The 144,179-nt window shown below is 41.7% G+C and overlaps 3 protein-coding genes across 7 annotated transcripts in view; 2 read left to right on the top strand and 1 right to left on the bottom strand.

Moving 5' to 3' along the window:
• The window catches only part of LOC133657075 (equilibrative nucleoside transporter 1-like), a 110,526-nt gene extending 92,789 nt beyond the window's left edge, over window positions 1–17,737 (top strand). For 3 of the 4 annotated variants that reach the window (XM_062057990.1, XM_062057991.1, XM_062057992.1), the window contains exons 13-14: window positions 12,864–12,904; window positions 16,953–17,737. In XM_062057990.1, the coding sequence (XP_061913974.1) occupies window positions 12,864–12,904; window positions 16,953–17,068 (157 nt within the window). In that variant the 3' untranslated portion in view covers window positions 17,069–17,737. The remainder of the gene's footprint in view (window positions 1–12,863; window positions 12,905–16,952) is intronic. The other variant, XM_062057993.1, reaches the window with a different exon arrangement.
• A 5,424-nt stretch (window positions 17,738–23,161) lies between these two features.
• atl2 (atlastin GTPase 2) lies at window positions 23,162–79,580 on the bottom strand. 2 transcript variants are annotated; one of them, XM_062057989.1, is made up of 14 exons: window positions 79,394–79,580; window positions 60,953–61,113; window positions 59,676–59,885; window positions 51,219–51,353; window positions 51,043–51,147; window positions 43,277–43,327; window positions 43,162–43,218; window positions 43,007–43,099; window positions 42,808–42,946; window positions 42,614–42,741; window positions 42,499–42,555; window positions 42,364–42,435; window positions 38,200–38,631; window positions 23,162–24,956 (listed from the first exon to the last, which is right to left on the bottom strand). In XM_062057989.1, the coding sequence occupies exons 1-14, from the start codon at window positions 79,563–79,565 to the stop codon at window positions 24,834–24,836; spliced, it is 1,935 nt and encodes a 644-aa protein (XP_061913973.1). In that variant the 5' UTR covers window positions 79,566–79,580; the 3' UTR covers window positions 23,162–24,833. The 2 variants fall into 2 exon arrangements, with proteins under 2 accessions (XP_061913973.1, XP_061913972.1); XM_062057988.1 differs by lacking the exon at window positions 23,162–24,956 and adding an exon at window positions 37,704–37,972.
• On the top strand, window positions 78,938–85,069 carry LOC133657829 (uncharacterized). Its single transcript, XM_062059611.1, has 3 exons — window positions 78,938–79,052; window positions 82,577–82,629; window positions 84,561–85,069. The coding sequence occupies exons 2-3, from the start codon at window positions 82,608–82,610 to the stop codon at window positions 85,067–85,069; spliced, it is 531 nt and encodes a 176-aa protein (XP_061915595.1). The 5' UTR covers window positions 78,938–79,052; window positions 82,577–82,607.
• The last annotated feature ends 59,110 nt before the right edge of the window (window positions 85,070–144,179 follow it).

Here is a 144,179-nt window from a genome sequence, read left to right as displayed (position 1 = left end):
CCAGTGGGACGTCGGTGAATGACTATGAGAAACCTTGGAGAGGACCGCATATGTGGGTAACCCCCCCCCTCTAGGGGAGACCGAAAGCAACGGATGTCGAGTGGGTCTGACATAACATTGTGAAAGTCCAGTCCACAGTGGATCCAACACATCAGCGGGAGTCCAGTCCACAGCGGGGCCAACAGGAAACCATCCCGAGCGGAGACGGGTCAGCAGCGCAGAGATGTCCCCAACCGATGCACAGGCTAGTGGTCCACCCGGGGTCCCGGCTCTGGACAGCCAGCACTTCATCCATGGCCACCGGACCTATGCAACTCCCCCTCGCAAGGGACAGGGGAGAAGAGGAGAGAAGAAAAGAAACGGCAGATCAACTGGTCTAAAAAAGGGGGGGTCTATTTAAAGGCTAGATTATACAAATGAGTTTTAAGATGGGACTTAAATGCTTCTACTGAGGTAGCATCTCTAACTGTTACCGGGAGGGCATTCCAGAGTACTGGAGCCCGAATAGAAAACGCTCTATAGCCCGCAGACTTTTTTTTGGCTCTGGGAATCACTAATAAGCCGGAGTTCTTTGAACGCAGATTTCTTGTCGGGACATATGGTACAATACAATCGGCGAGATAGGCTGGAGCTAAACCGTGTAATATTTTATACGTAAGTAGTAAAACCTTAAAGTCGCATCTTAAGTGCACAGGAAGCCAGTGCAAGTGAGCCAGTATAGGCGTAATATGATCAAACTTTCTTGTTTTTGTCAAAAGTCTAGCAGCCGCATTTTGTACCAACTGTAATCTTTTAATGCTAGACATAGGGAGGCCCGAAAATAATACGTTACAGTAATCGAGACGAGACGTAACGAACGCATGAATAATGATCTCAGCGTCGCTAGTGGACAAGATGGAACGAATTTTAGCGATATTACGGAGATGAAAGAAGGCCGTTTTAGTAACACTCTTAATGTGTGACTCAAACGAGAGAGTTGGGTCGAAGATAATACCCAGATTCTTTACCGAGTCTCCTTGTTTAATTGTTTGGTTGTCAAATGTTAAGGTGGTATTATTAAATAGATGTTGGTGTCTAGCAGGACCGATAATCAGCATTTCCGTTTTCTTAGCGTTGAGTTGCAAAAAGTTAGCGGACATCCATTGTTTAATTTCATTAAGACACGCCTCCAGCTGACTACAATCCGGCGTGTTGGTCAGCTTTAGGGGCATGTAGAGTTGAGTGTCATCAGCATAACAGTGAAAGCTAACACCGTACTTGCGTATGATGTCACCTAGCGGCAGCATGTAAATACTAAAGAGTGCAGGGCCAAGAACCGAACCCTGGGGAACTCCGCACGTTACCTTGACATAGTCCGAGGTCACATTGTTATGGGAGACACACTGCATCCTGTCAGTAAGATAAGAGTTAAACCAAGACAAGGCTAAGTCTGACATACCAATACGTGTTTTGATACGCTCTAATAAAATATTATGATCGACGGTATCGAAAGCGGCGCTAAGATCAAGAAGCAGCAACATAGATGACGCATCAGAATCCATCGTTAGCAATAGATCATTAGTCATTTTTGCGAGGGCTGTCTCCGTAGAGTGATTTGCCCTGAAACCGGATTGAAAAGGTTCACAGAGATTGTTAGTCACTAAGTGTTCATTTAGCTGCTGTGCAACAGTTTTTTCGAGAATTTTGGAAATAAACGGAAGGTGGGAGACCGGTCGGTAGTTTACCATGAGGTCAGGATCGAGGTTAGGTCTTTTGAGCAGAGGATGAATAACCGCTTTTTTGAATGCTAGGGGAACAGTGCCGGAGGAAAGTGATAAGTTTATAATATTTAACACTGATGGACCTAATAATACAAACAGTTCCTTGATAAGTTTCCCAGGAAGTGGGTCAAGTAAACATGTTGTTTGTTTTATCCCACTTACACGCTGTAATAATTCCTCTAATGTTATTTCATCAAAAATAGAGAGACTATTTTGGAGGGCAGTGTCCGTCGTATATACAGTCGTATTTGTGTTAATAGAGCCCAGTTGTAGCTGGGATGCGTTGTCTTTAATCTCCTTTCTAATGAGTTCAATTTTCTTATTAAAGAAATTCATAAAATCATCTGCCGAGTGGGTGGAGCTACTGGGAGGAGTCCCTTGTTGGGTTAGCGATGCTACTGTACTAAACAGAAATTTAGGATCGTTTTTGTTGAGGCGGATGAGATTTGAGTAGTATTTAGCTTTAGCTAAGGTAAGCATGCGTTTATAAGTTATTAAACTATCACTCCATGCTTGATGGAAAACCTCAAGTTTAGTCGCGCGCCATTTGCGTTCCAGTTTTCTACATGATAATTTATGAGCTCTAATTTCTTCTGTAAACCATGGGGTGCGCCTTTTAGGGGCCCTTTTTTGCTTTAGCGGTGCTATACTATCAATAATTTCGCGCAAGGCATCGTCAAAGTTGTTAGTGAGTTTATCAATAGAGCCGACATAATTTGGGAATGGTGCTATTACCGAAGGCAGTAGGTCAGCAAGAGTCATCGTTGTGGCAGCATTAATGTTGCGGCCGCTATAGCAGTTATTATTATTATTAGCTTGTTGACAAAGAGTCAAAACTTCAAATTTTATAAGGTAATGATCGGACATTACTTTAGGATATGGAAGTATCATAACTTTGGAGGTGGTGACACCCCTGACAAGCACTAGATCTATTGTATTACCGTTGCGATGCGTGGGTTCATGTATTATTTGTGTAAGACCACAGCTATCAATTATGGTTTGGAGCGCCACGCACTGAGGGTCCGATGGGGTATTCATATGGATATTAAAGTCCCCCATTATGATTATATTGTCGGCGTGCGTCACTAGATCAGCAACGAACTCTGAGAATTCACTGATAAAGTCCGAATAGGGCCCAGGGGGGCGGTAGATAACAGCCAGGTCGAGAGGTAGCGGTGTGACAGACCTCATAGTAAGCACCTCAAACGATTTATATTTATTATTTAGGTTAGGGGTAAGGTTGAAATTTTCATTGTATATTAGTGCGACACCCCCTCCCCTTTTAAGAGGGCGGGCAACATGCGCATTCGTATAGTTAGGAGGAGATGCCTCATTGAGCGCAAAAAATTCGTCCGGTTTGAGCCAGGTTTCGCTAAGACCAATGACGTTAAGATTGTTGTCTCTAATGACCTCATTAACCAATAACGCCTTGGGAGACAATGATCTTATGTTTAAAAAGCCCATATTATAGGTATTGGGCTGTTTTGACGAGTTTTTGTTAAGATTATCCGTAGTGGCAATATTAACAATGTTGCGTTTATTATGCGTAGTGCACTTTAAATAGTTTCGACCATATCTAGGAATTGATATGACGGGAATTTTCCGATTGTTTGCTTGGTGCTGCAATAGACTGGACATATCATAATTTGCCACCTCAGTAGAATGCATGTCCACCTCTGACACCCGACACAACAGAAAAAACATTATGTGAATTGTGTATTATTCTAAGAGAATTGCTATGCGTACATGGATTATCCAGCCTGGCGCTGGCTAGTTCTAGCTTAACTGACTCCTCACCCGGACTAACAGACATTGTAATTGCCTGTGACCGGGCTTGCTCTAGTGTAGTCAGTCAAGTGAGACTTAAATAGTAGTCTATGTTTCTAGACAGGATGATGGCGCCTTCCTGGTTAGGGTGAAGGCCGTCTCTCATCAGCAAGCCTGGTTTGCCCCAGAAAGAGGGCCAGTTATCAATAAACGTTAGTCCCTGCGTCCTACAGTAGCTAGCCAACCACTTGTTAAGCGAGACTAATCTGCTATATCTCTCATCATTGCCTCTCGCAGGCAGGGGGCCAGAGACAATTACTCGATGCCTGGACATCTTTCTGGCGAGATCACAAGTCCTGGCTATGTTTCTCTTTGTAATCTCTGACTGTCTCATTCTAGTGTCATTGGAGCCAACGTGTACAACTATATTCGCATAATTAGTGGTGCGATTAGCCTGTCGTACGTGTTTACTAGGCCTGTTGCGAGTTAGCTCCCTAAGATTAGCTTCAATGTCAGGTGCTCTGGCCCCGGGGATACACTTTATTGTGGCTGGTTTGCTAAGCTTTATGTTTCGGGTGATGGAGTCCCCTATAACTAAGGTGTGGTGCCCGGTAGACTGGGGTGTAGGACTAGCTAAAGAGCTAAATCTATTATGCGTCTCAACCGGTACACCGTAGCTTGTAGGCCGCTTAGGACTGCTACAAGCTGGGCTAGTTAGCTCGCTACAGCTAACGCTAGCAGATGTGTCCGCAACATCTAAAGTTACGACATTACTCTGCTCTAACTGGCGGACACGGCCCTCTAGCAGAGCCAACCTCTACGTGAGTATGGTGCAAGACGCGCAGGAAGACATTACTCACAGTGTTTTCTGTCACCGAGTGAAGTTCCTGCTGTCCTCAGGGAAGTGGTCGCGGTCTGTAGGAGTAGCTTTTTACTGACCGGCGCTGCCTTTCTCCGCGCTAGCTTAGCAGCTAGCTAGCTGAGGAAAGGGTGGTGGGACAGAGATCGGGTGATTTGCAAGTTAAATAGTACCACTAAAAATGTTTGAGAAGTGATAAAGAAAGCTGTAGAACAATTAAAAGCACACAGATAGAGCGCTACTTAGCTTTTTCGCAACAGCGAACAGACGGCGAGCAGTCACGCACGGTGATTAAATAAAACCTCAACACGCTCAAACTTGACCCAATCCAAACTCACCTCCCCCCTCTGTCCCTCTCACAGGGACAGTGTTAGTCGCAGTAATAGTAATAGTAGTATTAGTAGTTTCAGAAACATCCAAGAAAAAGAAAAGGCAGCTGATAGTCAAGTGCAGCAAGAACAGAGGCGGAGGACAGGTCATGTTTGAGGTCACTGTTCGCTTTTGCAATAGTACTTTGATATTTTACAACACCTAGTGAATTATTGTGGCCACAATAATTCACTAAATAGTTGTATTTAATTTAGTTTATCTATGATGGGACAATGCACAGAAACATTAAGTTCAGAAACAGATATGTTCTGTACTAGATTATATCTAAATAGCTACTTTCCATCTGCAGTCCCTGGCTACCTAAATTAAAGGGATCCAAAAATCAAGCAATAAAATAATGACACTATTTAATCATAATAAATATATACATTCATAATAATCAATAATTAATCAAAAATAATCATACTGTAGCATGTAATCAAATTAAGAGAAGTCCTAAAATGCCCCTTCATGGACACATACTTACCATACAATACAACCACACCTTATTGACATCATCACACAAAGACAATACATGCTCTTGTTCACATCTGTCATCATTCGTAACAACAACCAAGATTTTAACAGCCATACCTCACAATTTACAACAAAAATGCTCTCATGGATAAATATAATACTCATTAATTTGATGTGTCAACATAATGCCCCTCTTAGTGACCGTGTGAGCAGCCTTGATTACTCCAAAGCCACTTTTTAATTTCAAATGTTCTATTCCTTTGGATATAACGTGGAGAAGGCTAATTGGTCTGTACTTGTTGATGTCTTGTTTACTTCCTGCTTTATGGATTTAATCATAGTAGCAGTTTCTCCACGTGGTAGGTAAAGTGTTTTCCGTTATTGATTTATTTATCAATTGTTGTTATACGAGCAATAATACAATCCTTATATGTTTTTAGGAAGATAGTGTCCAACCCATATATATATCTCTAGATCGTGAGTCTGATAATGCAGTGAAGATTTTAACTTTGTTTCATTTGTTACTTCTAAAATGAGTCCATCCTGAATAAATGACAATTATTTGCACTGATTTTGAGGGACTCTTTATTCAGGGTTTGTACAGACTGGAGGAAATGTTCATTAAAATTATTACTTATGTCCAGACTGTCTGCGATAGTAGCGCCATTGATATTTAATGTTATAGTGTTGTTTCTTGTTTGCTCTCTTTCCGTAAGTCTGTATCTGGTTTTCCATAACTCTCTATTGTTCCCTTTTGCAGCTTTGATTAATTCTAAATGAAAGTCAGCCTTAGACTTCCGCATAAACATTGTAACTTTGTTCCTCCAAACTTTTAAAATCATACGATCTGTATTTAGACCTGTTTTAATTGCTCTTATGAGAGCTGAGTCCCGATGTCTTTATTACAATCCAAATTGTTTTATTAATCCAAGCTATTTTTATTTTAGCACTCTTCTTTCTGGTTTTGTATTCGTGTATTTACAGATGTTCTCTTTGATTTTTGTCATCCAATTGTAATTCTAGTAGGGCTGCTTATCATTTGTATCATATAGAAGCCGTTTATAATATCCTTAAGTTTCTTTCTATGTGTTTTATTTAACCAGTCCAGATTAACGTCCCCCATGACGTTACTTCTTTCATACTATGCTGTTTGAGGATGTCTGAAAATGAATCAAGAAAAATGTCTTTAGCTGTGGTCGGTCGGTATACTACAATTACCTTGAAATACATTTCTGAGGAAAATGTGTTTTTAATTTTAACATACCGGTACTCAAATTGAGCTACTTTTAATGTTTTCCCTTTCATAAATCATAATTCCTCCCCCATTTGTCACTCGATCTGTATTTTCTGTAATCGTGTCCCCCGGGACATTAATTAGAATGAAAGGTGTTGTGAGTTTTAACCATGTCTCTGATAGACACGGTAATCCGGATTAGAGTCTGACAGTAACTGCTGTATTTGTTCAGTATGTTTCCTGTGGTAGAAAGTTTAATAATGCGGACACGTTTGTTACTGAATACTTTCTACAGACTTCTGTCTCTCTGCGACTTTGTGTATGTAATAAGCAACTACAATTATTTGATATGCTTAAATTTTGTTTTAGCTGAGCTGTTGTGTAGCTGCTAGCTCTTTGTAGCCTACAGCAGGAGTGTCCAAATTGCAACCAATAGCTATGTTTTTAACAGACAACCGAAATAATTGAAAATGTGGCATTAGCGTATCGGTTCAATCAGCGGCAGCTACGCCCTGTTTTATCATTTGACCGAATTTTTTGGTTTCGTAGGCAGGACAGAGGGAACAATGTGGGTCATTAGTTGTCCATCTTATACCATTCTAATTGTTGTAAGGATAGTTCACATGAGCGGCCATACCTTGAGTCCCACCATATATAAGAGTCAAAAGGCTCCTATTATGAGTCGTCTAATTGGTGATCATACACTTTGGCGGTTTGGGTGGCAGGACACACGGACGCACCTCAGTCAGCCAGTGCTAGGACAGTTGGAGCAGTCCCCGTCTTCCATTCGTTCCTGGGAGGCGTCCCTATTAGTTGTCCGCTGATGTCGTGCTGTCAGGCAACATCAGGAAGTTCCTTCTGTGCGGTGTTGAATTGTCAGGGCACAGTTCGTAAGCAGGTCATTACAAGGTGTGTGCAGGTTGACCACAAAGGAATGCTTCAAAGATTGTGTTGAACATTGTCCGTTGACACTTATGTCCAGCAGGGGTCTGTTTGTATCCTGCTGTGGGCGTCCTCTGTCACACCTGTATTTTTTGTGAGCTTGTTCTGGCTACAACTTTGGAGCTTGTCTTGTTCAGAGAAGTTGGCAGTCCCCCGGCTGCACATCCTTTCCACCCTCGCTTGACCTAGCACAACCGTGGCTACCACCCAAGTCCGTCTGTATGGTTTTACGTTTTGTTGAGGTTTTTTTTTTTTCCTCCAGAATTTGGAACTCAAAACATGTACACCCATCGTTTTCATATCCTCTCGGTTAGTTCAATTTTGCATATCACGTTTTAAAATCACAGTCTTAACTATCCCATTAAATGTTAATCAATAACCTTAAAGGCCTACTGAAATGAATTTTTTTTATTTAAACGGGGATAGCAGATCTATTCTATGTGTCATACTTGATCATTTCGCGATATTGCCATATTTTTGCTGAAAGGATTTAGTATAGAACAACGACGATAAAGATTGCAACTTTTGGTATCTGATAAAAAAAAGGCTTGCCCCTACCGGAAGTAGCGTGACGTAGTCAGTTGAACATATACGCAAAGTTCCCTATTGTTTACAATGATGGCCGCATGAAGTGAGAGAGATTCGGACCGAGAAAGCGACAATTTCCCCATTAATTTGAGCGAGGATGAAAGATTTGTGGATGAGTAAAGTGCAAGTGAAGGACTAGTGGGGAGTTGAAGCTATTCAGATAGGGAAGATGCTGTAAGAGCCGGGGGTGACCTGATATTCAGCTGGGAATGACTACAACAGTAAATAAACACAAGACATATATATACTCTATTAGCCACAACACAACCAGGCTTATATTTAATATGACACAAATTAATCCTGCATAAAAACACCTGCGTGTTTGTTATGCTAGCTCCTAGCTCCTCTGCTAGCTCCTAGCTCCATAGAACACGCCAATACAATTCAAACACCTGATCAACACACACCATCACTCAGCCCAAAAGACCGTTTCCTTAACCCAAGGTTCATAAAGCTTATATATTTTTAAAAAGTTACGTACGTGACGCGCACATACGGTCAAGTTATCGAATGTTTAGCAGCCAAGGCTGCATACTCACGGTACCTGATATTCAGCTGGGAATGACTACAACAGTAAATAAACACAAGACATATATATACTCTATTAGCCACAACACAACCAGGCTTATATTTAATATGCCACAAATTAATCCTGCATAATAACACCTGCGTGTTTGTTATGCTAGCTCCTAGCTCCTCTGCTAGCTCCTAGCTCCATAGAACACGCCAATACAATTCAAACACCTGATCAACACACACAATCACTCAGCCCAAAAGACCGTTCACCTAACCCAAGGTTCATAAAGCTTATATATTTTTAAAAAGTTACGTACGTGACGCGCACGTAGGTACGGTATGTGTTATGCTAGCTCCTCTGCTAGCTCCTAGCTCCATAGAACACGCCAATACAATTCAAACACATGATCAACACACACAATCACTCAGCCCAAAAGACCGTTCACCTAATCCAAGGTTCATAAAGCTTATATATTTTTAAAAAGTTACGTACGTGACGCGCACGTAGGTACGGTACGTGTTATGCTAGCTCCTCTGCTAGCTCCTAGCTCCATAGAACACGCCAATACAATTCAAACACATGATCAACACACACAATCACTCAGCCCAAAAGACCGTTCACCTAACCCAAGGTTCATAAAGCTTATATATTTTAAAAAAGTTACGTACATACGCAAAAAAAAGCCAAAGCTGCATACTCACAGTAGCACGTCTGCGTCTTTGTCATCCAAATCAAAGTAATCCTGGTAAGAGTCTGTGTTGTCCCAGTTCTCTACAGGCGTCTGTGTATCCAAATCAAAAGTCCTCCTGGTTAGAGTCTCTGTTATCCGAGTTCTTCCATCTTGACTGCATCTTTCGGGAATGTAAACAAAGAAGCGCCGGCTGTGTACTGTTGTTGCTGACTACGTTCGAAAAATACGTCCATTTCGCACCGACAACTTTCTTCTTTGCTTGCTTGGCTTCCTTCTCCATAATGCAATGAACATGATTGAAACAGATTCACGAACACAGATGTCCAGAATACTGTGGAATTATGAAATGAAAACAGAGCTTTTTCGTATCGACTTCAATGTGGAAGGCATACCCGTGTTCGCCGGGCTACGTCACGCGCATACGTCATCCTCAGAGGCGTTTCGAACCGGAAGTTTAGCGGCAAATTTAAAATGTCACTTTATAAGTTAACCCGGCCGTATTGGCATGTGTTATAATGTTAAGATTTCATCATTGATATATAAACTATCAGACTGCGTGGTCGGTAGTAGTGGCTTTCAGTAGGCCTTTAATTCAAAGATTATACGTACTACTTCATGTGTATTTAAGTACCCTTTTAATTCACTTAAAGATTATCTATAAGTTAATTTAAACTATCATTTGTCTATCAGTAGGCGCGAGCAAGCTGTACGTCATGCTACAGGCAGAATGTTTTTTATTCTCGTTTTTCCATCTTCTCTTTCACACTAGTCACAACATGCACACACACACATTGTTTTGTGCCAGCTGTCCTGATATCGCAGCACAAACACCTCACAAGGCCACCTCCCAGATGTATGGTGGAATGCAATGTCCAATTAAAAATATAAATTACTCCACACTAAAAATGTCAGACTACACTTTAAAGTTACCCGACTTAAACTTACTTTTATTAAATTGATTTCCAAACTAACCACCACCACAACAGACATCTTCCTCAATCCTATCCCAATACTCTCATAAATTAAAAGTGTTTCACAATAGTGGTTAAGTAGTTGTTTTGAGTAATACATCTCAATATGTAGAAATTAATAAGACTAAATCTTTACCAGAAAGAGTAACTTGACAGAGTATATGAACTAACTTCTTGAGAATAATAATTGATCATTAATATGTTGGAAGCCACATATTGAACATATTAAAGAAACATCTCCAAATCCATTGCTATTCTGTATAAAGTAAAACACATGCTGAATAAGAACTGTCTTCATATGTTATATTATTCATTTATTTTTCCATATGTAATATTGTTTTGAAGTTTGGGGAAATGTTTATAGAAGAAATATAGACCCAAACTTAAACTTAAAAGGCTCATTTCAATAATACACAAAACATTATTATTATGATCATACAATCCATTATTTATAAGTCATAATGTGTTAAATGTTCAGATAATCTATTTTTAAAACAATGGCAATTATGTTTCCGAGTAAAGAACAACAGCCTTCCAGTTTGTATTCTTAGCTTATTTACATTATGAGGAGAAAACTATCATTTACGGGGGATATTGATTTTTGAAATAGGTTAAGTAAAATAAAAATACAAATACAAATGTAATTCAGTTCTAGGAGTTAAATGATGTACCATCCTCAGTGATGAGCTGAACACATGTAGTTTTTTGTTATGGTTTAAGAGACCCTTGAAAAGTCAAGTTTTTTGAACATTATAAAATATAGTAACAAATACTTTCATCTTTTAACGTTGATGTTCCAGGTAATTTAATGTCCAGTGAATGTATAACATAGGCCAATATAAGCTTTGGCTTCCGCCTATTCCTTTTTCGGTCATTCTTTTTCTTTTCTTTTCTTTCTGTGTGTAAATGTGTATGATTGTTAATATGTCGAATCTGTACTGGTAAACTGCTCACACAAATTGGTTGATGGTTGATTATATGACCAAATTCATTCATTATCTATCGCACTCATAGTTTTATTCCATTTTGCATGTAATTATTCCTATTGTTTTCTTCCCATTTCACTCAAACAATTAAACAAACTTGCAGCTAACCACAATCAACAGCATACCATTTACGAATACCTTCATTTGTCACTTTCTCATCTTTTCTTCACTTTCGTTTTCCTTTCCAAACAACATCCTGTATCCATCTCTTCCTTACACTTCACACAATGTTTCTATTTTCTGTTCTCCTAGAAACCATTCACGTAACGTAAGGTTATAAACATCCTTTTCCCATATTTTCTCAAACCATCCTCTTCACCCTCAATCTGTTTTTTCACCTGCTCTCTCTTCCTCTCTCTCTCACTTTCTCTCCTTCTCTCACAATACGAACACAATAATCCAAAATAATCAGTCTTATAAAATAATTTTAGCTTTAGATATGATTTAGGGCAGTGGTTTTCAAGCTTTTTTTTTTTTTTTCAGTAAAATAAAGAAATAAAATACAGCATAATGTCATCAATTTCTGATTTATTAAATTGTATAACAGTGCAACATATTGCTCATTTGTTGTGGTCTTACTTGACTTATTTGGACAACAAAAAAAATATAAGAATAACTGAAACGTTTTAAAAATTAAACAAGTGATTAAATTATAATAAAGATTTCTATACATATAATCAATCATCAACCTTCTTTGGATATGGTAATAGAGATCCATCTGGGCTCGTGAACTTAATTCTAAATATTTATTTTGCTGAAGTATTATTCTATAATTATATTTATAAAGGATTTTGAATTGTCGCTTTTTTAGAATATTTAAAATCTCAGGTACCCCCCCTTTTTGTCCGGGCGGAAACACCATACCCTCCTTTGAGAACTACTGGTTTAGCCTATAAAAATCCTTTGTCCCACACATCATTAGACTGTACAACTCCTCTTTGGGGGGCTAGGATGACAGGGAATGCAAAACAATAACAGTGCAATACTTTTTTATATCATGGTCATTAATGCCTAGTTTCTCTTATTTTACTGTTCTATTTTTATTCTCATTGTGATATTTTTCTATTTTGTTTCCATTTATACCCTTATTAGTTACTGTTTACTTTTTACTTCTTCTTCCTGAGGGAACTCTCCTGAAGGAATCAATAACGTGTTATCTGTCTATCTATTACTAACCCGAGCACAATTCATGACGTCATGCTCATCTTGCAGACACTTATTTCCATTTAGTTTTATTCTCTACATGTAATTCTACATGCACCAATGTCACATAGAAATTTGCTTTCTTGGTTATTTATTTACATTATTATTTCTGGTTTACCTACTGTCTGTTTACTTAAGTTCTCATATGTTGGTCTGTCTTCCTTCTGATTAGAATTTGTTTAACGCTTCTTTACGTTTTGTTTTGACTATGGCGCAGAGTGTTGGCGACTCTTATCTGTACTTCTTCAGACTACATGTTTCACAGTTTGCACAGATGTTTTTTAGAAGTTTTAGAATATAAATTAAAATGTTACTTCATCGTGATTATTCTTGAAATAATTAAAATGTCAATATAATTAAATAATCATTTTACCTTTATTAAATTTAATTCAATTGTATTTAATGTGTTTGCTATATCATTATTAATTCAAAGCTACAATGTGTTCTAATCCATGATGTGTGTGTGTGTGTGTGTGTGTTTGTCTCAACTTCCACACAGGAACTGGATGGATCAGATAAGCAACAGGGCTGTTCAATACAGTATATTACACACATAATTAATGACTAATGAATTTAACAATGCTTAAATGTCCCAGTCCAAATGTATGTATTGATATTTAAATGTTTATTTATTCATATACAGTATATTTTATTTTTCCTATTATCAAAACCAACCTGTCAGCCTTCTCTTCAGATTGAGTACAGCTGTCCACTATATATATTTATATATAGTTTTTTTATTATTTATTTATTTATTCTTTAAACCTAGCTCAATGCTAAACTAATCAAATGCTATGCTAACTCAATGCTAACCTAGCTCAATGCTAACCTAGCTCAATGCTAACCTAGCTGTGTCACACCTCTTCGAACCACGTTTCGTGCAGCTGTCACTCACACAGCCTCGTCACAATGACACACTCTTATCTCAAAATGTCTCCCAACTGAGACTCCTTTTTTTTATATGCGTCACACACGCACTCACACACAGAGAATTTACCAGAGAGCGAGTGCCTTTTTTCCGTATTTATAGTTTCAATGCCTTCTTACAACTATAATATCACACAGTCACAATCACCAGCACAGTTAAAAACAAATTCAAATGACTGGAATTCGCTCGCAGCGCCAAAGAGGGGGAGTACTGGGCTTCCCTGCTTAGGCTGCTGCCTCCGCGATCCAACCTCTTGATAAGCGGAAGAAGATAATTATATGGATGGATCATTCACTCATATGTTTTCTGTACATAACTTTGTCTATTTTCTCACAAGCACACACATTTTGGACAATTTCCCAACTTTTACAGATAGCGGGGCTGTGAGAAAAAGCGTGAAGGGAAGGGGGGGGAATTAAACCAGATAAGAAACCAGGTGCTACACAAAAGTTATTAAATTACGCATATATCTAAATGTACCAACATAAACTGACTCACTCAATACACACACATTTCAGCATTCATCATTATACACACACATTTATAAATGACAATACCACCCCATGTCCGGACAAATATAAACAACTAATGCACGCGTGCTTTTGTGGAATCGGCCGTCTCATATCACAAAAACCAGGTTCCATCATTGCTCATAAAACGGCGATTGACCCGTTTCATTGGAGCAGCACCTGCGTTATCCTTCCTGACCAACACGGATCACTGGCCTAAGGCGCCATAGAATCACTAGGAATCACCCAAAAATCCTACAGACATCGTGTCTGGTCAGTCCCATACAGTTTCACCAAGTTTCACCAAAGCTCTACCATATGGAGCCCGAGACGCCACCTGTCTATTCTGCAGCCATTAAACAGATTCGTGACAACTTGGCTCAGTTGATCTCCTTTACCGGAGTCACTGAATGGTCACCTAATATGAGGCTTTTTTACACGCTGAGTCACAAGGACTAGGGACCGCTGCAGTTTCCACATAGACAGGTGTCTCGCACTTTCACAGACGTATCAATTTTATATATAGGGACGGCGTGGCGAAGTTGGTAGAGTGGCTGTGCCAGCAATCGGAGTGTTGCTGGTTACTGGGGTTCAATTCCCACCTTCTACCTTCCTAGTCACGTCCGTTGTGTCCTTGGGCAAGACACTTCACCCTTTGCCTCTGATGGCTGTTGGTTAGCGCCTTGCATGGCAGCTCCCGCCATCAGTGTGTGAATGGGTAAATGTGGAAATACTGTCAAAGCGCTTTGAGTACCTTGAAGGTAGAAAAGCGCTATACAAGTACAACCCATTTATTTATCATTTATATGGGTCAATGTCACACCAGTTAGCAAATCTTGCCTATAATTTAGCTGTATCCAACTCTGACTAATCTGATGCACTTGCAGAAAGAAGCATCCTCTGCCAACAACGACAGAGGATGAAGAGGTTAAAAGAAATGTTTCGTCTCACATCGTCTGTGCTTCTACACTCCAAACCACCAAAATTCTAATAACAATCCCCTTATGTTAAAAACAAGAAATCACAAGTTTCCAACAAACACACAGACAAATGATCACATATAAAACAACTCAATCCAACCATAATTTACCCCATTCCAGGTTGTTTTTGGAGAACCTGACTAAACCTATCTTTTATCAAAAATAGATTCAGCAATTAGTCTTATCGATCCGGCTCTCTCCAGGCAGAAAATGTTTACACTTTAAAGCAAACTGCTTACCTTGTGATGCGCGCGTGCAACACACTGTCTGCCTGACTGAGAGAGCGGGAGCGGCTGTCGACCTGTAGCTTCTGGGCCATCCTGTTCGTGACGCCAATTTGTGTAGTGGATTGTCCGAAGCTTAAGCAGGCAACAGAAGTAGTTTAGTACAACAAATGTATTTACCCATTATCAGAAGTGCAGGTTGAATTAAGTTGGCCGTGCAGACAGACCACATGTTACTCCGGAGTAAACAAGACACACACAAGCCAAAATCACTTCCTAGTTCCGGTCTTCTGACATTTTTTATATGTCTCTTGTGCGTCACTGTTTGTTATCTCGTGCGTCATGATTGTTTTGTTTTGGTTTGTCTGTTCCAAAACAACTTTGTATCTCTTAGTCATATTTGGAAAATCTAAACATTCTGTAGACAGGTTGGCATAACTCCATATTCACCTTTGTCCCACAACTGGTCCATTCAATGGCACAAAATAGAAGAGAATTGAAAATGAGCGGACATTCCTAATAGACAAGTAATATAGGTCAAAAGGTCAGAAATTCTACGACATTCACTAGCAGGAACCTCCACACTGACATGTTCACTAGCAGGAACCTCCACACTGACATGTTCACTAGCAGGAACCTCCACACTGGCATGTTCACTAGCAGGAACCTCCACACTGACATGTTCACTAGCAGGAACCTCCACACTGACATGTTCACTAGCAGGAACCTCCACACTGACATGTTCACTAGCAGGAACCTCCACACTGGCATGTTCATCATCAAGTCCATCCAGAGGAACATGTAGTTTTATTGAGTCAGTTGCAACTTGATGGTGTTTATTTGTGTGCAAATAAGATTAGAAGATGTGGAGGTTCTCTTCCAACTCTTCTCCAGATCAACTTCACTTCCTCCTTGGATTTTATCATTTTACATTTGTAGACATTTCCATGTCAAAGAACACTTTTATTTGTCAAAAAGACAAAATATGCAAGACTGGATGTGAAGTAATTGGAGCAATAAACAGGTGATTGATCCATTTTCTACAGCTTGTCCCTCTCGGGGCAAAGACGGTTTAAAAAAATAATCCCACTAAAATTCTTGAGAATCCAAATGGGGCTCCGCTCATAAAAGGGTTAAAAATAATAAGGCACACTTTTTTCTTTTTTTTAAAACTTTCAACACTTCAATCTGTAGATCATCTTCAGATTAGTCTGTCGACTAGAAAGTTGTTGTTTGCTAAATGACTTTTTAGCAAAGCAAACACACAAAATGTGCACAGTGTAATCATTGAAGTAAATAGGTTATACTTGTATGGCGCTTTTCTGCCTTCAAGGTACTCAAAGTGCTTTGACACATTTTACGCACGCACGCACGCACGCACGCACACGCAAGGCTCTAAACACCACCCAGCAGTAGCAAGGGTGAAATGTCTTGCTCAAGGACATGAGGTTGGTAGAAGCTGGGGATCGAACCAGGAACCCTCAGGTTGCTGGCACAGCCACTCTACCAACGCGCCACACCGTCCCATGTAATTGGAGCCTTAATTGTGACAAGAAATGATAAGAGCATTGATTTGATTTATGATTATTTGTGTCAACACATTCTGCATTGCAACTCTTTTATTCCACTTTGTCATGTTTTATGTCTTCATAATGAATGTTTGTAGAAAGACATCAAGTTGTTTGTGTGCAGGAAACTTCATAATGAATGATTGTAGAAAGACGTCAAGTTGTTTGTGTGCAGGAAACTTCATAATGAATGTTTGTAGAAAGACATCAAGTTGTTTGTGTGCAGGAAACTTCATAATGAATGTTTGTAGAAAGACATCAAGTTGTTTGTGTGCAGGAAACTTCATAATGAATGTTTGTAGAAAGACATCAAGTTGTTTGTGTGCAGGAAACTTCATAATGAATGATTGTAGAAAGACGTCAAGTTGTTTGTGTGCAGGAAAGTCGCACAACACGAGGCGGAGACGGCGGGCGCCATCATGGCCTTCTTCCTGTCGCTGGGCTTGGCACTGGGAGCCGCCATCTCCTTTCTGTTCAGGGCCATCATCTAGCTAGTGAAGACTGGACACCACTCAGCCTTCCACCATTGTTACCATGGCAACACCTTTCTGACAGAATGCAAGGCAACATGATTGACATCTTGCTATTTATAAGATGTCACATTCTTCATACTTTTGTTCATGCGGTTCAAAAGTTGACACGTTTTATATTTTTAACACCAACAGAAATTTTCAAAGAACTATTAGGGCCCAAACATGTACATAATATGACAAAGTATGTGTATACTATTAGGGCCCAAACATGTACATTATATGACAAAGTATGTGTATACTATTAGGGCCCAAACATGTACATTATATGACAAAGTATGTGTATACTATTAGGGCCCAAACATGTACATAATATGACAAAGTATGTGTATACTATTAGGGCCCAAACATGTACGTAATATGACAAAGTATGTGTATACTACTTTTACGCCCATGATGCTTTTACTCAAGTTACTGAACTGTTAAAGTTGCTGCCATTTCTCAAGTGTTTAGTATATCTGCACAAAAACTCTACAGCTAAGTTTATTTTTGTATCATTGAGAAGATCTTTTACTCTTTTGGTTTGCCTGTTTGTAGTCCATTTGCTATTCAGAGTTCTTCAGGTACGAGTCTTACTCACAAGTCAATTCCCCTCGAGGATTGGCAAAGTATTTCTGATTCTGTGTACGTTCCTCTCAGCTAATAAATGTTGAAGGAAATGTCTCCCTCTGCTGGACACTTGCGGTAACACGGCGCTGAACGTCCACTACGGGAAGAACGTGTCTGGCGCTTCTAGACCCGCTTTTTGCTACAGCGCCACCTACCTGCTGGAGGCTGCACAGCCAGTGTTTACATTTCATTGGAGACACTGTTTTGTCAACATATATATGTTTACAAACATTTAGTTGTAGGCTATTTAAGACTGTTTAGTCAACATATATATGTTTACAAACATTTAGTTGTAGGCTATTTAAGACTGTTTTGTCAACATATATGTTTACAAACATTTAGTTGTAGGCTATTTAAGACTGTTTTGTCAACATATATATGTTTACAAACATTTAATTGTAGGCTATGACTGTTTAGTCAACATATATATGTTTACAAACATTTAGTTGTAGGCTATTTAAGACTGTTTTGTCAACATATATATGTTTACAAACATTTAGTTGTAGGCTATTTAAGACTGTTTTGTCAACATATATACGTTTACAAACATTTAATTGTAGGCTATGACTTTAGTCAACATAATAGGTTTACAAACATTTAGTTGTAGGCTATTTAAGACTGTTTTGTCAACATATATATGTTTACAAACATTTAATTGTAGGCTATGACTGTTTAGTCAACATATATATGTTTACAAACATTTAGTTGTAGGCTATTTAAGACTGTTTTGTCAACATATATATGTTTACAAACATTTAGTTGTAGGCTATTTAAGACTGTTTTGTCAACATAATAGGTTTACAAACATTTAGTTGTAGGCTATTTACGACTGTTTAGTCAACATATATATGTTTACAAACATTTAATTGTAGGCTATGACTGTTTAGTCAACATAATAGGTTTACAAACATTTAGTTGTAGGCTATTTAAGACTGTTTTGTCAACATATATATGTTTACAAACATTTAGTTGTAGGCTATTTAAGACTGTTTTGTCAACATATATACGTTTACAAACATTTAATTGTAGGCTATGACTGTTTAGTCAACATAATAGGTTTACAAACATTTAGTTGTAGGCTATTTAAGACTGTTTTGTCAACATATATATGTTTACAAACATTTAGTTGTAGGCTATTTACGACTGTTTTGTCAACATATATATGTTTACAAACATTTAGTTGTAGGCTATTTACGACTGTTTTGTCAACATATATATGTTTACAAACATTTAGTTGTAGGCTATTTAAGACTGTTTTGTCAACATATATACGTTTACAAACATTTAATTGTAGGCTATGACTGTTTAGTCAACATAATAGGTTTACAAACATTTAGTTGTAGGCTATTTAAGACTGTTTAGTCAACATATACGTTTACAAACATTTAGTTGTAGGCTATTTACGACTGTTTTGTCAACATATAATAGGTTTACAAACATTTAGTTGTAGGCTATTTACGACTGTTTTGTCAACATATAATAGGTTTACAAACAATTAGTTGTAGGCTATTTACGACTGTTTTGTCAACATATAATAGGTTTACAAACATTTAGTTGTAGGCTATTTACGACTGTTTTGTCAACATATATACGTTAAACATTTAGTTGTAGGCTATTTAAGACTGTTTAGTCAACATATAAGTTTACAAACATTTAGTTGTAGGCTATTTACGACTGTTTTGTCAACATATATGTTTACAAACATTTAGTTGTAGGCTATGACTGTTTTGTCAACATATATATGTTTACAAACATTTAGTTGTAGGCTATTTAAGACTGTTTTGTCAACATATAAGTTTACAAACATTTAGTTGTAGGCTATTTACGACTGTTTTGTCAACATATATATGTTTACAAACATTTAATTGTAGGCTATGACTGTTTAGTCAACATATAATAGGTTTACAAACATTTAGTTGTAGGCTATTTACGACTGTTTTGTCAACATATAATAGGTTTACAAACATTAAAGACTTCTATGGAATTACAAAAACCGAGACGCCGATTTCCCTCACCCGGACGCGGGTCACTGGGGCCTCCCTCTGGAACCAGGCCCGGAGGTGGGGTATGATGGCGAGCGCACAGCCCGAAGAGGCAATGTGGGTCCCCCCTCCAATGGGCTCACCACTCATGGAAGGGGCCATAGAGGTCGGGTGCGTTGTGAGCTGGGCGTCAGCCGAAGGAAGGGGACTTGGCGGTCTGATCCTCGGCTACATAAGCTAGCTCTTGGACGTGGAATGTCACCTCGCTGGGGGGGAAGGAGCCTGAGCTAGTGCGCAAGGTGGAGAAGTTCCGGCTAGATATAGTCAGACTCACTTTGACGCACAGCAAGGGCTCTGGAATTATTGTTGCCGGCTCAAAGCCTGCACGTTGGAGATCAACCCAGTGGACGAGAGGGTAGCTTCCCTCCGCCTTCGGGTGGGGGGACGGCTCCTGACTGTTTGTGCTTACGCACCAAACAGCAGTTCAGAGTACCCACCCTTTTCGGATACACTCGAGGGAGTACTGGAAAGTGCTCCCCCGGGTGATTCCCTCGTCCTACTGGGGGACTTCAACGCTCATGTTGGTAACGACAGTGAAACCTGGAGAGGCGTGATTGGAAAGAATGGCCGCCCGGAGTTGTGTTTTGTTATTGGACTTTTGTGCTGGTCACAGATTGTCCATAACAAACACCATGTTCAAACATAAGGGTGTCCATATGTGCACTTGGCACCAGGACACCCTAAGCCGCAGTTCCATGATCGACTTTGTAGTTGTGTCATTGAATTTGCAGCCTCATGTTTTGGACACTCGGGTGAAGAGGGGAGCGGAGCCTTCTACCGATCACCACCTGGTGGTGAGTTGGCTGGGATGGTGGGGGAGGATGCCGGACAGACCTGGCAGGCCCAAACGCATTGTGAGGGTCTGCTGGGAACGTCTGGCAGAGTCTCCTGTCAGAGAGTTTCAATTCCCACCTCCGGAAGAACTTTGAACATGTCACGAGGGAGGTGCTGGACATCGAGTCTGAGTGGACCATGTTCCGCACCTCTATTGTCGAGGAGGCTGATTGGAGCTGTGGCCGCAAGGTAGTTGACGCCTGTCGTGGCGGTAATCCTGGAACCCGTTGGTGGACACCAGCGGTGAGGGATACAGTCAAGCTGAAGAAAGAGTCCTATCGGTTTCTTTTGGGTCATGGGACTCCGGAGACAGCGGACAGGTACCGACAGGCCAAGCGGTGTGCGGCTTCAGCGGTCGCGGAGGCAAAAACTCGGCCATGGGAGGAGTTCGGAGAAGCCATGGAAAACGACTTACGGACAGCTTCGAAGCGATTCTGGGCCACCATCCACCGCCTCAGGAAGGGGAAGCAGTGCACTGTCAACGCCGTGTATGGTGAGGATGGTGTTCTGCTGACCTCCACTGCGGATGTTGTGGATCGGTGGAGGGAATACTTCGAAGACCTCCTCAATCCCACCAACACGTCTTCCTATGAGGAAGCAGTGCCTGGGGAATCTGTGGTGGACTCTCCTATTTCTGGGGCTGAGGTTGCTGAGGTAGTTAAAAAGCTCCTCGGTGGCAAGGCCCCAGGGGTGGATGAGATCCGCCCGGAGTTCCTTAAGGCTCTGGATAGTGTGGGGCTGCCTTGGTTGACAAGACTCTGCAGCATCGCGTGGACCTCGGGGGCGGTACCTCTGGATTGGCAGAATGGGGTGGTGGTTCCTCTCTTTAAGAAGGGGAACCAGAGGGTGTGTTCCAACTATCGTGGGATCACACTCCTCAGCCTTCCCGGTAAGGTCTATTCAGGTGTACTGAGAGGTGGCTACGCCGGATAGTCGAACCTCGGATTTAGGAGGAACAGTGTCGTTTTCGTCCTGGTCGTGGAACTGTGGACCAGCTTTATACACTCGGCAGGGTCCTTGAGGGTGCATGGGAGTTTGCCCAACCAGTCTACATGTGTTTTGTGGACTTGGAGAAGGCTTTCGACCGTGTCCCTCGGGAAGTCCTGTGGGGTGTGCGCAGAGTATGGGGTATCGGACTGTCTGATTGTGGCGGTCCGCTCCCTGTATGATCAGTGTCAGAGCTTGGTCCGCATTGCTGTGAGGCAGTAAGTCGGACACGTTTCCAGTGAGGGTTGGACTCCGCCAAGGCTGCCCTTTGTCACCCATTCTGTTCATAACTTTTATGGACATAATTTCTAGGCGCAGTCAAGGTGTTGAGGGGTTTCGGTTTGGTGGCTGCAGGATTAGGTCTCTGCTTTTTGCAGATCATGTGTTCCTGATGGCTTCATCTGGCCAGGATCTTCAGCTCTCACTGGATTGGTTCGCAGCCGAGTGTGAAGCGACTGGGATGAGAATCGGCACCTCCAAGTTCATGGTTCTCGTCCGGGAAAGGGTGGAGTGCCATCTCCAAGTTGGGGAGAAGATCTTGCTCCATGTGGAGGAGTTCAAGTACCTCGGTGTCTTGTTCACGAGTGAGGGAAGAGTGGATCGTGAGATCGACAGGCGGATCAGTGCGGTGTCTTCAGTAATGCGGACGCTGTATCGATCTGTTGTGAAGGAGCTGAGCCGGAAGGCAAAGCTCTCAATTAACCGGTCGATCTACGTTCCCATCCTCACCTATGGTACTGAGCTTTGGGTTATGACTGAAAGCACAAGATCACGGGTGCAAGGGGCCGAAATGAGTTTCCTCAGCCGGGTGGCGGGGCTCTCCCTTAGAGATAAGGTGAGAAGCTCTGTCATCCGGGAGGAGCTCAAGATAAAGCCGCTGCTCCTCCACTTCGAGAGGAGCCAGATGAGGTGGTTCGGGCATCTGGTCAGGATGCCACCCGAACGCCTCTCTAGGGAGGTGTTTAGGGCACGTCCGACTGGTAGGAGGCTACGGGGAAGACCCAGGACACATTGGGAAGACTATGTCTCCCGGCTGGCCTGGGAACACCTCGGGATCCCCCGGGAAGAGCTGGACGAAGTGGGTGGGGAGAGGAAAGTCTGGGCTTCCCTGCTTAGGCTGCTGCCCCCACGACACAACCTTGGATAAGCGGAAGAAGATGGATGGATGGATGGTTTTAGGCTATTTATGACTGTTTTGTCAACATAATAGGTTTACAAACATTTAGTTGTAGTCTATTTAAGACTGTTTGGTCAACATATAATAGGTTTACAAACATTTAGTTGTAGTCTATTTAAGACTGTTTGGTCAACATATAATAGGTTTACAAACATTTAATTGTAGTCTATTTAAGACTGTTTGGTCAACATATAATAGGTTTACAAACATTTAGTTGTAGTCTATTTAAGACTGTTTGGTCAACATATAATAGGTTTACAAACATTTAGTTGTAGTCTATTTAGTACAAAGGCTTTAAAAGCTATTGTACAGTTGCAAGTTCCCAGTCAACCAGTAGGTGGCACTGGGACCACTCCAGTTCTCATTGAATGTGACAGACAACCAAAAGCAAAACAGGTGACTTGTATGATTTTATTCTTAAGGTAAATGCTTTATTCAAAAATAAATTACCACAAATGTTTTAAAAAGGTGGACAGGCATTTTCCACACAAATCAACCTGATAATCACGTTTCTATCGTCCTCCCAAACAGGACGCGGCTATGAACAGTTCCAAAGAAACTTAGCTACAGCAACGCGGTTTAATTGACCCCAAACAAACCTCGATTGGCTCTAAAACGCATACAAAGGCTATTTCAAAATCCAAGTTCCACCTGCAGTCACGGAGAAGGGAATAAACGGAGTGACATCATCACAACCTTAGTCTAATAGATCCTGAGAATCAAACGAGTGGGCGAAAATAGTCCATGTTGACGTCTGACTTTTAAGGAATAAACCGTTTTTCGGGGGCTACAGAGTTCAAAGGTGTTTAGTTGGAGTCTTGGGTTCATTTGCTTTGTTGAGCAGGGAGACGAAGTAGCAAGTGCTAGCTTGAGGCAGCACTTAAAGCTTACCAATTCTACCACATAGTCTGCTTTTAAACAAGCAATTACCTATAAACCATTTTATGAAGCAAGAACTGACATTTGAACTGAACTTTAGACGTAACGAGTCATAAAAAAAAAAAAAAAGGTTAGCCTTCAAGCTAAGCTAATTTGTCAAGGCGTTTCTATAAAGTATACAAACTTTGCATTATAGATGTTAAAGTGCGACGACTAAAGGGAGAAAATAGTCTTCACGTTGTTTTCGTTGAGTTAGACATTTCTTTTTTAGAAAACAAACATTGTTATGGGGGTGAAAAGTTAACAGGCATGGGAATGAGCTTTGATTAGCATGGAGACCAGATGTAGCAAACATTAGCGTGAGGCAGCACTTAAAGATCACCAATTGTACCACATAACGTCATAGTCTGCTTTTAAACACAATTTTGTACCTATAAACCTTTTTTTGAAGCGAGAAATGGCATTTGGACGTTAGCCTAAGATAGCTAAGCTAAGATCATTTTGTTTAGCCTTCACGCTAACAGCAAGCTAAACTGTCAAGTCAGCAATAGGTATTTCTATGTTGCTTTAAGTACTATAGATGTTAAACAAGTGTGATGATTAAAGCACAAAAATAGTGTTCACGTAACATAAAATTTGTGTTAAAAATAAAACTTTTTTGGGTTGAAGACTGGAGCAAATGAGTTTTGATTAGCAACTGCTAGCATTAAACGGCTCCTAAAGACCACCACACTAAACCAATAGCCTGCTTTCGCTTCAACAATTTTATACCTATAATCATTTTATGAAGCCAAAAAGATCTTTTGCGACTAAACTTGATGAAAAAAGGTTAGCCTTCACGCTAAGCTAATTTAGTTTTGTCTTTAAGCTAAATGAAATGGTCAAAAGTCAGTGTTTCCATGAAGAAGTCAACTAAGTAGTAAAGATGTTAAGTCCGACATTAAAGGTTATTAGCGCCTATTTTAGCACTCTGCTGTGAAAAATGAAAGAAATATGGCGGCTTGTAACAGTTTGATTGACACTTCCTATTTTTACAAGTGATTCTTAATAATACTGTCCAAACAATTCACATTCTAACTTCCTGATTGTGCTTCTAAACCAAGAACGCTGTGAAAGAGTGGAAGGCATGATGTTGTGGTTTTGGCAAAAGGCCACAGCGAGGGAGGTCAGCTTTGGTGTTGTTGTTGTTGACAGGAAGTGCGTCAGTGCGTCTTTAACTTGGCGTGTTGCTGCGAGCTGCCTTCTGTCAGGCTGGCTTTCAGAGAGTTGACCACCGTCTGCCTCACCTTGTCTTCCACGTAATGTTCACTCAGCGGCTTGACCACCTGCAGCAACACACAGCCCCCCAGGTGAGGAACACTTCCTGACAAATAGTGAGACCAAACCACATATTTACATTTGCTTGAACCACCTGCAGCAACACAGGTGAGGAACACTTCCTGACAAATAGTGAGACCAAACCACATATTTACATTTGCTTGAACCACCTGCAGCAACACAGGTGAGGAACACTTCCTGACAAATAGTGAGACCAAACCACATATTTACATTTGCTTGAACCACCTGCAGCAACACAGGTGAGGAACACTTCCTGACAAATAGTGAGACCAAACCACATATTTACATTTGCTTGAACCACCTGCAGCAACACAGGTGAGGAACACTTCCTGCCAAATAGTGAGACCAAACCACATATTTACATTTGCTTGAACCACCTGCAGCAACACACAGCCCCCCAGGTGAGGAACACTTCCTGCCAAATAGTGAGACCAAACCACATGCTGTACTGTACTACACTTGTGTTGTAATACAATCAGTTATACTGTACTACACCTGTGTTGTAATACAATCAGTTATACTGTACTACATCTATGTGTTGTAATACAATCAGTTATACTGTACTACACTTATGTGTTGTGTTGTAATACAATCAGTTATACTGTACTACACTTATGTGTTGTGTTGTAATACAATCAGTTATACTGTACTACACATGTGTTGTAATACAATCAGTTATACTGTACTACACCTGTGTTGTAATACAATCAGTTATACTGTACTACATCTATGTGTTGTAATACAATCAGTTATACTGTACTACACTTATGTGTTGTGTTGTAATACAATCAGTTATACTGTACTACACATGTGTTGTAATACAATCAGTTATACTGTACTACACCTATGTGTTGTAATACAATCAGTTATACTGTACTACACCTGTGTTGTAATACAATCAGTTATACTGTACTACATCTATGTGTTGTAATACAATCAGTTATACTGTACTACACTTATGTGTTGTGTTGTAATACAATCAGTTATACTGTACTACACCTGTGTTGTAATACAATCAGTTATACTGTACTACACCTATGTGTTGTAATACAATCAGTTATACTGTACTACACCTATGTGTTGTAATACAATCAGTTATACTGTACTACACCTGTGTTGTAATACAATCAGTTATACTGTACTACATCTATGTGTTGTAATACAATCAGTTATACTGTACTACACTTATGTGTTGTGTTGTAATACAATCAGTTATACTGTACTACACTTATGTGTTGTGTTGTAATACAATCAGTTATACCGTACTACACCTGTGTTGTAATACAATCAGTTATACTGTACTACATCTATGTGTTGTAATACAATCAGTTATACTGTACTACACTTATGTGTTGTGTTGTAATACAATCAGTTATACTGTACTACACTTATGTGTTGTGTTGTAATACAATCAGTTATACTGTACTACACATGTGTTGTAATACAATCAGTTATACTGTACTACACCTGTGTTGTAATACAATCAGTTATACTGTACTACATCTATGTGTTGTAATACAATCAGTTATACTGTACTACACTTATGTGTTGTGTTGTAATACAATCAGTTATACTGTACTACACATGTGTTGTAATACAATCAGTTATACTGTACTACACCTATGTGTTGTAATACAATCAGTTATACTGTACTACACCTGTGTTGTAATACAATCAGTTATACTGTACTACACCTATGTGTTGTAATACAATCAGTTATACTGTACTACTTATGTGTTGTGTTGTAATACAATCAGTTATACTGTACTACACCTATGTGTTGTAACACAATCAGTTATACTGTACTACACCTATGTGTTGTAATACAATCAGTTATACTGTACTACACCTGTGTTGTAATACAATCAGTTATACTGTACTACATCTATGTGTTGTAATACAATCAGTTATACTGTACTACACTTATGTGTTGTAATACAATCAGTTATACTGTACTACACTTATGTGTTGTGTTGTAATACAATCAGTTATACCGTACTACACCTGTGTTGTAATACAATCAGTTATACTGTACTACATCTATGTGTTGTAATACAATCAGTTATACTGTACTACACTTATGTGTTGTGTTGTAATACAATCAGTTATACTGTACTACACCTGTGTTGTAATACAATCAGTTATACTGTACTACATCTATGTGTTGTAATACAATCAGTTATACTGTACTACACTTATGTGTTGTGTTGTAATACAATCAGTTATACTGTACTACACTTGTGTTGTGTTGTAATACAATCAGTTATACTGTACTACACATGTGTTGTAATACAATCAGTTATACTGTACTACACCTATGTGTTGTAATACAATCAGTTATGCTGTACTACACCTATGTGTTGTAATACAATCAGTTATACTGTACTACACCTATGTGTTGTAATACAGTTATACTGTACTACACCTGTGTTGTAATACAATCAGTTATACTGTACTACACCTATGTGTTGTAATACAATCAGTTATACTGTACTACACCTATGTGTTGTAATACAATCAGTTATACTGTACTACACCTATGTGTTGTAATACAATCAGTTATACTGTACTACACCTATGTGTTGTAATACAATCAGTTATACTGTACTACACCTATGTGTTGTAATACAATCAGTTATACTGTACTACACCTATGTGTTGTAATACAATCAGTTATACTGTACTACACCTATGTGTTGTAATACAATCAGTTATACTGTACTACACCTATGTGTTGTAATACAATCAGTTATACTGTACTACACCTGTGTTGTAATACAATCAGTTATACTGTACTACACCTATGTGTTGTAATACAGTTATACTGTACTACACCTGTGTTGTAATACAATCAGTTATACTGTACTACACCTGTGTTGTAATACAATCAGTTATACTGTACTACACATATGTGTTGTAATACAATCAGTTATACTGTACTACACCTATGTGTTGTAATACAATCAGTTATACTGTACTACACCTATGTGTTGTAATACAATCAGTTATACTGTACTACACCTATGTGTTGTAATACAATCAGTTATACTGTACTACACTTATGTGTTGTAATACAGTTATACTGTACTACACCTGTGTTGTAATACAATCAGTTATACTGTACTACACCTATGTGTTGTAATACAATCAGTTATACTGTACTACACCTATGTGTTGTAATACAATCAGTTATACTGTACTACACCTATGTGTTGTAATACAATCAGTTATACTGTACTATATGTGTTGTGTTGTAATACAATCAGTTATACTGTACTACACTTATGTGTTGTGTTGTAATACAATCAGTTATACTGTACTACACATGTGTTGTAATACAATCAGTTATACTGTACTACACTTATGTGTTGTAATACAATCAGTTATACTGTACTACACCTATGTGTTGTAATACAGTTATACTGTACTACACCTGTGTTGTAATACAATCAGTTATACTGTACTACACATGTGTTGTAATACAATCAGTTATACTGTACTACACCTATGTGTTGTAATACAATCAGTTATACTGTACTACACCTATGTGTTGTAATACAGTTATACTGTACTACACCTGTGTTGTAATACAATCAGTTATACTGTACTACACCTATGTGTTGTAATACAATCAGTTATACTGTACTACACCTATGTGTTGTAATACAATCAGTTGTACTGTACTACACTTATGTGTTGTAATACAATCAGTTATACTGTACTACATCTGTGTTGTAATACAATCAGTTATACTGTACTACACCTATGTGTTGTAATACAATCAGTTATACTGTACTACACCTATGTGTTGTAATACAATCAGTTACAACTACATGCTATCATTTCACCTTCAAAAATATGTATATTATTTTCTAAATATTGCATATTTCTTCTTATTTACAGCAGCTGCTGTCCAAACCAAAGTCATAAAAATGAACAATAATCTTTGTTATTATTGGCAATGCACATGGTTATTATTTCAGGACATTAGTTGCTCTTTTTGAAGCTACGCTTGTCTTTATTTCTATGTGGCGGCCCAACAAAAGCCAAGCAAATGGCACCTGATTGATATTGGTTTTATTTTTGGCCTTATTTTACTTTATTTTATTTTGTCAACTTTATTTCTAGTACCTATTTAAAAACATGACCTATATTTGAAAAACATTTGACATTGGTGAAAAACTGAAATATTTACCTCCAGACTATTAGTTTCATGTATTTATATATACTAAAGTACTACAAAGCATGTACCTAAGTGTCATATTGTATTTGTCCATGTGGTATTAAAAAAGTAGTTTTAAAATCTAGTGTTAAAAAAACTATATTTGTAAAAATGTTTGAACATTTAATTTGTAAGTTGACATTTTAAAATAGAAAAACATTTAGCATATTTTAAAACTATATTTACACACATTGTGTATTTACAGACTGCATACATGAAATATATTTACACACATTGTGTATTTACAGAATGTGCATACATGAAATATATTTACACACATTGTGTATTTACAGACTGCATACATGAAATATATTTACACACATTGTGTATTTACAGAATGTGCATACATGAAATATATTTACACACATTGTGTATTTACAGAATGTGCATACATGAAATATATTTACACACATTGTGTATTTACAGACTGCATACATGAACTATATTTACACACATTGTGTATTTACAGAATGTGCATACATGAACTATATTTACACACATTGTGTATTTACAGAATGTGCATACATGAAATATATTTACACACATTGTGTATTTACAGAATGTGCATACATGAAATATATTTACACACATTGTGTATTTACAGAATGTGCATACATGAACTATATTTACACACATTGTGTATTTACAGAATGTGCATACATGAAATATATTTACACACATTGTGTATTTACAGACTGTGCATACATGAAATATATTTACACACATTGTGTATTTACAGAATGTGCATACATGAAATATATTTACACACATTGTGTATTTACAGAATGTGCATACATGAAATATATTTACACACATTGTGTATTTACAGACTGTGCATACATGAAATATATTTACACACATTGTGTATTTACAGACTGTGCATACATGAAATATATTTACACACATTGTGTATTTACAGAATGTGCATACATGAAATATATTTACACACATTGTGTATTTACAGACTGCATACATGAAATATATTTACACACATTGTGTATTTACAGAATGTGCATACATGAAATATATTTACACACATTGTGTATTTACAGACTGCATACATGAAATATATTTACACACATTGTGTATTTACAGACTGTGCATACATGAAATATATTTACACACATTGTGTATTTACAGACTGTGCATACATGAAATATATTTACACACATTGTGTATTTACAGAATGTGCATACATGAAATATATTTACACACATTGTGTATTTACAGAATGTGCATACATGAAATATATTTACACACATTGTGTATTTACAGACTGCATACATGAAATATATTTACACACATTGTGTATTTACAGACTGCATACATGAACTATATTTACACACATTGTGTATTTACAGAATGTGCATACATGAAATATATTTACACACATTGTGTATTTACAGACTGCATACATGAAATATATTTACACACATTGTGTATTTACAGACTGCATACATGAAATATATTTACACACATTGTGTATTTACAGAATGTGCATACATGAAATATATTTACACACATTGTGTATTTACAGACTGCATACATGAAATATATTTACACACATTGTGTATTTACAGACTGCATACATGAAATATATTTACACACATTGTGTATTTACAGAATGTGCATACATGAAATATATTTACACACATTGTGTATTTACAGACTGCATACATGAAATATATTTACACACATTGTGTATTTACAGACTGCATACATGAAATATATTTACACACATTGTGTATTTACAGAATGTGCATACATGAAATATATTTACACACATTGTGTATTTACAGAATGTGCATACATGAAATATATTTACCCACAGTAGGTAGGGAAAGTCTTTGAAAGCTTCATGGCAGCCATGTTGCTTGACACAAAATGTTCAAGTTCAGTTAGTTATGTCACATGGTATTCAGATCCTTGGCTCATACTAAACTCCCATTGGAGTCCAGCTGTGGTGAATAAGACTTGACCTCACAGCTCACAGTGCATGTCAATCATGAGGTCCAAGGAAGTCAGACACAGAATGGTGGCAAGGCACAGATCTGGTCAAGGTTACAAACATTTCTGCAAGATCACAGTGGCCTCCATAATCCTTAAATAGAAGAAGTTTGGGACCAGCACAACTCTTCCTAGACCTGGCCGTCCAGCCTAACTGAGCAATGGTGGGAGAAGAGCTTTGGTGAGAGAGGTGAAGAAGAAGAACCAAAAATCACTTGGTTGAGCTCCAGGGATGCAGTAGGGTGGTGGGAGAAAGTTCCACAAGGTCAACTTTCACAGCAGCGGGGCTTTTTATTTGATTTCTATGAAATATACGAATATGAAAGACAGCAGAGTTTGCCAGAAAACACACCAAAGACTCCCTGACGATGAGAAATACCAGTCTGTGGTCTGATGAGACCAAGATTGAACTTCATTCTAGGATGTATATGTGGAGAAAGCAGGCACTGCAATGCAATACAAGCCCAACAGTGAAACATGCTGGTGGCAGCATCATGATACGGGGGTGTAACTCTTGCCGGTGGCAGCATCATGATACGGGGGTGTAACTCTTGCCGGTGGCAGCATCATGATACGGGGGTGTAACTCTTGCAGGTGGCAGCATCATGATACGGGGGTGTAACTCTTGCCGGTGGCAGCATCATGATACGGGGGTGTAACTCTTGCCGGTGGCAGCATCATGATACGGGGGTGTAACTCTTGCCGGTGGCAGCATCATGATACGGGGGTGTAACTCTTGCTGGTGGCAGCATCATGATACGGGGGTGTAACTCTTGCCGGTGGCAGCATCATGATACGGGGGTGTAACTCTTGCCGGTGGCAGCATCATGATACGGGGGTGTAACTCTTGCCGGTGGCAGCATCATGATACGGGGGTGTAACTCTTGCCGGTGGCAGCATCATGATACGGGGGTGTAACTCTTGCCGGTGGCAGCATCATGATACGGGGGTGTAACTCTTGCCGGTGGCAGCATCATGATACGGGGGTGTAACTCTTGCCGGTGGCAGCATCATGATACGGGGGTGTAACTCTTGCCGGTGGCAGCATCATGATACGGGGGTGTAACTCTTGCCGGTGGCAGCATCATGATACGGGGGTGTAACTCTTGCAGGTGGCAGCATCATGATACGGGGGTGTAACTCTTGCCGGTGGCAGCATCATGATACGGGGGTGTAACTCTTGCCGGTGGCAGCATCATGATACGGGGGTGTAACTCTTGCCGGTGGCAGCATCATGATACGGGGGTGTAACTCTTGCTGGTGGCAGCATCATGATACGGGGGTGTAACTCTTGCCGGTGGCAGCATCATGATACGGGGGTGTAACTCTTGCCGGTGGCAGCATCATGATACGGGGGTGTAACTCTTGCCGGTGGCAGCATCATGATACGGGGGTGTAACTCTTGCCGGTGGCAGCATCATGATACGGGGGTGTAACTCTTGCCGGTGGCAGCATCATGATACGGGGGTGTAACTCTTGCCGGTGGCAGCATCATGATACGGGGGTGTAACTCTTGCCGGTGGCAGCATCATGATACGGGGGTGTAACTCTTGCCGGTGGCAGCATCATGATACGGGGGTGTAACTCTTGCCGGTGGCAGCATCATGATACGGGGGTGTAACTCTTGCCGGTGGCAGCATCATGATACGGGGGTGTAACTCTTGCCGGTGGCAGCATCATGATACGGGGGTGTAACTCTTGCAGGTGGCAGCATCATGATACGGGGGTGTAACTCTTGCCGGTGGCAGCATCATGATACGGGGGGGATGTAACTCTTGCCGGTGGCAGCATCATGATACGGGGGGGATGTAACTCTTGCCGGTGGCAGCATCATGATACGGGGGTGTAACTCTTGCCGGTGGCAGCATCATGATACGGGGGTGTAACTCTTGCCGGTGGCAGCATCATGATACGGGGGTGTAACTCTTGCCGGTGGCAGCATCATGATACGGGGGTGTAACTCTTGCCGGTGGCAGCATCATGATACGGGGGTGTAACTCTTGCCGGTGGCAGCATCATGATACGGGGGTGTAACTCTTGCCGGTGGCAGCATCATGATACGGGGGTGTAACTCTTGCCGGTGGCAGCATCATGATACGGGGGTGTAACTCTTGCCGGTGGCAGCATCATGATACGGGGGTGTAACTCTTGCCGGTGGCAGCATCATGATACGGGGGTGTAACTCTTGCCGGTGGCAGCATCATGATACGGGGGTGTAACTCTTGCCGGTGGCAGCATCATGATATGGGGGTGTAACTCTTGCCGGTGGCAGCATCATGATACGGGGGTGTAACTCTTGCCGGTGGCAGCATCATGATACGGGGGTGTAACTCTTGCCGGTGGCAGCATCATGATACGGGGGTGTAACTCTTGCCGGTGGCAGCATCATGATACGGGGGTGTAACTCTTGCCGGTGGCAGCATCATGATACGGGGGTGTAACTCTTGCAGGTGGCAGCATCATGATACGGGGGTGTAACTCTTGCCGGTGGCAGCATCATGATACGGGGGGGATGTAACTCTTGCCGGTGGCAGCATCATGATACGGGGGTGTAACTCTTGCCGGTGGCAGCATCATGATACGGGGGTGTAACTCTTGCCGGTGGCAGCATCATGATACGGGGGTGTAACTCTTGCCGGTGGCAGCATCATGATACGGGGGTGTAACTCTTGCAGGTGGCAGCATCATGATACGGGGATGTAACTCTTGCCGGTGGCAGCATCATGATACGGGGGTGTAACTCTTGCAGGTGGCAGCATCATGATACGGGGGTGTAACTCTTGCAGGTGGCAGCATCATGATACGGGGGTGTAACTCTTGCCGGTGGCAGCATCATGATACGGGGGTGTAACTCTGCTGCAGGGACATTGGAATTGAAGTCAAGTATCCTGGAAGAAAACCTCTTCCAGAGTGCTCAGGACTCAGACTGGGCTGAAGGTTCACCTCCCAACAAGACAATGACCCTAGGCACACAGCTGAAATAAACAACTCTGGGACCATTCTTCACTGGCCCGGCCAAAGCCCTGACCTAAACCCAAATGAGAATTGACCTGAAAATGGCTGTCCACCATCCAACCTGACAGAACTGGAGAGAGGCTCTCCAAATCCAGGTGTTGCATCATTCCCAAGAAGACTCATGGTTGGTCCTGAGCAAAGGCTCTGAATACTTGGACCATGTGATGGTACAGTTTTTGTGAAGATGGTCCTGAGCAAAGGCTCTGAATACTTGGGACCATGTGATGGTTCAGTTTTTGTGAAGATGGTCCTGAGCAAAGGCTCTGAATACTTGGGACCATGTGATGGTTCAGTTTTTGTGAAGCTGGTCCTGAGCAAAGGCTCTGAATACTTGGGACCATGTGATGGTACAGTTTTTGTGAAGATGGTCCTGAGCAAAGGCTCTGAATACTTGGGACCATGTGATGGTTCAGTTTTTGTGAAGCTGGTCCTGAGCAAAGGCTCTGAATACTTGGGACCATGTGATGGTACAGTTTTTGTGAAGATGGTCCTGAGCAAAGGCTCTGAATACTTGGGACCATGTGATGGTTCAGTTTTTGTGAAGATGGTCCTGAGCAAAGGCTCTGAATACTTGGGACCATGTGATGGTTCAGTTTTTGTGAAGATGGTCCTGAGCAAAGGCTCTGAATACTTGGGACCATGTGATGGTTCAGTTTTTGTGAAGATGGTCCTGAGCAAAGGCTCTGAATACTTGGGACCATGTGATGGTTCAGTTTTTGTGAAGATGGTCCTGAGCAAAGGCTCTGAATACTTGGGACCATGTGATGGTTCAGTTTTTGTGAAGATGGTCCTGAGCAAAGGCTCTGAATACTTGGACCATGTGATGGTTCAGTTTTTGTTAGGATGGTCCTGAGCAAAGGCTGTGAATACTTGGACCATGTGATGGTTCAGTTTTTGTGAAAATGGTCCTGAGCAAAGGCTGTGAATACTTGGACCATGTGATGGTTCAGTTTTTGTGAAAATGGTCCTGAGCAAAGGCTGTGAATACTTGGACCATGTGATGGTTCAGTTTTTGTGAAGATGGTCCTGAGAGAACATTCATGAGAAATAAAAAGCTTTTAGATTTGAGCAAATGGCTGCAATGAAACATTTAAAGGGGTGTGAATATTTCCTGTTCCCACGTACACACTGAATGTATTTGACATACTATTTGAAATATCTAAATAGTCTTACTTTACTTTTTTACAAATATGACATGTGTTTTATTCACTTTTTTCAAACTGTTTTCTATGAAGTTGAAAGTTCAAGTAGCACTGACACCCGAGGTGTGGTGAAATCACCCTCTGCATTTGACCCATCCCCTTTTCCAGCCCCTGGGAAAGTACACGTTTACCCTATTTTTACAAATATATTTACCTACAATGTGTAATAAAAGTATATCTACAGACTACATTTGACCTGCGTACTGTAACATATATGTGCCTAATGTATTTCAAATATATCTATTTTACCTACATAGTGTATTATAAAAATCTAGTGTTATATTTTGCTATATTTGTTTTATGTTTACACTTTAAGGATTTTCATAAAACACATCTTTACAAATAAATGTGCATATATTAAAAGTATGCATACTGTATTTGTCTTACAAGCTGTATTTAACATCGTTCAAATCTATAGAAATACTGTTAGTTTACTTGCATATCATACTTGCACATTAAGTACTACATTTTATTTTTACAAATATAAGTTTATTACATTTCTACCTCAAGGTTATTGATATTATTATAGTGCCACCTGCTGCTTCTGCATGGAACTGCCAGCCATGTTTTAGCGCCAGTGTTCTTAAAAAAAGCGTGTGAACTTGGTCGGGGACTGTAAAGAAAGACAAAGTCCAAAGGACCACAGCGAGTCCCAGAGAACAAGGCCATGAAAGAGAAGAAGATTGTACCATGGGGTGTGGTCGCTACAAAGACAGTGATAGTGTGCCATGGGGTGTGGTCGCTACAAAGACAGTGATAGTGTGCCATGGGGTGTGGTCGCTACAAAGACAGTGATAGTGTGCCATGGGGTGTGGTCGCTACAAAGACAGTGATAGTGTGCCATGGGGTGTGGTCGCTACAAAGACAGTGATAGTGTGCCATGGGGTGTGGTCGCTACAAAGACAGTGATAGTGTGCCATGGGGTGTGGTCGCTACAAAGACAGTGATAGTGTGCCATGGGGTGTGGTCGCTACAAAGACAGTGATAGTGTGCCATGGGGTGTGGTCGCTACAAAGACAGTGATAGTGTGCCATGGGGCGTGGTCGCTACAAAGACAGTGATAGTGTGCCATGGGGCGTGGTCGCTACAAAGACAGTGATAGTGTGCCATGGGGCGTGGTCGCTACAAAGACAGTGATAGTGTGCCATGGGGTGTGGTCGCTACAAAGACAGTGATAGTGTGCCATGGGGTGTGGTCGCTACAAAGACAGTGATAGTGTGCCATGGGGTGTGGTCGCTACAAAGACAGTGATAGTGTGCCATGGGGTGTGGTCGCTACAAAGACAGTGATAGTGTGCCATGGGGTGTGGTCGCTACAAAGACAGTGATAGTGTGCCATGGGGTGTGGTCGCTACAAAGACAGTGATAGTGTGCCATGGGGTGTGGTCGCTACAAAGACAGTGATAGTGTGCCATGGGGTGTGGTCGCTACAAAGACAGTGATAGTGTGCCATGGGGTGTGGTCGCTACAAAGACAGTGATAGTGTGCCATGGGGCGTGGTCGCTACAAAGACAGTGATAGTGTGCCATGGGGTGTGGTCGCTACAAAGACAGTGATAGTGTGCCATGGGGTGTGGTCGCTACAAAGACAGTGATAGTGTGCCATGGGGTGTGGTCGCTACAAAGACAGTGATAGTGTGCCATGGGGTGTGGTCGCTACAAAGACAGTGATAGTGTGCCATGGGGTGTGGTCGCTACAAAGACAGTGATAGTGTGCCATGGGGTGTGGTCGCTACAAAGACAGTGATAGTGTGCCATGGGGTGTGGTCGCTACAAAGACAGTGATAGTGTGCCATGGGGTGTGGTCGCTACAAAGACAGTGATAGTGTGCCATGGGGTGTGGTCGCTACAAAGACAGTGATAGTGTGCCATGGGGTGTGGTCGCTACAAAGACAGTGATAGTGTGCCATGGGGCGTGGTCGCTACAAAGACAGTGATAGTGTGCCATGGGGTGTGGTCGCTACAAAGACAGTGATAGTGTGCCATGGGGCGTGGTCGCTACAAAGACAGTGATAGTGTGCCATGGGGTGTGGTCGCTACAAAGACAGTGATAGTGTGCCATGGGGTGTGGTCGCTACAAAGACAGTGATAGTGTGCCATGGGGTGTGGTCGCTACAAAGACAGTGATAGTGTGCCATGGGGTGTGGTCGCTACAAAGACAGTGATAGTGTGCCATGGGGTGTGGTCGCTACAAAGACAGTGATAGTGTGCCATGGGGTGTGGTCGCTACAAAGACAGTGATAGTGTGCCATGGGGTGTGGTCGCTACAAAGACAGTGATAGTGTGCCATGGGGTGTGGTCGCTACAAAGACAGTGATAGTGTGCCATGGGGTGTGGTCGCTACAAAGACAGTGATAGTGTGCCATGGGGTGTGGTCGCTACAGGGGAACAAAGACACGACATGGCGGTCTAGCGGATCTTTCTGTGGCGCTGATGGAGGTAGCGGTTGTTGTTGGGAGGGGACAGAGCCCATACGCCGGGCGTCGCTCTGGCCAGCAGGGCGGCGGGCCAGAGCCAGGGCACACCCTTGGCCACGTGCTGGTAAAGTTTGGAAAGGACCTGAGAAGCAGAGCGGGAGGAGGGAGAGTTACAGCGCGGAGGAGGAAAGATCCAGAAGGTTCAGGGAGGATGATTTGGACAAATAATAGGTCAAGAAAGAGTGTACTGGTTGGCAGGAAGTGGAAGAACCAAAGACAGGAAGTGAAGATGGCAGGCCGGGTGGGGTGGGGTGGGGACGTCCTGAAACAAGGCTTTCCTAACCATGAAAATGGAGGCCCTTCACTCACCTGTTCCCACAGCGTCTCCGCCACCAGGTCTATAATCGTCCCCACCTCTCGGAACTCTCCAGAATACTTGACGTAGGCCCAGACGCAGAGGGACATCAGTGCCAGGCCCATGAGCAGGTTGGCCAGCGTCGCCAGCGTGCTCAGGCCCAGCAAGCCCGTGACGCCCGACACCACGTAGGCCACTAACATGACGGCGAAGAGAGTGGCGGGCGTGCGGGCGGCGTAGAAGATGTTCTTGCCCTCGTTGTGCTTGCAGAAGCTGCCCAAGGCCTCGTCCAGCTCCGCCTCCAGCTGGCTCTGGTAGCGCTGGCAGAACTCCTCGCCGCCCATCTTCTTCACCGAGCGGAAGTAGCGCACAGAGTTCTCACGGAACTCCTCATGGCAGCGCTCCAGATCAGCAGGGGCCATGTAGGGCTGGTCGCCGCCACACACCTAACACAAAACATGTTAGCACTTGTTGAAGTAACACCACAACCAATAAATATGTGTGGCTGACCACAGCTTCTCATTCCATCCATAAACACTCATTATGTTGTTGTTGTTGACACATTCTATCTTAGATTTGACAGCTTCTCATTCCATCCATAAACCCTCATGTTGTTGTTGTTGACACATTCTATCTTAGATTTGACAGCTTCTCATTCCATCCATAAACCCTCATGTTGTTGTTGTTGACACATTCTATCTTAGATTTGACAGCTTCTCATTCCATCCATAAACCCTCATGTTGTTGTTGTTGACACATTCTATCTTAGATTTGACAGCTTCTCATTCCATCCATAAACACTCATTATGTTGTTGTTGTTGACACATTCTATCTTAGATTTGACAGCTTCTCATTCCATCCATAAACCCTCATGTTGTTGTTGTTGACACATTCTATCTTAGATTTGACAGCTTCTCATTCCATCCATAAACCCTCATGTTGTTGTTGTTGACACATTCTATCTTAGATTTGACAGCTTCTCATTCCATCCATAAACCCTCATGTTGTTGTTGTTGACACATTCTATCTTAGATTTGACAGCTTCTCATTCCATCCATAAACCCTCATGTTGTTGTTGTTGACACATTCTATCTTAGATTTAACAGCTTCTCATTCCATCCATAAACCCTAATGTTGTTGTTGACACATTCTATCTTAGATTTGACAGCTTCTCATTCCATCCATAAACACTCATTATGTTGTTGTTGTTGACACATTCTATCTTAGATTTGACAGCTTCTCATTCCATCCATAAACCCTCATGTTGTTGTTGTTGACACATTCTATCTTAGATTTGACAGCTTCTCATTCCATCCATAAACCCTCATGTTGTTGTTGTTGACACATTCTAGCACATATTTGACAGCCACAAGCATACCAATGTAATGTAGCATCCTTGCTAGCACAGTGCAAAGCCACTTTGGCAGCAATCCTCTCCTCCATGGTGTCAAATAAACTAAGTTTCTTACAGATATCATTAGCACTGGAGGACGAGCTAAACATGCTACACTGCACAGGTGGAGATGCTAACTGCAAGCTAGAGCTCTTGAATATAAACAAAAGTACGTGGATCGATACGTATCGTGTCAGTATATGGTCGATTCTTCAGTGGCTTAATCAAAAACATTTTTGTTATTGTTTACAAACTCCAGATATACAACAGGAGGCCTGGGGATAGGCCCCTCCCACCTCCAAATACATGCACCTGGGGATAGGCCCCTCCCACCTCCAAATACATGCACCTGGGGATAGGCCCCTCCCACCTCCAAATACATGCACCTGGGGATAGGCCCCCCCTACCTCCAAATACATGCACCTGGGGATAGGCCCCCTTACCTCCAAATACATGCACCTGGGGATAGGCCCCTCCCACCTCCAAATACATGCACCTGGGGATAGGCCCCTCCCACCTCCAAATACATGCACCTGGGGATAGGCCCCCCCTACCTCCAAATACATGCACCTGGGGATAGGCCCCCTTACCTCCAAATGCATGCACCTGGGGATAGGCCCCCTTACCTCCAAATGCATGCACCTGGGGATAGGCCCCCTTACCTCCAAATACATGCACCTGGGGATAGGCCCACCCTACCTCCAAATGCATGCACCTGGGGATAGGCCCCCTTACCTCCAAATACATGCACCTGGGGATAGGCCCACCCTACCTCCAAATACATGCACCTGGGGATAGGCCCCCTTACCTCCAAATACATGCACCTGGGGATAGGCCCCTCCCACCTCCAAATACATGTACCTGGGGATAGGCCCCTCCCACCTCCAAATACATGTACCTGGGGATAGGCCCCTCCCACCTCCAAATACATGTACCTGGGGACAGGTTGATTGGCAACACCAAAAATTGGCCCTGGTGTGTGAATGTTGTCTATCTGTGATGAGGTGGCACCTTATCCAGGGTGCACCCCGCCTACTGCCCGAATGCAGCTGAGATAGGCTCCAGCACCCCCCGCAACCCCAAAAAGGGACAAGCGGTAGAAAATGGATGGATGGATGTTTCAGTTCTTTCAGGATGTGTTTTGAGGTGAAATTTTCCGGCGAGCACACCAGTCGGGGTCACTCATGACGTATGAAATTGATCGATTAAGGTAAGAGAGCTAGTACACTCCAAATAAACTGCACAACTCATCCCAAGCGTGTACATAATTAATAGTGATGGATCACATGAGTTAACTCATTCATTTTGACAGTCCTAGTTAAAGGCCTACTGAAAGCCACTACTAGCGACCACGCAGTCTGATAGTTTATATATCAATGATGAAATCTTAACATTGCAACACATGCCAATACGGCCGCGTTAACTTATAAAGTGACATTTTAAATTTCCCGGGGAACTTCCGGTTCAGAACGCCTCTGAGGATGACGTATGCGCGTGACGTAGCCAGTAGAACACAGGTATGGCTTCCACATTGAAGCCAATACGAAATAGCTGTTTTCATCTCATTCTGGATGTATTCTGGACATCTGTGTTGGTGAATCTGTTGCAATTATGTTCATTGCATTACAGAGAAAGAAGCTGAGCAAGCAAAGAAGAAAGTTCTCGGTGCAAAGCGGACGTATTTTGCGAAGGAAGTCAGCAGCAACACAACACAGCCGGTGTTTCATTGTTTACATTCCAAATGCAGTCAAGATGGAAGAACTCGGATAACAGAGACTCTAACCAGGAGGACTTTTGACTTGGATACACAGACGCCTGTAGAGAACTGAGACAACACAGACACTTACCAGGATTACTTTGATTTGGATGACAAAGACACAGACGTGCTACCGTGAGTATGCAGCTTTGGCTTCCAAACATTTGATCGCTTGCCTGTACGTGCGCATCACGTACGTAACTTTTTAAAAATATATAAGCTTTATGAACCTTGGGTTAGGTGAACGGTCTTTTGGGCTGAGTGATTGTGTGTGTTGATCAGGTGTTTGAATTGTATTGGCGTGTTCTATGGAGCTAGGAGCTAGCAGAGGAGCTAGGAGCTAGCATAACAAACACGTAGGTGTTTTTAAGCAGGATTAATTTGTGGCATATTAAATATAAGCCTGGTTGTGTTGTGGCTAATAGAGTATATATATGTCTTGTGTTTATTTACTGTTGTAGTCATTCCCAGCTGAATATCAGGTCACCCCCGGCTCTCACAGCATCTTCCCTATCTGAATAGCTTCAACTCCCCACTAGTCCTTCACTTGCACTTTACTCATCCACAAATCTTTCATCCTCGCTCAAATTAATGGGGAAATTGTCGCTTTCTCGGTCCGAATCTCTCTCACTTCATGCGGCCATCATTGTAAACAATAGGGAACTTTGCGTATATGTTCAACTGACTACGTCACGCTACTTCCGGTAGGTGCAAGCCTTTTTTTTTATCAGATACCAAAAGTTGCGATCTTTATCGTCGTTCTATACTAAATCCTTTCAGCAAAAATATGGCAATATCGCGAAATGATCAAGTATGACACATAGAATAGATCTGCTATCCCCGTTTAAATAAGAAAATGTCATTTCAGTAGGCCTTTAAAGACCTACACTTGATCATTCTACTTGGCTTAACTAAATACCTGTTCCATGTTCTTGCTGTACATGTCATGTGATCAATCACATGAGTTAAGTCATTCATTTTGACAGTCCTAGTTAAAGACCTACACTGCATCATTCTACTGTGCTTTACCTGTTCCATGTTCTTGCTGTACATGTCTTTGGCTCCTGCTACAGCAGTCAGATTGTTTGCTTCAGCCGTGGCCTTCCAAAGAGACAAGAAAAGCTCTGAGCTTGCATGAAGCCAACAGTTAAAAGTCAGACCCACCTGCAGCATGGACTTTGGATGAGGCAGCTCCTCGCCCTGGTAGATCTTTATGTAAGCCTGAAGAAACATTGACATGTCGTAGTAGAAGGAAGAGGATTCCTTCCAAATGTCTCACCTTGAAGTACTCCACAAGATCTCGACATGTGACCTTGCTGCCTCCGATCTCCTTCTCCACAAGTCGCTCCGGCGCCAGGAGGAGAGGCACCAGCTGGGACAACTGCTCCTTGAAGTCCCCGTCGATTTCTACAGAACACAAAGACAGACTGTTGACCCACTGCGTGCCCGACGTTGACTGGTAGACGTTCGCACCTCTGAGCCGACCGTCAAAGTAAGGGTTGGTGGACACCTTGAGGCCAGGGTGAGGCAGCAGGAAGCAGCCGATGTTGGAGAAGCAGGAGTGGATGTGCTTGCGGACGTTCTGCAACTCCTGGTGTTGGTGCTGCTTGACCTGACAGAGCAGACGACATCACTGACGACCATTTCTTTTCCTCCGGCCCTCATGACTCACCTGAAGACGTTTTTCAAGAAAGTCGTAGCCTCCTTCCAGGCCGTAGTTGTGTTCGTAGGGGAAACTCCAGTCACGAATCAGAAACATCAGGGACTGATCAACACAGCAAACTTTGAAGTGGGTGAAAAAAGATGGGGGCTGAAAGATGCGAGTACCTGGAAAGGTTTCAAGTAGATCTCCTCCATGGCGAGGCGGCCATACTCCGTGAACAGCTGCAGAGGACATCATGACAACACTCACTGGAGAACATTTGAGGAAGGTGCCACAAACCTGAAGATGCTGAAGGTCGTCCTCTTGAATGTTCTGCGAGAGATTGTACACCTGACAAGGAACACACACAGCCGATATTTGCCATTTTCACATCCACCAACATCTCAGGCTGGACAATACATCACATTTTCATTTCCATTAGGAAAATATAATCCATCCATTTAAAAAACCTAACTATTATTGGTCCGTGCAAAGTGCATGCAAGTTCTGGAGCTTGTGACGGTGACACAGATGAGGAGCGAAGGAGTGGGGAAACAAAGATCACGTCTACCAGAAGGTGAGAATGTCACCATGGTTACTACTTTTTATTTGACACAGCGCTAGTAGGCCTCATCAATCATCACTCAACTCACCAAAAAAAGTAAGGCATATATGAACGTAACCACAGACAGAGTCACAAAATTGGCCAATAAAACTGAACCGGTTAATAAAGACAGATTATCAGGGAAACTGACATAAATGTGAGTGACATGTCAATGTGAGGAGAAGGAACTTTTGTTTAGGAAAATAATGTGTCTCATTTATCCACAAAACACTCAACCACCCCGTCCTGAACTAAACAAGTCCACACGCCCACTTGAAACACAACTAAACTAGGAAGCTAAAGCTAGCAAGAACAATCATACACACACAACACATGTCATCTGTTGTGTTGTTGTGAACGACATCATGGATGTAACATCAATGTACAAACAATCATACACACACAACACATGTCATCTGTTGTGTACGACATCATGGATGTAACATCAATGTACAAACAATCATACACACACAACACATGTCATCTGTTGTGTCGTTGTGAACGACATCATGGATGTAACATCAATGTACAAACAATCATACACACACAACACATGTCATCTGTTGTGTTGTTGTGTACGACATCATGGATGTAACATCAATGTACAAACAATCATACACACACAACACATGTCATCTGTTGTGTACGACATCATGGATGTAACATCAATGTACAAACAATCATACACACACAACACATGTCATCTGTTGTGTACGACATCATGGATGTAACATCAATGTACAAACAATCATACACACACAACACATGTCATCTGTTGTGTTGTTGTGTACGACATCATGGATGTAACATCAATGTACAAACAATCATACACACACACAACACATGTCATCTGTTGTGTTGTTGTGTACGACATCATGGATGTAACATCAATGTACAAACAATCATACACACACAACACATGTCATCTGTTGTGTTGTTGTGTACGACATCATGGATGTAACATCAATGTACAAACAATCATACACACACAACACATGTCATCTGTTGTGTACGACATCATGGATGTAACATCAATGTACAAACAATCATACACACACAACACATGTCATCTGTTGTGTTGTTGTGTACGACATCATGGATGTAACATCAATGTACAAACAATCATACACACACAACACATGTCATCTGTTGTGTACGACATCATGGATGTAACATCAATGTACAAACAATCATACACACACACAACACATGTCATCTGTTGTGTTGTTGTGTACGACATCATGGATGTAACATCAATGTACAAACAATAATACACACACAACACATGTCATCTGTTGTGTACGACATCATGGATGTAACATCAATGTACAAACAATCATACACACACAACACATGTCATCTGTTGTGTTGTTGTGTACGACATCATGGATGTAACATCAATGTACAAACAATCATACACACACAACACATGTCATCTGTTGTGTTGTTGTGAACGACATCATGGATGTAACATCAATGTACAAACAATCATACACACACACAACACATGTCATCTGTTGTGTACGACATCATGGATGTAACATCAATGTACAAACAATCATACACACACAACACATGTCATCTGTTGTGTTGTTGTGAACGACATCATGGATGTAACATCAATGTACAAACAATCATACACACACAACACATGTCATCTGTTGTGTTGTTGTGAACGACATCATGGATGTAACATCAATGTACAAACAATCATACACACACAACACATGTCATCTGTTGTGTTGTTGTGAACGACATCATGGATGTAACATCAATGTACAAACAATCATACACACACAACACATGTCATCTGTTGTGTTGTTGTGTACGACATCATGGATGTAACATCAATGTACAAACAATCATACACACACAACACATGTCATCTGTTGTGTTGTTGTGAACGACATCATGGATGTAACATCAATGTACAAACAATCATACACACACAACACATGTCATCTGTTGTGTACGACATCATGGATGTAACATCAATGTACAAACAATCATACACACACAACACATGTCATCTGTTGTGTACGACATCATGGATGTAACATCAATGTACAAACAATCATACACACACAACACATGTCATCTGTTGTGTTGTTGTGTACGACATCATGGATGTAACATCAATGTACAAACAATCATACACACACAACACATGTCATCTGTTGTGTATGACATCATGGATGTAACATCAATGTACAAACAATCATACACACACAACACATGTCATCTGTTGTGTACGACATCATGGATGTAACATCAATGTACAAACAATCATACACACACAACACATGTCATCTGTTGTGTTGTTGTGAACGACATCATGGATGTAACATCAATGTACAAACAATCATACACACACAACACATGTCATCTGTTGTGTTGTTGTGTACGACATCATGGATGTAACATCAATGTACAAACAATCATACACACACAACACATGTCATCTGTTGTGTATGACATCATGGATGTAACATCAATGTACAAACAATCATACACACACAACACATGTCATCTGTTGTGTACGACATCATGGATGTAACATCAATGTACAAACAATCATACACACACAACACATGTCATCTGTTGTGTTGTTGTGTACGACATCATGGATGTAACATCAATGTACAAACAATCATACACACACAACACATGTCATCTGTTGTGTACGACATCATGGATGTAACATCAATGTACAAACAATCATACACACACAACACATGTCATCTGTTGTGTACGACATCATGGATGTAACATCAATGTACAAACAATCATACACACACAACACATGTCATCTGTTGTGTTGTTGTGTACGACATCATGGATGTAACATCAATGTACAAACAATAATACACACAACACATGTCATATGTTGTGTACGACATCATGGATGTAACATCAATGTACAAACAATCATACACACACAACACATGTCATCTGTTGTGTACGACATCATGGATGTAACATCAATGTACAAACAATCATACACACACAACACATGTCATCTGTTGTGTATGACATCATGGATGTAACATCAATGTACAAACAATCATACACACACAACACATGTCATCTGTTGTGTACGACATCATGGATGTAACATCAATGTACAAACAATCATACACACACAACACATGTCATCTGTTGTGTATGACATCATGGATGTAACATCAATGTACAAACAATCATACACACACAACACATGTCATCTGTTGTGTACGACATCATGGATGTAACATCAATGTACAAACAATCATACACACACAACACATGTCATCTGTTGTGTTGTTGTGTACGACATCATGGATGTAACATCAATGTACAAACAATCATACACACACAACACATGTCATCTGTTGTGTACGACATCATGGATGTAACATCAATGTACAAACCCCGTTTCCATATGAGTTGGGAAATGGTGTTAGATGTAAATATAAACGGAATACAATGATTTGCAAATCCTTTTCAAGCCATATTCAGTTGAATATGCTACAAAGACAACATATTTCATGTTCAAACTCATAAACATTATTTTTTGTGCAAATAATCATTAACTTCAGAATTTGATGTCAGCAACACGTGACAAAGAAGTTGGGAAAGGTGGCAATAAATACTGATAAAGTTGAGGAATGCTCATCAAAGACTTATTTGGAACATCCCACAGGTGTGCAGGCTAATTGGGAACAGGTGGGTGCCATGATTGGGTATAAAAACAGCTTCCCAACAAATGCTCAGTCTTTCACAAGAAAGGATGTGGCGAGGGTCACCACTTTGTCCACAACTGCGTGAGCAAATTGTCAAACAGTTTAAGAACAACCTTTCTCAAAGTGCAATTGCAAGAAATTTAGGGATTTCAACATCTACGCTCCATAATATCATCAAAAGGTTCAGAGAATGTGGAGAAATCACTGCAGGTAAGCAGCATGGCCGGAAACCAACATTGAATGAGCGTGACCTTCCATCCCTCAGACGGCACTGTATCAAAAACCCACATCAATCTCTAAAGGATATCACCACATGGGCTCAGGAACACTTCAGAAAACCACTGTCACTAAATACAGTTGGTCGCTACATCTGTAAGTGCAAGTTAAAACTCTACTATGCAAAACGAAAGCCATTTATCAACAACACCCAGAAACGCCGCCGGCTTCTCTGGGCCCGTGATCATCTAAGATGGACTCATGCAAAGTGGAAAAGTGTTCTGTGGTCTGACGAGTCCACATTTCAAATTGTTTTTGGAAATATTCGACATTGTGTCATCCGGACCAAAGGGGAAGCGAACCATGCAGACTGTTATCCACGCAAAGTGTAAAAGGCAGCATGTGTGATGGTATGGTGGTGTATTAGTGTGTGATGGTATGGGGGTGTATTAGTGTGTGATGGTATGGGGGTGTATTAGTGGTCAAGACATGTTCTAGGGTGAAAGTGTAAGAGGCAGCATGTGTGATGGTATGGGGGTGTATTAGTGGTCAAGACATGTTCTAGGGTGAAAGTGTAAAAGGCAGCATGTGTGATGGTATGGGGGTGTATTAGTGGTCAAGACATGTTCTAGGGTGAAAGTGTAAGAGGCAGCATGTGTGATGGTATGGGGGTGTATTAGTGGTCAAGACATGTTCTAGGGTGAAAGTGTAAGAGGCAGCATGTGTGATGGTATGGGGGTGTATTAGTGGTCAAGACATGTTCTAGGGTGAAAGTGTAAGAGGCAGCATGTGTGATGGTATGGGGGTGTATTAGTGGTCAAGACATGTTCTAGGGTGAAAGTGTAAAAGGCAGCATGTGTGATGGTATGGGGGTGTATTAGTGGTCAAGACATGTTCTAGGGTGAAAGTGTAGTAGGCAGCATGTGTGATGGTATGGGGGTGTATTAGTGGTCAAGACATGTTCTAGGGTGAAAGTGTAAAAGGCAGCATGTGTGATGGTATGGTGGTGTATTAGTGGTCAAGACATGTTCTAGGGTGAAAGTGTAAAAGGCAGCATGTGTGATGGTATGGGGGTGTATTAGTGGTCAAGACATGTTCTAGGGTGAAAGTTCAAAAGCCAGCATGTGTGATGGTATGGGGGTGTATTAGTGGTCAAGACATGGGTAACTTACACATCTGTGAAGGCACCATTAATGCTGAAAGGTACATACAGCTTTTGGAACAACATATGCTGCCATCTAAGCGCCGTCTTTTTCATGGACGCCCCTGCTTATTTCAGCAAGACAATGCCAAGCCACATTCAGCACGTGTTACAACAGCTTGGCTTGGTCAAAAAAGGGTGCGGGTACTTTCCTGGCCCGCCTGCAGTCCAGACCTGTCTCCCATGGAAAATGTGTTTGGCATTATGAAGCCTAAAATAGGACAGCAGACTGTTGAACCACTGAAGCTCTACATCAAACAAGAATGGGGAAGAATTCCACTTTCAAAGCTTCAACAATTCGTTTCCTCAGTTCCCAATCGTTTGAGTGTTGTTAAAAGGAAAGGCCATGTAACACAGGGGTGAACATGCCCTTTCCCAACTACTTTGTCACGTGTTGCAGCCATGAAACTCCAAGTTAATTATTATTTGCAAAAAAAAAATAAAGTTTATGAGTTTGAACATGAAATATGTTGTCTTTGTAGCATATTCAACTAAATATGGCTGGAAAATGATTTGCAAATCATTGTATTCTGTTTATATTTACATCTAACACCATTTCCCAACTCATATGGAAACGAGGTTTGTACAAACAGAAGTCGCAGCTTGAGATGTGTTCTCTTTTTTTAAACAGCCTTTTCACTCGTCAAGCTGAAAACAACAGCAGAGCACACATCACCCCTTCACAATAAGAGCGTGGTGCGCCACATCCGGCTTGACTACGCTAACAAATGTTTTAAAAATGTACCTCACACAAGCACTCGTTGATACATTTACAAAATGATTATGCTTTCATCAAAAATAATGCTCAAAATTGTCCTAAGATGTATTGCACCAATAAATGTAAGAGTTTTTTGCATTTAATTAACAAACAGTTTATTTTACACAAAACGCACACTCTCTCTGGTGGTAAAATAAGTGTTAAAGGTAACAAAAAAAAACAGGAAAAACAATGGAAAAATGTAATTTGTGTAGTTTTATATTGCTATGGTTATTTAAATGTAGTATTATTGCTGTTATTGTTTTACTTGTTGTGGTTCATTTGTTAGTCATTTAGATCCAGTTTTTCTTTCAACTATATTTAAAGTTGAGTTTTGGTGATACAATGAATACTCATGTTTGTGAAAGTTAATGACTAATTGTGTAATTAATCATGATTATAATTGGAGCCATAATGGTGCAGCCCTATTGGTATTACAATGACAAGAAAGAGCAGATTTACTATTTGAAAGTAATAACTGCTCCTCAAACACCAGCCCTGCATGGGAAAAGTTTCCTTTTTGCTGGAGCCCAACTCCTTTTTGTAATTCATTCATTTTACAATCAAAATGACTCTCATTGTTAATAATTATCCTCTAATATGTTTTGATATCAGACAGGGCATGTTAGTTCTTGTGAGAATTCTTCTACAGTTTGTTCAGCAGGTGACACTCGTGTAAATGATAAATGGGTTATACTTGTATAGCGCTTTTCTACCTTCAAGGTACTCAAAGCGCTTTGACACTATTTCCACATTCACACATTCACACACACATTCACACACACATTCACACACTGATGGCGGGAGCTGCCATGCAAGGCGCTAACCACCACCCATCAGGAGCAAGGGTGAAGTGTCTTGCTCAAGGACACAACGGACGTGACTAGATTGGTAGAAGCTGGGAATCGAACCAGGAACCCTCTGGTGGCTGCCCCGCCCCTCTTTCTCTCCTCTACCTGTCAAAATTTGACATTTTTCAAATCCAGTTTTGCTCTTTCTGTCCTGGCGTCTTCCTGTCCCCGTTGTGTCTGTGTTGTCTACTGCAGCCGCTAGACCAGCCTTGCAGCGTGGGCTCATTACACCAGTGGCATGCTCCTTCATTCAAACAAATAACTACACCCAGATGAAAACAGAAGAAATATCCCTGCCAAAAATGCTAACTTTGTGTGAAACATCTTGACAAGTAGGAGAGTATCATATAAGTAAAGAAGGTGAGGCAGCAGCTCACACAGTCTCATACTTTCATCCAGGAAGAAATGATGTCAGCCAGCTTGAAAAATGTGGCAACTATAACCTATGTGAATTGTTTTTATTGAAATGTTGACAACATTTCCTCACCAGGAAACCTTACAACATAATAAACTGCTTTAAAATGGCAAGTTATTTTGATGTTTTCCCAGAAGTTTTGCCATAATGTTGATGCTCCTCTTAGACCCAACTTATGCAGCTCAATTAACCACAACATAAAACATGATGTCATGTTTCGTACAAAATGTTCTAAAAACACAACTTTTATTGCAAATGAATAAGAGGACTAATAATGTGTATTTTCCTTGAAAGACCAACCTGCATGGAGCTGGTCATGGTGCTGAGGGCAAACACTGTGGCACAGTCCTTGATGGTGGACTGGCTGTCGAAGGCTCCCTGGGTGTCCACCAGGAGGACGGCCACCTAACAAAGCAACAGTGGTAGTGACCCAGACATCGCATCAATCATACCTAACATCTTATGGAAGGTCCTACTTGGCTGCCGTCCGGCCTGTCCACCACAAAGACTTCGCTCCAGACCTGAATCCCTGTGGTCTCCCTCTCGCATCCTCCTCTCCAGGTGAAGCCGGTCAAGGGCTCCTCGTCGCCGCCGATCCACGCTTCACTTTGCTGCAGAGAAGAAAAGCAATCAATCCATGCACATATTGTTAAGTTCAAGTACCAGTGATTGTTGCAACAAGGACTAGTCAGGAATCAATCCATGCACATATTGTTAAGTTCAAGTAGCAATGATTGTTGCAACAAGGACTAGTCAGCAATCAATCCATGCACATATTGTTAAGTTCAAGTAGCAATGATTGTTGCAACAAGGACTAGTCAGGAATCAATCCATGCACATATTGTTAAGTTCAAGTTCGAGTAGCAATGATTGTTGCAACAAGGACTAGTCAGGAATCAATCCATGCACATATTGTTAAGTTCAAGTTCAAGTAGCAATGATTGTTGCAACAAGGACTAGTCAGGAATCAATCCATGCACATATTGTTAAGTTCAAGTAGCAATGATTGTTGCAACAAGGACTAGTCAGGAATCAATCCATGCACATATTGTTAAGTTCAAGTACCAGTGATTGTTGCAACAAGGACTAGTCAGGAATCAATCCATGCACATATTGTTAAGTTCAAGTACCAGTGATTGTTGCAACAAGGACTAGTCAGGAATCAATCCATGCACATATTGTTAAGTTCAAGTAGCAATGATTGTTGCAACAAGGACTAGTCAGGAATCAATCCATGCACATATTGTTAAGTTCAAGTTCAAGTAGCAATGATTGTTGCAACAAGGACTAGTCAGGAATCAATCCATGCACATATTGTTAAGTTCAAGTAGCAATGATTGTTGCAACAAGGACTAGTCAGGAATCAATCCATGCACATATTGTTAAGTTCAAGTTCGAGTAGCAATGATTGTTGCAACAAGGACTAGTCAGTAATCAATCCATGCACATATTGTTAAGTTCAAGTACCAGTGATTGTTGCAACAAGGACTAGTCAGTAATCAATCCATGCACATATTGTTAAGTTCAAGTTGCAATGATTGTTGCAACAAGGACTAGTCAGGAATCAATCCACACACATATTGTTAAGTTCAAGTAGCAATGATTGTTGCAACAAGGACTAGTCAGGAATCAATCCACACACATATTGTTAAGTTCAAGTTCAAGTAGCAATGATTGTTGCAACAAGGACTAGTCAGCAATCAATCCATGCACATATTGTTAAGTTCAAGTACCAGTGATTGTTGCAACAAGGACTAGTCAGTAATCAATCCATGCACATATTGTTAAGTTCAAGTTGCAATGATTGTTGCAACAAGGACTAGTCAGGAATCAATCCACACACATATTGTTAAGTTCAAGTAGCAATGATTGTTGCAACAAGGACTAGTCAGGAATCAATCCACACACATATTGTTAAGTTCAAGTAGCAATGACTGTTGCAACAAGGACTAGTCAGGAATCAATCCATGCACATATTGTTAAGTTCAAGTAGCAATGACTGTTGCAACAAGGACTAGTCAGGAATCAATCCATGCACATATTGTTAAGTTCAAGTTCAAGTAGCAATGCTTGTTGCAACAAGGACTAGTCAGGAATCAATCCATGCACATATTGTTAAGTTCAAGTTGCAATGATTGTTGCAACAAGGACTAGTCAGGAATCAATCCACACACATATTGTTAAGTTCAAGTAGCAATGACTGTTGCAACAAGGACTAGTCAGGAATCAATCCATGCACATATTGTTAAGTTCAAGTAGCAATGACTGTTGCAACAAGGACTAGTCAGGAATCAATCCATGCACATATTGTTAAGTTCAAGTAGCAATGACTGTTGCAACAAGGACTAGTCAGGAATCAATCCATGCACATATTGTTAAGTTCAAGTAGCAATGATTGTTGCAACAAGGACTAGTCAGCAATCAATCCATGCACATATTGTTAAGTTCAAGTTCAAGTAGCAATGATTGTTGCAACAAGGACTAGTCAGGAATCAATCCATGCACATATTGTTAAGTTCAAGTAGCAATGATTGTTGCAACAAGGACTAGTCAGGAAGAATTCTATTTGACAAAAGTAAGTGAGTGACATTCACGGTGTTTGGACTTCTTGTTGGGACAAACACTGACTGAAAAAAGACTTATTTTTGGCCAATGTCATCACACAACTTGCACATGGACTTACCACTATTGACTCATTTAAAACAAGTGTTAACTTGAAGCTGACCAGCAGGGGGTGCCAGTGCTTACATTTAAGATGTCTGTTGGCAATTAGCACTTCCTGCATCACCTATTGCAGCCTCATTTCACAACATTGTTTGCTAATGCCGCTTATTGGTGATCCATCATCGCAATACTTATCAAAAAGAAAAAAACAATTGGTGAAAAAACATTTGGTTTTTTTCAAACACATTTATTGGGGGGGGGAAGCTTTTATCAAGCATGATAATTGATAAATACATGAATAAAGGAAGCGACGTGATGAAGGTTGAAGAGGCCTGGGAGCACTTTGTTACAATCCCACCACAATACGTGCAGCCAGATGAACACACCTCTATCTTATATGAAGGAATGCATCCCCACCACCTGCCGCTTTAGAGCGGGCTAGACATTATACAGTATCTGTTCTACCATCATCTTTCATGAGTGGTGTTGCACCTGTTTAGTATGTCCAGGAGGGTGTGCTCCTAACGGGGGTCTCTTCACAGAAGACTCCCGCCAGTAGCTGCTCTAGATAGATACATTCCTTTACCGTACCACAAAGCAGGTCTCTGCAGCTTTCAACAAGTCCAATTTAGGACTTTTTAAGGCCATATTGAAAATATTTCAAGACCATTTCACATCCATACGGCCACAAAAGAACACACAAATCAAATGGCCATAATGAATTGTAAGTATATGAATTATTCACTGCTCTTTCACGTTGGAAAACTAAATACACCACCTGCCTCTCTATTGTAGACTTATTACATAAATATTAGCACATATAACATTAAACTAACTAAATACACCACCTGCCTCTCTATTGTAGACTTATTACATAAATATTAGCACATATAACATTAAACTAACTAAATACACCACCTGCCTCTCTATTGTAGACTTATTACATAAATATTAGCACATATAACATTAAACTAACTAAATACACCACCTGCCTCTCTATTGTAGACTTATTACATAAATATTAGCACATATAACATTAAACTAACTAAATACACCACCTGCCTCTCTATTGTAGACTTATTACATAAATATTAGCACATATAACATTAAACAATAAACTAACTAAATACACCACCTGCCTCTCTATTGTAGACTTATTACATAAATATTAGCACATATAACATTAAACTAACTAAATACACCATCTGCCTCTCTATTGTAGACTTATTACATAAATATTAACACATATAACATTAAACAATAAACTAACTAAATACACCACCTGCCTCTCTATTGTAGACTTATTACATAAATATTAGCACATATAACATTAAACTAACTAAATACACCACCTGCCTCTCTATTGTAGACTTATTACATAAATATTAGCACATATAACATTAAACTAACTAAATACACCACCTGCCTCTCTATTGTAGACTTATTACATAAATATTAGCACATATAACATTAAACTAAATACACCACCTGCCTCTCTATTGTAGACTTATTACATAAATATTAGCACATATAACATTTGTAGTAGAATTTATGACCTATTGCATGTCTAATAAGAATGTACTAAATCAAAGGGTAGGCCACTAATTGTGTTCTGTGAGATGGTTTTACTGCAGGCTGGTAACAGCGATCGCTCTGAAGGAGGGTCATAGACGGAATTTTTGCCTCGTATAAAAACATTGAGGTTTTTGCCTCTATCTGTGGTAGAGATTTAACTTAGTGGTCTACATCAGAAATTGTTTTGGTCCAGGGTCTTAGTAGAATTTCTGACCTTTGACCTATATTGCATGTCTAATAAGAATGTACGCTCATTTAATTTCTCTTCTATTTTGTGCCATTGAATGGACCAGTTGTGGGACAAAGGTGAATATGGAGTTGTGCCAACCTGTCTACAGAATGTTTAGAATTTCCAAATATGACTAAGAGATACAAGGTTGTTTTGGAACAGACAAAACCAAAACAAAACAATCGTGACGCATTAGATAACAAACAATGACGCACAAGAGACATATAAAAAATGGCAGAAGACCGGAACTCGACAGTGATTTTGGCTTGTGTGTGTCTTGTTTACTCCGGAGTAACATGTGGTCTGTCTGCACGGCCAACTTAATTCAACCTGCACTTCTGATCATGGGTAAATACATTTGTTGTACTAAACTACTTTTGTTGCCTGTTTAAGCTTCGGACAATCCACTACATATTAAACAATAAACTAACTAAATACACCACCTGCCTCTCTATTGTAGGCAAGGCAAGGCAAGGCAAGGCAACTTTATTTGTATAGCGCTTTTCATACACAAGGCAGACTCAAAGTGCTTCACAGACAACAAAGTGAAATGAAAGAAAATAAAAGCAAAATTAAAATGCAGACAATAAAAATAAAAACAGTGCAGACGTTAAAAGTTAAAAGATTAAAAGATTTAGCTGAAAGCTAAGGTGAACATAAAAGTCTTCAGTCTAGTTTTAAAAGTAGTGAGAGTTGGGGAGAGTCTGACATCTTCAGGAAGTTTATTCCAGCTATGTGTTGCATAGTGACTGAATGATGATCTCCCTTGATTTGAGTTTACTCTTGGAACCGCTAACAGATTGGTCTCAGAAGATCTTAGTGATCTAGAGGGCGTATATAGTGGGAGCATATCAGTGATATACTTGGGCCCTAGACCATGTAGTGATTTATATGTGAGCAGGAGGATTTTGAAATCTATTCTCTGATGTACAGGGAGCCAATGTAAGGATTTAAGAATTGGTGTAATGTGCTCACATTTTTTGGTCTTTGTTAGAACTCTAGCAGCAGCGTTCTGAACAAGCTGTAGCTGCCTGACAGTTTTTTTGGGAAGACCTGCAAGGAGACCATTACAATAGTCTAGCCTACTGGTAATAAAGGCATGTACAAGTTTTTCTAAGTCTTGAGCTGACATGAGCCCTCTAAGTCTTTTTACATTTTTGAGGTGATAGTAGGCCGATTTTGTTACTGATTTGATGTGACTGTCGAAATGTAAATCAGAATCTAAAATAACCCCAAGATTTCTGGCTTTATTTGAGGTTTTCAGGGACAGTGATTTAAGGTGTTGGATGACTTTAAACCTTTCTTTTTTAGCACCAAAAACAATTATCTCAGTTTTATCTTCATTTAGTTGTAGGAAATTTTGGCACATCCAGTGTTTGACTTGCTCAATGCACTGGCACAGAAGATCTATGGGGCGATAGTCATTTGGTGATAGCGCTACATAGATTTGGGTGTCATCGGCATAGCAATGATGGTCAATGTTATTATTTTGCATGATTTGTCCTAGTGGGAGCATATAGATGTTAAATAAAGTCGGCCCCAAGATTGAACCTTGGGGGACTCCACACGTTACGTTGGTTGGTTCTGATACAAAGTCACCAATGGAAACAAAATAGTTCCTATCTTGTAGATATGACTTGAACCAGCTTAAAACTGTGCCTGAGATCCCCACCCAGTTTTCCAACCTGTCCAAAGGTATTGAGTGGTCGACAGTGTCAAATGCAGCACTGAGGTCCAAAAGCATTAATACTGAAGTTTTGCCAGAGTCTGTGTTTAGACGGATGTCATTTATAACTTTAAGAAGGGCCGTCTCTGTGCTATGAAGAGGTCGAAATCCTGACTGGAAGTTGTTGTGGCAGCCAGTAGAAGCCAAGAAGTGATTTAGTTGTTGGAGGACAACTTTCTCAATTATTTTACTTATGAATGGTAGATTTGAAATTGGTCTGTAGTTGTTGATAACAGAGATATTGTAGACTTATTACATAAATATTAGCACATATAACAAACAATAAACTAACTAAATACACCACCTGCCTCTATTGTAGACTTATTACATAAATATTAGCACATATAACAATAAACTAACTAAATACACCACCTGCCTCTCTATCGTAGACTTATTACATAAATATTAACACATATAACATTAAACAATAAACTAACTAAATACACCACCTGCCTCTATTGTAGACTTATTATATACATATTAACACATATAACATTAAACAATAAACTAACTAAATACACCACCTGCCTCTCTATTGTAGACTTATTACATAAATATTAGCAAATGTAACATTAAACAATAAACTAAATACACCACCTGCCTCTCTATCGTAGACTTATTACATAAATATTAACACATATAACATTAAACAATAAACTAACTAAATACACCACCTGCCTCTATTGTAGACTTATTATATACATATTAACACATATAACATTAAACAATAAACTAACTAAATACACCACCTGCCTCTCTATTGTAGACTTATTACATAAATATTAGCAAATGTAACATTAAACAATAAACTAAATACACCACCTGCCTCTCTATCGTAGACTTATTACATAAATATTAGCACATATAACATTAAACTAACTAAATACACCACCTGCCTCTCTATTGTAGACTTATTACATAAATATTAGCACATATAACATTAAACTAACTAAATACACCACCTGCCTCTCTATTGTAGACTTATTACATAAATATTAGCACATATAACATTAAACTAACTAAATACACCACCTGCCTCTCTATTGTAGACTTATTACATAAATATTAGCACATATAACATTAAACAATAAACTAACTAAATACACCACCTGCCTCTCTATTGTAGACTTATTACATAAATATTAGCACATATAACAAACAATAAACTAACTAAATACACCACCTGCCTCTCTATTGTAGACTTATTACATAAATATTAGCACATATAACATTAAACAATAAACTAACTAAATACACCACCTGCCTCTCTATTGTAGACGTATTACATAAATATTAGCACATATAACAAACAATAAACTAACTAAATACACCACCTGCCTCTCTATTGTAGACTTATTACATAAATATTAGCACATATAACATTAAACAATAAACAAACTAAATACACCACCTGCCTTTCTATTGTAGACTTATTATATACATATTAGCACAAATCATAAGATTAAACATTAAACTAACTAAATACTTGTTAATATTTATAATAACAATATGACTAATACTTGTTAATATTTATAATAACTATATCACTAATACTTAATATTTATAACATGACTAATACTTGTTAAGATTTATTAAAAAAAACATCACTAATACTTGCTAATATTTATAATAACAATATGACTAATTGTTAATATTTATAACAGTATGACTAATACTTGATATTTATAATAACATGACTAATACATGATATTTATAATAACAATATGACTAATACTTGTTAATATTTATAATAACAATATGACTAATACTTGTTAATATTTATAACAATATGACTAATACTTGATATTTATAATAACAATATGACTAATACTTTTTAATATTTATAATAACAATATGACTAATACTTGATATTTATAATAACAATATGACTAATACTTGATATTTATAATAACATGACTAATACTTTTTAATATTTATAATAACAATATGACTAATACTTGTTAATATTCAAATATAGAGTATTGTTGGGGACGGCGTGGCACGGTTGGGAGAGTGGCTGTGCCAGCAACCTGAGGGTTCCTGGTTCAATCCCCACCTTCTACCATCCTAGTCACGTCCGTTGTGTCCTTGAGCAAGACACTTCACCCTTGCTCCTGATGGCTGCTGGTTAGCACCTTGCATGGCAGCTCCCACCATCAGTGTGTGAATGTGTGTGTGAATGTGTGTGTGAATGGGTGTGTGAATGGGTGTGTGAATGTGTGTGTGAATGGGTGTGTGAATGGGTGTGTGAATGGGTGTGTGAATGTGTGTGTGAATGTGTGTGTGAATGGGTGTGTGAATGGGTGTGTGAATGTGTGTGTGAATGTGTGTGTGAATGTGTGTGTGAATGTGTGTGTGAATGGGTGAATGTGGAAATAGTGTCAAAGCGCTTTGAGTTCCTTAAAAAAAGGTAGAAAAGTGCTATACAAGTATAACCCATTCACCATTCACCATTTACCGGCGCTCTTTAAATGGTTAATTATTGGGTTTTATGGGCGGAGTAGAGGATCTCCCATTGGCTTGGCTGTAAGCAGACTTTTATTTAAGAGTTAGAATGCATGACAAAATGTCTTTCATGATGATTGTGAACGATAGGAAACATTCCAAAAAAAAGTGCAGTTCCCCTTTAAGAGCCTTCAAATGGAATTTAAGAGCTTTTATGAGATTTTAGCCATTTCCAGGCCTCATATTCAAATTGCTGGATTGACCCTGAGAACACGTGCATGGTGGCGTCCTGACCTGGTTGTGCATGTAGCGCAGCATGAAGTCCAGCAGGAAGGATTTGCCTTTGCGGAAGGCACCGGCCACTGACACCACCACCACGTTGAGGTCCTTCACATGGTCCTGCAGCAGGATTCTCTCCAGGGCGGCGGCATCCAGCTCAAAGCTATGCTGGTCCTCATTGGCCAGGAGGATCTGGACAGGTTGGGCCTTGGCCTCCTCTTCCACCTGAAGGTGTTACAATGGACATGTGACTTGTGGTATACATTGTGTCTCACAACCTCTTCCACCTGAAGGTGTTACAATGGACATGTGACTTGTGATATACATTGTGTCTCACAACCTCTTCCACCTGAAGGTGTTACAATGGACATGTGACTTGTGGTATACATTGTGTCTCACACTCTTCCACCTGAAGGTGTTACAATGGACATGTGACTTGTGGTATACATTGTGTCTCACACTCTTCCACCTGAAGGTGTTACAATGGACATGTGACTTGTGATATACATTGTGTCTCACCTCTTCCACCTGAAGGTGTTACAATGGACATGTGACTTGTGATATACATTGTGTCTCACAACCTCTTCCACCTGAAGGTGTTACAATGGACATGTGACTTGTGGTATACATTGTGTCTCACAACCTCTTCCACCTGAAGGTGTTACAATGGACATGTGACTTGTGATATACATTGTGTCTCACACTCTTCCACCTGAAGGTGTTACAATGGACATGTGACTTGTGATATACATTGTGTCTCACAACCTCTTCCACCTGAAGGTGTTACAATGGACATGTGACTTGTGATATACATTGTGTCTCACAACCTCTTCCACCTGAAGGTGTTACAATGGACATGTGACTTGTGATATACATTGTGTCTCACAACCTCTTCCACCTGAAGGTGTTACAATGGACATGTGACTTGTGATATACATTGTGTCTCACAACCTCTTCCACCTGAAGGTGTTACAATGGACATGTGACTTGTGATATACATTGTGTCTCACAACCTCTTCCACCTAAAGGTGTTACAATGGACATGTGACTTGTGGTATACATTGTGTCTCATGACAATCTTTCAGTTTGTGTGTAAAAGTATCACAATCATGTGAGAGCCAAGTGGGCCAATCAAGAAGCTGAATGTCCATCCACCCATCCATCTTCAACCTGAATGGGGTCGCGGGGACAACAGCTCCAGCAGACTTCCCTCTCCAGAGCAACATTAGCAACTTCCTCCCTCCTGGGGGACCCCGAAGTGTTCCCAGAAGATCAAGAAGTGAATGTCTCACCTGTAAATCCTGAATGTCTTCTTCTGCTGAGGGGGTGAGGCTGGCCGCTATTCCCCACTTGTCATTCATCTCCCTACGAAGCAAGTCATCGTCCAGGTCCTCGGGTCTTGCTGGAGACCTCCCAATATGTTGCGCAATAGGGACATCTTTGACTCTTGAGTCTGTCGAGTAAGATTATAAGGACGAGATTAGACCTCAAACTCTCATGAACCCAATTTTCCATGTGAGAGAATCTTTCCAGTGTCCTGGATTATTTGATCCACCATGGTGCAGTGATGTAGGTCACACTTAGTAGTGGACTGAAAGTCACTCATTATTTGATCCACCATGGTGCAGTGATGTAGGTCACACTTAGTAGTGGACTGAAAGTCACTCATTATTTGATCCACCATGGTGCAGTGATGTAGGTCACACTTAGTAGTGGACTGAAAGTCACTCATTATTTGACCCACCATGGTGCAGTGATGTAGGTCACACTTAGTAGTGGACTGAAAGTCACTCATTATTTGATCCACCATGGTGCAGTGATGTAGGTCACACTTAGTAGTGGACTGAAAGTCACTCATTATTTGACCCACCATGGTGCAGTGATGTAGGTCACACTTAGTAGTGGACTGAAAGTCACTAAGGGCCAGCAGAAAGGACACAAGTCCACAGGACTTGAGGACAGTGGAATGGACAGAGTGTGTTGGTAAGCACTCTGTGACTCTGATCACTTTGGAGTGTAGAGCATGGTGATGGACAGATGACCAATGAAAACTACATCTACTTTTAAACGCAGAAAGTTGTGGAAATTGACATGAGACTAAAATGCTGTGATCGGGAAAAGAAGGAATGTTTTTCTGGGGTTAGTGTCGGGTATTGACTCACAAGGCATAATATCGATTATGTGCCGCCTGGTAGTCTTGTGCAGCAGCAGTGTCACGTTATGCTAATGTTAGCTTCCAAAAGCCAGCCATTTGGGGCAAAACAGAAGCATTAAAACCCGATTCGCCACGGAGCATGAAGATACAGTAATAGAGGCCACAAAAACAAATATTTGTCTAGATGGGTAACCTTTATCTATAGTAGGGTTGTACGCAACGTTCCCTCTAAGGTGCGCGCCTGCGCAATTGCGCACTGCTCAAGCGTCCTCTGCGCACAGCAAATATATGCCGCGCACCAAATCAAACCCATCTGAATTCTAAACAAAATAAACACATTTATTCTGTGTCATTTTGCAATGCAACTCTGAGTGACAGTGACAAAAAGCGGCCCTAACGGTGTTCGTCAACACCGTTCAATTATTGTAACGTCTACCGAGATGCTTCGAGGCCAGGAATTGTATCCATCACTTTATTGAGCAAAACTGTTTATATTCGGACATAACCACACCAAAAACATGAGTAAAAAACTTCTATCTCGAAAAACTATTCATTTTCTGCCGTACAAACCAGGCCAAAACCAACTTGTCATCTGTCACCAACACGCATACCACTAAGCCACTGGTGCGTTTATGGCCACACAAAAAGTCGGACAACTCAAACACCACACAAAGTTACACTATGACTCCTCAGTCATACGTGTGCTTATTCTACTGTCATTTATTATTAATGTTAATTCATTGATATTAATCATGGAATGCTGTTACTAGAGACAGTTACAGGAATGCACACTTCATCCTATGCTTACATTTCATTGTGCAACATGAGGATGTTTAAGGGGAACTAAATGTGATCTCTGAAAGGGGTACAAATGATTTCCAAAGCAGGACCACCACACAGACATATTGTACAATACTAATCCATAGCTTATGAAAAACAAGATTTATTTTATTTTCATTACAAGTGGGCAAAATCACTAATATTAGAAAATAATCTCATGAAAATGACTCCTCTCATTTGAGTGTTCTTATAAAAGATTGGTTTGAGACAGGTGTGCTGCTGGTATTGCCACGTGTGATGTTGCTCACATGTGCTCCACTGAATGCTCAGGGAGTTTTTGTGTTTGCTCAGACACATGAACAATTAGAGGGAACATTGGTTGTACGGTATACCGGTACTATACTAGTACCGGTATACTAATGAATCATAATCGGTACTATACTGCCTCTAAAGGGTACTGGTCCCCCCCCCCCCCTTTTTCTTTTAATGGGCATGACGGCGCGTCACGTGGTGACATTGCTGGTTTTGCGAGCAGAGGAGCATGTTGGGCAGCGCACACACACAGAGTACTTACAAGCAGACAGTGTGTAGACAGAAAAGGGAGAATAGACGCATTTTGGTGTAAAAAGTAAAGATAAAGGTGAAGTTATAACACTGCAACACCCTCAGGAAGAGCTGCTTTAAAACATTGCTAGCTAGTTAGCAGCTAACAGCCATCCACAGTCGGCAGTGTTTTATCCATCCATCCATTTTCTACCACTTGTCCCTTTTGGGGTCGCGGGGGGTGCTGGAGCCTATCTCAGCTGCATTCGGGCGGAAGGCGGGGTACACCCTGGACAAGTCGCCACCTCATCACAGGGCTAACACAGATAGACAACATTCACACACTAGGACCCATTTAGTGTTGCCAATCAACCTATCCCCAGGTGCATGTTTTTGGAGGTGGGAGGGGCCTATCCCCAGGTGTATGTCTTTGGGGGTGGGAGGAAGCCGGAGTAGAACCCACGCAGTCACGGGGAGAACATGCAAACTCCACACAGAAAGATCCCGAGCCCGGGATTGAACCCAGGACTACTCAGGACCTTCGTATTGTGAGGCACATGCACTAACCGTTTTAGCTACTTCTAAATGACTAACCCTGGCCTCCGTGGCGACAAATAAAGTATGTTTCTTATTATTACTGGAGGACGAGGAATAGCTAAACATGCTTCACAACACACCGTAGCTCACCGGCGTCACAATGTAAACAAACGCCATGGCTGGAGCTATACCTGACATCCACTGTAATGATACCAAGTACAGGAGCGTATCTGTCGATACTACTATGATTACATGTGAAGTGAAGTGAATTACATTTATATAGCGCTTTTTCTCAAGTGACTCAAAGCGCTTTACATAGTGAAAGCCAATATCCAAGTTCCATTTAAAGCAGTGTGGGTGGCACTGGGAGCAGGTGGGTAAAGTGTCTTGCCCAAGGACACAACGGCAGTGACTAGGATGGTGGAAGCGGGGATCCAACTTGCAACCCTCAAGTTGCTGGCAAGGCCGCTCCACCAACCGAGCTATACCGTCCCAGGTAGGTACATCAATATTTTTTATCGCCACAAAATTTTTTTTGTTTTTAAAAAATTCATATTATGTTTATAAACTAAATTATGACCAATGTATGATTCTGTAACGTTTTGGTATCGGATTGATACCTAAGTGTTTGGTATCATCCAAAACTAATGTCAAGTAAAGTCAAATGAAGGGAGAGCATCATTCAGTCACTATGCAACAAATAGCTGGAATAAACTTCCTGAAGATGTCAGACTCTCCCCAACTCTCACTACTTTTAAAACTAGACTGAAGACTTTTATGTGCACCTTAGCTTTCAGCTAAATCTTTTCATCTTTTAACGTCTGCACTGTTTTTATTTTTATTTTTATTGTCTGCATTTTAATTTTGCTTTTATTTTCTTTCATTTCACTTTGTTGTCTGTGAAGCACTTTGAGTCTGCCTGGTGTATGAAAAGCGCTATACAAATAAAGTTGCCTTGCCTATCAAAGAAGAGAAGAATAAGTGATTATTACATTTCAACAGAAGTGTAGATAGAACATGTTCAAACATAAAATAAGCAGATATTAACAGTAAATGAACAAGTAGATTAATAATCAACTTTTACAGTTTGTCCCTCATAATGTGTACACAATAATAGGTGTATAAATGACACAATATGTTACTGCATAATTAGGAGTCTTTGTTTGTTTACTTACTACTAAAAGACAAGTTGTCTAGTATGTTCACTATTTTATTTAAGGGCTAAATTACAATAATAAACATTTTTAATGTACCCTTAGATTTTTTTGTTCAAATAAAGACAATAATGACATTTTTTGTGGTGCCCTTTATTCAGAAAAGTATCAAAAAGTAACAAAATACATGTTGGTATGGGGACAACCCTAATCTATAGCTTTTATATTAGACATTACAAATTACAAGATGGCGTCACGTTCACACCCCAACACTCTTTTACCTAACAATCGTGATTAATAATCCTGGTTTCAGAATTGATAAAAATAAGCTTTATTATTTGGGCCAGAATGTTGCAGCCCTATATCAATCAATCAATCAATCAATGTTTATTTATATAGCCCTATATGTAAGACTAGATCTCATACATGAACACTGTTTTGAACTACATGGACAAAAAGTGCAGTTACATCTTATGTCCTGTAGGCGCCATCTTGCACAGTTTTTACATTTATTTGTATTTATTATTTTATTTCTGCCATATTACATTGTTTAATGCTTGTGTTGCTTTCACATTCACTTTTCTACTTGAGTCACAAACATTTTGAATGTGTTGTTTTTAAAAAAAAAAAAGATTACAGTAGAAGTAGTTGTTGAAAATTTTGAGCACATTTAAAATTAGCGCTATAATTTTGGTCACAATAACCGTGATAAGAAATGTTCATACCGTGAAAAGCTGTTCAAACTAAAAGTGTTTACAAAGTACAAAGAAGAAGAATTATTGAAAACTAAATGTTTTCCATCTCATCAAGAGAATCCTAACTGATTTAACAAGAAGAAGTGATGTATTTCAAACACGTTGAGAACAGGAAGGATGTGAAAAAAAAGGGGACGATTAGATCCTTTTTGGACAGGTAAAGAAAATATGTGATTTATCATATTGATACTGTATAGATCAGGGGTGCCCACACTTTTCTGCAGGCCAGCTACTTTTCCATTGACCAAGTTGAGGGGATCTACCTCATTCATATATATCATTTATATGGATTTATTTATAAGAGACGTTTTTGTTAACAAGTTAAATGTGTTTAATGATAATACAAGCATGTGTAACACATATAGATTACTTTCTTTCATGAAGACAAGAATATAAGTTGGTGTATTACCTGATTGTGATGACTTGCATTGATAGGAATCAGACAGTAGTGCTGATATATAAGTTGGTGTATTACCTGATTGTGATGACTTGCATTGATAGGAATCAGACAGTAGTGCTGATATATAAGTTGGTGTATTACCTGATTGTGATGACTTGCATTGATTGGAATCAGACAGTGGTGCTGATATATAAGTTGGTGTATTACCTGATTGTGATGACTTGCATTGATTGGAATCAGACAGTAGTGCTGATATATAAGTTGGTGTATTACCTGATTGTGATGACTTGCATTGATAGGAATCAGACAGTTAGTGCTGATATATAAGTTGGTGTATTACCTGATTGTGATGACTTGCATTGATTGGAATCAGACAGTAGTGCTGATATATAAGTTGGTGTATTACCTGATTGTGATGACTTGCATTGATTGGAATCAGACAGTAGTGCTGATATATAAGTTGGTGTATTACCTGATTGTGATGACTTGCATTGATAGGAATCAGACAGTAGTGCTGATATATAAGTTGGTGTATTACCTGATTGTGATGACTTGCATTGATTGGAATCAGACAGTAGTGCTGATATATAAGTTGGTGTATTACCTGATTGTGATGACTTGCATTGATAGGAATCAGACAGTAGTGCTGATATATAAGTTGGTGTATTACCTGATTGTGATGACTTGCATTGATAGGAATCAGACAGTTAGTGCTGATAACGTCCACATTTTCAAAAGGAGGAGAAATAAAGTCCTCCTTCCTGTCCAATACCACATGAAAGTGGTTGCTTTTTGGCATCTTATTTGTCCAGCTTCCATACTCCTTTTTATACACTTTACAAGAAATACATTGACGGCAAACTCCGTAGCTTGCTAGCTTGTGTGCGCTCTGGCTTCCTGAGACTCTTATTTTGTTAGCGCAGGCTCCTGCAGCTTCATCCTTGAAGCAGCACTTTTATTGTGAAGACAGGAAGCGTGCAGTCGGCCTTTAGGGTTTTGACAGCAGGAACGGTGCAAGAGTCTATTGAAATAAAAAGTGTTTCTCACCCTCTTCTCTGTCATTTTTTCTTAATAATGATCTCGCTGCAATCCGTGTCATCTCACAAGACCCTCAGATGCTGTGAATGTCAATCAAGTGACGTCATAGTGAGATTGATGATCGCTCATTTTTAGGTCTGTTTATTTAATACCTGGCTGGCGATCGACTGACACACCCGCTATGATGGACCGGCAGCTCGCCATCGACGTAATGGGCACCCCTGGTATAGATGTTCCAAATACATTTCAACCAAGGTCCCTAATATTAGGCCTTAGTTGAATAGGCCTTTCAAAGCCACTACTAACTTGGATTATTACCTTTTAAACTCATTTCATGACTACTAAAGCCATTTGAAAGCACAGAAAAACTTTGTGCTAGTCTTGTCCCGATACCAATATTTTGGTACCGGTAGCAAATTGTATTTCAATACTTTTTGAACACGGACCGCATTACAGTGGGAAACCACAACACTTATCTGTGGCGCATAAGAAACTCATCACATGCAAAATGTAGTTTTTTCTATTTATTTTAGTTGTTTAAAAGTCACAAGATTGTATAATTACTTTGTGAGCACATTCAACAATATGTGTGACCATTTTGGCCACAATAACTGTGAAATAAAATGTTGATATTGTTACATCTCTAGTACATTATAATGTTGGAACTATACTTTGAGTGGGAACAATGTTGTATCAATAAATGTCAGGATTTTTACATTTAAAACACCTGATACATGCTAATGGTGGATTAATGGGATATATGGTTTTCTGGGGTGTTGAGCAATGTGCACCGAACCAAACCGAAAACCACGTCACAAAAACCGTACAAAGATGGTAGATTTTGTGAACGGTTCCTAGTTTCACAAAGTTAAAGCCTGTTTCCATTGAAACGGGGACCAGAGCACATAGAACTGAAGTTGAGCAGAACAAGCACTCAGCGTAACTGCAAGAACTTTGTCAATCATTTCAATCCTTCATCAAAAGACTGCTTCCCATTTCCTAACGGCTCTGCTTGCAATCCTCCATTATTTCAAAGTCTCAAGTATTTGTTCATTTCAGCTGGCTGGAAAGGAGGGCAAACTAAAATTAGTCTTATCTCCTGTTAACTGGCCTGCTTTTCCATGCACACTAAAAAAGGTCAGTTTGTTGAGCACTCGGTCAGGCGTCACTGACTTCAACCATAGCAGCCAACGCCAGCCAGACCTTTTTAATCTCACTTTCCTGGACTCTAAATATGGAAACTTTCTCCCATTGTTTTGCAAGAGATGGAAGTGAGAGAAAAAAAGAATAGAGGCCAAAGCTGCAGTACTTCTGAAGACCTACTGGAAAGGACATGACACGGTCTCTTGTTGCGGAACAAAAGTGGGAAAAGTTGCTTGCATAGAGACTTGCAACACTGAAGATGAATTCCACAGCATGGTTTGCTAAATAAATGGTTTCAGCAAAACAAACATGGACTATAAATGTTCCCTCCTTGATGTAATTCCTCAGGACGTTAAAGTCATGTTAAAGCACGCTGAGCCTACTTGCTGAGGTTCTTGTGTAGAATGCCAAAATAAATGGCAGCCATGATTGTGGCCTACACACATTCCTGGAATTCAAGCCCACATTGGACCAAAAGCTGCTTCAGCAAATTGTAGATTAGTTGTAAAAATCAGTTGTTCTTTGTGCAAGCAAGCCACGTGTTGATTTGAATGTTGACCAGCAGGGTGGAATGCTTGCTAGCGTGGTTGTATGTTTTGCAATGCAAACTTGTCCTTCCACCTTTCAGCTGACATTCTTTCAACCAATGAGAGCAAACTAAAACCTCCTGCATGTAGTCCACCTGTGCCTGGCCTCTCTGGACAGAAGCAGGAGTCAGCGCTGCAAGCAAGAGGACAAAGTGCACAATAAGAGCAGCATGATATACAATCGCTACTTGTACCGCTTATAATGGGCGGGGCCATATAACAAATAATCACCAATCATTTATTCATATCATTCCATCTCCATTAATATCACAGGTTTTTTTTATTAAAGTGGATTGTTCTGTGCAGGATTATAGCGAGTACCACATCCCTACTGTTTACTACTGTTGTAACAGACCATGTTTGATATACATGCTAACATTGTGTTCACATATATACACAACAATATACAACACTGCTGCTGGTATTTTAATTTTCCTGAGGGAACTCTCCTGAAGGAATCAATAAAGTACTATCTATCTATATCATTGTGTTTACTAGAGGTGTCACAGTACAGGTAATACATGCTAACATTGTGTTCATATTTATATATATAATTGTGTTTACTAGAGGTGTCACAGTACAGGTAATACATGCTAACATTGTGTTCATATTTATATATATAATTGTGTTTACTAGAGGTGTCACAGTACAGGTAATACATGCTAACATTGTGTTCATATTTATATATATAATTGTGTTTACTAGAGGTGTAACAGTACAGGTAATACATGCTAACATTGTGTTCATATATATATATATATATATATATATATATATACAGTATATGTATATATATATATATATATATATATATATATATATATATATATATATATATATATATATATATATATATATATATATATATATATATATATATATATATATATATATATATATATATATATATATATATATATATATATATATATATATATATATATAAATGGTGTTTACTAGAGGTGTAACATTACAGGTAATACATGCTAACATTGTGTTCATATTTATATATATAATTGTGTTTACTAGAGGTGTAACAGTACAGGTAATACATGCCAACATTGTGTTCATATGTATATATATATATATATATATATATATATATATATATATATATATATATATATATATATATATATATATATATATATATATATATATATATATATATATATATATATATATATATATATAAATAATTGTGTTTACTAGAGGTGTAACAGTACAGGTAATACATGCTAACATTGTGTTCATATGTATATATATATATATATATATATATATATATATATATATATATATATATATATATATATATATATATATATATATATATATATATATATATATATATATAAATAATTGTGTTTACTAGAGGTGTAACAGTACAGGTAATACATGCTAACATTGTGTTCACACACACACACACACACAATATAATATATGTATATCATACGTATATCGAATATATATATATATATAATTAATATTTATTTATGAAACAGATGTTTTTTGTTGGCATGTTAAAGGTGTTTGATAAAAACACAAGCATATTTAACATATGTACCATGTTGTAATTGTATGCATGTTGGAAATAAAGTCAAACCATAACATATAGATTCCTTTCTTTTATGAAGACAAGAATATAAGTTGGTGTATGACATAATCATAAAAGTATGACATAATCATAAAAGTATGACATAATCATAAAAGTATGACATAATCATAAAAGGCCATATCGCCCAGCCCTAATTGTATCACTGAAACACATGAATGACTTTTGACACAACTAATGTTTACCCTTTCACAATTCAAAATGTCCCACACTTGTCTTCACCAAACATGTACAGGTGGAATACAACTTGTTCTACAAACATGATGTGTGTGCAGGTGGAATACAACTTGTTCTACAAACATGATGTGTGTGCAGGTGGAATACAACTTGTTCTACAAACATGATGTGTGTGCAGGTGGAATACAACTTGTTCTACAAACATGATGTGTGTGCAGGTGGAATACAACTTGTTCTACAAACATGATGTGTGTGCAGGTGGAATACAACTTGTTCTACAAACATGATGTGTGTGCAGGTGGAATACAACTTGTTCTACAAACATGATGTGTGTGCAGGTGGAATACAACTTGTTCTACAAACATGATGTGTGTGCAGGTGGAATACAACTTGTTCTACAAACATGATGTGTGTGCAGGTGGAATACAACTTGTTCTACAAACATGATGTGTGTGCAGGTGGAATACAACTTGTTCTACAAACATGATGTGTGTGCAGGTGGAATACAACTTGTTCTACAAACATGATGTGTGTGCAGGTGGAATACAACTTGTTCTACAAACATGATGTGTGTGCAGGTGGAATACAACTTGTTCTACAAACATGATGTGTGTGCAGGTGGAATACAACTTGTTCTACAAACATGATGTGTGTGCAGGTGGAATACAACTTGTTCTACAAACATGATGTGTGTGCAGGTGGAATACAACTTGTTCTACAAACATGATGTGTGTGCAGGTGGAATACAACTTGTTCTACAAACATGATGTGTGTGCAGGTGGAATACAACTTGTTCTACAAACATTTGACTCTTTGGAAGTTCAGGTCATCCTGGGGAAAAAACAAGACTGCTCTAAAGTGAAGCTGAGCAGGACAACATTAGCCTCCTTACACTGCTAGTGCACTAATAATAGGCCATTTAAAAATACCCAGCTCTGTTAGTACCACAACGTTGTGTTGTTAGTGTACTACAGTGTGTACATTGTCTTGTGTGTGTACTATAGTGTGTACATTGTGTTGTGTACTATAGTGTTTACATTGTGTTGTGTACTATAGTGTGTACATTGTGTTGTGTACTATAGTGTGTGACGTTGTGTAGTTTTTGTACAAAGTGTGTGACGTTGTGTTGTTTTTGATTGATTGAAACTTGTATTAGTAGATTGCACAGTACAGTACATATTCCGTACAATTGACCACTAAAAGGTAACGCCCCAATAAGTTGTTCAACTTGTTTAAGTCCGTGTTAATCAATTCATGCTACAAATATATACTATCATCATCATAATACAGTCATCACACAAGTTCATCATCATCATTGTGTACTATAGTGTGTGACGTTGTGTTGTTTATATACTATAGTGTGTGAAAAGTTCATGTCTGGTGTGTGTACTATAGTGTGTACATTGTGTTGTGTACTATAGTGTGTGACGTTGTGTTGTTTATGTACTATAGTGTGTGAAAAGTTAATGTCTTGTGTGTGTACTATAGTGGGTGAAAACTGTATGTCTGTGTGTGTACTATAGTGTGTACATTGTGTTGTGTACTATAGTGTGTGACGTTGTGTTGTTTTTGATTGATTGAGACTTGTATTAGTAGATTGCACAGTACAGTACATATTCCGTACAATTGACCACTAAAAGGTAACACCCCAATAAGTTGTTCAACTTGTTTAAGTCCACGTTAATCAAATATATACTATCATCATCATAATACAGTCATCACACAAGTTCATCATCATCATTGTGTACTCTAGTGTGTACGTTGTGTACTATAGTGTGTGACGTTGTGTTGTTTATATACTATAGTGTGTGAAAAGTTCATGTCTGGTGTGTGTACTATAGTGTGTACATTGTGTTTGTGTACTATAGTGTGTACGTTGTGTTTGTGTACTATCTAGTGTGGACGTTGTGTTGTTTGTGTACTATCTAGTGTGGACGTTGTGTTGTTTGTGTACTATAGTGTAGGATCGGCCGCCGATATTTGCCAAAGAATGCGTATTGCAAGGCATGGGAAAATGCCAATCCAGATCCAGTTTTTAAAAAAACCCCGGTCCGTGTTGTCCAACGCACAGATTTAAATAATACATTCCACTTTTCTGCTGCTCCCTAATTTCCGTTCCGCATTTTCCAGCACACCTTCAACACATCCACAGGTCTGTGTCCTAACCGTCCTAATCGGAAGCGGATGCCGGTTCATGGTTCCGAAAGGCGAGCGGAAGTTACCGGTAAAAATGTCAGCTGTGTGGGATTATTTTACCCTACAAAACGAAAAAGATGAAGAGGTGGAGTGCAAAACATGCCACAATAAAAGTCAAGCGTGGTGGTAAAGTTGTAAGACATTTTAATACAACACTTCTGATCAAGCATTTAGCGAAATACCACCGTAAAGAATATGAACAATTTCTAAAGAAAACTGACGAAAAGAAAAAGAAAGGTCCGACCCAACTAACTCTGACAGAAACGTTGGCGAAGCGTGACATACTCCCACTGAACAGTGCTCAAGTCCAACTAACTCTGACAGAAGCGTGACATACTGCCACTGAACAGTGCTCAAGTCCAACTAACTCTGACAGAAGCGTGACATACTGCCACTGAACAGTGCTCAAGTCCAACTAACTCTGACAGAAGCGTGACATACTCCCACTGAACAGTGCTCAAGTCCAGGGGATAACTAGAGTCATTGCGTGACATACTCCCACTGAACAGTGCTCAAGTCCAACTAACTCTGACAGAAGCGTGACATACTCCCACTGAACAGTGCTCAAGTCCAACTAACTCTGACAGAAGCGTGACATACTCCCACTGAACAGTGCTCAAGTCCAACTAACTCTGACAGAAGCGTGACATACTGCCACTGAACAGTGCTCAAGTCCAACTAACTCTGACAGAAGCGTGACATACTGCCACTGAACAGTGCTCAAGTCCAACTAACTCTGACAGAAGCGTGACATACTGCCACTGAACAGTGCTCAAGTCCAACTAACTCTGACAGAAGCGTGACATACTGCCACTGAACAGTGCTCAAGTCCAGGGGATAACTAGAGTCATTGCGTGACATACTGCCACTGAACAGTGCTCAAGTCCAGGGGATAACTAGAGTCATTGCGTGACATACTGCCACTGAACAGTGCTCAAGTCCAGGGGATAACTAGAGTCATTGCGTGACATACTGCCACTGAACAGTGCTCAAGTCCAGAGGATAACTAGAGTCATTGCGTGACATACTGCCACTGAACAGTGCTCAAGTCCAGAGGATAACTAGAGTCATTGCGTGACATACTGCCACTGAACAGTGCTCAAGTCCAGAGGATAACTAGAGTCATTGCGTGACATACTGCCACTGAACAGTGCTCAAGTCCAGGGGATAACTAGAGTCATTGCGTGACATACTCCCACTGAACAGTGCTCAAGTCCAACTAACTCTGACAGAAGCGTGACATACTGCCACTGAACAGTGCTCAAGTCCAACTAACTCTGACAGAAGCGTGACATACTGCCACTGAACAGTGCTCAAGTCCAGGGGATAACTAGAGTCATTGCGTGACATACTGCCACTGAACAGTGCTCAAGTCCAGGGGATAACTAGAGTCATTGCGTGACATACTGCCACTGAACAGTGCTCAAGTCCAGAGGATAACTAGAGTCATTGCGTGACATACTGCCACTGAACAGTGCTCAAGTCCAGAGGATAACTAGAGTCATTGCGTGACATACTGCCACTGAACAGTGCTCAAGTCCAGGGGATAACTAGAGTCATTGCGTGACATACTGCCACTGAACAGTGCTCAAGTCCAGAGGATAACTAGAGTCATTGCGTGACATACTGCCACTGAACAGTGCTCAAGTCCAGGGGATAACTAGAGTCATTGCGTGACATACTGCCACTGAACAGTGCTCAAGTCCAGAGGATAACTAGAGTCATTGCGTGACATACTGCCACTGAACAGTGCTCAAGTCCAGAGGATAACTAGAGTCATTGCGTGACATACTGCCACTGAACAGTGCTCAAGTCCAGGGGATAACTAGAGTCATTGCGTGACATACTGCCACTGAACAGTGCTCAAGTCCAGGGGATAACTAAAGTCATTGCGTGACATACTGCCACTGAACAGTGCTCAAGTCCAGGGGATAACTAGAGTCATTGCGTGACATACTGCCACTGAACAGTGCTCAATTCCAGAGGATAACTAGAGTCATTGCGTGACATACTGCCACTGAACAGTGCTCAAGTCCAGGGGATAACTAGAGTCATTGCGTGACATACTGCCACTGAACAGTGCTCAAGTCCAGAGGATAACTAGAGTCATTGCGTGACATACTGCCACTGAACAGTGCTCAAGTCCAGGGGATAACTAGAGTCATTGCGTGACATACTGCCACTGAACAGTGCTCAAGTCCAACTAACTCTGACAGAAGCGTGACATACTGCCACTGAACAGTGCTCAAGTCCAGGGGATAACTAGAGTCATTGCGTGACATACTGCCACTGAACAGTGCTCAAGTCCAGGGGATAACTAGAGTCATTGCGTGACATACTGCCACTGAACAGTGCTCAAGTCCAGAGGATAACTAGAGTCATTGCGTGACATACTGCCACTGAACAGTGCTCAAGTCCAGAGGATAACTAGAGTCATTGCGTGACATACTGCCACTGAACAGTGCTCAAGTCCAGGGGATAACTAGAGTCATTGCGTGACATACTGCCACTGAACAGTGCTCAAGTCCAGAGGATAACTAGAGTCATTGCGTGACATACTGCCACTGAACAGTGCTCAAGTCCAGGGGATAACTAGAGTCATTGCGTGACATACTGCCACTGAACAGTGCTCAAGTCCAGAGGATAACTAGAGTCATTGCGTGACATACTGCCACTGAACAGTGCTCAAGTCCAGAGGATAACTAGAGTCATTGCGTGACATACTGCCACTGAACAGTGCTCAAGTCCAGGGGATAACTAGAGTCATTGCGTGACATACTGCCACTGAACAGTGCTCAAGTCCAGGGGATAACTAAAGTCATTGCGTGACATACTGCCACTGAACAGTGCTCAAGTCCAGGGGATAACTAGAGTCATTGCGTGACATACTGCCACTGAACAGTGCTCAAGTCCAGAGGATAACTAGAGTCATTGCGTGACATACTGCCACTGAACAGTGCTCAAGTCCAGGGGATAACTAGAGTCATTGCGTGACATACTGCCACTGAACAGTGCTCAAGTCCAGGGGATAACTAAAGTCATTGCGTGACATACTGCCACTGAACAGTGCTCAAGTCCAGAGGATAACTAGAGTCATTGCGTGACATACTGCCACTGAACAGTGCTCAAGTCCAGAGGATAACTAGAGTCATTGCGTGACATACTGCCACTGAACAGTGCTCAAGTCCAGAGGATAACTAGAGTCATTGCGTGACATACTGCCACTGAACAGTGCTCAAGTCCAGAGGATAACTAGAGTCATTGCGTGACATACTGCCACTGAACAGTGCTCAAGTCCAGAGGATAACTAGAGTCATTGCGTGACATACTGCCACTGAACAGTGCTCAAGTCCAGAGGATAACTAGAGTCATTGCGTGACATACTGCCACTGAACAGTGCTCAAGTCCAGAGGATAACTAGAGTCATTGCGTGACATACTGCCACTGAACAGTGCTCAAGTCCAGGGGATAACTAGAGTCATTGCGTGACATACTGCCACTGAACAGTGCTCAAGTCCAGGGGATAACTAGAGTCATTGCGTGACATACTGCCACTGAACAGTGCTCAAGTCCAGGGGATAACTAGAGTCATTGCGTGACATACTGCCACTGAACAGTGCTCAAGTCCAGGGGATAACTAGAGTCATTGCGTGACATACTGCCACTGAACAGTGCTCAAGTCCAGGGGATAATTAGAGTCATTGCGTGACATACTGCCACTGAACAGTGCTCAAGTCCAGAGGATAACTAGAGTCATTGCGTGACATACTGCCACTGAACAGTGCTCAAGTCCAGGGGATAACTAAAGTCATTGCGTGACATACTGCCACTGAACAGTGCTCAAGTCCAGAGGATAACTAGAGTCATTGCGTGACATACTGCCACTGAACAGTGCTCAAGTCCAGGGGATAACTAGAGTCATTGTGTGACATACTGCCACTGAACAGTGCTCAAGTCCAGAGGATAACTAGAGTCATTGCGTGACATACTGCCACTGAACAGTGCTCAAGTCCAGGGGATAACTAGAGTCATTGCGTGACATACTGCCACTGAACAGTGCTCAAGTCCAGGGGATAACTAGAGTCATTGCGTGACATACTGCCACTGAACAGTGCTCAAGTCCAGGGGATAACTAGAGTCATTGCGTGACATACTGCCACTGAACAGGTTTGGTTGATATCAGCACTTCAGTCATCAACAATGATATCATCTGAGAAATGGACATTGAAACAGTGTAAGTGTGACTTGGTAGGAAATGTACAGCGAGCAGAGAACATAGTGAGCTCAGAAAGCATTAGAATAACTATATACATTTGATTATTTACATTTGATTATTTACATTTGATTATTTACATTTGATTAATTGCAATCAGGGGAGGTGGGATGTGGTGGGGGGAGGGTGTTAGTCTAGGGTTGTAGTTGCCTGGAAGTGTTCTTATAGTGCGCTTTTGTTGTGTTGTTTGTGTACTATATAGTGTGTGACGTTGTGTTGTTTGTGTACTATATAGTGTGTGATATGTTGTTTGTGTACTATATAGTGTGGACGTTGTGTTGTTTGTGTACTATATAGTGTGTGACGTTGTGTTGTTTGTGTACTATATAGTGTGTGATGTGTTGTTTGTGTACTATATAGTGTGGACGTTGTGTTGTTTGTGTACTATATAGTGTGGACGTTGTGATGTTTGTGTACTATATAGTGTGTGATGTTGTGATGTTTGTGTACTATATAGTGTGTGATGTTGTGTTGTTTGTGTACTATATAGTGTGTGACGTTGTGTTTGTGTACTATATAGTGTGTGACATTGTGTTGTTTGTGTACTATATAGTGTGTGACGTTGTGATGTTTGTGTACTAAATAGTGTGTGATGTTGTGTTGTTTGTGTACTATATAGTGTGTGACGTTTTGTTGTTTGTGTACTATATAGTGTGTGATGTTGTGTTGTTTGTGTACTATATAGTGTGTGACGTTGTGTTTGTGTACTATATAGTGTGGACGTTGTGTTTGTGTACAATATAGTGTGTGACGTTGTGATGTTTGTGTACTATATAGTGTGTGATGTGTTGTTTGTGTACTATATAGTGTGTGATGTGTTGTTTGTGTACTATATAGTGTGTGATGTGTTGTTTGTGTACTATATAGTGTGGACGTTGTGTTGTTTGTGTACTATATAGTGTGGACGTTGTGTTGTTTGTGTACTATATAGTGTGACGTTGTGTTGTTTGTGTACTATATAGTGTGGATGTTGTGTTTGTGTACTATATAGTGTGGACGTTGTGTTTGTGTACTATATAGTGTGTGACGTTGTGTTTGTGTACTATATAGTGTGTGATGTTGTTTTGTTTGTGTACTATATAGTGTGTGACGTTGTGATGTTTGTGTACTATATAGTGTGTGACGTTGTGTTGTTTGTGTACTATACAGTGTGTGACGTTGTGATGTTTGTGTACTAAATAGTGTGTGATGTTGTGTTGTTTGTGTACTATATAGTGTGTGACGTTGTGTTGTTTGTGTACTATATAGTGTGTGACGTTGTGTTGTTTGTGTACTATATAGTGTGGACGTTGTGTTTGTGTACAATATAGTGTGTGACGTTGTGATGTTTGTGTACTATATAGTGTGTTATGTGTTGTTTGTGTACTATATAGTGTGGACGTTGTGTTGTTTGTGTACTATATAGTGTGTGACATTGTGTTGTTTGTGTACTATATAGTGTGTGACATTGTGTTGTTTGTGTACTATATAGTGTGTGACATTGTGTTGTTTGTGTACTATATAGTGTGTGACGTTGTGTTGTTTGTGTACTAAATAGTGTGTGATGTTGTGTTGTTTGTGTACTATATAGTGTGGATGTTGTGTTTGTGTACTATATAGTGTGGACGTTGTGTTGTTTGTGTACTATATAGTGTGTGACGTTGTGTTGTTTGTGTACTATATAGTGTGACGTTGTGTTATATGTGTACTATATAGTGTGGATGTTGTGTTTGTGTACTATATAGTGTGGACGTTGTGTTTGTGTACTATATAGTGTGTGACGTTGTGTTTGTGTACTATATAGTGTGTGATGTTGTGTTGTTTGTGTACTATATAGTGTAGTGTGTAAAAGTTGATGGGAGAGGGGGCGGCTGAGGCTCCATTTGCAGCCCCGGCCAGGGTGCACATAGGCGGGCTGGAGCCGGCCAGGGTGCACATAGGCGGGCTGGAGCCGGCCAGGGTGCACATAGGCGGGCTGGAGCCGGCCAGGGTGCACATAGGCGGGCTGGAGCCGGCCAGGGTGCACATAGGCGGGCTGGAGGAAGCCAGGAGGAAGCCAGGTAAGAGTGTCAGTTGACGGGCGACAGGTGTCCCGTGTTGGGCTCATATTTCCGGCGTACTTTGACTAGAATGCATGGATATAAATGCATGGATATAAATGTATGGATATAAATGCATGGATATAAATGTATGGATATAAATGCATGGATATAAATGCATGGATATAAATGTCATGAGAAAGGAGCAAGACTGGATTATGTGAAGTGTGCATTGGACGCCGCGCTGGCTAACACGACAGCGAGTGTGTTGTGCCAAAGACAAAGACGAAGTGTTGGAGTTTCAAAGTCGTCGGTGTGCTCTCACAAGGCCAAAGAGTCAAAGAGTGGATGAAAGTGTTTACCTTGGTCGGCGACTCGGCTCCTGCAGTCGGGCTCCAAGTGACTCCTGCTCCTCAGCCCGCGCACCTCCGCCATCTTGGAGAGTCTGCTAGCAGCCGCGCTAACATCACAGTCGATGACGTCACATTTGTGCTCCAAGTGCTTCCTGCTCCTAAGCCCGCGCACCTCCGCCATCTTGGAAAGTCTGCTAGCAGCCGCGCTAGCATCACAGCACATTTGTGTTCAAAACAAACAAAGTGTTCAACACAGCGCGTCATTCGTATTAAAGTACTGTGCGCGAAAGGTTGCCAAAGCCATTTGTGGGACATTCGGCATCCTTTGCCGCGAAAATGACGTTTTATTGACGTATTGAGAAAGCTAGCTAGGGACAAGCAGGGACGTAACTAAGCAGTCTTGGGTCTCGTGGGCATTTGTCATGATGGGGGGGTCCTTCACTTTTGTCAACAACTTATCTACTACAGGGGGCCCACTCAAATATTAACCCTGCATAAATAATCTTACTCTTTATCATATTCAAGAATGATATCAAACCTACTTGCAGTTTAACAGGACAAACAACTAATGTGTATATACAATTATGCAGTGCTAAAATAAACACCTTCCAACTAAATTGATCATATAAATGTATTTACTGTATGTTTCCTAAATAAACTGTCAATCAAATTTGAGTGCAAATGAAAGTACAGCTTAGTCATCATTTGTGGGCTTAAGAAACGTCTATGACTTCTAGCAAGCAAACCTAAGGACTGGTTGGTTCTACTGGTACACATTACTGCTTAGGTCTACTGGTACACATTACTGCTTAGGTCTACTGGTACACATTACTGCTTAGGTCTACTGGTACACATTACTGCTTAGGTCTACAGGTACACATTACTGCTTAGGTCTACTGGTACACATTACTGCTTAGGTCTACTGGTACACATTACTGCTTAGGTCTACTGGTACACATTACTGCTTAGGTCTACTGGTACACATTACTGCTTAGGTCTACTGGTACACATTACTGCTTAGGTCTACAGGTACACATTACTGCTTAGGTCTACTGGTACACATTAGTGCTTAGGTCTACAGGTACACATTACTGCTTAGGTCTACTGGTACACATTACTGCTTAGGTCTACTGGTACACATTACTGCTTAGGTCTACAGGTACACATTACTGCTTAGGTCTACTGGTACACATTACTGCTTAGGTCTACTGGTACACATTACTGCTTAGGTCTACTGGTACACATTACTGCTTAGGTCTACTGGTACACATTACTGCTTAGGTCTACTGGTACACATTACTGCTTAGGTCTACTGGTACACATTACTGCTTAGGTCTACTGGTACACATTACTGCTTAGGTCTACTGGTACACATTACTGCTTAGGTCTACTGGTACACATTACTGCTTAGGTCTACTGGTACACATTACTGGTTGAACATCTGTCATGGATGTTGTTGTTTGCCCTTGAAGTTGTTGACCTTGATTATAACCCCAGGACAGGAAGTAGTTGTAGTATTTGTCCTCATTGTACAACACAATAATGTCACATTCAATTATAACCCCAGGACAGGAAGTAGTTGTAGTATTTGTCCTCATTGTACAACACAATAATGTCACATTCAATTATAACCCCAGGACAGGAAGTAGTATTTGTCCTCATTGTACAACACAATAATGTCACATTCAAACTGATGTAACTTCATGTCAACATCAACAATGTCACAATATGACAAAACTGATATTAGTGAACGTAAACAACAGGAAAATATTGATCACACAAGGATCAATACTGATTCTAGCCGACAGCAAGTATCAGTTATCTGCTCTTATTTTGAAGTATACCTTTAATATTATATTATTATATTGTTTATTTAGATGTGAAGTATGTTATATATTGTTTATTTAGATGTGAAGTATGTTATATATTGTTTATTTAGATGTGAAGTATGTTATATATTGTTTATTTAGATGTGAACTAAGTTATATATTGTTTATTTACATGTGAAGTATGTTATATATTGTTTATTTACATGTGAAGTATGTTATATATTGTTTATTTAGATGTGAAGTATGTTATATATTGTTTATTTACATGTGAAGTATGTTATATATTGTTTATTTAGATGTGAAGTATGTTATATATTGTTTATTTAGATGTGAAGTATGTTATATATTGTTTATTTAGATGTGAAGTATGTTATATATTGTTTATTTACATGTGAAGTATGTTATATATTGTTTATTTAGATATGAAGTATGTTATATATTGTTTATTTAGATGTGAACTAAGTTATATATTGTTTATTTACATGTGAAGTATGTTATATATTGTTTATTTACATGTGAAGTATGTTATATATTGTTTATTTAGATGTGAAGTATGTTATATATTGTTTATTTAGATGTGAAGTATGTTATATATTGTTTATTTAGATGTGAAGTATGTTATATATTGTTTATTTAGATGTGAAGTATGTTATATATTGTTTATTTAGATGTGAAGTATGTTATATATTGTTTATTTAGATGTGAAGTATGTTATATATTGTTTATTTACATGTGAAGTATGTTATATATTGTTTATTTAGATGTGAAGTATGTTATATATTGTTTATTTACATGTGAAGTATGTTTTATATTGTTTATTTAGATGTGAAGTATGTTATATATTGTTTATTTAGATGTGAAGTATGTTATATATTGTTTATTTACATGTGAAGTATGTTATATATTGTTTATATTAGTGTGTGCGTGTGTGTGTGTGTGTGTGTGTGTGTGTGTGTGTGTGTGTGTGTGTGTGTGTGTGTGTGTGTGTGTGTGTGTGTGTGTGTGTGTGTGTGTGTGTGTGTGTGTGTGTGTGTGTGTGTGTGTGTGTGTGTGTGTGTGTGTTTGGGTGTGTGCGTGTGTGTGTTTTCTACTTGTTTTACTGGTGTGTGTGTGTTTTACAGGTAAAAAGGCACAATGTCTGTCCAGGAAAAAGTCTTTATTGACAAAGTTTGACTGCTTGATTGATTGATCATGCACAGCTAATTAAACCTGCTTTTGCTGTCAAATAACTTTTGACCGTACTTTGTTGGCTTTTAAAAAGATGATTTTGAGTTTTATGCTGAAATGACAAATATATGTCGTTATTTTAATTTTCATATTTCAACTGAAATGTCAATCATAACCCACCACTTTCCTCCTCCAGGTGTCACTATTTACAACTCTGGCCTTCAAGGATGCTTCTTCTGCCACCTGAAGGTAACCTCAAGGTGTTTGTTGACCTTGTTGATCTTCATTCTTTTGAATGAGAGTAATGTAACAGAATGTAATAAATAGGACTGTTTACGCTCTTTTGAATGAGAGTAATGTAACAGAATGTAATAAATAAGACTGTTGACATTCTTTTGAATGAGAGTAATGTAACAGAATGTAATAAATAAGACTGTTGACATTCTTTTGAATGAGAGTAATGTAACAGAATGTAATAAATAAGACTGTTGACATTCTTTTGAATGAGAGTAATGTAACAGAATGTAATAAATAAGACTGTTGACATTCTTTTGAATGAGAGTAATGTAACAGAATGTAATAAATAAGACTGTTGACATTCTTTTGAATGAGAGTAATGTAACAGAATGTAATAAATAAGACTGTTGACATTCTTTTGAATGAGAGTAATGTAACAGAATGTAATAAATAAGACTGTTGACATTCTTTTGAATGAGAGTAATGTAACAGAATGTAATAAATAAGACTGTTGACATTCTTTTGAATGAGAGTAATGTAACAGAATGTAATAAATAAGACTGTTGACATTCTTTTGAATGAGAGTAATGTAACAGAATGTAATAAATAAGACTGTTGACATTCTTTTGAATGAGAGTAATGTAACAGAATGTAATAAATAAGACTGTTGACATTCTTTTGAATGAGAGTAATGTAACAGAATGTAATAAATAAGACTGTTGACATTCTTTTGAATGAGAGTAATGTAACAGAATGTAATAAATAAGACTGTTGACATTCTTTTGAATGAGAGTAATGTAACAGAATGTAATAAATAAGACTGTTGACATTCTTTTGAATGAGAGTAATGTAACAGAATGTAATAAATAAGACTGTTGACATTCTTTTGAATGAGAGTAATGTAACAGAATGTAATAAATAGGACTGTTGACATTCTTTTGAATGAGAGTAATGTAACAGAATGTAATAAATAGGACTGTTGACATTCTTTTGAATGAGAGTAATGTGGGAGGCACCCACTCACCTGATGGCGTCTCACCTGTTGGAAGAACACACTCTTCTCCTGGTGAATGGAAAGTGAAAGTGACTTAGAGCGTCGACACAGTTGTTGACATTATGGAAAGACAATCTGCCGACTGAGGAGCAGAAATAGGAGGATGACATTTCTCGCAGGCCTTTCTAATCCTTTGACAAGTTCCTCTTGGCTGGAGGGGAGGGGCGAGGCTTTTTGGGGGTACAGGAAGAAAAGCTCAGGAAGGGGTCCATGCACCATCTTCCCCTGCGAGGTCCTTGTTGTCACTTTTAGTGGATACTTGGATGTTTGAGGGTTCACAATCAATACTTTGAACAACATTGTGTTAGTTCTATGATGAAATAAACATCTGTGTATTTTTCTATATGACTTACAAGAAAATTGTCGGGTCAAAATCCAGAATCCATCCAGAATACCAAACATACGCCAAGAACTTTTGAAAAAAATCATCAGTAAAATGAATCCTTTTTTAAAATATGAACATTTTCTGACGGACTTGAACCATTTGCTTTAGAAAAAAGAAAAGAAAATCAATAAATGATAATACATTAGCAAGATGAACTATTTGAGAAGAACTGACTGTGGTGGTCCTGCCATCAGAGTCCATGGTGTGCAGCTGGGATAGGCTCCAGCACCCCCATAGGGACAAGCGGTAGAAATGGATGGATTATTGTAATAGGGTTGATTGGATGGCTCCCTCTAGTGGCCGGACGGTGAATATACAGTTTATTTTAGCACTGGAGAGCCTTGTTAAGCACAACTAGCACAAGATGGCACTATAGGCTAGTCAGGAGGTTACAATCATGCATTTACTACACACAATATTCAAGTCAACCTTCTAAATCATCCGTCAAAGTCAACCTTTACATCAATTTAACAGCCCATAAATAACTATGTTTGTTAAATGTAGGATTGGGAATAAACGTGCCTTTTGTCATCCACCATCATATCCAACATGGAGATCACCCTCCCATCCAACATGGAGATCACCCTCCAATCCAACATGGAGATCACCCTCCAATCCAACATGGAGATCACCCTCTAATCCAACATGGAGATCACCCTCCAATCCAACATGGAGATCACCCTCCAATCCAACATGGAGATCACCCTCCAATCCAACATGGAGATCACCCTCCAATCCAACATGGAGATCACCCTCCAATCCAACATGGAGATCACCCTCCAATCCAACATGGAGATCACCCTCTAATCCAACATGGAGATCACCCTCCAATCCAACATGGAGATCACCCTCCAATCCAACATGGAGATCACCCTCCAATCCAACATGGAGATCACCCTCTAATCCAACATGGAGATCACCCTCCAATCCAACATGGAGATCACCCTCCAATCCAACATGGAGATCACCCTCCAATCCAACTTCAAACCTCATCAAGAGGGCTGGTCCAATAATTGGAATGCAGCCCACTTGTTCCCTTCAAGAAGTATTGAACAAGACGGTGAGGAAGCAGGTCTTCAAATCACCTGTGACCCACACCACATACTTCATAGTGGAATTGACGCACACCACATAACAATATATATCATTATGTACAAGTTAGATATGTAACAATATACAAACTGTATATAATTATGTACATGTTAGATATGTAACAATATACAAACTGTATATAATTATGTACAAGTTAGATATGTAACAATATACAAACTGTATATAATTATGTACAAGTTAGATATGTAACAATATACAAACTGTATATAATTATGTACATGTTAGATATGTAACAATATACAAACTGTATATAATTATGTACAAGTTAGATATGTAACAATATACAAACTGTATATAATTATGTACAAGTTAGATATGTAACAATATACAAACTGTATATAATTATGTACAAGTTAGATATGTAACAATATACAAACTGTATATAATTATGTACAAGTTAGATATGTAACAATATACAAACTGTATATAATTATGTACATGTTAGATATGTAACAATATACAAACTGTATATAATTATGTACAAGTTAGATATGTAACAATATACAAACTATATAATTATGTACAAGTTAGATATGTAACAATATACAAACTGTATATAATTATGTACAAGTTAGATATGTAACAATTTATTTCAGTACCTTGCAGAACTGATCAATTGTAGTTTAGTCCGTCTAAAGTGTGTATGAAGCACTTTTTTCTGTGTGGTTCACACACACACACACACACACACACACACACACACACACACACACACACACACACACACACACACACACACACACACACACACACACACGCACATGAACTGCAACCTCCACCATCTCTCCTCCTGGTCCCAGCTTTGTGTGTGAGCCATCAAAGAAGGCTGAGCAAAGAAACATGAGGCGTAATTGTTGTGCTTCATCAGGGGCACAAAGGTCAATCTCAGGGGCACAAAGGTCAATGTATTGTGCCACGGCCTGAGGAGGAGATCATTGGCAGACAAGATGAAAGAAATGGAGATTCTACAACGTGTCAAGTCTTTAGTGCATAAGTCACCTCGTCATTTCAATCTTAAAAAAACTAAAGAAAATAAATGTAAATCAGGTGTTTGACCTCAGGATATTATGATGTATTAGTATTATAAGTACATTAACTTACTCAAGGACATCTACACAAACCGCACTACCACAGTTACGCTGCACAAACCAAGCGAGAAAATCCACATAAAGAAGGGTGTCCGACAAGGTGATACAATTTCGCCTAAACTGTTTACAGCTTGTTTGGAAGGCATATTTGGCTCTCTGGAGTGGGAGGATAAAGGAGTTGATATCAACGGAGACAAATTTAATCATCTGAGATTTGCAGATGACATTGTTGTCTTGGGAGAGCAAATCAGTGAAGTGGAAGATATGCTTAAAGACCTTGCAAATGCCAGCAAATGTTGTGGATTGAAAATGAATATGAAAAAAACAAAAGTTATGGCAAATTCCATGGTACCTCATGGACCTGTGACTGTTAATGGAAATGAAATTGATGAAGTTAATGAATATATCTATCTGGGGCAGAGATTTAGCCTGAAAGAAAAGAGTCAAGAACAGGAGATAGGGAGGAGAATCAGATTGGGCTGGTGCCAATATGGAAAACTGAGCAACATCATGAGAGGAGAAATACCGTTAAGCCTAAAAAGAAAGGTCTTTAATCAATGCGTGTTACCAACCATGACATATGGAGCTGAAACCTGGGCATTGTCAAATAAAATGGAAAAGAAAATAGCAGCAGCACAACACAACATGGAAAGAAATATGCTCGGAATCACATATAAAGACAGAAAAACAAATGAATGGGTGAGAAAACAAACGCAAGTCCAAGACATTATGAGAACTATCAAATTCAGTAAGTGGAAGTGGGCTGGACATATCAGTAGAACAGATAATAGATGGACTTCCCTAATGACATCATGGAGACCCATGGATGGGAGCAGAAATAGAGGAAGACCAAGAGTGAGATGGCGAGATGAGATAGACAAATATTGGGGAACAGTGCAGTGGCAGGGAGCAGCTAGAGATCGTTCACTATGGCAGAAACATGCTGAGGCTTTCGTCCAGCAGTGGACTGACAATGGCTGATGATGATGAGTATTATATTACTATATTGTTACACCATTTCTGGTGCATTTCATTCTTAGAGTTTTTGTTTTTTTACATGCAATGTAAAAAACCAAAAGAACAATGTGTAGATTTGAGGGTTGAAAAACACCCGGCAGCTTAGTTGTAAGAATGTCATCATAACATGTGCTTTTCACAGCAGATTACTGTAAATGCCAAGGTTTTTTTTACAGTAAAAAACCGGCAGGTCAGTTGCCCGTATTTTATTGTCGAAAACAGTGGAATAGTTTGTTTTCCTTTCACAGTAAAATGCTGTAAAAACCACAGTAAATCTTTATCATTTTACAATCAAATCCATTGTATTTTGTACAGTTTGCAATTGAATGGATAAGTCACTTTGAAATCATAAGTCAAGCAGGATCATATATCTTCACTTTGAAATCATAAGTCAAGCAGAACAAAACAATCTATTTGTAATTTAACAACAAAAACATGTTTGAATGCATGATCATATATCTTCACTTTGAAATCATAAGTCAAGCAGAACAAAACAATCTATTTGTAATTTAACAACAAAAACATGTTTGAATGCATGATCATATATCCGCTGTAATATTTAGTTTCAAAAATATGGAGTACATGTGTTTTTGTCTGTTAAAATGGAAAGAACAAATCCATCCAGCAAGGAAAGATGGAGTATATTAGAAGACTTGGCAGGTCACTTTGTGGCCCCCGAGCCTTGACTTTGACACCTGGGATTTATTCTGTCAAACCTGCTCACATCTCATCAATACATTGGATTTCTCTCCACCAACCATCAATAAATGTAATAACATTCATGACATGTATCTTACTAATAAAGAAAATGATGCATATTTTGTTCTTTGTCAAATGTCATTGTTTAATGTACTGTTAATTATGTTTATTTCAACATTATTGATGCCTTTATTCATTTACACTTGGATCTTATTTGCATTGTTTTATGCACTGTTAATTATGTTTATTTCAACAATATTGATGTCTTTATTCATTTACACTTGGGTCTTATTTGCATTGTTTTATGCACTGTTAATTATGTTTATTTCAACAATATTGATGTCTTTATTCATTTACACTTGGGTCTTATTTACATTGTTTTATGCACTGTTAATTATGTTTATTTCAACATTATTCATGCCTTTATTCATTTACACTTGGATCTTATTTGCATTGTTTTATGCACTGTTAATTATGTTTATTTCAACAATATTGATGTCTTTATTCATTTACACTTGGGTCTTATTTGCATTGTTTTATGCACTGTTAATTATGTTTATTTCAACAATATTGATGTCTTTATTCATTTACACTTGGATCTTATTTGCATTGTTTTGTAAAGGGGACATTGAATTTTTACTGGCCAAAAATGAAATGTATTCAGAGTTTTTTAAAAGTATAATTACATCATTTGTAGCAGTAAATACAATAAATATTTCAGTACAATAATCAGTTTTATAATCATCATTTTTACACAAATGTGAAATCGGGTGCCTCCCTGGAAATCAAAAATATCTAATAAATAATAAAATATGTATGATATTTTGAAATAACATTAAAATGCTGTGCATAAACTAATGGTGTCATTTCAATTTAATTTAATAACGAAATGTATTTTATGAGAAAAAAAAACCTCAAAAATGGACCATTTTTTGGTCTGAAACCTCAGCTAATGAAATCATTTTTTTATTATTATATTCAAGTGGAGTTTAATGATTTTTATTATATTCAAGTGGAGTTTAATGATTTTTATTACAAACTACAACAGCAGTGAAGTTGTGTAAATGGTAAATAAAAAGAGAATACAACAAATCCTTTTCAACTTATATTCAATTGAATAGACTGCAAAGACAAGATATTTCATGTTCACTCTGACAAACTTTGTCAAGACTTGATGATATTTCATAAACTTGATGATATTTCATAAACAGTCGACTGTGTGCTTCATGTTCCTTCTCTACAGTTGAAAGCAGTTCTGGGATATAAAAAGGTTTGCAGTCCACAGCTTGCTAATGTTGGTCTGCGTCCAGGACTAATGTTGGTCTGCGTCCAGGACTAATGTTGGTCTGCGTCCAGGACTAATGTTGGTCTGCGTCCAGGACTAATGTTGGTCTGCGTCCAGGACTAATGTTGGTCTGCGTCCAGGACTAATGTTGGTCTGCGTCCAGGACTAATGTTGGTCTGCGTCCAGGACTAATGTTGGTCTTCGTCCAGGACTAATGTTGGTCTGCGTCCAAGACTAATGTTGGTCTGCGTCCAGGACTAATGTTGGTCTGCGTCCAGGACTAATGTTGGTCTGCGTCCAGGACTAATGTTGGTCTGCGTCCAGGACTAATGTTGGTCTGCATCCAGGACTAATGTTGGTCTGCGTCCAAGACTAATGTTGGTCTGCGTCCAGGACTAATGTTGGTCTGCGTCCAGGACTAATGTTGGTCTTCGTCCAGGACTAATGTTGGTCTTCGTCCAGGACTAATGTTGGTCTGCGTCCAAGACTAATGTTGGTCTGCGTCCAGGACTAATGTTGGTCTGCGTCCAAGACTAATGTTTGTCTGCGTCCAGGACTAATGTTGGTCTGCGTCCAGGACTAATGTTGGTCTGCGTCCAAGACTAATGTTGGTCTGCGTCCAGGACTAATGTTGGTCTGCGTCCAGGACTAATGTTGGTCTGCGTCCAAGACTAATGTTGGTCTGCGTCCAGGACTAATGTTGGTCTGCGTCCAAGACTAATGTTGGTCTGCGTCCAGGACTAATGTTGGTCTGCGTCCAGACTAATGTTGGTCTGCGTCCAAGACTAATGTTGGTCTGCGTCCAGGACTAATGTTGGTCTTCGTCCAGGACTAATGTTGGTCTTCGTCCAGGACTAATGTTGGTCTGCGTCCAGGACTAATGTTGGTCTGCGTCCAGGACTAATGTTGGTCTTCGTCCAGGACTAATGTTAGTCTGCGTCCAGGACTAATGTTGGTCTGCGTCCAAGACTAATGTTGGTCTGCGTCCAAGACTAATGTTGGTCAGCGTCCAGGACTAATGTTGGTCTGCGTCCAGGACTAATGTTGGTCTGCGTCCAGGACTAATGTTGGTCTGCGTCCAGGACTAATGTTGGTCTGCGTCCAGGACTAATGTTGGTCTGCGTCCAGGACTAATGTTGGTCTTCGTCCAGGACTAATGTTGGTCTGCGTCCAAGACTAATGTTGGTCTGCGTCCAGGACTAATGTTGGTCTGCGTCCAAGACTAATGTTGGTCTGCGTCCAGGACTAATTTTGGTCTGCGTCCAGGACTAATGTTGGTCTTCGTCCAGGACTAATGTTGGTCTGCGTCCAGGACTAATGTTGGTCTGCGTCCAAGACTAATGTTGGTCTGCGTCCAGGACTAATGTTGGTCTGCATCCAGGACTAATGTTGGTCTGCGTCCAGGACTAATGTTGGTCTGCGTCCAGGACTAATGTTGGTCTTCGTCCAGGACTAATGTTGGTCTTCGTCCAGGACTAATGTTGGTCTGCGTCCAGGTCTAATGTTGGTCTGCGTCCAGGACTAATGTTGGGCTGCGTCCAGGACTAATGTTGGTCTGCGTCCAGGACTAATGTTGGTCTGTGTCCAGGACTAATGTTGGTCTGCGTCCAGGACTAATGTTGGTCTGCGTCCAGGACTAATGTTGGTCTGCGTCCAGGACTAATGTTGGTCTGCGTCCAAGACTAATTTTGGTCTGCGTCCAGGACTAATGTTGGTCTGCGTCCAGGACTAATGTTGGTCTGCGTCCAAGACTAATGTTGGTCTGCGTCCAGGACTAATGTTGGTCTGCGTCCAGGACTAATGTTGGTCTGCGTCCAGGACTAATGTTGGTCTTCGTCCAGGACTAATGTTGGTCTTCGTCCAGGACTAATGTTGGTCTGCGTCCAGGTCTAATGTTGGTCTGCGTCCAGGACTAATGTTGGTCTGCGTCCAGGACTAATGTTGGTCTGCGTCCAGGACTAATGTTGGTCTGTGTCCAGGACTAATGTTGGTGTGCGTCCAGGACTAATGTTGGTCTGCATCCAGGACTAATGTTGGTCTGCGTCCAGGACTAATGTTGGTCTGCGTCCAGGACTAATGTTGGTCTGCGTCCAGGACTAATGTTGGTCTGCGTCCAGGACTAATGTTGGTCTGCGTCCAGGACTAATGTTGGTCTTTGTCCAGGACTAATGTTGGTCTTCGTCCAGGACTAATGTTGGTCTGCGTCCAGGTCTAATGTTGGTCTGCGTCCAGGACTAATGTTGGTCTGCGTCCAGGACTAATGTTGGTCTGCGTCCAGGACTAATGTTGGTCTGTGTCCAGGACTAATGTTGGTCTGCGTCCAGGACTAATGTTGGTCTGCGTCCAGGACTAATGTTGGTCTGCGTCCAGGACTAATGTTGGTCTGCGTCCAGGACTAATGTTGGTCTGCGTCCAGGACTAATGTTGGTCTGTGTCCAGGACTAATGTTGGTCTGCGTCCAAGACTAATGTTGGTCTGCGTCCAGGACTAATGTTGGTCTGCGTCCAAGACTAATGTTAGTCTGCGTCCAGGACTAATGTTGGTCTGCGTCCAAGACTAATTTTGGTCTGCGTCCAGGACTAATGTTGGTCTGCGTCCAGGACTAATGTTGGTCTGCGTCCAAGACTAATTTTGGTCTGCGTCCAGGACTAATGTTGGTCTGCGTCCAAGACTAATGTTGGTCTGCGTCCAGGACTAATGTTGGTCTGTGTCCAGGACTAATGTTGGTCTGCGTCCAAGACTAATGTTGGTCTGCGTCCAGGACTAATGTTGGTCTGCGTCCAAGACTAATGTTGGTCTGCGTCCAGGACTAATGTTGGTCTGCGTCCAGGACTAATGTTGGTCTGCGTCCAAGACTAATGTTGGTCTGCGTCCAGGACTAATGTTGGTCTGCGTCCAGGACTAATGTTGGTCTGCGTCCAGGACTAATGTTGGTCTGCGTCCAGGACTAATGTTGGTCTGCGTCCAGGACTAATGTTGGTCTGCGTCCAGGACTAATGTTGGTCTGCGTCCAAGACTAATGTTGGTCTGCGTCCAGGACTAATGTTGGTCTGCGTCCAAGACTAATGTTTGTCTGCGTCCAGGACTAATGTTGGTCTGCGTCCAGGACTAATGTTGGTCTGCGTCCAAGACTAATGTTGGTCTGCGTCCAGGACTAATGTTGGTCTGCGTCCAGGACTAATGTTGGTCTGCGTCCAAGACTAATGTTGGTCTGCGTCCAGGACTAATGTTGGTCTGCGTCCAAGACTAATGTTGGTCTGCGTCCAGGACTAATGTTGGTCTGCGTCCAGGACTAATGTTGGTCTGCGTCCAGGACTAATGTTGGTCTGTGTCCAGGACTAATGTTGGTCTGCGTCCAAGACTAATGTTGGTCTGCGTCCAGGACTAATGTTGGTCTGCGTCCAAGACTAATGTTGGTCTGCGTCCAGGACTAATGTTGGTCTGCGTCCAGGACTAATGTTGGTCTGCGTCCAGGACTAATGTTGGTCTGTGTCCAGGACTAATGTTGGTCTGCGTCCAAGACTAATGTTGGTCTGCGTCCAGGACTAATGTTGGTCTGCGTCCAAGACTAATGTTGGTCTGCGTCCAGGACTAATGTTGGTCTGCGTCCAGGACTAATGTTGGTCTGCGTCCAGGACTAATGTTGGTCTGCGTCCAGGACTAATGTTGGTCTGCGTCCAGGACTAATGTTGGTCTGCGTCCAGGACTAATGTTGGTCTGCGTCCAAGACTAATGTTGGTCTGCGTCCAGGACTAATGTTGGTCTGCGTCCAGGACTAATGTTGGTCTGCGTCCAGGACTAATGTTGGTCTGCGTCCAGGACTAATGTTGGTCTGCGTCCAGGACTAATGTTGGTCTGCGTCCAGGACTAATGTTGGTCTGCGTCCAAGACTAATGTTGGTCTGCGTCCAGGACTAATGTTGGTCTGCGTCCAGGACTAATGTTGGTCTGCGTCCAAGACTAATGTTGGTCTGCGTCCAGGACTAATGTTGGTCTGCGTCCAGAACTCTGGACCGAGAGCCGAGTGGTTGTACTGCAGTCAGTGATCACATTTCCAATCTGTTAATGATCACAGAGAAGAAAAACTGTTTAGTTCTGTCCTGTTAGCTTCCACTCAAGAGGCGCTTGTTTGTTTGGCCGTCACTACACACACCTTACACTCACTACACACACCTTACACTCACTACACACACCTTACACTCACTACACACACCTTACACTCACTACACACACCTTACACTCACTACACACACCTTACACTCACTACACACACCTTACACTCACTACACACACCTTACACTCACTACACACACCTTACACTCACTACACACACCTTACACTCACTACACACACCTTACACTCACTACACACACCTTACACTCACTACACACACCTTCCAGTCACTACACACACCTTACACTCACTACACACACCTTACACTCACTACACACACCTTACACTCACTACACACACCTTACACTCACTACACACACCTTACACTCACTACACACACCTTACACTCACTACACACACCTTACACTCACTACACACACCTTACACTCACTACACACACCTTACACTCACTACACACACCTTACACTCACTACACACACCTTACACTCACTACACACACCTTACACTCACTACACACTCCTTACACTCACTACACACACCTTACACTCACTACACACACCTTCCAGTCACTACACACACCTTACACTCACTACACACACCTTACACTCACTACACACACCTTACACTCACTACACACACCTTACACTCACTACACACACCTTACACTCACTACACACACCTTACACTCACTACACACACCTTACACTCACTACACACACCTTACACTCACTACACACACCTTACACTCACTACACACACCTTACACTCATTACACACACCTTACACTCACTACACACACCTTACACTCACTACACACACCTTACACTCACTACACACACCTTACACTCACTACACACACCTTACACTCATTACACACACCTTACACTCACTACACACACCTTACACTCACTACACACACCTTCCAGTCACTACACACACCTTACACTCACTACACACACCTTCCAGTCACTACACACACCTTACACTCACTACACACACCTTACACTCATTACACACACCTTACACTCACTACACACACCTTACACTCACTACACACACCTTACACTCACTACACACACCTTACACTCACTACACACACCTTCCAGTCACTACACACACCTTACACTCACTACACACACCTTACACTCACTACACACACCTTCCAGTCACTACACACACCTTCCAGTCACTAAGCCGTGTGTAGCCCACATGAATACATGAATCTTTTCATGTCTGCAGTCAAAAGGCGTCCCAGAGTTGTAAGTGGCCTTCTTGTGAGGGGGGTGAAGGAGAGGCCCTCAGCACCTTCTTGTGAGGGGGGTGAAGGAGAGGCCCTCAGCACCTTCTTGTGAGGGGGGTGAAGGAGAGGCCCTCACCACCTTCTTGTGAGGGGGGTGAAGGAGAGGCCCTCAGCACCTTCTTGTGAGGGGGGTGAAGGAGAGGCCCTCAGCACCTTCTTGTGAGGGGGGTGAAGGAGAGGCCCTCACCACCTTCTTGTGAGGGGGGTGAAGGAGAGGCCCTCAGCACCTTCTTGTGAGGGGGGTGAAGGAGAGGCCCTCAGCACCTTCTTGTGAGGGGGGTGAAGGAGAGGCCCTCACCACCTTCTTGTGAGGGGGGTGAAGGAGAGGCCCTCAGCACCTTCTTGTGAGGGGGGTGAAGGAGAGGCCCTCAGCACCTTCTTGTGAGGGGGGTGAAGGAGAGGCCCTCAGCACCTTCTTGTGAGGGGGGTGAAGGAGAGGCCCTCAGCACCTTCTTGTGAGGGGGGTGAAGGAGAGGCCCTCAGCACCTTCTTGTGAGGGGGGTGAAGGAGAGGCCCTCAGCACCTTCTTGTGAGGGGGGTGAAGGAGAGGCCCTCACCACCTTCTTGTGAGGGGGGTGAAGGAGAGGCCCTCAGCACCTTCTTGTGAGGGGGGTGAAGGAGAGGCCCTCACCACCTTCTTGTGAGGGGGGTGAAGGAGAGGCCCTCAGCACCTTCTTGTGAGGGGGGTGAAGGAGAGGCCCTCAGCACCTTCTTGTGAGGGGGGTGAAGGAGAGGCCCTCAGCACCTTCTTGTGAGGGGGGTGAAGGAGAGGCCCTCAGCACCTTCTTGTGAGGGGGGTGAAGGAGAGGCCCTCACCACCTTCTTGTGAGGGGGGTGAAGGAGAGGCCCTCAGCACCTTCTTGTGAGGGGGGTGAAGGAGAGGCCCTCAGCACCTTCTTGTGAGGGGGGTGAAGGAGAGGCCCTCAGCACCTTCTTGTGAGGGGGGTGAAGGAGAGGCCCTCACCACCTTCTTGTGAGGGGGGTGAAGGAGAGGCCCTCAGCACCTTCTTGTGAGGGGGGTGAAGGAGAGGCCCTCAGCACCTTCTTGTGAGGGGGGTGAAGGAGAGGCCCTCAGCACCTTCTTGTGAGGGGGGTGAAGGAGAGGCCCTCAGCACCTTCTTGTGAGGGGGGTGAAGGAGAGGCCCTCAGCACCTTCTTGTGAGGGGGGTGAAGGAGAGGCCCTCAGCACCTTCTTGTGAGGGGGGTGAAGGAGAGGCCCTCACCACCTTCTTGTGAGGGGGGTGAAGGAGAGGCCCTCAGCACCTTCTTGTGAGGGGGGTGAAGGAGAGGCCCTCACCACCTTCTTGTGAGGGGGGTGAAGGAGAGGCCCTCAGCACCTTCTTGTGAGGGGGGTGAAGGAGAGGCCCTCAGCACCTTCTTGTGAGGGGGGTGAAGGAGAGGCCCTCACCACCTTCTTGTGAGGGGGGTGAAGGAGAGGCCCTCAGCACCTTCTTGTGAGGGGGGTGAAGGAGAGGCCCTCACCACCTTCTTGTGAGGGGGGTGAAGGAGAGGCCCTCACCACCTTCTTGTGAGGGGGGTGAAGGAGAGGCCCTCAGCACCATGCCTAATCAGCCTTTTCTCGCCAGGGTCAAGACTTTCTGTCTGGGTCCGTGGTGCTCCCTGCCACCGAGGGCCCGGCCATTCAGGCACACAATGTCCCTGTCAGTCCCGACAACACTTCCTGCCTCCGCTGGCTCCAGCCCTCGCAGAGATACACAATATTTCACAGCTCCAACAATGGCCTGTCTGCCTGCAGCCACCATATGGTTCCTAGGGGCCGCAATATTGACACACAGCACTAATTATTCAGGAGGCGCGAGTCTTTCCCTCCTCGCACACAGACACCCCGCATGGACTGGAAAACTGTTGCTTGGCTCCCATTTCTTCACACTTGTGCTATACATTCCTGAACCCTGGTCTTGGACAAACACTAGAACCCCGGTCTTGGACAAACACTACAACCCTGGTCTTGGACCAACACTACAACCCTGGTCTTGGACCAACACTACAACCCTGGTCTTGGACAAACACTACAACCCTGGTCTTGGACAAACACTAGAACCCTGGTCTTGGACAAACACTAGAACCCTGGTTTTGGACAAACACTAGAACCCTAGTCTTGGACAAACACTAGAACCCTGGTCTTGGACAAACACTAGAACCCCGGTCTTGGACAAACACTAGAACCCTGGTCTTGGACAAACACTAGAACCCCGGTCTTGGACAAACACTAGAACCCTGGTCTTGGACAAACACTAGAACCCCGGTCTTGGACAAACACTACAACCCTGGTCTTGGACAAAACACTACAACCCTGGTCTTGGACCAACACTACAACCCTGGTCTTGGACAAACACTACAACCCTGGTTTTGGACAAACACTAGAACCCTGGTCTTGGACAAACACTACAACCCTGGTCTTGGACAAACACTACAACCCTGGTCTCTGACAAACACTACAACCCTGGTTTTGGACAAACACTAGAACCCTGGTCTTGGACAAACACTACAACCCTGGTCTCTGACAAACACTACAACCCTGGTCTCTGACAAACACTACAACCCTGGTCTTGGACAAACACTAGAACCCCGGTCTTGGACAAACACTACAACCCTGGTCTTGGACCAACACTACAACCCTGGTCTTGGACCAACACTACAACCCTGGTCTTGGACAAACACTACAACCCTGGTCTTGGACAAACACTAGAACCCTGGTCTTGGACAAACACTAGAACCCTGGTTTTGGACAAACACTAGAACCCTAGTCTTGGACAAACACTAGAACCCTGGTCTTGGACAAACACTAGAACCCCGGTCTTGGACAAACACTAGAACCCTGGTCTTGGACAAACACTAGAACCCCGGTCTTGGACAAACACTACAACCCTGGTCTTGGACAAACACTAGAACCCCGGTCTTGGACAAACACTACAACCCTGGTCTTGGACAAAACACTACAACCCTGGTCTTGGACCAACACTACAACCCTGGTCTTGGACAAACACTACAACCCTGGTTTTGGACAAACACTAGAACCCTGGTCTTGGACAAACACTACAACCCTGGTCTTGGACAAACACTACAACCCTGGTCTCTGACAAACACTACAACCCTGGTTTTGGACAAACACTAGAACCCTGGTCTTGGACAAACACTACAACCCTGGTCTCTGACAAACACTACAACCCTGGTCTCTGACAAACACTACAACCCTGGTCTTGGACAAACACTAGAACCCCGGTCTTGGACAAACACTACAACCCTGGTCTTGGACCAACACTACAACCCTGGTCTTGGACCAACACTACAACCCTGGTCTTGGACAAACACTACAACCCTGGTCTTGGACAAACACTAGAACCCTGGTCTTGGACAAACACTAGAACCCTGGTTTTGGACAAACACTAGAACCCTAGTCTTGGACAAACACTAGAACCCTGGTCTTGGACAAACACTAGAACCCCGGTCTTGGACAAACACTAGAACCCTGGTCTTGGACAAACACTAGAACCCCGGTCTTGGACAAACACTACAACCCTGGTCTTGGACAAACACTAGAACCCCGGTCTTGGACAAACACTACAACCCTGGTCTTGGACAAAACACTACAACCCTGGTCTTGGACCAACACTACAACCCTGGTCTTGGACAAACACTACAACCCTGGTTTTGGACAAACACTAGAACCCTGGTCTTGGACAAACACTACAACCCTGGTCTTGGACAAACACTACAACCCTGGTCTCTGACAAACACTACAACCCTGGTTTTGGACAAACACTAGAACCCTGGTCTTGGACAAACACTACAACCCTGGTCTCTGACAAACACTACAACCCTGGTCTCTGACAAACACTACAACCCTGGTCTTGGACAAAACACTAGAACCCTGGTTTTGGACAAACACTAGAACCATAGTCTCGGACAAACACTACAACCCTGGTCTTAATCAGAAGTAGCCAACATTGATACCTTTAAAGGCCTACTGAAAGCCACTACTAGCGACCACGCAGTCTGATAATTTATATATCAATGATGACATCTTAACATTGCAACACATGCCAATACGGCCGGGTTAACTTATAAAGTGACATTTTACATTTCCCGCGAAATATTCTGCTGAAAACGTCTCGGTATGATGACGTTTGCACGTGACGTCACGGATTGTAGCGGACATTTTGGGCCAGCATTGTGGCCAGCTATTAAGTTGTCTGTTTTCATGGCAAAATTCCACAGTATTCTGGACATCTGTGTTGGTGAATCTTCTGCAATTTGTTTAATGAACAATGGAGACTGCAAAGAAGAAAGCTGTAGGTGGGATCGGTGTATTAGCGGCTGGCTGCAGCAACACAACCAGGAGGACTTTGAGTTGGATAGCAGACGCGCTACCGTGAGTAAACAGCTTTGGCTTCCAAACATTTGATGGCTTGCCCGTACGTGCGTGTTGCTATGTGCATGTCACGTACGTAACTTTGGGGAAATATATGTGCTGTATGAACTTTGGGGAGGTGAACGCCACTTTGGGTTGTGGGATTGAGTGTGTTGTGCGGGTGTTGGAGTTGTATTGGTGGGTTATATGGACGGGAGGGGGGAGGTGTTTGTTATGTGGCATATTAAATATAAGCCTGGTTGTGTTGTGGCTAATAGAGTATATATATGTCTTGTGTTTATTTACTCTTGTAGTCATTCCCAGCTGAATATCAGGTCACTCTCACAGCATCTTCCCTATCTGAATCGCTTCCACTGCCCTCTAGTCACTTTCTCGGTCCGAATCGCTCTTGCTGCTGCTGGCCATGATTGTAAACAATGTGCAGATGTGAGGAGCTCCACAAGCTGTGACGTCACGCTACTTCTGCTGGTGGCCATGATTGTAAACAATGTGCAGATGTGAGGAGCTCCACAACGTGTGACGTCACGCTACTTCTGCTGGTGGCCATGATTGTAAACAATGTGCAGATGTGAGGAGCTCCACAACGTGTGACGTCACGCTACTTCTGCTGGTGGCCATGATTGTAAACAATGTGCAGATGTGAGGAGCTCCACAACCTGTGATGTCACGCTACTTCTGCTGGTGGCCATGATTGTAAACAATGTGCAGATGTGAGGAGCTCCACAACGTGTGACGTCACGCTACTTCTGCTGGTGGCCATGATTGTAAACAATGTGCAGATGTGAGGAGCTCCACAAGCTGTGACGTCACGCTACTTCTGCTGGTGGCCATGATTGTAAACAATGTGCAGATGTGAGGAGCTCCACAACCTGTGATGTCACGCTACTTCTGCTGGTGGCCATGATTGTAAACAATGTGCAGATGTGAGGAGCTCCACAACGTGTGACGTCACGCTACTTCTGCTGGTGGCCATGATTGTAAACAATGTGCAGATGTGAGGAGCTCCACAACCTGTGATGTCACGCTACTTCTGCTGGTGGCCATGATTGTAAACAATGTGCAGATGTGAGGAGCTCCACAACCTGTGACGTCACGCTACTTCTGCTGGTGGCCATGATTGTAAACAATGTGCAGATGTGAGGAGCTCCACAAGCTGTGACGTCACGCTACTTCTGCTGGTGGCCATGATTGTAAACAATGTGCAGATGTGAGGAGCTCCACAAGCTGTGATGTCACGCTACTTCTGCTGGTGGCCATGATTGTAAACAATGTGCAGATGTGAGGAGCTCCACAACCTGTGATGTCACGCTACTTCTGCTGGTGGCCATGATTGTAAACAATGTGCAGATGTGAGGAGCTCCACAACGTGTGACGTCACGCTACTTCTGCTGGTGGCCATGATTGTAAACAATGTGCAGATGTGAGGAGCTCCACAACCTGTGACGTCACGCTACTTCTGCTGGTGGCCATGATTGTAAACAATGTGCAGATGTGAGGCGCTCCACAACCTGTGATGTCACGCTACTTCTGCTGGTGGCCATGATTGTAAACAATGTGCAGATGTGAGGAGCTCCACAAGCTGTGACGTCACACTACTTCTGCTGGTGGCCATGATTGTAAACAATGTGCAGATGTGAGGAGCTCCACAAGCTGTGATGTCACGCTACTTCTGCTGGTGGCCATGATTGTAAACAATGTGCAGATGTGAGGAGCTCCACAAGCTGTGATGTCACGCTACTTCTGCTGGTGGCCATGATTGTAAACAATGTGCAGATGTGAGGAGCTCCACAACCTGTGATGTCACGCTACTTCTGCTGGTGGCCATGATTGTAAACAATGTGCAGATGTGAGGAGCTCCACAACGTGTGACGTCACGCTACTTCTGCTGGTGGCCATGATTGTAAACAATGTGCAGATGTGAGGAGCTCCACAACGTGTGACGTCACGCTACTTCTGCTGGTGGCCATGATTGTAAACAATGTGCAGATGTGAGGAGCTCCACAAGCTGTGACGTCACGCTACTTCTGCTGGTGGCCATGATTGTAAACAATGTGCAGATGTGAGGAGCTCCACAAGCTGTGACGTCACGCTACTTCTGCTGGTGGCCATGATTGTAAACAATGTGCAGATGTGAGGAGCTCCACAACCTGTGACGTCACGCTACTTCTGCTGGTGGCCATGATTGTAAACAATGTGCAGATGTGAGGAGCTCCACAACCTGTGACGTCACGCTACTTCTGCTGGTGGCCATTATTGTAAACAATGTGCAGATGTGAGGAGCTCCACAACCTGTGACGTCACGCTACTTCTGCTGGTGGCCATGATTGTAAACAATGTGCAGATGTGAGGAGCTCCACAACCTGTGACGTCACGCTACTTCTGCTGGTGGCCATGATTGTAAACAATGTGCAGATGTGAGGAGCTCCACAACCTGTGACGTCACGCTACTTCTGCTGGTGGCCATGATTGTAAACAATGTGCAGATGGGAGGAGCTCCACAACCTGTGACGTCACGCTACTTCTGCTGGTGGCCATGATTGTAAACAATGTGCAGATGGGAGGAGCTCCACAACCTGTGACGTCACGCTACTTCTGCTGGTGGCCATGATTGTAAACAATGTGCAGATGTGAGGAGCTCCACAACCTGTGACGTCACGCTACTTCTGCTGGTGGCCATTATTGTAAACAATGTGCAGATGTGAGGAGCTCCACAACCTGTGACGTCACGCTACTTCTGCTGGTGGCCATGATTGTAAACAATGTGCAGATGTGAGGAGCTCCACAAGCTGTGATGTCACGCTACTTCTGCTACAGGCAGGGATTTTTTAGCAGCGACCAAAAGTTGCCAACTTTATCGTCGATGTTCTCTACTAAATCCTTTCAGCAATAATATGGCAATATTGCGAAATGATGAAGTATGACACATAGAATGATGAAGTATGACACATAGAATGATGAAGTATGACACATAGAATGATGAAGTATGACACATAGAATGATGAAGTATGACACAGAATGATGAAGTATGACACATAGAATGATGAAGTATGACACAGAATGATGAAGTATGACACACAGAATGATGAAGTATGACACACAGAATGATGAAGTATGACACAGAATGATGAAGTATGACACATAGAATGATGAAGTATGACACATAGAATGATGAAGTATGACACATAGAATGATGAAGTATGACACATAGAATGATGAAGTATGACACATAGAATGATGAAGTATGACACATAGAATGATGAAGTATGACACATAGAATGGATCTGCTATCCCCGTTTAAATACGAACATCTCATTTCAGTAGGCCTTTAAGTTCTGGTATTGATTCTTATTGGTACCACAACTCACTACTAAATGTTGACTTTCTGTTAAACAATCAATATTTCATGTCAATCAGAAGTAGCTAACATTGATGCCTTTGGTATGTCAACAATGTTTGCTTGCAGGAAGTGGTGGTGTGTTGGTTGAAGTGTGAATAGGTAGCAGGAAGTGGTGGTGTGTTGGTTGAAGTGTGAACAATGTTTGCTTGCAGGAAGTGGTGGTGTGTTGATTGAAGTGTGAACAATGTTTGCTTGCAGGAAGTGGTGGTGTGTTGGTTGAAGTGTGAACAATGTTTGCTTGCAAGAAGTGGTGGTGTGTTGGTTGAAGTGTGAACAATGTTTGCTTGCAGGAAGTGGTGGTGTGTTGGTTGAAGTGTGAACAATGTTTGCTTGCAGGAAGTGGTGGTGTGTTGGTTGAAGTGTGAACAATGTTTGCTTGCAGGAAGTGGCCGTGTGTTGGTTGAAGTGTGAACAATGTTTGCTTGCAGGAAGTGGTGGTGTGTTGGTTGAAGTGTGAACAATGTTTGCTTGCAGGAAGTGGTGTGTGTTGGTTGAAGTGTGAACAATGTTTGCTTGCAGGAAGTGCGTGGTGTGTTGGTTGAAGTGTGAACAATGTTTGCTTGCAGGAAGTGGTGGTGTGTTGGTTGAAGTGTGAACAATGTTGCTTGCAGGAAGTGGTGGTGTGTTGGTTGAAGATGTGAACAATGTTTGCTTGCAGGAAGTGGTGGTGTGTTGGTTGAAGTGTGAACAATGTTTGCTTGCAGGAAGTGGTGGTGTGTTGGTTGAAGTGTGAACAATGTTTGCTTGCAGGAAGTGGTGGTGTGTTGGTTGAAGTGTGAACAATGTTTGCTTGCAGGAAGTGGCCGTGTGTGTTGGTTGAAGTGTGAACAATGTTTGCTTGCAGGAAGTGGTGGTGTGTTGGTTGAAGTGTGAACAATGTTTGCTTGCAGGAAGTGGTGGTGTGTTGGTTGAAGTGTGAACAATGTTTGCTTGCAGGAAGTGGTGGTGTGTTGGTTGAAGTGTGAACAATGTTTGCTTGCAGGAAGTGGTGGTGTGTTGGTTGAAGTGTGAACAATGTTTGCTTGCAGGAAGTGGTGGTGTGTTGGTTGAAGTGTGAACAATGTTTGCTTGCAGGAAGTGGCCGTGTGTTGGTTGAAGTGTGAACAATGTTTGCTTGCAGGAAGTGGTGGTGTGTTGGTTGAAGTGTGAACAATGTTTGCTTGCAGGAAGTGGTGGTGTGTTGGTGTTGAAGTGTGAACAATGTTTGCTTGCAGGAAGTGGTGGTGTGTTGGTTGAAGTGTGAACAATGTTTGCTTGCAGGAAGTGGTGGTGTGTTGGTTTGAAGTGTGAACAATGTTTGCTTGCAGGAAGTGGTGGTGTGTTGGTTGAAGTGTGAACAATGTTTGCTTGCAGGAAGTGGCCGTGTGTTGGTTGAAGTGTGAACAATGTTTGCTTGCAGGAAGTGGTGGTGTGTTGGTTGAAGTTGTGAACAATGTTTGCTTGCAGGAAGTGGTGGTGTGTTGGTTGAAGTGTGAACAATGTTTGCTTGCAGGAAGTGGTGGTGTGTTGGTTGAAGTGTGAACAATGTTTGCTTGCAGGAAGTGGCCGTGTGTTGGTTGAAGTGTGAACAATGTTTGCTTGCAGGAAGTGGTGGTGTGTTGGTTGAAGTGTGAACAATGTTTGCTTGCAGGAAGTGGCCGTGTGTTGGTTGAAGTGTGAACAATGTTTGCTTGCAGGAAGTGGTGGTGTGTTGGTTGAAGTGTGAACAATGTTTGCTTGCAGGAAGTGGCCGTGTGTTGGTTGAAGTGTGAACAATGTTTGCTTGCAGGAAGTGGTGGTGTGTTGGTTGAAGTGTGAACAATATTTGCTTGCAGGAAGTGGCCGTGTGTTGGTTGAAGTGTGAACAATGTTTGCTTGCAAGAAGTGGTGGTGTGTTGGTTGAAGTGTGAACAATATTTGCTTGCAGGAAGTGGTGGTGTGTTGGTTGAAGTGTGAACAATGTTTGCTTGCAGGAAGTGGCCGTGTGTTGGTTGAAGTGTGAACAATGTTTGCTTGCAAGAAGTGGCCGTGTGTTGGTTGAAGTGTGAACAATGTTTGCTTGCAGGAAGTGGCCGTGTGTTGGTTGAAGTGTGAACAATGTTTGCTTGCAGGAAGTGGCCGTGTGTTGGTTGAAGTGTGAACAATGTTTGCTTGCAGGAAGTGGCCGTGTGTTGGTTGAAGTGTGAACAATGTTTGCTTGCAGGAAGTGGCCGTGTGTTGGTTGAAGTGTGAACAATGTTTGCTTGCAGGAAGTGGTGGTGTGTTGGTTGAAGTGTGAACAATGTTTGCTTGCAGGAAGTGGCCGTGTAATGGTTGAAGTGTGAACAATGTTTGCTTGCAAGAAGTGGTGGTGTGTTGGTTGAAGTGTGAACAATGTTTGCTTGCAGGAAGTGGCCGTGTGTTGGTTGAAGTGTGAACAATGTTTGCTTGCAGGAAGTGGTGGTGTGTTGGTTGAAGTGTGAACAATGTTTGCTTGCAGGAAGTGGTGGTGTGTTGGTTGAAGTGTGAACAATGTTTGCTTGCAGGAAGTGGTGGTGTGTTGGTTGAAGTGTGAACAATGTTTGCTTGCAGGAAGTGGTGGTGTGTTGGTTGAAGTGTGAACAATGTTTGCTTGCAGGAAGTGGTGGTGTGTTGGTTAAAGTGTGAACAATGTTTGCTTGCAGGAAGTGGTGGTGTGTTGGTTGAAGTGTGAACAATGTTTGCTTGCAGGAAGTGGTGGTGTGTTGGTTGAAGTGTGAACAATGTTTGCTTGCAGGAAGTGGTGGTGTGTTGGTTGAAGTGTGAACAATGTTTGCTTGCAGGAAGTGGCCGTGTGTTGGTTGAAGTGTGAACAATGTTTGCTTGCAGGAAGTGGTGGTGTGTTGGTTGAAGTGTGAACAATGTTTGCTTGCAGGAAGTGGTGGTGTGTTGGTTGAAGTGTGAACAATGTTTGCTTGCAGGAAGTGGTGGTGTGTTGGTTGAAGTGTGAACAATGTTTGCTTGCAGGAAGTGGTGGTGTGTTGGTTGAAGTGTGAACAATGTTTGCTTGCAGGAAGTGGTGGTGTGTTGGTTGAAGTGTGAACAATGTTTGCTTGCAGGAAGTGGTGGTGTGTTGGTTGAAGTGTGAACAATGTTTGCTTGCAGGAAGTGGCCGTGTGTTGGTTGAAGTGTGAACAATGTTTGCTTGCAGGAAGTGGTGGTGTGTTGGTTGAAGTGTGAACAATGTTTGCTTGCAGGAAGTGGTGGTGTGTTGGTTGAAGTGTGAACAATGTTTGCTTGCAGGAAGTGGTGGTGTGTTGGTTGAAGTGTGAACAATGTTTGCTTGCAGGAAGTGGTGGTGTGTTGGTTGAAGTGTGAACAATGTTTGCTTGCAGGAAGTGGTGGTGTGTTGGTTGAAGTGTGAACAATGTTTGCTTGCAGGAAGTGGCCGTGTGTTGGTTGAAGTGTGAACAATGTTTGCTTGCAGGAAGTGGTGGTGTGTTGGTTGAAGTGTGAACAATGTTTGCTTGCAGGAAGTGGTGGTGTGTTGGTTGAAGTGTGAACAATGTTTGCTTGCAGGAAGTGGTGGTGTGTTGGTTGAAGTGTGAACAATGTTTGCTTGCAGGAAGTGGCCGTGTGTTGGTTGAAGTGTGAACAATGTTTGCTTGCAGGAAGTGGTGGTGTGTTGGTTGAAGTGTGAACAATGTTTGCTTGCAGGAAGTGGCCGTGTGTTGGTTGAAGTGTGAACAATGTTTGCTTGCAGGAAGTGGTGGTGTGTTGGTTGAAGTGTGAACAATGTTTGCTTGCAGGAAGTGGCCGTGTGTTGGTTGAAGTGTGAACAATGTTTGCTTGCAGGAAGTGGTGGTGTGTTGGTTGAAGTGTGAACAATATTTGCTTGCAGGAAGTGGCCGTGTGTTGGTTGAAGTGTGAACAATGTTTGCTTGCAAGAAGTGGTGGTGTGTTGGTTGAAGTGTGAACAATATTTGCTTGCAGGAAGTGGTGGTGTGTTGGTTGAAGTGTGAACAATGTTTGCTTGCAGGAAGTGGCCGTGTGTTGGTTGAAGTGTGAACAATGTTTGCTTGCAAGAAGTGGCCGTGTGTTGGTTGAAGTGTGAACAATGTTTGCTTGCAGGAAGTGGCCGTGTGTTGGTTGAAGTGTGAACAATGTTTGCTTGCAGGAAGTGGCCGTGTGTTGGTTGAAGTGTGAACAATGTTTGCTTGCAGGAAGTGGCCGTGTGTTGGTTGAAGTGTGAACAATGTTTGCTTGCAGGAAGTGGCCGTGTGTTGGTTGAAGTGTGAACAATGTTTGCTTGCAGGAAGTGGTGGTGTGTTGGTTGAAGTGTGAACAATGTTTGCTTGCAGGAAGTGGCCGTGTAATGGTTGAAGTGTGAACAATGTTTGCTTGCAAGAAGTGGTGGTGTGTTGGTTGAAGTGTGAACAATGTTTGCTTGCAGGAAGTGGCCGTGTGTTGGTTGAAGTGTGAACAATGTTTGCTTGCAGGAAGTGGTGGTGTGTTGGTTGAAGTGTGAACAATGTTTGCTTGCAGGAAGTGGTGGTGTGTTGGTTGAAGTGTGAACAATGTTTGCTTGCAGGAAGTGGCCGTGTGTTGGTTGAAGTGTGAACAATGTTTGCTTGCAGGAAGTGGTGGTGTGTTGGTTGAAGTGTGAACAATGTTTGCTTGCAGGAAGTGGTGGTGTGTTGGTTGAAGTGTGAACAATGTTTGCTTGCAGGAAGTGGTGGTGTGTTGGTTGAAGTGTGAACAATGTTTGCTTGCAGGAAGTGGTGGTGTGTTGGTTGAAGTGTGAACAATGTTTGCTTGCAGGAAGTGGTGGTGTGTTGGTTGAAGTGTGAACAATGTTTGCTTGCAGGAAGTGGCCGTGTGTTGGTTGAAGTGTGAACAATGTTTGCTTGCAGGAAGTGGCCGTGTGTTGGTTGAAGTGTGAACAATGTTTGCTTGCAGGAAGTGGCCGTGTGTTGGTTGAAGTGTGAACAATGTTTGCTTGCAGGAAGTGGTGGTGTGTTGGTTGAAGAGTGAATAGGTAGCAGGAAGTGGTGGTGTGTTGGTTGAAGTGTGAATAGGTAGCAGGAAGTGGTGGTGTGTTGGTTGAAGTGTGAATAGGTAGCAGGAAGTGGTGGTGTGTTGGTACGCAGGAGGGCGTCCTTGTTGTGGGTAAAGAGTCAAGTGTGTGTTTGTTCCTAGTTTGAGTGAAGTTTGTCTTCCATGCCGCCTGACTTCACACCTCATCTCATTTGTGTGTTGAAAGACGCAGAAAAAGCAAATTGCACTAATGAGTTGTTTGTGTAATTGGTCTTGCAAGCTGGTGTGTGATGAGGGTGTGTGATAAGGGTGTGTGATGAGGGTGTGTGATGAGGGTGTGTGATAAGGGTGTGTGATGAGGGTGTGTGATGAGGGTGTGTGATAAGGGTGTGTGATAAGGGTGTGTGATGAGGTGTGTGATGAGGGTGTGTGATGAGGGTGTGTGATGAGGGTGTGTGATAAGGGTGTGTGATGAGGGTGTGTGATGAGGGTGTGTGATAAGGGTGTGTGATAAGGGTGTGTGATAAGGGTGTGTGATAAGGGTGTGTGATGAGGGTGTGTGATAAGGGTGTGTGATGAGGGTGTGTGATGAGGGTGTGTGATAAGGGTGTGTGATGAGGGTGTGTGATGAGGGTGTGTGATAAGGGTGTGTGATGAGGGTGTGTGATGAGGGTGTGTGATAAGGGTGTGTGATAATGGTGTGTGATGAGGTGTGTGATGAGGGTGTGTGATGAGGGTGTGTGATGAGGGTGTGTGATAAGGGTGTGTGATGAGGGTGTGTGATGAGGGTGTGTGATAAGGGTGTGTGATAAGGGTGTGTGATAAGGGTGTGTGATAAGGGTGTGTGATGAGGGTGTGTGATAAGGGTGTGTGATGAGGGTGTGTGATGAGGGTGTGTGATGAGGGTGTGTGATGGGGTTGTCTGTGTTGGAGTCATCAAGACAAGACAACAACATTTGCCTGGCAGGTGCGAGAGAGACAAAATGTCTCCATCACACTCAAAGCTTTTTGGGAGAATTTCTGATGAAACTTCAAACAAAATTATTCATCATGTGGAGAAGGAAGAAAGGAAGGAAGGAAGGAAGGAAGGAAGGAAGGAAGGAAGGAAGGAAGGAAGGAAGGAAGGAAGGAAAGAAGGAAGGAAGGAAGGAAGGAAGGAAGGAAGGAAGGAAGGAAGGAAGGAAAGAAGGAAGGAAGGAAGGAAGGAAGGAAGGAAGGAAGGAAGGAAGGAAGGAAGGAAGGAAGGAAGGAAGGAAGGAAGGAAGGAAGGAAGGAAGGAAGGAAGGAAGGAAGGAAGGAAGGAAGGAAGGAAGTAAGGAAGGAAGGAAGGAAGGAAGGAAGGAAAGAAGGAAGGAAGGAAGGAAGGAAGGAAGGAAGGAAGGAAGGAAGGAAGGAAGGAAGGAAGGAAGGAAGGAAGGAAGGAAGGAAGGAAGGAAGGAAGGAAGGAAGGAAGGAAAGAAGGAAGGAAGGAAGGAAGGAAGGAAGGAAGGAAGGAAGGAAGGAAGGAAGGAAGGAAGGAAGGAAGGAAAGAAGGAAAGAAGGAAGGAAAGAAGGAAGGAAGGAAGGAAGGAAGGAAGGAAGGAAAGAAGGAAGGAAGGAAGGAAGGAAGGAAGGAAGGAAGGAAGGAAGGAAGGAAGGAAGGAAGGAAGGAAGGAAGGAAGGAAGGAAGGAAAGAAGGAAGGAAGGAAGGAAGGAAGGAAGGAAGGAAGGAAGGAAGGAAGGAAGGAAGGAAGGAAGGAAGGAAGCTGCCATCTTTCACATCTCTTCTCACAGTCTGTCTCCACCCCTCACCCTCCACCAAACCTCCCCCCACCCCCCGAGTGCTGGGAATGTTCCCCTGGGCACTCACCCATGACAGGCCCATGGTGGGCGGGACTAGGAGCAGGAGACTGACATGGTGGGCGGGACTAGGAGCAGGAGACTGACATGGTGGGCGGGACTAGGAGCAGGAGACTGACATGGTGGGCGGGACTAGGAGCAGGAGACTGACATGGTGGGCGGGACTAGGAGCAGGAGACTGACATGGTGGGCGGGACTAGGAGCAGGAGACGGGCGGGACTAGGAGCAGGAGACTGACATGGTGGGCGGGACTAGGAGCAGGAGACTGACATGGTGGGCGGGACTAGGAGCAGGAGACTGACAGGGTGGGCGGGACTAGGAGCAGGAGACTGACATGGTGGGCGGGACTAGGAGCAGGAGACTGACATGGTGGGCGGGACTAGGAGAAGGAGACTGACATGGTGGGCAGGACCAGGGAGCATTTACCATTTACCATTTACTGTATGTTACCATAAATAATGTATGTTACCCCCCCATAACTACTGTATGTTACCATAACTACTGTATGTTACCATAAATAATGTATGTTACCCCCCCATAACTACTGTATGTTACCATAACTACTGTATGTTACCATAAATAATGTATGTTACCCCCCCATAACTACTGTATGTTACCATAACTACTGTATGTTACCATAAATAATGTATGTTACCCCCCATAACTACTGTATGTTACCATAACTACTGTATGTTACCATAAATAATGTATGTTACCCCCCATAACTACTGTATGTTACCATAACTACTGTATGTTACCATAAATAATGTATGTTACCCCCCATAACTACTGTATGTTACCATAACTACTGTATGCTACCATAAATAATGTATGTTACCCCCCATAACTACTGTATGTTACCATGACTACTGTATGTTACCATAAATAATGTATGTTACCCCCCATAACTACTGTATGTTACCATAACTACTGTATGCTACCATAAATAATGTATGTTACCCCCCATAACTACTGTATGTTACCATGACTACTGTATGTTACCATAAATAATGTATGTTACCCCCCATAACTACTGTATGTTACCATAGCTACTGTATGCTACCATAAATAATGTATGTTACCCCCCCATAACTACTGTATGTTACCATAACTACTGTATGTTACCATAAATAATGTATGTTACCCCCCATAACTACTGTATGTTACCATAGCTACTGTATGCTACCATAAATAATGTATGTTACCCCCCCCCCATAACTACTGTATGTTACCATAACTACTGTATGCTACCATAAATAATGTATGTTACCCCCCCCATAACTAATGTATGTTACCATAAATAATGTATGTTACCCCCATAACTACTGTATGTTACCATAACTACTGTATGTTACCATAAATAATGTATGTTACCCCCCCATAACTACTGTATGTTACCCCCAGATTGACAAAGTAACCCCACCTGGTGGAGGTCGTTCATCAAAGGAGGTTATAATTAGCCTTTTAAATTCAAATGATCCTAAAAGTGTGGTCGCTAACACTTTGATGAAGTCACAGACGTGTGATACTGTGATACTGTGATACTGTGATACTGTGATACTGTGATACTGTGATAGACTGGAGGAGCATGCTAGCACTAGCTTACATGCTAACAGAGAGACATGAAGAAAGGACGCACCTCCATATCAACTAACATATTCCACGTCATGTTACAGCCTTATTCTAAAATGGAAGAAGTTCATTTTTCTCCTCAAAATTCTACACACAATACCCCATAATGACAGTGTGAAAACCTTTGAGTAGATTTTTTTGCAAACCTGGTAAGCCATGGAAGCCATTTTTTAGTAGAACGTTTGTCAAAATGCACCTGAGGATAGAGGGAAAGATGAATGCAGCGATGTACAGAGACATCCTGGATGAAAACCGATGCTTCTCATCCAACCTGATGGAGCTTGAGAGGTGCTGCAAAGAGGAAAGAGAGAAAGTGCCCAAAGATAGGTGTGCCAAGTTTGTGGCACGGTGTTCAAAAAGACTTGAGGTGTGATTGCTGCCAAAGGTGCATCAACTAAGTATTGAGCATTGTGTTAATGCCAGGAACACCATTGTGTTAATGCCATGAACACCATTGTGTTAATGCCATGAACACCATTGTGTTAATGCCAGGAACACCATTGTGTTAATGCCATGAACACCATTGTGTTAATGCCAGGAACACCATTGTGTTAATGCCATGAACACCATTGTGTTAATGCCAGGAACACCATTGTGTTAATGCCAGGAACACCATTGTGTTAATGCCATGAACACCATTGTGTTAATGCCATGAACACCATTGTGTTAATGCCAGGAACACCATTGTGTGAATGCCATGAACACCATTGTGTTAATGCCAGAAACACCATTGTGTTAATGTCAGAAACACCATTGTGTTAACGCCAGGAACACCATTGTGTTAATGCCATGAACACCATTGTGTGAATGCCAGGAACACCATTGTGTTAAGGCCAGGAACACCATTGTGTTAATACCAGGAACACCATTGTGTTAATGCCAGGAACACCATTGTGTTAATGCCATGAACACCATTGTGTTAATGCCAGGAACACCATTGTGTTAATGCCAGGAACACCATTGTGTGAATGCCATGAACACCATTGTGTTAATGTCAGAAACACCATTGTGTTAACGCCAGGAACACCATTGTGTTAATGCCATGAACACCATTGTGTGAATGCCAGGAACACCATTGTGTTAATGCCAGGAACACCATTGTGTTAATGCCAGGAACACCATTGTGTTAATACCATGAACACCATTGTGTTAATGCCATGAACACCATTGTGTTAATGCCAGGAACACCATTGTGTTAATGCCAGGAACACCATTGTGTTAATGCCAGGAACACCATTGTGTTAATACCATGAACACCATTGTGTTAATGCCAGGAACACCATTGTGTTAATGCCAGGAACACCATTGTGTTAATGCCAGGAACACCATTGTGTTAATGCCATGAACACCATTGTGTTAATGCCAGGAACACCATTGTGTTAATGCCAGGAACACCATTGTGTTAATGCCAGGAACACCATTGTGTTAATGCCAGGAACACCATTGTGTTAATGCCAGGAACACCATTGTGTTAATACCAGGAACACCATTGTGTTAATACCAGGAACACCATTGTGTTAATACCAGGAACACCATTGTGTTAATGCCAGGAACACCATTGTGTTAATACCAGGAACACCATTGTGTTAATGCCAGAAACACCATTGTGTTAATGCCAGGAACACCATTGTGTTAATACCAGGAACACCATTGTGTTAATACCAGGAACACCATTGTGTTAATACCAGGAACACCATTGTGTGAAAGTCCAGACTAGCAAAGTGTGAAGTCTGACGTCTTTCAAGTCCGCTAATAGTGAAGGTTGTCATCAGTCCAGATGTTGCTCAGCTTCCTGATCCTCTCACACCGCCACACATCTGTCTGGGCCAGGTGGCCATATTGCATCCCATCTGCCACACACACACACACACACACACACACACACACACACACACACACACACACACACACACACACACACACACACACACACACACACACGAGTAAGAAAGTGCAGGTGTGAAGGGAGGCGGTGTGTAGTCTCCATGAAGGGAGGCGGTGTGTAGTCTCCATGAAGGGAGGCGGTGTGTAGTCTCCATGAAGAGAAGATGGTCAGGACTGAGATTTGAGAAGAGAATGAGATCGAGAGCCCACAGAGGTGTGGAGGATGGAACTCTTGGAGATATGCTTTTCAAACATTTGGACAAAAATGGAACTCATGCCAGACTTTAATTTGTAGACTTTTCTTCAGCTTTTAACAGGATCCTGACACAGATCTTGATTAGAACTTTAACTGACTAACAACTTGATCCTTCACTTTTTAACCACCAGAACCCAGAAAGTCAGAGTCAATGATACTTTGTCTTTTAGTCACCTGTCCTGCTACCTGGTCTCATGGTTCAGTCACCTGTCCTTCTCCCTGGTCTCATGGTTCAGTCACCTGTCCTGCTCCCTGGTCTCATGGTTCAGTCACCTGTCCTGCTCCCTGGTCTCATGGTTCAGTCACCTGTCCTTCTCCCTGGTCTCATGGTTCAGTCACCTGTCCTTCTCCCTGGTCTCATGGTTCAGTCACCTGTCCTTCTCTCTGTCACTAAAAGACAAGAATTCCCTAAATCAAATTGTTCAAGTGTCAGGTAAATGAACTGGTGAGTCTCAGTTGTCTCCAGACACCTTCTACAACAAGCAGGAAGTGAGGATAGCTTCCTCACTTGTGTTCCTAAGAGCGCTCCCAGACTTGAATTGTCGGGTCTGGAAGAGCGTGTTCCTAAGAGCGCTCCCAGGACCCGAGCAGAGTTGGAGACTTTTGGCAGGTGATGGACAGATTTCCCCTTCCTGGTAGACGGTGTGAAACCGGTGTCAAGCGACCACACCATGACCCGCTGGTGTAAGGAAGTCAAATTCTTCCTGAGCGTGTCCCACCATCTGTCCCCGGTCTTCCTCTGCAGCGCCATCTCCTCCTCTTTAGCACCGGCATGGAGTGAATGTCACCCCCATCCCCATGTTGCTTGGGGGGAATGGAGTCTTTAGCCTGGGCGGCCATATGCTGATGTTTTCATATTCTGCAGATAGGAGCGCAGGGAGTCCTAAAGTCACAATTACAACCTGCTCCCAACTCCCAGTCCTTCAATGCTGGAGTGTTGCTCTCTCTTTACGTGGCCCCGTTGGCAGGTTGGCGTCTTCTTCACGGCTCCTGGTGTGATTAAACATTCACAGCCCACACCATGTGGACCGTCTCTGGTGGAGCTTATTTATTTTTCATGTCTAATTAGGCCTTTGCACTGCTCATTAAAGTCAAACTTTTCTTACAAACTTGTGCTGATGTGGAGCTTTTCAAAACCACGCAGGATTGTGATGACTTGGCTACTTGTTGTGTTTGCTAGCGCTAAAACGGTTTGGACATTTTGTGGAGGTTCGTTACATGGACCCAGGAAGAAGCACTTCCATACATGGACCCAGGAAGAAGCACTTCCATACATGGACCCAGGAAGAAGCACTTCCATACATGGACCAAGGAAGAAGCACTTCCATACATGGACCCAGGAAGAAGCACTTCCATACATGGACCCAGGAAGAAGCACTTCCATACATGGACCAAGGAAGAAGCACTTCCATACATGGACCAAGGAAGAAGCACTTCCATACATGGACCCAGGAAGAAGCACTTCCATACATGGACCAAGGAAGAAGCACTTCCATACATGGACCAAGGAAGAAGCACTTCCATACATGGACCAAGGAAGAAGCACTTCCATACATGGACCAAGGAAGAAGCACTTCCATACATGGACCCAGGAAGAAGCACTTCCATACATGGACCAAGGAAGAAGCACTTCCATACATGGACCAAGGAAGAAGCACTTCCATACATGGACCAAGGAAGAAGCACTTCCATACATGGACCAAGGAAGAAGCACTTCCATACATGGACCAAGGAAGAAGCACTTCCATACATGGACCAAGGAAGAAGCACTTCCATACATGGACCAAGGAAGAAGCACTTCCATACATGGACCAAGGAAGAAGCACTTTGAGCATGAATCTTCATTCTCACTTGTAAACATTCTTAATCCTTTCTAAAGTATCACAAATCTATTTGATTTATTTTGTATGTTTAACCAGTCGTGTTCACACACTCAGACAATCCTACAGTAGATGTAGATGATCTATATCTACTGTACACATGGACTTTAGAAAATATTGTAGATGTAGATGATCTATATCTACTGTACACATGGACTTTAGAAAATATTGTAGATGTAGATGATCTATATCTACTGTACACATGGACTTTAGAAAATATTGTAGATGTAGATGATCTATATCTACTGTACACATGGACTTTAGAAAATATTGTAGATGTAGATGATCTATATCTACTGTACACATGGACTTTAGAAAATATTGTAGATGTAGATGATCTATATCTACTGTACACATGGACTTTAGAAAATAATGTAGATGTAGATGATCTATATCTACTGTACACATGGACTTTAGAAAGGAGAAGTGTTGGATACTTCTCCTGTTGCCTTATTTGTTTTTGACTTTATGAAATGTTTGGCGAGAGTTTTATCAAACAAAACCAGTTTTTTTTTTAAGTAATAGAGAAATTGGTCAGAGCTGTTTATCTACTTTATGGAAGAATGTAGTTCATCATAGAACTGGCACCCAATGTTGTAAACAGTATTGATTTTGAATGGAAAATGGTTTTAAATCCAAGTGTCCAACATGAAATGCTGCACACTCAGGTGGACAATCAAGGTGTAACTTGACATACCATAACAATAATAGCAGTGAGGCCTGGCAGAGGTATTGATTTTATTGAAAAGTTTAGGTTTTTCTGTTGCAGACAATTAAAACAATTAAGAATGTATGTTTTACACTTGCTTCGGTATACTTTTTGCCCCCAGGTGCTTCTGTGGCTTCAATCCTGCCGCCTACTTTCTTAGCCATTTGCAAGCCTAGCAAAACAAAGCTAATGCTAAGGCTAGCAAAAGCAAGACGTTTGTTCCAAATACTAGAAGAGCGTTGTCAGTGGTTTAGATTTGCCGCAACAGGCGTGGAACAAACGACTTCACACTGCAAAGTTAAGAAACTATGACTCATTATGACCATGTAACCACCGTGTGTATTCACTGGTAGAAACTATGACTCATTATGACCATGTAACCACCGTGTGTATTCACTGGTAGAAACTATGACTCATTATGACTATGTAACCACCGTGTGTATTCACTGGTAGAAACTATGACTCATTATGACCATGTAACCACCGTGTGTATTCACTGGTAGAAACTATGACTCATTATGACCATGTAACCACCGTGTGTATTCACTGGTAGAAACTATGACTCATTATGACCATGTAACCACCGTGTGTATTCACTGGTAGAAACTATGACTCATTATGACCATGTAACCACCGTGTTTATTCACTGGTAGAAACTATGACTCATTAGGACCATGTAACCACCGTGTGTATTCAGTGGTAGAAACTATGACTCATTATGACCATGTAACCACCGTGTGTATTCACTGGTAGAAACTATGACTCATTATGACCATGTAACCACCGTGTTTATTCACTGGTAGAAACTATGACTCATTATGACCATGTAACCACTGTGTGTATTCACTGGTAGAAACTATGACTCATTATGACCATGTAACCACCGTGTGTATTCACTGGTAGAAACTATAGCTCATTATGACCATGTTACCATTGTGTGTATTCACTGGTAGAAACGATGATTCATTATGACCATGTTACCGCCGTGTTTATTAACTGGTAGAAACTATGACTCATTATGACCATGTAACCGCCATGTTTATTAACTGGTAGAAACTATGACTCATTATGACCATGTTACCATTGTGTGTATTCACTGGTAGAAACTATGACTCATTATGACCATGTTATCGCCGTGTTTATTCACTGGTAGAAACTATGACTCATTATGACCATGTAACCACCGTGTTTATTAACTGGTAGAAACTATGACTCATTATGACCATGTAACCACCATGTTTATTCACTGGTAGAAACTATGACTCATTATGACCATGTTACCATTGTGTGTATTCACTGGTAGAAACTATGACTCATTATGACCATGTAACCGCCGTGTTTATTAACTGGTAGAAACTATGACTCATTATGACCATGTAACCGCCGTGTTTATTAACTGGTAGAAACTATGACTCATTATGACCATGTTACCATTGTGTGTATTCACTGGTAGAAACTATGACTCATTATGACCATGTTACCGCCGTGTTTATTCACTGGTAGAAACTATGACTCATTATGACCATGTAACCACCATGTTTATTCACCGGTAGAAACTATGACTCATTATGACCATGTTGCCGCCGTGTTTATTAACTGGTAGAAAATGTGACTCATTATGACCATGTTACCATTGTGTATATTCACTGGTAGAAACTATGACTCATTATGACCATGTTACCACCGTGTTTATTAACTGGTAGAAACTATGACTCATTATGACCATGTTACCATTGTGTGTATTCACTGGTAGAAACTCTGACTCATTATGACCATGTAACCGCCGTGTTTATTCACTGGTAGAAACTATGACTCATTATGACCATGTTACCATTGTGTGTATTCACTGGTAGAAACTATGACTCATTATGACCATGTTACCGCCGTGTTTATTCACTGGTAGAAACTATGACTCATTATGACCATGTAACCACCATGTTTATTCACCGGTAGAAACTATGACTCATTATGACCATGTTGCCGCCGTGTTTATTAACTGGTAGAAAATGTGACTCATTATGACCATGTTACCATTGTGTATATTCACTGGTAGAAACTATGACTCATTATGACCATGTTACCACCGTGTTTATTAACTGGTAGAAACTATGACTCATTATGACCATGTTACCATTGTGTGTATTCACTGGTAGAAACTCTGACTCATTATGACCATGTAACCGCCGTGTTTATTCACTGGTAGAAACTATGACTCATTATGACCATGTTACCATTGTGTGTATTCACTGGTAGAAACTATGACTCATTATGACCATGTTACCGCCGTGTTTATTAACTGGTAGAAACTATGACTCATTATGACCATGTAACCACCGTGTTTATTAACTGGTAGAAACTATGACTCATTATGACCATGTTACAATTGTGTGTATTCACTGGTAGAAACTATGACTCATTATGACCATGTTACCACCGTGTGTATTCACTGGTAGAAACTATGACTCATTATGACCATGTTACCATTGTGTGTATTCACTGGTAGAAACTATGACTCATTATGACCATGTTACCATTGTGTGTATTCACTGGTAGAAACTATGACTCATTATGACCATGTTACCACCGTGTTTATTAACTGGTAGAAAATGTGACTCATTATGACCATGTTACCATTGTGTGTATTCACTGGTAGAAACTATGACTCATTATGACCATGTTACCATTGTGTGTATTCACTGGTAGAAACTAAGACTCATTATGACCATGTTACCATTGTGTGTATTCACTGGTAGAAACTAAGACTCATTATGACCATGTTACCATTGTGTGTATTCACTGGTAGAAACTAAGACTCATTATGACCATGTTACCATTGTGTGTATTCACTGGTAGAAACTAAGACTCATTATGACCATGTTTCCACCGTGTTTATTAACTGATAGAAACTATGACTCATTATGACCATGTTACCATTGTGTGTATTCACTGGTAGAAACTATGACTCATTATGACCATGTTACCATTGTGTCTATTCACTGGTAGAAACTAAGACTCATTATGACCATGTTACCATTGTGTGTATTCACTGGTAGAAACTAAGACTCATTATGACCATGTTACCATTGTGTGTATTCACTGGTAGAAACTAAGACTCATTATGACCATTTTACCACCGTGTTTATTCACTGGTAGAAACTATGACTCATTATGACCATGTAACCACCGTGTTTATTCACTGGTAGAAACTATGACTCATTATGACCATGTAACCACCGTGTGTATTCACTGGTAGAAACTATGACTCATTATGACCATGTAACCACCGTGTGTATTCACTGGTAGAAACTATAACTCATTATGACCATGTAACCACCGTGTTTATTCACTGGTAGAAACTATGACTCATTATGACCATGTAACCACTGTGTGTATTCACTGGTAGAAACTATGACTCATTATGACCATGTAACCACCGTGTGTATTCACTGGTAGAAACTATGGCTCATTATGACCATGTTACCATTGTGTGTATTCACTGGTAGAAACGATGATTCATTATGACCATGTTACCGCCGTGTTTATTAACTGGTAGAAACTATGACTCATTATGACCATGTAACCGCCATGTTTATTAACTGGTAGAAACTATGACTCATTATGACCATGTTACCATTGTGTGTATTCACTGGTAGAAACTATGACTCATTATGACCATGTTACCGCCGTGTTTATTAACTGGTAGAAACTATGACTCATTATGACCATGTAACCACCGTGTTTATTAATTGGTAGAAACTAAGACTCATTATGACCATGTAACCACCATGTTTATTCACTGGTAGAAACTATGACTCATTATGACCATGTTACCATTGTGTGTATTCACTGGTAGAAACTATGACTCATCATGACCATGTAACCGCCGTGTTTATTGACTGGTAGAAACTATGACTCATTATGACCATGTAACCGCCGTGTTTATTAACTGGTAGAAACTATGACTCATTATGACCATGTTACCATTGTGTGTATTCACTGGTAGAAACTATGACTCATTATGACCATGTTACCGCCGTGTTTATTCACTGGTAGAAACTATGACTCATTATGACCATGTTGCCGCCGTGTTTATTAACTGGTAGAAAATGTGACTCATTATGACCATGTTACCATTGTGTGTATTCACTGGTAGAAACTATGACTCATTATGACCATGTTACCATTGTGTGTATTCACTGGTAGAAACTATGACTCATTATGACCATGTTACCACCGTGTTTATTAACTGGTAGAAACTATGACTCATTATGACCATGTTACCATGTGTGTATTCACTGGTAGAAACTATGACTCATTATGACCATGTAACCGCCGTGTTTATTCACTGGTAGAAACTATGACTCATTATGACCATGTTACCATTGTGTGTATTCACTGGTAGAAACTATGACTCATTATGACCATGTTACCGCCGTGTTTATTAACTGGTAGAAACTATGACTCATTATGACCATGTAACCACCGTGTTTATTAACTGGTAGAAACTATGACTCATTATGACCATGTTAAAATTGTGTGTATTCACTGGTAGAAACTATGACTCATTATGACCATGTTACCACAGTGTGTATTCACTGGTAGAAACTATGACTCATTATGACCATGTTACCATTGTGTGTATTCACTGGTAGAAACTATGACTCATTATGACCATGTTACCATTGTGTGTATTCACTGGTAGAAACTATGACTCATTATGACCATGTTACCACCGTGTTTATTAACTGGTAGAAAATGTGACTCATTATGACCATGTTACCATTGTGTGTATTCACTGGTAGAAACTATGACTCATTATGACCATGTTACCATTGTGTGTATTCACTGGTAGAAACTAAGACTCATTATGACCATGTTACCATTGTGTGTATTCACTGGTAGAAACTAAGACTCATTATGACCATGTAACCGCCGTGTTTATTCACTGATAGAAACTATGACTCATTATGACCATGTTACCATTGTGTGTATTCACTGGTAGAAACTATGACTCATTATGACCATGTTACCATTGTGTGTATTCACTGGTAGAAACTAAGACTCATTATGACCATGTTACCATTGTGTGTATTCACTGGTAGAAACTAAGACTCATTATGACCATGTTACCATTGTGTGTATTCACTGGTAGAAACTAAGACTCATTATGACCATGTTACCACCGTGTTTATTCACTGGTAGAAACTATGACTCATTATGACCATGTAACCGCCGTGTTTATTCACTGGTAGAAACTATGACTCATTATGACCATGTTACCATTGTGTGTATTCACTGGTAGAAACTATGACTCATTATGACCATGTTACCGCCGTGTTTATTAACTGGTAGAAACTATGACTCATTATGACCATGTAACCGCCGTGTTTATTAACTGGTAGAAACTATGACTCATTATGACCATGTTACAATTGTGTGTATTCACTGGTAGAAACTAAGACTCATTATGACCATGTTACCACCGTGTGTATTCACTGGTAGAAACTATGACTCATTATGACAATGTTACCATTGTGTGTATTCACTGGTAGAAACTATGACTCATTATGACCATGTTACCATTGTGTGTATTCACTGGTAGAAACTATGACTCATTATGACCATGTTACCACCGTGTTTATTAACTGGTAGAAAATGTGACCCATTTTGACCATGTTACCATTGTGTGTATTCACTGGTAGAAACTATGACTCATTATGACCATGTTACCACCGTGTGTATTCACTGGTAGAAACTATGACTCATTATGACCATGTTACCACTGTGTTTATTAACTGGTAGAAAATGTGACCCATTATGACCATGTTACCATTGTGTGTATTCACTGGTAGAAACTATGACTCATTATGACCATGTTACCATTGTGTGTATTCACTGGTAGAAACTAAGACTCATTATGACCATGTTACCATTGTGTGTATTCACTGGTAGAAACTAAGACTCATTATGACCATGTTACCGTTGTGTGTATTCACTGGTAGAAACTAAGACTCATTATGACCATGTTACCGTTGTGTGTATTCACTGGTAGAAACTAAGACTCATTATGACCATGTTACCATTGTGTGTATTCACTGGTAGAAGCTATGACTCATTATGACCATGTTACCACTGTGTTTATTAACTGGTAGAAAATGTGACCCATTATGACCATGTTGCCATTGTGTGTATTCGCTGGTAGAAACTATGACTCATTATGACCATGTTACCATTGTGTGTATTCACTGGTAGAAACTAAGACTCATTATGACCATGTTACCATTGTGTGTATTCGCTGGTAGAAACTAAGACTCATTATGACCATGTTACCACCGTGTTTATTAACTGGTAAAAAATGTGACCACCAAGACCGCCACGAAAACTTTTGCATTTTAAATTTATGGCGGTCCCTCGCAGTTCTCAGGGTTCATGGCGAATGAGTGACATATGACCGACGTGTGTGCGGAACACGGTGAATTGTCAAACTGCCATGAACCACAATCCGAACGCTCCTCAAAGCTGATTGTTATTCTCCTTGGGAGGTGCGGGTCACGCAGAGTCGGTGAAGCTTGCGCTGGAATCTCCACACAGGAGCATTTTTCAGGTTTCACAGACTGAACTCCAAAGTCAAACTGATGAAATGTTTACCTGGAGAGCTGCTAAGTGTACACCCGTGTTCAAAGGTGCCTTCCTGTTGCCAGGTCTCGTAGGTCAGTCCCTGGTAGGTCAGTCCATGGTAGGTCAGTCCCTGGTAGGTCAGTCCAAGGTAGGTCAGTCCCTGGTAGGTCAGTCCCTGGTAGGTCAGTCCTTGATAGGTCAGTCCCTGATAAAATGTCAAAGATCCACTGGTCAAAGGTGATGGATGGGTTGGTGACCTCTGATTTGGTGAAGACTACGTTGAGTGTTGAAAGTGTGTTACCTGGCTTCCCAGAAATCAGGCTTGATTGGCTTGATTGGCTAAAGTGGCTTGCAAGCAGCTTTTCAGCATGTGTGGACCTGCAGGCCAGTGGTGGTGTGAGCCTGCCTTGTTAAAAAGTGGCGTTCACTGTCCACTCAGCTGGGCCATGTTGCTTGTAATGGGCGGCGTGGCGCGGCTGGAGGCGGTGCGGCGTGCGGCTGACAGATGCCCGCTCCAGCTGGTACAGAAGGGGGGCGGAGTTTTATGGCCCAGTTGGAACGGGGGTCCTCACACCCTCCACAGTGCTGGCCAGCGCCGCCGTGTTTAATGAGTCACCAATTGCCTGTTTGTCTTCTGCTCCCTGCTGTTTCTGCGCTCCCCCTTCCAGAACAATCCCTGAAACACATGCTCCGCACAGCCGCCAGACGCAGCCACACCGTTATGAGAACAAAGTTGTCATCTTTTTTTATCGTAATCATTTCTACCCCACGTCCTTTCCTCGCCGCTCATCTGAGGGAGGGATGCAGCGCTCGCTAGTAAAGACGCTGCCCCTGACCTGCCCAATATGGCCGCCTGGAGAAAGCAGGCCCGGTTTGAAGGCCCTGACAAGACATTAAAGCACTCGGTAATTGGAGCACGGCGCATGGCGAGCAGGAGACACTTGGCGCCTGACTGCAGATGAACAGGTGGCGTTAGCACAAATTGATTCAACTTCCCGCAATTGCAGACAAAAACAAGTTTGCAGAGATGAAACATTTATCGCGGGGGCGGAACTCGGCAAGCAAAACAAGAAGACTTGTTTGGAACATCATCAGATGGAGCAGCCATGCAAACACACACTTACACACACACACTTAGACACACACACAGACACACACACTTAGACACACACTTAGACACACACACAGACACACACACAGACACACACACTTAGACACACACTTAGACACACACACAGACACACACACAGACACACACACTTAGACACACACACTTAGACACACACACAGACACACACACACTTAGACACACACACAGACACACACACAGACACACACACTTAGACACACACTTAGACACACACTTAGACACACACACAGACACACACACAGACACACACACTTAGACACACACACAGACACACACACTTAGACACACACACACTTAGACACACACACTTAGACACACACTTAGACACACACACAGACACACACACTTAGACACACACTTAGACACACACACAGACACACACACAGACACACACACTTAGACACACACACAGACACACACACAGACACACACTTAGACACACACACAGACACACACACACTTAGACACACACACAGACACACACACAGACACACACACTTAGACACACACTTAGACACACACTTAGACACACACACAGACACACACACAGACACACACACTTAGACACACACACAGACACACACACTTAGACACACACACTTAGACACACACACTTAGACACACACACACTTAGACACACACACTTAGACACAGCAGGGGCTCTGAAGCCTTCAGCTGTTTCTTCTGCATGCCTGAACTCATCTTTACTTCACGTTCACCTCAACACCTGAACTCATCATTGCATCATCACATAGTTTCAGTGTTCTTCTCAAGGTAGTTGTCACACTTCTAGTAGTAGTTTCAGTGTTCTTCTCAAGGTAGTTGTCACACTTCTAGTAGTAGTTTCAGTGTTCTTCTCAAGGTAGTTGTCACACTTCTAGTAGTAGTTTCAGTGTTCTTCTCAAGGTAGTTGTCACACTTCTAGTAGTAGTTTCAGTGTTCTTCTCAAGGTAGTTGTCACACTTTCTAATAGTAGTTTCAGTGTTCTTCTCAAGGCAGTTGTCACACTTCTAGTAGTAGTTTCAGTGTTCTTCTCAAGGTAGTTGTCACACTTTCTAGTAGTAGTTTCAGTGTTCTTCTCAAGGTAGTTGTCACACTTTCTAGTAGTAGTTTCAGTGTTCTTCTCAAGGTAGTTGTCACACTTTCTAGTAGTAGTTTCAGTGTTCTTCTCAAGGTAGTTGTCACACTTTCTAGTAGTAGTTTCAGTGTTCTTCTCAAGGTAGTTGTCACACTTTCTAGTAGTAGTTTCAGTGTTCTTCTCAAGGTAGTTGTCACACTTTCTAATAGTAGTTTCAGTGTTCTTCTCAAGGTAGTTGTCACACTTTCTAGTAGTAGTTTCAGTGTTCTTCTCAAGGTAGTTGTCACACTTTCTAGTAGTAGTTTCAGTGTTCTTCTCAAGGTAGTTGTCACACTTTCTAATAGTAGTTTCAGTGTTCTTCTCAAGGTAGTTGTCACACTTTCTAATAGTAGTTTCAGTGTTCTTCTCAAGGTAGTTGTCACACTTTCTAATAGTAGTTGTATATTAGTGTGACCCCCCCACCCATTTTAAGGGGACGGGCAATATGCAAATGTGTATAGTTAGGAGGAGATGCCTCGTTAAGCGGGAAAAATGTGTCTGGTTTGAGCCAGGTTTCACTGAGACCAATGGCGTTCAGATTGTTATCTCTAATGACCTCATTAACTAATAACGTTGTGGGAGACAATGATCTGCTGTTTAAAAAGTCCATATTATAGGTAGTGGGCTCTTTTGAGGAATTTTTGTTAATGGTATCCGTAGTATTGATATGAATAACGTTACGTTTATTTTGCGTAGTGCGCCTTAAATAATTTCTACCATATCTATGAATTGATATGACGGAATTTTCAGATTGTTTGCTTGGTGCTGTCATACACTGAAGGCGTCATAATTTGCCACCTCACTAGAATGCATGTCCACCTCTGGCAGTCACTGCAAAAAAAACATGATGTGAGTTGTGTATTATTCTAGGAGAAATGCTATGTGTGCAGGAATTTTCCAGCCTGGCACTGGTTAGTTCTACCTTAACTGACTCCTCACCCGGATTAACTGACACTGTAACTGCCTGTGACCGGGCTTGCTCTATTGTAGTTAGTCAAGTGTGACTCAAACAATAATCTATGTTCCTAGGCAGAATGATGGCGCCTTCCTGGTTAGGGTGAAGGCCGTCCCTCTTCGGCAAGCCCGGTTTGCCCCAGAAAGAGGGCCAGTTATCAATAAACGTTAGTCCCTGTTGTCTACAAAAACTAGCCAGCCACTTGTTAAACGAGACTAATCTGCTATATCTCTCATCATTGCCTCTCGCCGGCAGGTAGCCAGAGACAAGTATTCCATGCCTGGAAATCTTTCTAGCCAGATTACAAGTCCTAGCTATGTTCCTCTTTGTAATCTCTGACTGTTTCATCCTTTTTTCATTGGAGCCAACGTATACAACTATGTTTGCATAGCTAGTGGTGTGATTAGCATGTTGTGCGTGTTTACTAGGCTTGTTGCAAGTTAGCTCCCTAAGATTAGCTTCAATGTCAGGTGCTCTGGCCCCAGGAATACACTTAATTATGGCTGGTTTGCTAAGCTGTATATTTTGGGTGATGGAGTCCCCTATGACTAAAGTGTGGTGCCCGGTAGACTGGGGTCTCCGGGGGGGGGGGTCTCCGGGCCCCTCGGGCGGGGCGTCCCGCCTTTCTGTCCGTGTGGGGTGTGGTCTCTCGCTGGCTTGGGGTCTGGCTTCCCCCTGTTTTTCTCGTGCCTTGTCCTCTGCCGGGTGCGTCTGTCTGCGGCCTGCTGCTGGCCCTTGTGGGCGGCACGGTGGGCCGGGCTCTGGGGTTCCTGTCGCTGTCCGGCTTGGCTGCGTGGGGGCGGTGGCCCCTGGTTCCCTGGGCACCACACCTACTGTTTGTGAGATGGGTTCTCGGGGAGGCTGGGGCCGTACTCTGGCTCCCGCACACACTGGGAGTCAAATGTATTGTACATGCAAATTCACATATACTCACACACATACATACACACATACATACAGAGGTACCTACGCTCCCACATACATATACAAATAAATACAGTACATATTTACACACTCAAAGTTCGTACATCCACACGCACATTTCATTATACAAACATACTGTATACACATACTGTACATATACATTCACTGTACAAACACACACATACATATACTGTACATATACATTCACTGTACAAACACACATTTACACATACTGTACATATACATTCACTGTACAAACACACATTTACACATACTGTACATATACATTCACTGTTCAAACACACATACTGTATACACATACTGTACATATACATTCGCTGTACACACATATACACATACTGTACATATACATTCACTGTACAAGCACACATACACATACTGTACATATACAAGTACATATGCACACATACACTCATGCACATAATCACGTTTCATCAAACATATATTAACGTTGTTGCCCTAGGGTAAACTGGGTATAACACATGGCACACTGACAAAGCTTAACCTATTGTTACTATAACAATCTACAAGGTTAAGGTTGCTTCTCTTTCTTCCCCTCCATTTTTCTGCATTCTTTCGTATCTCAAGTTATCATTACGTATATGTATTGTTGCATTTGAACAATTGTATTGTTGATAATAAAGGTAAAGTACTGGTATTGTTTATTATCAATAGCACTATTTCTATTGGTATTCATATTGCTCCATGTTTAGTGTAATAATGCTCATTGTCATTTCTGTATTTTTATTTTTATTTTCGCTAACTGCTTATTTGCTATTACTTTTACCATCATATTTGTACATGTCCTATTTGCTGATGTTGCTCTGTTGTTGTTGTTGTTGTTGTTGTTTTTGTCTCTCTGTCTAATCCCCCTCTTGTCCCCACAATTCCCCCCTCTGTCTTCCTTTTTCTCTCTTTCTATCCCCTCCTGCTCCGGCCCGGCTGCACCAAATGATAATATAAATACATTTAATAAAGTCAAAATACAAGTAAGGCAACAAGAGAAGTATCCTACACTTCTCTTTTGTAAAGTAAATCTGAACAGCCGATATGGGCATCTACATCTACATCTACATCTACTATATGATTTGCCCGGGAAGCTGGGCAGGACATTATAAAAAAAAAAAAAAAAAAAAAAGACTGGGGTGTAGGACTAGCTAAAGGGCTAAATATATTACGCGTCTCAACCGGTTCACCGTTGCTTATAGGCCGCTTAGAGCTGCTATAAACTGGGCTAGTTAGCTTGCTACAGCTAACGCTAGATGTGTCCGCAACGTCTAAAGTTAAGAGATTGCTCTGCGGACACGGCCCTCTAGCAGAGCCAGCCTATCCATGAGAACGCTGCACGAAAAGCAGGGAGCCATACTTATGGTATTTCTTTCACCGAGTCAAGTTCTTGCTGTCTTCAGGGAAGTGGTCGCAACGTGTGGGAGCAGATTCCTTCAGGCCTTCGCCGTGCTAAGCTTCGTTAGCTTAGCAGCTAGCTAGCTGAGAGAGGGGCGGTGAGACAGAGAGCGGGGGATTTTCAAGTTATATAGACTACTAAGTATATTTGGGAAGTAATAAAGAAGGCTGTAAAACAATTAGAAGCACACAGATAGAAAGATAATGTTTATCTTTTTGCGCAACAGCGAGCAGTCAGCGAACAGTTCATGGCACCCACCTGTTCCCAATTAGCCTGTTCACCTGTGGGATGTTCCAAATAAGTCTTTGATGAACATTCCTCAACTTTCTCAGTCTTTTTTGCCACTTGTGCCAGCTTTTTTGAAACATATTGCAGGCATCAAATTCCAAATGAGCTAATATTTGCAAAAAATAACAAAGTTTGTCAGTGTGAACATGAAATATCTTGTCTTTGCCGTCTATTCAATTGAATATAAGTTGAAAAGGATTTGTTGTATTCTCTTTTTATTTAGCATTTACACAACGTGACAACTTGACTGCTTTTGGGGTTTGTACAACCTGACCTCTTCATTTCAATGAAGGTCCTTTCAAACAGTAGAAAGTTTTTTGGCCAATGTTGGGATCTTCTTTGTCCAGTTGGACCTACCAAAGTCCATCTGAGTAGACACAACAGCACCTACATGAAGACACAAACCAGGTGACCATCAAGTGTGATCCTGGAATCTTGGCAGAGTCCACATTCGTCCCAGTGCCGTGAAATCCTCCTCCTTTGTGCTGGTCTCTGGGCTCTCAGAGTGGCATTCTTCTCTTTGTGCAGGGCCCCGAGACGCTGGCGGACGGCCCCGAAAGGCAGGGGCAACAATGACTTGAGGGAGCCTATAAATGTCTCCTGTTGACTTTGGCTCCTTTGACTCTTGGCCTCCCTGCCAAGCAGGACCTTGTCAGACCAGAACCGCTTCATTAGCAGAGAGGACAACAATGTCCGGGGCCTGTTTGGCTTCAAATGGAAACAAGAAAGGGCCCGAAAGGCTGCTCTCATTGTGCTCCTGATAAGACAAGTGGGGCTTCTCCCTTTATGTCAGCACTAATAAAACAACATTCCTGCTCTGTTGCATGAGGAGCATGACCAACACCACCCTTCTCAGTGTTGCATGAGGAGCATGACCAACACCACTCTTCTCAGTGTTGCATGAGGAGCATGACCAACACCACTCTTCTCAGTGTTGCATGAGGAGCATGACCAACACCACCCTTCCCAGTGTTGCATGAGGAGCATGACCAACACCACTCTTCTCAGTGTTGCATGAGGAGCATGACCAACACCACCCTTCCCAGTGTTGCATGAGGAGCATGACCAACACCACCCTTCCCAGTGTTGCATGAGGAGCATGACCAACACCACTCTTCTCAGTGTTGCATGAGGAACATGACCAACACCACCCTTCCCAGTGTTGCATGAGGAGCATGACCAACACCACCCTTCCCAGTGTTGCATGAGGAGCATGACCAACACCACTCTTCTCAGTGTTGCATGAGGAGCATGACCAACACCACCCTTCCCAGTGTTGCATGAGGAGCATGACCAACACCACCCTTCCCAGTGTTGCATGAGGAGCATGACCAACACCACTCTTCTCAGTGTTGCATGAGGAGCATGACCAACACCACTCTTCTCAGTGTTGCATGAGGAACATGACCAACACCACCCTTCTCAGTGTTGCATGAGGAGCATGACCAACACCACTCTTCTCAACCAACACCACTCTTCTCAGTGTTGCATGAGGAGCATGACCAACACCACTCTTCTCAACCAACACCACTCTTCTCAGTGTTGCATGAGGAGCATGACCAACACCACCCTTCTCAGACGCAGCAGGGCTGATTTATTGGGAACTCTTGTACTGATGCTGCTTCTAGAAGGTTGGACATTTCACACCAACAAAACAATGGCAGCACCCAGAATGAGTCAAAGTTTGCTCGTCATAAAGTCGCAACATTTGCATTAACATTTTTACATTTTGAAGTCTCACCTCACAAAAGTGTAAAAAGAAGAGAAACATTTTATATGAAGTGCAGCTTTGATTGTGAAGTGAGAAGGTTGTGTATTTGGAACATGAGGACATATTCCACATATGTGCTGGTGAATGGTCATAAGAAGTGAGAAGGTTGTGTATTTGGAACATGAGGACATATTCCACATATGTGCTGGTGAATGGTCATAAGAAGTGAGAAGGTTGTGTATTTGGAACATGAGGACATATTCCACATATGTGCTGGTGAATATAAATACATCTTCACCTGCATTTGGTCTTCAATGTTAGAAGGAGGTGACAAATATCCAACTATGTTCTCTTACGGTTCTTCATTCAACTTTGTACATCTTCTATCAAAACGAGGACTATGGGGTGGTTTGTTTTCCCGGAATGCAAAGGAATTGGAGCGGACATGGCTTGGAGGTAAATACATGATTTAATTTTACTATAAAAAAGGAACAAAAAGCAGGCACAAGGCGGAAGTACAAACTTGGCTATGAACAAAACTAACACTTAGACAGAAACTATGGACATGAAAAACTACACTTACTGTGACGTGAAAAAACAAACACTTATGTGGCATGGCATGAAGCATAAACTAGGGAATAAGCAGGGCATGATAATGACAGGCTTAAATAGTAGTGACATGATTAACACAGGTGCATGTGTCCAAATGAGCAACAGGTGAAACTAATGGGTAACCATGGAAACAAAACAAGGGAGTAAAAAAGCAGGAACTAAGTGTCCAAAAACCAAACAGGACATAACTAAAACAAAACATCATCAAAATACGTGACAGATTCCCCCCCTTAAAGACAGATCCCAGATGTCCAAAAAAAAATCAATGATCAAGAGTCATGGGAGGGCGGGAGGGGGACATGGCAGTGGGTCGCCAGACAAAGTGTCCCCGTATCCACCGGGGCCGAATCAGGTGGCGGCGACGCGTAGACCGCCGCTGAACCTGACGAGGTGGGCGACCCGGGAACGGCCACATCCGTGGCCGACGAGGAGGTCGGCGCACCCGGCGTGGCGGACGACCAGGGAGCGGCCACATCCGTGGTCAACAGGGAGGTGGGCGCGTCGTCGTCGTGGCAGGCGTGGAAGCAGCAGATGAAGCAGGCGTGGGTGCAGCAGCAGACAAAGCTTGGCTTGGGTCTTGGCGTGGTGGGTCTTGGCTTGAGTCCTGGCTTGAGTCCTGGCGGCGTGGAGCTGCTACGGGCGGCGCTTGGCGCCGTGGTGCAGGTACAGGAACCTGCTGTGGTGCAGGAACTGGAACCCGCCGTGGTGCTAGCCGTGGTGCAGCAACAGGTGCTAGCCGTGGTGCAGCGACAGGTGCTAGCCGTGGTGCAGCGACAGGTGCTAGCCGTGGTGCAGCTACTGGTGCTAGCCGTGGTGCAGCTAATGGTGCTAGCCGTGGTGCTGCTACTGGTGCTAGCCATGATGCTAGCCTTGGAGCAGGTGCTAGCCTTGGAGCTGCGACAGGAACTTGGCGTGGAGTGGCTTGGCGTGGTGCAGGTACTGGAAGCCTGCCGTGGAACTTGGCGTGGTGGAGCTTGACGTGGTGGAGCTGGTGCTAGCCTGGGGCAGGTACTAGCCTGACTTAAGTCTAATTTTGGGATCAAGGCTGTGATATGAATATGGTCAGTTAAGTCTAAGTGTAAGTTTGGGATCAAGGCTCTGATATCAACTGTATATGGTGACTTAAGTCTAAGTTTGGGATCAAGGCTGTGATATGAATATGGTCAGTTAAATCTAAGTCTAAGTTTGGGATCAAGGCTGTGATATGAGTAAGGTCAGTTAAGTCTAAGTCCAAGTTTGGGATCAAGGCTCTGATATCTACTGTATATTGTGACTTAAGTCTAAGTTTGGGATCAAGGCTGTGATATGAATATGGTCAGTTAAGTCTAAGTCTAAGTTTGGGATCAAGGCTCTGATATCTACTGTATATGGTGACTTAAGTCTAAGTTTGGGATCAAGGCTGTGATATCAATATGGTGACTTAAGTCTAAGTTTGGGATCAAGGCTGTGATATCAATATGGTGACTTAAGTCTAAGTTTGGGATCAAGACTGTGATATCAATATGGTGACTTAAGTCTAAGTTTGGGATCAAGGCTGTGATATCAATATGGTGACTTAAGTCTAAGTTTGGGATCAAGGCTGTGATATCAATATGGTGACTTAAGTCTAAGTTTGGGATCAAGGCTGTGATATCAATATGGTGACTTAAGTCTAAGTCTAAGTTAGGGATCAAGGCTGTGACATCAAAATGGTGAGTTAAAAAGTTGTATCAGGACATCCTCCACGTCTTCTGTCTCAGAAAGTGCCATCATTTCCCAGTAAAGGTCGCTGACCTTTTACACTGTGAGGACCGCTGGACTAACCCTGCCAGTTAATCATTACTGGGAACACTGGGAGGGACCTGACCCCTGACCCCTGACTCCTGAACTGCACAGCAAGACCACCACACAAGACTGGATGACACACACCTTCACATACAAACCCTTGCCTGGGAATGAGGGGTACAATGTTGTGTTGTGACAATGTTGACACACAACATGTAGTGTTGTGACAATGTTGACACACAACATGTAGTGTTGTGACAATGTTGACACACAACATGTAGTGTTGTGACAATGTTGACACACAACATGTAGTGTTGTGACAATGTTGACACACAACATGTAGTGTTGTGACAATGTTGACACACAACATGTAGTGTTGTGACAATGTTGACACACAACGTATAGTGTTGTGACAATGTTGACACACAACATGTAGTGTTGTGACAATGTTGACACACAACATGTAGTGTTGTGACAATGTTGACACACAACATGTAGTGTTGTGACAATGTTGACACACAACATGTAGTGTTGTGACAATGTTGACACACAACATGTAGTGTTGTGACAATGTTGACACACAACATGTAGTGTTGTGACAATGTTGACACACAACGTATAGTGTTGTGACAATGTTGACACACAACATGTAGTGTTGTGACAATGTTGACACACAACATGTAGTGTTGTGACAATGTTGACACACAACATGTAGTGTTGTGACAATGTTGACACACAACATGTAGTGTTGTGACAATGTTGACACACAACATGTAGTGTTGTGACAATGTTGACACACAACGTGTAGTGTTGTGAAAATGTTGACACACAACGTGTGGTGTTGTGACAATGTTGACACACAACATGTAGTGTTGTGACAATGTTGACACACAACATGTAGTGTTGTGACAATGTTGACACACAACGTGTAGTGTTGTGAAAATGTTGACACACAACATGTAGTGTTGTGACAATGTTGACACACAACGTGTAGTGTTGTGACAATGTTGACACACAACGTGTAGTGTTGTCAAACTACTTCCTTAACGTAAATGACCGCCATAACCACAACACCAGGGGGAGCTCCACTAACCACGTTAAACCCAGATTCTGAACTAACAAAGGTCTTAACTCATTCTCTTTCTATGCCACATCAATGTGGAATGCGCTCCCAACAGGTATAAAAGAAAGGGCATCTCTATCCTCCTTCAAAACCGCAATAAAAGTTCACCTCCAGGCAGCTACAACCCTAAACTAACACCCTCCCCGGATTGTTAATAATCAAATGTAAATAATCAAATGTAGATACTTTTTCTTATGCCTTCTGATCCCTCTCTCTCTCTCTCTCTCTCTCTCTCTCTCTCTCTCTCTCTCTCTCTCTCTCTCTCTCTCTCTCTCTCTCTCTCTCTCTCTCTCTCTCTCTCTCTCTCCCTCCACTACTTGCTGTACATATCCCACCAAGTCAGTCCTACACTGTTTCAATGTCCATTTCTCTGATCTCAATTGTTGATGACTGAAGTGATGATAACAACCAAACCTAAACACCCCCCCCCCTCACACCCCCGGATTGTACATAATGTAAATAATTCAATGTATATACCCTGATGATTATCTTGTGTGATGACTGTATTGTGATGATAGTATATATGATAGTATATATCTGTATCATGAATCAATTTAAGTGGACCCCGACTTAAACAAGTTGAAAAACTTATTGGGGTGTTACCATTTAGTGGTCAAATGTACGGAATATGTACTTCACTGTGCAACCTACTAATAAAAGTCTCAATCAATCAATCAATCAATCAAAGCCATGTGGAGCATTTGGGTTTACACACACACACACACACACGCTTACACACACACACACACACACACACACGCACACACACACACACACACACACACACACACACACACGCACACACACACACACACACACACACACACACACACACACACACACGCTTACACACACACACACACGATTGTTCATGTCTTCACATAACAAATGAAGAAGACGAATGTGCTCTCACATGAAGGCAAACATGCGACAGGTCAGGTGGAGATCATTGCGACGTGTTTGAAGCAACCGTCAGCGGTGGAGGGGGCTCCGCTTCCTCCTCCTCTCATCCTCCTCCTGGGATGTCTATTTTTCAGCCAATTTATTTCTTGATGTGCTTTAACCCGGGGCACCCCCCGCCGAGAGGCTTCATGTGATGATTAATGACGGCTGTTTGGCCCCCGTACCTGGGGGAGCCTGGGCCCATCTGCACCAGCCTGACAGGTACAACACTGACACAGCAAGACGGCCTACGGACAGGTGGCGCACAGGTGTCATATGAGACACCACGGACTTCAGAACACTGACAGTTTAGCGTTCAGACAATCTGACCTATATTGTTTCTGTAAAAGTGAAGAAAGTCTGGTTCTAAAGGTGAACAAGACTCTACAACCTTGTTAAAAGTGAAGAAAGTCTGGTTCTAAAGGTGAACAATAATCTACAACCTTGGTATAAGTGAAGAAAGTCTGGTTCTGAAGGTGAACAATAATCTACAATCTTGGTATAAGTGAAGAAAGTCTGGTTCTGAAGGTGAAAAATAATCTACAATCTTGGTATAAGTGAAGAAAGTCTGGTTCTGAAGGTGAACAATAATCTACAATCTTGGTATAAGTGAAGAAAGTCTGGTTCTGAAGGTGAACAACAATCTACAACCTTGGTATAAGTGAAGAAAGTCTGAATCTAAAGGTGAACAAGAATCTACAACCTTGGTAAAAGTGAAGAGAGTTTGGTTCTAAAGGTGAACAAGAATCTACAACCTTGGTAAAAGTGAAGAGAGTTTGGTTCTAAAGGTGAACAAGAATCTACAACCTTGGTAAAAGTGAAGAGAGTTTGGTTCTAAAGGTGAACAAGAATCTACAACCTTGGTAAAAGTGAAGAAAGTCTGGTTCTAAAGGTGAACATGACTCTACAACCTGTGTATAAGTGTAGAAAGTCTGGTTCTGAAGGTGAACCACAACCCCAACAACCTTCAAATAGCTTGGGCGGGGGGTCCAAAGTGTGGCTTGGGGGTCATTTGCCGCCCACAGCTTGTTTTTTACTGTCCCGCAACACATTTTAAAGACAAAATAAAAACATTCCAAATTAGAACGTTATACACAAAAACTAGATATGCTGTTTTGGGAGAAATTGCATTTGATCGCTGAAATGCGCAAGCCAGACTAAAATGTGAACATTAGCATGCATCAAGTACCAAGTCATACTAGGAAGCGGACTCATGCAAAATAGCTAAAAGGTTAGTGTGATAACAGTTAGCATATATCAAGTAGCAAGTGTAAGGACTCTGAGGTGTTCCTAATGTTAGTATGCTAGAATGCTAGAATGCTAATATTAGCAAGCTAACAGTTAACATGTGGCAGGTACCAACTTATAAGAATGGCTTTAAAATTGGCTAAAAAAAAGTGAATATGCTAGAATGCTAACATTGGTATGCAAACCGTTTGCATGTGTCAAGTACCAAGTCATATGACTCAAAGGTGTTTGGCTGCATGTCAATGTTAGAATGCTAGCATGCTAACAATTAGCATATGTCAAGTACCAAGTTATATGAGTCTGAAGCGTTCGGCTACAAGATTGGCTAAAAAAGTTAGCATGCTCATGTTAGTACGGCGGATTGTTTAGGTCAAGTGGCCAATACTACTCTAGTATTGGTATTTTTAGTTAAATTAACCATTTTGATGCTTGAAAATGCTTAATCTAGGGCAAAAGTACAAAGAATATGCTTTGTTACTGATAACACAACAACACAAAGCTAAAAAATGCAGGTTGTGTAGTTTAACATATATTGACGGGCCTATATTGTCTTGGTTTTAGTAGCTTTAACGTTTGGATGCCCCTGGTCTAGAGGTTTGGCAGTAGGACGACTCATGATGTGACCTAAGATTTCATGGGAAATCTGGTGAAAATGTCAAATAAAATCCAGAACCTTAAAGACATTTGAAGCTCCAATAGTTTAGTAGATAGACAACCTAAAACTAAACCTAAAATTTCACTTCAACAACTGGGAATTTGATCTATTACTCAACTCAAATTGAGCCTAGACCCCCGCCCCCTAGAACTTCTGTGATCATCCAAGGTCCAGAGGCTCTGCAGTTGGACAACTCAGAAGTGATTCAAACAAAAACATGGTGCAACAGCCGTGTAAAATTGGCACTGGAATGTTCTAGCAGGTCAGTGATTGGACAACTCAGTATGTCACCTAAAATTTCAATGAAAATCGAATTCAAAAGTCAAACAACTATCCAGAACTTATAAAAAGGGGGGCAAGACACATTTGTTTGGCGTCTGCTAGTTTCACTTGCCTCTTCTTTAGGACATTGCTTTGAAAAAGTCTTCAAAAGTTGAACAATAGTTCTGAGCCCAAACAAAAAGCTGAGAGTTTGTGTTTTCTAAGTTGTCTTTGGGATGTTGAGCTCCTACAAGTCCTGACAGTTAAGCGCTCAAACAACTCAGAAGTCAACCTAAAGTTTCAAGGACAGACTGGCATGGTGACATAACGCTAGTCTTTGACTGAGGAGTCCAACCTAGCTAGAATTCAGCACACCAACAACATTGTGGCTTCAAACCAGGGATGTGAAACCTGCAGCCCGGGGGCCGGATCAGGTCCAAGATTAGTTTGCCAAGTGTAAACATGAGCTGCATTTTTAGATGAAAGAAACGGCTGTTCTTAATTTATCCACTTGATGTCGCGATTGCCATTTTGTTCGGTTTGCAAATAGTTTATACTGGGCCGGCCAAGCAAGTGGTAGACAGTACAGCGGGGCTGTAGCTCCTCCCCCTCAAGCCAACATAAAAGCTGCCATTTTTTTAGATTTGGCATCCTCATGTCCACAAGATATCTCTGCCAAAAGAGAGAAAAGTGGAAGCAGAGTGTTCCAAGAAAGATGATCATCCTTCTATTTAATCACAGAGGGGAATGGAAAACCACCTACATTTGTTTTCTCAATAGAACAAAGCTATGCTCAAGCACTTGAAGAACATCCTGAAGTTGTCTGCCAGTCAAGAAGTTGTCTGCCAGGCAAGAAGTTGTCTGTCAGTCAAGAAGTTGTCTGCCAGTCGAGAAGTTGTCTGCCGTAAATAAGTTGTCTGCCGGTCAAGAGATTGTCTGACAGTCCAGAGGTTGTCTGCCAGTCAATAAGTTGTCTGCCAGGCAAGAAGTTGTCTGCCAGTCAAGAAGTTGTCTGGCGTAAAGAAGTTTATTCCGGCTGACAGACATTTATAGCAACACTTCATCACTCTTTGTCATTTGAGAGACATGCAACAGCACCCGCCCAAAATGGATACGGGAAGAAAGCAAGAATGCTTATCCATGTGCCGCCCCTAATTTACAATCAACTTATAAGTTGGTTATATATGTCGGTTATATATGTCGGTTATATATGTCGGTTATATATGTCGGTTATATATGTCGGTTATATATGTCGGTTATATATGTCGGTTATATATGTCGGTTATATATGTCGGTTATATATGTCGGTTATATATGTCGGTTATATATGTCGGTTATATATGTCGGTTAAATAGTCCAAGTTTCAACAGCAGATTTGATGGATACATGACAATTTCAGAACAAGTATAACATGATAATGGATGATAATGACAAGTTTTTTGTTTTTGTTTTTTGTTGGCTTCTTAGTCCACATGATGTCCAATTCATGTTTCTTCTTGTGTTATTTTGTGCAGATTCATGAACCAATTTTTCCATGTGGTCATTTATGTCCACGTGATGGCCCAGTTTAAGTCTGATTATAATCCATTTAGAGTTTTGAGGTTGGAGTGTCCAGATAATCCCGCACAGACCAAAAGTGGCCCCTGGAGAATGCAATGTCAATTCCCATGAGAGGAAGTGAATCTTCTGCGGAACAATAAGAAATGACATTTATTATTGCTCGTCTTCTTCTTCATCCTCTATAGCTTTTGCTCCAGCAGACTTTTTGAATTCCGCACGCAAGCCCAAGTTCTTTGTCTTCTTCATGGTGTTTTTGGAACTGCACCATTTTTGTCAAGAGGGTTATTTGCAGAGGTGTGGACTCGAGTCACATGACTTGGACTCGAGTCAGACTCGAGTCATGCATTTGATGACTTTAGACTCGACTTGACAAAATGTAAAGAGACTTGCAACTCGACTTAGACTTTAACATCAATGACTTGTGACTTCACTTGGACTTGAGCCTTTTGACTTGACATGACTTGCTACTTTCCCCAAAACCCAAAGCTTAAAAAGTTATTTGGGAGCGCTCCGTAGCTTTCATTTTGTACGTGTCTGTCTATCAGCGTGTGTGCTGCGTGTCAACGTGTGTGCTCTCAGTACAACAGCCAATCAAATTAGATCTACATTGTTTTCATCACACAGCATTCATCCAATCAAATTGCAGGACAACCAATGAACAAGAGTTGTCAAACAACGCGCCAGTGAGAGAGATTTATACCAAAGTTGGTTTCGTTCGGGTATAAAAACTACGACTTGGTCAACAAAAAAGGAATTGCCGTATGCAAATCACGCAGTTGGAATATTACAGACGGAGACGCAACAACTTCCAACTTCGTTCGACATTTGAAGTTGCACAAAGAAGGGTAAGTTTTGAATGTAAGCTAACGTTTATTGGCTAAGTAACGTGACTTTTATTTGCTGTGTAGTTAAATCAGTGAGGCTGTAAACTCACTGCTAACGTTATAACCATAGACATCTTATAAGTAGACGCAGCATCGAGCGCTACTGCCTACTGGCGCAGACGAGACGCGGGGCCGCCATCTTGGAGTGGTGATCCGCTCCACTCAGTGCAATTCATTTGTCAGGAGCAATGAACTGTCAGCGCATTTAATTCATTTTACCTCACTGAATACCACTCATTTCCACACGCTTTTTTGTCATACGTGTAGCTATGATAACGGACACATGTTTTATTATTCATAGTTTGCTTAACAGTAATATAATATTCTTATATGCTATAAGTGACCAGACGTCCGAGATCAAAACTGGGAATATAAGCCCAGAGAAGGGGGAAAAAAATGGTCAGCTATTTTTAAGTTGAAGAAACAATATAATTACGTTATATATACATGCGTATATCCTACATAAACAATGTATGAATACATTAGATATCTATATATCTTATAGACCGTATCTCTGTTGCTGCAGCAGCAGAGAGTTTATTATGTCTTGGCACTTTGTATTGATACTTTGTATTACATTCTTCCCTTAAATGATCATGTTTACAGTGATTGTTATATATGTATTTTTTATGTATGTCGCTTTGGATAAAAGCGTCTGCCAAATACTTAAACATATATAAACACCTGAAAGTCTTTATATCAGCTAAAACCACCAATCTGTTTCACTGGATTCAGAATAAAACCAAATGCTGTCTTACCCAACAATGTTAGTATTTGAATATTGTTACTTGAAGACTTATTCCTGGTTACAATTATACTGTTAAGAAAGTATTGTCTTATATTTTGCCTAAAATGAGAATGCACTATAATCAATGGCGGCTGGTGAATTTTGTTTTAGGTGGGTCTGAAAGTTTGTAAACCAAATCCCTGTAGGGGCGTCATCCTCCCCCAGAAGATTTATTTGTGATTTTCACATACAAATATTGAAGATCTTTGCTCCTTCTCAACTCTGTGGTAATGTTATTTTCATAAAATACAACCAATAGTACATTAATGTTAAATCTTACTTGTGAAAAGTAATCCCCCGATTCCTATTTTCAACAGTCCGCTCATTTGAGCAGGAAAACGCTGAACACCAGCCCGGCATCTTTGTTTCCTACCTGTCAACTGTCAGTTTAGGCTGCTCGCCGGCTCCTCATCACCACTTCAAGATGCAATTTGCTCGCGTCACAGCAACCAATACTGCGTCTACTTATAAGATGTCTATGGTTATAACATCATTCCAAACACAGCAATATGTTGCGTCCACTGCAGTTTGCTACCTTATTCATACTTTTTATCAAGTGATTTTTTTAAGCAGGGTTGCATGAGGTACCTACACAACATTACGTTAGTCAATGTATCACACACAGTAACATAACGTTAGACGGCGGTCAGCAGCACCGTGTATTTTAGCCACCTACAAAAAGACAAACATAGTCAAATAAAGGTCAGTTAAAATGTATACTATATTAAGAATATGTGTACATATTGCATAGGGCCCTGACATCTAAAAAGTACAACTCTGTTCATTGTTATGTTCATGTATTTGTTATGTTTTTCATGTGTACGCACACATCAACACACGTACAGTATGAGATGAGATCAATGAGATAAGGTAAGAACAGAATAGAAACTGCTGTGGAACTAGTTACAATGCAATATGCCATGGAAATACAATGTTAACACTTTTGTACAAATAAGTACAGTTGCACTTGTTTTTGCAAATGTGTTTATTCTGTAAAGGAATGAGTTAAATGTTTAAAATTGTTTAAACTATTAAAATGACTGGTTAATAGTGCTATTGTGAATTGCAATGTCAGTACTATTTTTTTTCCTGCTATTTCAAATGCACTTGTTTTAATAAATAAATACAGCGGTTTAAAAGCATACACAATCTGTGCAAAAATATTAGTCTGTGGTTAAAAGGACTTGAAAGGACTCGAAACTAAAAATGCAGGACTTGTGACTTGACTTGAGACTTTCCAGTCTTGACTTTGGACTTGACTCGGGACTTGCCTGTCTTGACTCGGGACTTGACTCGAGACTTGAGGGCAAAGACTTGAGACTTACTTGTGACTTGCAAAGCAATGACTTGGTCCCACCTCTGGTTATTTGTCATATGTACATTTTCAGAATGTGCTTGTTCTATTTTGGGCCGAAGTAAAACAAAGAAAACAACCTGAAGTTGTGGTAGTTGTATTTTGAAGTTATCATACCATGATTTGACCCATGGGGTAGATAGTCCTCCACGTGACCCCTGAGCTCACAAGACTCTGACAGCCCTGCATTCCACAGCTCAACAAAGATCTTCTTGGCTTCCTGAGAGCTTCTGCATCCACGCTTACTTTGAGTCCATACTCAGAGGCGGGACTTCCACCTCTGCCTGCTAGCTAGCACAGCTTTAAATGAACGATTTAGACATCATTATACGCTTGAACGCCTTGTCGACTTCGCTCCATCACGCAGCATCCCTTAGCAGAGGCGGCCGGCGTGCCAGAAGGACCCTAATGAGATTAGTCCATGGACAGGTTGGCGGCCAGTCGCTGTCACAACTGCTCGCTGTGGAGAGACGTGTGAGCTAGCAGTGGATGTGAGTTGATGGAGATTAATGGGCCAGATCATGTGTAGTCTGACACACACACACACACACACACACACACACACACACACACACACACACACACACACACACAGGTAACACACGTCAGTGTTGTTTACCTTGTGATACGCAGCTGGAGGCCTTCCAGCAGCTCGCTAATAGCTCTATATAATGCACTCAGAGCAGCTAATTGATGACTTCTCTAACGAGGCGGGCCCTTGGTGGACTCACAGCTCGGCACTTGAAGGCCCCGGTCGCACTATAGCAGCCAGGGGCCGTCTGCAGGCACAATGCGTGCAGTCAGACGCCTTTGAAGCCTACTGAGATCAAAACGGCAAGCAGCGCAGACTAGGTGAGCGCCAGGGCCCGACCACAGACAAATGGCCGGCAGGGAGGGAGGCGGGACAATGACTTCCGATGATGAAATCATATTTGGAGGACGGGGTCCCCCTCCTCTGAATATTGACAATGGCTGTTTGCATTTACACCGCCATAAATCACACGTTGCCACAGAGCAGCTGGCACGTTTGCCCAACAATTAGAATTATTAATCATGGCCATTTCACGCTCGTCAAGCGGCACGGCGGGAGGCAGCGGCGGGACTCGGCGCAACTGGCGCCTCTGGCGCTGCAAAGCAGGCTGGGTAAGGCAGTCGGCATTGAGGGAGACGTTTAGGTTGGATCGACCTGGTTGTGCTGCATTCAAAGTCCAAAGACTTGAAAACAAGAAACAGAGGATGCAAGAAGCAGAAAAGTCAAATTCAACAATCAATCAATCAATGTTTATTTATATAGCCCTAAATCACAAGTGTCTCAAAGGGCTGTACAAGCCACAACGACATCCTCGGTACAGAGCCCACATACGGGCAAGGAAAAACTCACCCCAGTGGGACGTCGGTGAATGACTATGAGAAACCTTGGAGAGGACCGCATATGTGGGTAACCCCCCCCCCCCCCCCCTCTAGGGGAGACCGAAAGCAACGGATGTCGAGTGGGTCTGACATAACATTGTGAAAGTCCAGTCCACAGTGGATCCAACACATCAGCGGGAGTCCAGTCCACAGCGGGGCCAACAGGAAACCATCCCGAGCGGAGACGGGTCAGCAGCGCAGAGATGTCCCCAACCGATGCACAGGCTAGTGGTCCACCCGGGGTCCCGGCTCTGGACAGCCAGCACTTCATCCATGGCCACCGGACCTATGCAACTCCCCCTCGCACGGGACAGGGGAGAAGAGGAGACAAGAAAAGAAACGGCAGATCAACTGGTCTAAAAAGGGGGGGTCTATTTAAAGGCTAGATTATACAAATGAGTTTTAAGATGGGACTTAAATGCTTCTACTGAGGTAGCATCTCTAACTGTTACCGGGAGGGCATTCCAGAGTACTGGAGCCCGAATAGAAAACGCTCTAAAGCCCGCAGACTTTTTTTTGGCTCTGGGAATCACTAATAAGCCGGAGTTCTTTGAACGCAGATTTCTTGCCGGGACATATGGTACAATACAATCGGCGAGATAGGCTGGAGCTAAACCGTGTAGTATTTTATACGTAAGTAGTAAAACCTTAAAGTCGCATCTTAAGTGCACAGGAAGCCAGTGCAGGTGAGCCAGTATAGGCGTAATATGATCAAACTTTTTTGTTTTTGTCAAAAGCCTTGCAGCCGCATTTTGTACCAACTGTAATCTTTTAATGCTAGACATAGGGAGACCCCAAAATAAAACGTTACAGTAATCGAGACGAGACGTAACGAACGCATGAATAATGATCTCAGCGTCGCTAGTGGACAAGATGGAACGAATTTTAGCGATATTACGGAGATGAAAGAAGGCCGTTTTAGTAACACTCTTAATGTGTGACTCAAACGAGAGAGTTGGGTCGAAGATAATACCCAGATTCTTTACCGAGTCTCCTTGTTTAATTGTTTGGTTGTCAAATGTTAAGGTGGTATTATTAAATAGATGCTGGTGTCTAGCAGGACCGATAATCAGCATTTCCGTTTTCTTAGCGTTGAGTTGCAAAAAGTTAGCGGACATCCATTGTTTAATTTCATTAAGACATGCCTCCAGCTGACTACAGTCCGGCGTGTTGGTCAGCTTTAGGGGCATGTAGAGTTGAGTGTCATCAGCATAACAGTGAAAGCTAACACCGTACTTGCGTATGATGTCACCCAGCGGCAGCATGTAAATACTAAAGAGTGCAGGGCCAAGAACCGAACCCTGGGGAACTCCGCACGTTACCTTGACATAGTCCGAGGTCACATTGTTATGGGAGACGCACTGCATCCTGTCAGTAAGATAAGAGTTAAACCAAGACAAGGCTAAGTCTGACATACCAATACGTGTTTTGATACGCTCTAATAAAATATTATGATCGACGGTATCGAAAGCGGCGCTAAGATCAAGAAGCAGCAACATAGATGACGCATCAGAATCCATCGTTAGCAATAGATCATTAGTCATTTTTGCGAGGGCTGTCTCCGTAGAGTGATTTGCCCTGAAACCGGATTGAAAAGGTTCACAGAGATTGTTAGTCACTAAGTGTTCATTTAGCTGCTGTGCAACAATTTTTTCGAGAATTTTGGAAATAAACGGAAGGTGGGAGACCGGTCGGTAGTTTACCATGAGGTCAGGATCGAGGTTAGGTCTTTTGA

This window comes from Entelurus aequoreus, linkage group LG09 (assembly GCF_033978785.1).
Source record: "Entelurus aequoreus isolate RoL-2023_Sb linkage group LG09, RoL_Eaeq_v1.1, whole genome shotgun sequence".
NCBI lineage: Eukaryota > Metazoa > Chordata > Actinopteri > Syngnathiformes > Syngnathidae > Entelurus > Entelurus aequoreus.
This window is presented reverse-complemented; position numbering and strand designations above follow the sequence as displayed.

Bases quoted from the DNA above. Each gene is read 5' to 3' on its own strand.
- atl2 (XM_062057988.1), bottom strand. From the start codon at position 79,565: ATGGCGGAGGTGCGCGGGCTTAGGAGCAGGAAGCACTTGGAGCACAAA. The intron at 43,219-43,276 runs GTTTGTGGCACC...TGTCCTCTGCAG, and splicing joins ACGACCTTCAGCATCTTCAG to CTGTTCACGGAGTATGGCCG. The intron at 37,973-38,199 runs GTGAGTGAAGGG...TCTGCTTCTCAG, and splicing joins CGGAGACGCTGTGGGAACAG to GTCCTTTCCAAACTTTACCA.
- LOC133657829 (XM_062059611.1), top strand. From the start codon at position 82,608: ATGCTTCTTCTGCCACCTGAAG. The intron at 82,630-84,560 runs GTAACCTCAAGG...TGTTAAATGTAG, and splicing joins GCTTCTTCTGCCACCTGAAG to GATTGGGAATAAACGTGCCT.